At 43.7% G+C, this 144179-nt stretch overlaps 4 protein-coding genes and 3 long non-coding RNA genes across 17 annotated transcripts in view; 3 read left to right on the top strand and 4 right to left on the bottom strand.

Annotated features, from left to right (window-relative positions):
- The window catches only part of LOC128352849 (uncharacterized), a 21344-nt gene extending 12465 nt beyond the window's left edge, over positions 1 to 8879 (top strand). Inside the window, exon 4 of the long non-coding RNA XR_008320656.1 lies at positions 8645 to 8879. This is a non-coding gene — a long non-coding RNA (uncharacterized LOC128352849). The remainder of the gene's footprint in view (positions 1 to 8644) is intronic.
- LOC128352848 (enoyl-CoA hydratase EchA19-like) overlaps positions 1 to 39854 on the bottom strand; it is a 62720-nt gene extending 22866 nt beyond the window's left edge. The window contains exons 1-6 of one of the 6 annotated variants that reach the window (XM_053313338.1): positions 39724 to 39816; positions 29330 to 33231; positions 28709 to 28797; positions 14804 to 14971; positions 8728 to 8825; positions 857 to 1001 (exon numbers count right to left, since the gene is read on the bottom strand). In XM_053313338.1, the coding sequence (XP_053169313.1) occupies positions 857 to 1001; positions 8728 to 8825; positions 14804 to 14971; positions 28709 to 28742 (445 nt within the window). In that variant the 5' untranslated portion in view covers positions 28743 to 28797; positions 29330 to 33231; positions 39724 to 39816. Of the gene's footprint in view, positions 1 to 856; positions 1002 to 8727; positions 8826 to 14803; positions 14972 to 24276; positions 24510 to 28708; positions 28798 to 29329; positions 34293 to 39723 lie in introns of those variants that run through there. The other 5 variants (XM_053313339.1, XM_053313337.1, XM_053313342.1 and 2 more) reach the window with 5 other exon arrangements.
- Positions 39855 to 41635: 1781 nt separating this feature from the next.
- Positions 41636 to 45772, bottom strand: LOC128324413 (magnetosome-associated protein MamJ-like). The gene is made up of 5 exons (XM_053248951.1): positions 45752 to 45772; positions 44998 to 45026; positions 43225 to 43788; positions 42910 to 43140; positions 41636 to 41942 (listed from the first exon to the last, which is right to left on the bottom strand). Exons 3-5 carry the CDS (start codon positions 43739 to 43741, stop codon positions 41755 to 41757), a joined length of 936 nt encoding a protein of 311 aa, XP_053104926.1. The 5' UTR covers positions 43742 to 43788; positions 44998 to 45026; positions 45752 to 45772; the 3' UTR covers positions 41636 to 41754.
- Positions 45773 to 63175: 17403 nt separating this feature from the next.
- On the top strand, positions 63176 to 89934 carry LOC128324215 (collagen alpha-1(IX) chain-like). 2 transcript variants are annotated; one of them, XM_053248488.1, is made up of 4 exons: positions 63176 to 63327; positions 64178 to 64268; positions 64378 to 64455; positions 89799 to 89934. In XM_053248488.1, exons 1-4 carry the CDS (start codon positions 63178 to 63180, stop codon positions 89834 to 89836), a joined length of 357 nt encoding a protein of 118 aa, XP_053104463.1. In that variant the 5' UTR covers positions 63176 to 63177; the 3' UTR covers positions 89837 to 89934. The 2 variants fall into 2 exon arrangements, with proteins under 2 accessions (XP_053104463.1, XP_053104462.1); XM_053248487.1 differs by lacking the exon at positions 89799 to 89934 and adding an exon at positions 65961 to 66504.
- On the bottom strand, positions 67256 to 119920 carry DSP (desmoplakin). 4 transcript variants are annotated; one of them, XM_053248485.1, is made up of 24 exons: positions 118981 to 119920; positions 105726 to 105828; positions 104014 to 104162; positions 103056 to 103227; positions 99101 to 99229; positions 97894 to 97944; positions 96453 to 96614; positions 95424 to 95528; positions 93648 to 93743; positions 92964 to 93089; positions 92060 to 92212; positions 90276 to 90430; positions 89294 to 89420; positions 87647 to 87860; positions 86893 to 87110; positions 86134 to 86300; positions 84476 to 84614; positions 83399 to 83592; positions 82299 to 82461; positions 80901 to 80984; positions 79950 to 80057; positions 78737 to 78835; positions 76064 to 77029; positions 67256 to 71143 (listed from the first exon to the last, which is right to left on the bottom strand). In XM_053248485.1, the coding sequence occupies exons 1-24, from the start codon at positions 119196 to 119198 to the stop codon at positions 67940 to 67942; spliced, it is 7302 nt and encodes a 2433-aa protein (XP_053104460.1). In that variant the 5' UTR covers positions 119199 to 119920; the 3' UTR covers positions 67256 to 67939. The 4 variants fall into 4 exon arrangements, with proteins under 4 accessions (XP_053104460.1, XP_053104461.1, XP_053104458.1 ...); XM_053248486.1 differs by having other exon boundaries at positions 76532 to 77029; positions 118981 to 119919; XM_053248483.1 differs by having other exon boundaries at positions 74735 to 77029; positions 118981 to 119917.
- Positions 119921 to 123752: 3832 nt separating this feature from the next.
- LOC128322676 (uncharacterized) lies at positions 123753 to 131379 on the bottom strand. 2 transcript variants are annotated; one of them, XR_008305876.1, is made up of 3 exons: positions 131222 to 131379; positions 128600 to 128700; positions 123753 to 124397 (listed from the first exon to the last, which is right to left on the bottom strand). It is a non-coding gene; the product is annotated as an uncharacterized LOC128322676 (long non-coding RNA). The 2 variants fall into 2 exon arrangements; XR_008305875.1 differs by having other exon boundaries at positions 123753 to 124210.
- A 53-nt stretch (positions 131380 to 131432) lies between these two features.
- On the top strand, positions 131433 to 136319 carry LOC128322677 (uncharacterized). The gene is made up of 4 exons (XR_008305877.1): positions 131433 to 131622; positions 134813 to 134932; positions 135038 to 135091; positions 136069 to 136319. It is a non-coding gene; the product is annotated as an uncharacterized LOC128322677 (long non-coding RNA).
- Positions 136320 to 144179: the final 7860 nt, after the last annotated feature.

Genomic DNA, 144179 nt, shown 5'->3' with positions numbered 1-144179 from the left:
GTTTAGTGCCTCTAGAAATTATAATCAATCAATTCATAATTATTAATTCTTATCCGAGCTTTTGTTAAACTATAAATCCAATCAATCATTAGAAAACCGAGGACCAAATTTAAATTTCTGCAAAACTTGTTTTAAAAAAGATCCCTCCAAACAATCAAAAGCTTTAAATATATCTAATGAACATATTGATAGTGAAAGTGTGTTAGTTTTACAAAATATATAATATCTAACAACTTCCTAATTGAATGATTAAGTGCCTTTAAGTCGGTGTCGACTCTTAGCGACCACATAGATAGATTCTCTCCAGGATGATCTGTCTTTAACTTGGCATTTAAGTTCTCTCAGTGATGCATTCATTGCTGTCATAATCGAGTCCATCCACCTTGCTGCTGGTCGTCCTCTTCTTTCCTTCAATTTTCCCCAGCATTATGGGCTTCTCAAGGCAATTGGCAAGACCTGCCACAATTTCCCAGTTGCAGTTACTGGGATTGATTGGGAATGATTGGGAAATTCACGTTTGACAAGGAATAACTGTACAAGTATTCTTTTGTTCTTTTAAAAGGCTGAAGCAGCCCTTGTACCAATTGCAGGTATTAACCACCCTGGAGCAACAGGAGTCATTGTGGTATGATGCCAAGTGTTATCTTTGTTTCTCTGTTGATTAGAGACATCTCAAAACTGAGCTACATGTGTAAATGATTCCCTAAGTGTGGTGGGGTTCCTGTGTATTATGCTTATAAAGATGCAGCATACCTGCATTTCCACTTGGCAGAAATGAAACCGATGCAAGATCAACTAACATACTTCCATTATTCAAAAACAAAATTGATACAAACACATAGATAATGGAACATACCAAAGCGTCTGCAGAACACTCCGAAAACAGCACTTTCTTCCACAACGCGAAGATCAGCCAAGAGGGACAGCTCAAGTCCTCCTGCCACTGCGTATCCACTCACTGCAGCAATCACTGGCTTGGAAAATTTCATCCGTGAAGGACCCTATATCAATTAGAATATATGTGAACCTATATCTGCATACAGAACACACATGGGGAACTCATTTTACCAGCTGAGATTGGTGCACCAGCTGCAACTTCTCCTGGACAGCATCAGTCTGGCTACAGTTCTCCATGTTCTAGCTAACTACTAGAATACATTGTAGGTGAGGCTGCCTTTGGAGACTGTCTGAAAACTACAGTTAGTAATAGCAGCTGTAGATTGAATTACTTGGACCAAGTAATAAATCTCACCAGTCTCAATCCACCAGTGTCAACCCCTGCTAACTGGGCAAAGAGGCACGTTTTAACGTGGTGATTCTCTTTATATAGCAGGGGGAGAGTAACTGGCCCTATCCACCCCCAGCACAGTACTTCCAGTGACTCTTGCTGGTGTCTATCTTACGTTTCTCTTTAGAATGTGAGCCCTTTGGGGACAGAGTTCCATCTTATTTGTTTGTTATTTCTCTGTGTAAACCGCCCTAAGCCATTTTTGGAAGGGTGGTATAAAAATCGAAATAACAAACAACAACAACAACAATAACAATAACTAATAATTACAGCCAATCAGCCAATTACAAAAAGCCATCAGCCAATTACAAAAAGCAGCTTTACTAGGAACAGCCTATATTCTGCGACGATATCTATAACAATTGACAATAAAATTCAGCCATCCCAGGTCCTTGGAAGGACTCGATGTCTGGATAAAACAAACCAGTCAATAACACCTGTCTGACTGGGTAAACAAGAAATAATAAGAAGGGACTTCCGACTACAAACAGACAAACATCTGCCACACAAAACACCAGATATAACTGTAGTCGAGAAGAAAGAAAAACAAGCTAAAATAATCGACATAGCAATACCAGGGGATAGCAGAATAGAAGAAAAAGAAATAGAAAAAATCACAAAATACAAAGATCTACAAATTGAAATTGAAAGGCTGTGGCAGAAGAAGACCAAAATAATCCCAGTGGTAATTGGCGCCCTGGGTGCATTTCCAAAAGACCTTGAAGAGCACCTCAACAACACAGGGGCCACAGAAATCACCATCAGCCAGTTACAAAAAGCAACTTTACTGGGAACAGCCTATATTCTGCGACGATATCTATAACAACAGCAACAACATTGACAATAAGATTCAGCCATCCCAGGTCCTTGGGAAGGACTTGATGTCTGGATAAAACAAACCAGTCAATAACACCTGTCTGACTGTGTAAACAAGATAATAATGAATAATATATAGAAAATTCTCTAAGGCTAATCCCATGTGTGGCAGCTCTCATGAGCGTTCACGCTCAGAAGCACTGTGGTGATTGGGCAGTGGATATGCAGATAGGGAGGAGGAGCTTGTGATGGTTAAGGTCAGTTGGAATGCAACTGTTACTGATCGGAAGATGTTCTTGATTGTAGAGGAGAGAAATCTAGATAGACAGACAGACAAGATCTGTTAACTCAGGAAGGGGGAGGGGGGAGGGGAAGAAAGACAGAGGGGAAGAGCGAGTGGAGGAGAGAGAAGGAGAGAAAAAGAAGGGGGGGAGAGAGAGATGGGTGGGTGAGGGGTGGGCCCAAGCCTGTCAGCAGCCTGAGGGGAACGAGCAGCAATGGTGGCACCTATTGGCAGCAAGGAAGGGCCCAGTCAACCACTGCTGCTGTTTGGGGCTACCATGGCCATTGGCAGAGGGAGGCAGGCAGGCAAGGGATGGGTCCGGGAGAGATGAGGGGGGCTGAGGTGAGGGGGGCTGTGGCAGGGGGTGAAGGGAGCAATCAACTACTAGCATGCAGATGCTCTGTGTGGGTTAAGCTAGTTTCTGAAGATAATTCAAAGTGCTGGTGCTAACCTTTAAAATGCTATATGACTCAGGATGTGAGCACCTGATGCTCTCACATCAAACTGACTTAAGGGCTGATTTGGACAATCATCCACAGGAGCACATGATGAGGAAAAGGACGTGCCTAGAACATGCCCATCCTGACATCTTATTATTTTATCTTCTTATATTGTTGTTGTTCTTTGTAAACCACTTTGAGAACTTTCCTAGACCTCTCAGCCGCTTTCAGTACTATCGACCATGGTATCCTTCTGGGACGTCTCTCTGACTTGGAGGCCCGGTTATACAGTGGCTCTGCTTCTACCTTGAGAGTTGTACTCAGAAGTGGGGGGTGCCTGTTCCACCACTTGGCCTTTAACCTATTGGGTGCCACAGAGATCTATTCTGTACCCCATGCTGTTTAACATCTACATGGAACCTCTGGGAGAAGTCATCCGTAGGTGTGGGAGGCGGTGACGTAAGTATGCTGATGACACCCAGCTCTCAGTATGCTGATGACACCCAGCAGACACCAGAGAGGCAGTGGATGCTCTGAGCCATGGCTTGGAGGATGTTCTGGACTGGATGGGGGCAAACAAACTGAAAATCCAGATAAGACGGAAGTGCTCTGGGTTGGTAAAACTGATTATCCGAGTAGTGAAGTAAATCTGGTCTTGGACAGGGTCACACTCCCTCTGAAAGACTAAGTCTGCAGCTTGGGGGTGCTTCTCAACCAAATGCTGTCCTTGGAGGCACAGGTAGAGGCAGTGTGCAGAAGCACTTTTTACCCGCTATGGCTGGTACACCAGCTGTGACCCTACTTGAAGAAGTCGGACCTGTCCTCAGTCACTCATGCTTTGGTAACATCCAGATTTGACTACTGCAATGCGCTCTACATGGGGCTGCTCTTGAAGATGGTTCGGAAGCTTCAGCTGGTTCAGAATGCTGCTATGCTCGTGGGTGCAAGTCGCTTCACGAGGATCAGACTCATCCTGTGGCAACTTCACTGGTTACCAGTCCACTTCCAGGCTTGATTCAAGGTGCTGGGCTTCACCTTTAAAGCCCTACACGGCTTGGGGCTGGGGTACCTGTCGGACCACATACGCACATATCAACCTGCCAGGGCCTTCCGCTCATCATCTCAGGTCCTGCTCATGACCCCGCCTCTACATTGGTTACCAGTCCACTTCCGGGCTCGATTCAAGGTGCTGGTCTTCACTTTTAAAGCCCTACACAGCTTGGGGCTGGGGTACCTGTCGGACCACATTCGCACATATGAACCTGCCAGGGCCCTCCGCTCGTCATCTCAGGTCCTGCTCATGACCCCGCCTCTAACAGAGATCCGGTTGGCAGGGATTAGAGAGAGGGGGCCTTTTCGGTTGTGGCCCTTTGGCTTTAGAATGCCCTCCCTGAAGAGTTTCGCCATGCTCCCTCCCTCAGTGTTTTTCTGCTTATTATTTTAAACTTTGATTCTCAAAAAATGTTGTCAGCACGAATATTTTATTAGTCTGATTTTATATTGTAAGTATTTTATAAATGTTGTTAGCCGCCCTGAGCAGTAATGTCCTGGAAGGGTGGAGTATAAATATTTTTTTAAAAATAAAAATGAATAAACTTTAATTGAAAAGTGGTATATAAATAGTAGTAGTAGACGACATTACTGCAGGACATCCCGCCACACTGTCAAGGTGTCCTTTAATCGAGGTGTTGATCAACATCCTGAGTTTGGGAGTTCGTATAGAAAGGGACAATTCAGATGAACACCCCTCTCACGCAATTAAAGCATGCCATGACAGTGCATCAGGACAGCCTGCAGCACTATCAGGATGGGCACACTTTCAGCACAACTCCATCCTGCTCACATGTGCTGGCCAGCATTCATCTGAATTGGCCCCTAAGACAGTCTTTGAAGGTGAACTCAGGTGAAGTGAATGGCAATTGCAGAGAGAGTGATGGTGGCTTCTTGCTTACAAAAGCTACTTAGAATACTTATATATCCACTTTTCAACAAAACGGTCTCCTGGAGAAGGCACTTTGTTATATTCTGCTGCCAGGCAAAGCATTTTATTTTCCTATATCTTTCAAAATTTTAAACATTTTAGCTGCTGGTTTTACCGCTTTAATTCTTCTACTTGTGGTTTGTTATGTTTTTATTATGCTTTTGTAAAGTGTGCCCCCACCCACACCCACACCACACACACACACCACAAATATACTATTCTGGTTATTATTTTAAACTTTGATTCTCAAAAAATGTTGTCAGCACAATTTCTTTTTCTTTTTCATGAAGTCTGAAGGAATAAACACTTTTTGGAGGTGTTTTTAACCTCTTTTTCCCTGTTCTTTTGATAAAAGAGATTTCGTTATAGATACAAGTAGCCTTCTAATGAGGGTCAAACTAGACCAGATGTTAAAACACATCAACTCCTATGTGCATATTTCCCCCTTTAAAATAGCAGCAGTGGGGAGGGGGCAGTTAGAATCCAGACCATGGGTGAAAAAGCAGCTTTAACCCTTTGCACCCTCACTATTTTCTGACCCCAAATCATCACCTTGCTCCAAAGCAGTCACTTGCATCTGAAGCTGCTATTTGCTGCAAGCAGAATAAATTATACTAGATAAGCACTATATGCAAGTCAATTTAATTGGCATAATGTATATCATGCTGCAGAAGTCAGCTTTTCTGAGCACATAATTTGGGCTGATCTAGTGTAGAATTTTGATTTATTTAGCATAAAACTCACAAAACCCTGCCTTAAAGTGTGCCAACAGCACCTGGGCATTTTTCACACAGGACTTTTCCTTCCCATCTCCTCCGAAATGGAGGATGTGCTTTCACATATTGACCAAATTTACTACAAATCCCTGCGAACTATCAGGGAGCATTTCATACACAATTTGGGTTTTTCATTGTGTTAGATTGTAGCCTGATTTATATTGAGGGTAAAAAAATCCACTTTTCACGTCAGTTTTTGGGGGCAACTTTGAATTTGCAGCAAAGCCTCACAGTAAATTCACGGCAAAGCCTGCTGCATGAAAAACGCCCAGCCAGCTTGCTGAATGCTCAGGGCCCTGGTCAAATTTTTTTGTAGTGGGGGAAAGTGAATCATATTGAAGTAATTATGACTGGGCCACCAATGAATGACAGGCTACAAAATACACATTTTAAAAAGGAACAGAAATCTATGTTTCATGGCATCTCTTCTAGCTTCTTTTTCAACTTCTCTGATATAAGAAAATAAGGAGCCATGGCTGAATCAGTCCAAAGGTTTGTCAAGTCTAGAATGGGGATGTCTCCTAAATCTCATATAGCATTTTTAGTAGTATTAATCCATTAAGCAGCTCACCATTAGGTAGTGTTGTGATTTTTTTCATCCTACATGAAGTAGTTTGTTTGAAAACCCTGTGTAAAGATTCACATTTCCCTGGCAGAGCAAAAATGCTCTCCTGTTGGCTGAGGTGATGATGACATCAATGCTGTCCAACCTGCAGCCTTCTGATATATGTGGGAGGACTGACTCGGGTGTATTTGTCTTACACTGATTATTGAAAATGACTGGGAAACAATTTGTAAAATGAAATTCAAGAAACCTGCCATTTGTAGATTCCTGCAATATTGCAAATGTCTTCGCTGCCAATGAAGATTACAGTTGGAGTGGAGATGAGGGGAGTGAAGACCACAAGGTCTTCTGTTTCTGCCAGGTGAAATCTGCCCCAAGGAATGAGAAATCTCTAAAAAAAACCAAGGGCAACCATTATTGCACTTGAATGATTTAACTCATATCTCTGAGGTAAATAGGGAAATAGGCTCAATCACATAGGACTTGGCTCCCAAATTGTGACAGTGGCCTCTTCCTTTATTTTACCTCAGAACTGGTGGACCTCAGTGCTCCTATTTGGCTTTTACAACCCTCCAGCCTTGTACTTCATAAGCAGAAGGGGCTGCTAAGTTCCTTGTAAGGGAAGCCAAGGACTTTTAAGCATGGCAGGCAGACATCCAATGGGTGCAAGTTTACCTACCACAGAAGGATGGTAACATGAAATAAATTCAAGGAAGAGGCTACTGTCATATAGAAGCAGCAACCCTAATACTGCTAAACATTTGAGGCCTATGTGATAGAACAGGCCCAATCTATCTCAGAGACATGAGCTAAATGATTCCAATGTAATAATGGCTGCCCTTTATTTTCAAAATATTTTTCTTTCCGGGGTGTGGGGTGTGTGGAGTGGCAAACTACATCATCCCAGACAGAGATTCTTCTCAGCTGTTACTAGGGGAAAAGGCAAGAAACAGAAAGAGCAAGAAACAGGCACTGTTCACCCTCCAGAAAGTTATCCCCCACTCTGTTTTTTAAAAAGGCAGAGAAATAATAATAATTTCCCCTTATACTGGCATGCCATATAATAGGACAGTTGCAGCGGGGGGGAGGAGATTATTTGATTTATAAAACTAGCTCTAATACTAACCTTGTGGTCTTCGCTCCCCTCATCTCCACTCCTAATAAACTGTTCATCCTCCCACCCTTCTCTTCACAGTTGCTCCCTTTTTTAAAAAAGCAGGCAGGAAAAAAACCTAATTAAAATATAAACAAAAATACAATATTGGAGGATAACAAACATTTTATAATTTTTGTTGTTGTTGTTATTTTTTAATTCATTATTATTATTTATTTGATTTCTAAACCGCCCTTCCAAAAATGGCTCAGGGCGGTTTACACAGAGAAACAACAAATAAATAAGATGGAGCCCTGTCCCCAAAGGGCTCACAATCTAAAAACAAAAACAAAACAGAAGATAGACACCAGCAACAGTCACTGGAGGTACTGTGCTAGGGGTAGATAGGGCCAGTTACTCTCCCCCTGCTAAATAAAGAGAATCGCCACATTAAAAGATGCCTCTTTGCCAAGTTAGCAGGGGATTTATTTGTACTAACATTGAAATGGACCTGACACACAAAGGCAGATTTCTCACTGGACACTTTTTCTCTTCTCACTGCATCTACCCAAGCTTTCCATCACTTCTTTTCTGTAGGTACATGCATAATTCCACCCCCACCCCCACCGGTGTGCTTTTTGTTGTGTGATACACCACTTGTACCTTTGAGATTTTTCAAAATCACAGTTGTTTCGGCTCAGATTACTGCCGGCTGCTGCCTGTGGGGGGGAGGGGGGGCATGGCCAAATAGGAATTTCAAGCCTGCTCATATGTAGCCACCTACATATGAGCAGATTTCAGCAACAAGATGACTTGTAATCACTTTTTGGTGAGAACTGGATAATAATAATATTAAAGTTAGGAGACATCCAGATGCTCACAAGCAAGGCATGAAGGCATCATAATCTCTTTAATTGAGACCTTGGGTTAGGGCGGTATAAAAATATGCTAAATAAATAAATAAACAGTCCCCAGCATCTGGCATGCAGAGGTATATTGCCTCTGAATATGGAAGTTCAATTTAGCTATCATCTCTACTAGTCACTGATAGATCGATCCTCCATGAATTTGTTTCATCCTTAAAAAAGGATTGGTGGTGGGAGACACAAGAACAACCATAAAGGATCTTCTCTGCCCTTCCACTCTCTGTGTGTAATGGAACTGTTAATTCATCTGCACTACAAGTGACCCTGCAAACACAACCATGTAGTTCATATTCCTATAAACATAGTGTGCATTATTTCCAAATTTACTGGGAGTGGACATATAACTTTTCCTTTGGGAAAACAATCCCATTTGGTTTTAGTTACATTCAGAGAAGGGACGATTCCTCCCCTCTCCCTCCCCCCACTTTTTTTTTTACATTACTAACTTAACTGAAATGTGTTTCTGGTTTCCTTAGCAACATGCAACACAGCCATGGAAATGGACTTCAGTTTCACAGAATTGTCAGGATTTCCTTCCAGACAGTTTCCAAGAACATACCAAGAAACCAGGACCTTTGGTGACATCTTGTTCCAATTTTATTGAGGCTGAATTGTTGGCCAGCTCCTTCAAATCATAACCAGCACAGAAGTTGCCTCCTACAAAACACCACAAAAAAAGAAAAAGCTAGATTATGGAACAATAAAGAAGTGTTTGTGTCAGCTTTGCCTCTTTCTTTGGTTAAGATCTGAGCCATTATACTTAAAGTTGAGGCTGTGTTCTTTCAGTCAGAAGCTCTGCTCCGCACATCTAAATCCAAAAGATCATTTATGAAAGATATGACCAATGGCCACTGACAGAGCTAACAGCTAAATGGAATATATCAACGTACCAAGGCAGTAAACCTTCAATTATCAGGAGCTGGGGGTGAAGAATGGGGAGGCGGGGGATAACTATTGCCACCATGCCCTGTTTTGAGCTCCCAGAGACATCTGGCTGGAAACAGGATGCCAGACTAGGTGGATCATGGTCTAATCCAATAAGGCAATGTACTTATGCATACTACTACTTAGTTATTGTTTTCAGCTCAGTGGGTCCTCAAAGTGATATACAAAACTAGAGCAAAAGGACATACACCACATGGTTTCCTGGCCAACTATTTCCAGTCATCCAAATATCTTTTGCTGGTCCAGTTCTTTCATTCATTCATTCATTGCATTTCTATACTACCTAGTATAGAAATCTCTAGGCAGTGTACAAATTAAAACGTAATATAAAAACATTTAAAATTCATAAAAACAGATAAAAATCACAGTAGATAAAAACACGTTAAAATATAAATTTTAAATTTCATTTAAAAGCCTGAGAAAACAGATACAACTTCAGGGTCCTCCTAAAAGCAAACAGAGAAGGAGATGCTCTTATTTCAGCTGGGAGGGTGTTCCAAAGCCCTGGGGCAGCCACAGAGAAGGCCCAGTCCCGAGTTGCCACCAAACGAGTTGGCGGCAACCATAACTGGACCTCTCCGTATGATCTTAATAGGCAACAGGGTTCACGACGCTTTCTTAAGTACCCTGGATCTAAGCCATTGAGGGCCTTATAGGTAATAACCAGCATTTTGTATTTCATTTGGAAACATATCGGCAACCAGTGCAGTTCTTTTAGAATCGGTGTTATATGGTCCATTCAGGTAAACCCAGAGACCAATCTGGCTGCCGCATTTTGTACCAATTGTAGTTTCCGAACTACGTATAAAGGCAGCCCCACATAGAGTGCATTACAGTTGTCACGCCTAGAGGTTACCAGCAGAAGTACCACCATTTTAAGGTCATTTATCTCCAGAAATGGACGAATCTGGTGTATCAGCCGAAGCTGATAAAAAGCACTCCTGATCACAGCCTCAACCTGAGAAACCAGAGAGAGTTTGGGATCCAGGAGCACTCCCAGACTACAAACCTGATCTTTTAGGGGGAGTGCAACCCCATCCAAAACAGGCAGATCTAAACCATCTCTTGGATCCCAACCCCCTACAGACAGTACCTCCGCCTTGCTAGGATTCAACTTCAGCTTGTTATCTCTCATCCAGCCCAATATCACCTCCAGGCAGGCACTTAGGGGGTCATGCCATTTATTGGTATGGAGAAATAGATCTGAGTGTCATCAGCATATTGATAGCATCCCAGACCAAACTTCCTGACAATCACTCCCAGACATTTCATGTTAAAAATGTTAACAGATGTTAAAATGTTAAAAGATGTTAAAAAGCACTGGAAATAGTATGGAGCCTTGTGGAACCCCACACTTTAGCTCCTGTTTTTCAGAACAACAGTCTCCAAGTGACACCATCTAGAATCTGCCAGAGAGGTAGGAACTGAACCACTGTAAGACAGTGCCACCCAATCCCACCTCCTTCAAGTGACCCAGCAGGATACCATGGTCAATGGTATCGAAAGCCTCTGAGAGATCCAAAAGAATCAGCAGAGTCACACTCCCTCTGTCAATTGTCAACTGGAGATCATCCATCAGGCCGACCAAGGCAGTCTCAACCCCAAAGCCCACCTGAAAGCCAGTCTGGAAAGGATCTAAATAATCTGTGTCATCTAAAACTTCCTGGAGCTGAGAATAAACCCCTCGCTCAATCACCTTGCCCAACCAAGGGAGATTAGAAACAGGTCTGTAATTACCTAACTCTGAGGGACCCAATGCAGGTTTCTTCAAATAAGGTCTAATAACAGTCTCCTTAAGACAAGGAAACATCCTGCCCTCCCTCAGAGAAACATGTATGATATTTACCAGACCCTCTCTGATAATATGATTGCCAGATGAAATAAGCCAGGGTGGGCAAGGGTCAAGAGATCGGGGGGGGGGGGGGTGGCACACAGTCCAAAGCAGTTTGTCCACATCTTCAGAAGTAACAGACTGAAAGTGATCCAATAATCATGCCAATAAGAGACAACCTATCTGGTCTCAAGGCCCTAAATGACATTTTGCCTTAGTCTAATTTTCTTCTTGGCTGCACTTTTCTTCAACTCCATGCCACCACAAGTCATTACCTCCCCAGGGTACTTGGGAGGATTACACCCTACAACAGTGTCACAACATGTCTGTTAAGTGTGCTTTCGTACTGCCTGTGTTTTGACCTTGCAGTCCCTGCACTATCAGCATGGTGCCATTCACATTTGTGATGCCTTCTTTCGGGTTTTATTTTTTGCATTACAATGCTACAATGTTGTAAAAACAACAACACAACCCTGCATTTTCCGGTTGTAGGAGGTTCGTGGAAGCTAGAAAAGACTGCTCCCCCTGCTGATGGCTTTGCACAACAACTTTTGTTTACGGTTTCAAGGTGATCCTGCCAAGCCGAAGTAAACTACCACTGAACAGCGGGTAATCTGGAAAGTGCCGAGGTGCCCGCCTTTAATCCAATTTAAATTGTCCAGGGCTGCCATACCTTCAAGGAGGGATCTTCAATCTTCCTAACAAAACTGTTCCTGTCCTTACAAAGTGTGTGACAAGTTTTTTTTCCCTGTGCAACAACTTTCTTTTCTCTCACAGAAGCTGAACATTCTGGTAGTTTTGTTCCCCACAAAGTTGGAATGCTTGTGAACATTCTGTGTCATCACAACTGCTCAGACATAGCCAAAAGCTTCAGTGCCTGAATATAAATGTCCTTAGTATGCACACAGGCAATAGTGCATAGGGGAGGAATTTTGCTATTTGTGGATACTGCTGTTAGTGTAGCATTGTGCTTGACAATTCTAAGGGAGCAACAAAGACCAAAAAATTGTGGGGCTGAGTTGGCCGAATTTCACATTAGGTCAAATTAACCAACCAGTTCCAACCCTATAGGCTTCTAGTCTTATCTAATACCAACTTTACCAGGGGGTGGGGTGGGAATGCAGCAAGAATACTCTGCCTTTTGGAATGGCATTTCAATAATTTCAAATACAAAAGCTATGTTTCTATAAGGGTGCATCTTCTTTTGTTTTTAGGTGTAATTACAACCAAGAATTTTATTCAAAAGATTCTGAATGATTGAAAGCCAACTACCAGCGTAACCCTCCAATTCATCCCTTATCACCAAAACTGTGTCTCTTTCCTCCACCACCGCAGAAGCAGCTAATTCAAGCCTTTTCTTGTGTGGCAGAGGAATAGTTACTTTTGTGTGCATTGGAAGCAGAAGAAAGAACTGTTGCTGACTGTACCATGAACATGATGAAAACCAAAGCACTGGTGCCCACAGTATTTACTTTAATAGCCAGCTCTGCAACAGTAGAGAAATCACTCACTGGCTCCAGCACATAAAGGCCACAAAGCAGGCAGCAGCACCCAGATATGTGTTTAACAGATGGGACCACTGTTTTAGGCTCAAGACCCAACACTATAATTTTCTCAATCAAATCAGTATTCTATAAATAACCTTATGTATAAACATCCTTGGGGGACAAAGCTTAAAAAGATATAAATATACATGAATCTTCTTAAGAAAAAAAAAAATCTTTCCAACTGTAATCTCCATCCTTTCAATAATGCAGCTGCTTCCAATTCCAACTGAATATTACTTTTCGATCTGAACAAAGTAAATACAGTAATTAGAAAGCAGAATGTTGGGTAGACCATATTCTTAGGAATGGGGTGGAAAGAGAAAGAAAACCAGGTCTGTTTTGCTGTTTTCTGAAAACTTGTTATGTTGTCATGTTAATAGCTGCAATGATCTTACTTAAGTGTGCAATGATCATTACTTAAGTGTGTGAAACTTAGGACAATAATCAGTCTCTCTTATCATCATAGCCAATCCCTTCAGGCTGTGGCAAAGAAATTGCAGGTTTCAAGTTTCCACTTCAAAGTATTGCTTTCAGGGGGCCTGGAAGTATTTCACCAAATGATGTGTTTAAAGTCACGTCCAGTTTGGCCCTGACTAACAGGGTGATCCCAACCACAGTTTTCTTAGAAGTTAGTCGCAGTGATTTTGCAGTGCAAGTATGTGTACTTAGGATTGAAGCCAGGTGGACCAGTCCAATGGTATAACTCCACCAGCGGTCCCTACTTCACAGAACCAGCGCTTGTGCGAGCTTGTGCCAGCATAATGTAGCCACAACCCTAGGCTCTCCGAGCAGTGAAGTCAAAAATCATAAGAGTACCATTATGAACAAAATCTAACATAGCAGTTCTGACAGACACTCCCAGAGAGTACTCCACCAACCACCAACCACAATGTTGCTTGACAAAACTGAATGTTAGCTATAAATGGAAGACAGCAATCAGTATGCAGTGATTCAGCATAATCTAGTCCAAACTCACTCTCACATACTACTGGGCATGGTACAAAAGCCCTCCAAGTCTGTAGTTGGCAATACTACCAATTTGGCTTCTATTACATAGGAAACTGCCATATACTGAGTCAGACCATTGGTCTATCTAGCTCAGTATTGTCTTCTCAGACTGGCAGCGGCTTCTCCAAGGTTGCAGGCAGGAATCTCTCTCAGCCCTATCTTGGAGAAGTCAGGAAGGGAACTTGAAACCTTCTGCTCTTCCCAGAGCAGCTTCATCCCCTGAGGGGAATATCTTGCAGTGCTCACACATCAAGTCTCCCATTCATATGCAACCAGGTCAGACCCTGCTTAGCTATGGGGACAAGTCATGCTTGCTACCACAAGACCAGCTCTCCTCTCTCTATTGATTCTCAGCCTTGTATACCACTAACCATCTTGAGCTTGTTGAAAGGTATAAATATTTCAAACAAACATCACCAAAAATCATCTTTGCAAATATAAAGACCACCATGTTTATCTTCTATATCTGCTCCTTGCCTTCATCTTAGATGAAGGCATCTTAGACTGGCCTTCATCTTAAAACTGTAGGCATTCAGGGCTATGATGTTATGCTCAGCTACCATCACCCCTTTTTTGCTTTGTTTGTAATCCAGCTTGATAAAGAGCTCTGGAGAATATGAAAGCTTGCTTAAGATTGTGTCACATTCATTGGTCCCAAAACAAGAGAACCTGAGCATTCACAGATCCAACCTCCCCGATGGGTATTTGACACCCAACCTCAGCATATGCCGGTGTGGGGGGGGGGTGAGCAAAGGGTTAATTCCGTGTATTGGCAACAGCAGGTTCAGTGCCCGGAAATGATCTCAGAGGTCATTTCTAGTCATCGTTTTAAGTACAGGAGCCATTCTGTGGCTCGTTTTTAAAGAAAAAACATATTTTCCCATGATTTTTCACAGACAAATGGAGCAATTTGGACTTTGTGGGGGGGGGGGTCATTCCTGGAAAGCTGGAGACCCGCAGAGCACAGTAGGGCACTTTATTTCACTGTTTTTCATGTTTTGGGCCCTTTTAAAAACCATTTTCCAACCTCCAGGAACCTAACACCCCCCACATCCTATTGACTTTAATGCCCCGTTATCTGCAGTTGTAGGGAAGAACGGAACCCTCGCAAATAATGGGATTCACCTGTAAATGAATTAACAACATTGTAGAGTTTCAATCTTTTCTAATGAACCAAAACAGCTCTCTATTTATGCAAAACAGTTTACAATAATAATAATAATAATAATAATAATAATAAATTGTAAGATGTAAAATTGCCCTGTTGGCATGAATATCAGCAAACTGAAACACATAAGCCTCACCCAGTCCATGAAGTATTGCCACAGTCAGTGAATTATCCTCTTCAAACGACTCGAAAGCCTGCAGCAGCAATCTTGCAGTCTCCTGGTTCACAGCATTCCTGGCTTCTGGCCTGTTAATGCCTATTGTCATTATGGTTCCACAAATTTCAGTAATTACATTCTTTCTCCCTAAGATAACAGGAAACACAGAACCCTGATCTGTAATTCCATCTTTTAAAAGGTCATCAGTTACTATAGTAAGCAGATATAATGTTAGTAAACTATAGACTTTGGGGTTTTTTCCATCATGCCCAATTTGTCTTCAGAAGAGGAAACTTCTCAAAAATGAGGGGACTGATAAAAAGGAAGCTGAAAGGGAAAGTCAAGTAGTGATGTGCCCGGACCGGTCCGGAGGCCATTCTACAGGCCTCCGGACCGGTCTGGACATGGGCGGTTGGGGGTGGGGGGTCCCCTTAAGGGCGCGGGAGGGTTTACTTACCCCTCCCACCACTTTCCCCCCTCCGGTGCCCATATTTCATGGAGTAATTTCTCTTACTATTTCTTTGAGCGCCCCTTCTCCGGCGCTCTCTGCTGCAGCAATTCTTTTAGTAATGGGGCGGCAGGATACCTCCCTGCTGCCCCTTCCCCTGCTTGGCATGCAGTGCAAGAGGCTCTAAGAAGCCTTGTGTGTGTGCACGCGCGCACGCATGTACTTTCTTGAGTAAACGGAGCAGCAGGATATCTCCCTGCCGCCCCTTCTTCCGCTTTGCAGCAAAGCAGTAAGAGAAATTCCATCATGCCCAATTTGTAAGAGAAATTACTCCATGAAATACGGGCACCAGAGGGAGGAAAGCGGCGGGAGGGGTAAGTAAACCCTCCCAGGCCTTAAAGGAACCCCTCACCCCAGTGCCGGACCGCAGCACCGTGGTTCCGTGCACACCCTTAAAGTCAAACAGGTCATATCACTCCAGAAAGCATGGAACGTATTCAAAACCACAATAACAGAAGCTCAGTTGGAATGGGAGTGGCCAGGAGCACTTTTTATCAGCTTTGGCTGATAGGAATGTGCAAACTGATTTGGGTACAAATCTATTGGTACCCAAATCTAGTTGATTCGGGTGATTTGGAGACAAAACAAACCACTACTGTGGTCCATTGGCTAGATTCAGGTCCAAATCGAATCACACCTGATTAGATTCGAATTGATTGGAGATTTAGATCCCTTCTTTTAACTCCACCAGATTCCCAGCTTTCATTAAAAAAAAATTTTTTTTTAAGCTAAATTCTAGCCCTTGTAGAAGTGGAGTTATGGAGCAAAATGTGCAGTCATTATTTTTCAAGAGTTTGGATTCTTTGGTGTATAATAACTTCCCCTCAGTGAATCCCTATGATGATTCATTACATACCTTCATTTCTTCTATTCATTTTGACTGTCGATTTGTGCACATCCCTATTGGCTGATATGTCAGCTACGTCCATTTCTGGAGGTAAATGACCTTAAAACAGTGGTGCAGATGCTGGTAACCTCCAAGCTTGATTACTGTAATGCACTCTACATGGGGCTGCCTTTGTACATTGTCCGGAAACTAGGGATGTGCATGGAACCGCGATGGGGCAGTTCAAAGGCGGTGGGCGTGCCGCTCTAAGAGCAGGGGAGGGTGCACTTACTCCTCCCGCCACTTTTCCATGCCGGCATCCTTTGTTAAGGAAGCTGATTGGGACGGAAGCGTACCTCCCTGCCGCCCGTTGGCCAGATATGGCTGGACATCCCCGATGCGCCTGTGCACGCCAGCAGGCACACGTGCACGTCACCCACGCACAGTGCTGGTGCGCACAGGCGTGTTGGGGACTTCCAGCCATATCTGGCCAACGGGGCAATAGGGCGGCAGGGAGGTACACTGCTGCCCCAATCAGCTGTCTTAAACGACACCAGCAGCAGAAAAGCAGCAGGAGGGGTAAGTGCACCCCCCCCTTAAAGCAGCATCCCCACCGCCTTCAAACTGGTTTGGAGGCCCATAAAGGGCCTCTGAACAGTTCTGTGCACATCCCTACCGAAAACTACAATTGCTACAGAGTGTGGCAGCCAGCCTAGTCTCTGGGCAACCCAAAGGGACCATATGACACCGATTTTAAAAGAACTGCACTAGCTGCCAATAGGTTTCCAAGTAAAATACAAAATACTAGTTATTACCTGTAAAGCCCTCAATGGCTTGGGCCCTGGGTATTTAAGAAAGCACCTTCTTTGTCATGAAACCTGTCGCCTAGTAATATCTTCTGGAGAGGTCCAGTTACGGTTGCTGCCAGCTTGTTTGGTGGCGACTCAGGCCTGGGCTGCCCAGGGCTTTGGAATATGCTCCCTGAGCATCTCCTTCTCGGTTTGCTTTTAGAAACACCCTCAAGACGCACTTGTTTTCTCAGGCTTTTAACTGAAATTAATTTTAAACTGTTTAATTTGTTTTTATCCTATGAGATTGTTTTTACTTTATTTTGTGTTTTTACTCTTATATTGTGTTTTAATTTTTTCACACTGCCTAGAAATGCACATATCAGGTGGTATAAAAATATGATTGATAGATAGATAGATAGATAGAGTGTACCAAGAAGGAGGAAATGTACCACCAAGTTGAGGAGGATGCTAGCATGGCTAACAAGAAGAGTCAGAGAAGCTATAAAAGGGAAGAAGACTTCCTTCAGAAAATGGAAGGCCTGCCCAAATGAAGAGAATCGAAACGAACATAAACACTGGCAAAAGAAATGCAAGGGTACAATAAGGGATGCAAAATGAGAGTTTGAGGAGCATATAGCTAGAAGTGTCAAAGGGGATAACAAAAACTTATTTAAAGAAGCAGAAAACCTGCCAGGGAGGCAGTTGGACAGGCAGTTGGCAGTTGCCTGTTCTGGTAACACACCTTACCTGATGAGGGTGTGTTACCAGAACAGGCAAGAAAGGGATTATTATTGAGGTTAAGGAGATTTCAGAGAAGCTGAATGAGTTCTTTGCATCTGTCTTCACAGCAGACGATACAGACCATATACCCGCTCCAGAACTGAACTTCTCAGACATGGAGGATGAAGAACTGGGCCAATTTGAGGTGACATGAGAAGATGTTTAAACTGTCTTGAAAAACTAAAAATTAACCAATAGCCAGGGCCAGGTGGCATCCACCCAAGAGTTCTGAAGGAACTCAAATCTGAAATTGCTGATTTCCTAGCAAAAATATGTAACTTGTCCCTATAGTCAGGATCTATACCAGAGAACTGGAACGTAGCTAATGTAGCTCCCAGTTTCAAAAAGGGATACAAGGGGGATCTGGGAAACTACAGGCCGACTAGCTAACTTCTGTGCCAGGTAAACTGATTGGAAGCATACTTAAGAACAAAATTGTTAAACATATAGAAGAACAGGGCTTGCTGAAGGAGAACCAGCATGGCTTTTGCAAGGGAAAGTCTTGCCTCACTAACCTTTTGGAGTTCTTTGAGTGTCAACAGGCATGTGGATAAAGGTGATCCAATTGACATAGCATACTTGGACTTCCAAAAAGATTTTGACAAAGTTCCTCAACAAAGGCTTTTGAGTAAACTTAGCAGTCATGGGATAAGGGGACAGGTTCAAGTGCAGATTGGTAACTGGCTGAAGGACAATGTAGTAATAAATAAACATTTTTCACAGTGGAGGGAAGTAAGAAGTGTGCCCCCACCCAAGGATTTGTACTGGGACCAGTGCTCTTAACTTGTTCATAAATGATCTAGAAGTTGGGGCAAGCAGCCAAGTGGCCAAATTTGCAGATGACACTAAACTATTTAGGGTAGTGAAATCCACATCTGATTGTGAGGAGCTCCAAAAGGATCTCTCTAAACTGGGTGAGGGGGTGATAAAATGGCAAATGCCGTTCAATGGACGCAAGTGTAAGGCGATGCATGCTGGGGGGAAAAAACCCAACTTCACATACACTGATGGGGTCTGAGCTGTCAGTGACTGATCAGGAAAAAGATCTTGGGATCATGGCGGACAACTCGTTGAAAGTGTCAACTCAGTACATGGCAGCTGTGAAAAAGCCAAAGTTCCATGCTAGGGATCTTTAGGAAGGGGGTTGAAAATAAAACTGCTAATATTACAATGCCCTTATACGAATCTATGCTGCGGCCACAACTGGAGCAGGGTGGATTTGATTTAAATCAAACTGATTTAAATCACGATTTAAATCACTAGCAGGGTGGATAAAAATCAAAAAAAATCCGATTTAAATTAAAAAAATCCAATTTAAATTTAAAAAAAACTGATTTTTTTGATTTAAATCGGATTTTTTTGATTTTTATCCACCCTGCTAGTGATTTAAATCGTGATTTAAATCGTGATTTAAATCAGTTTGATTTAAATCAAATCCACCCTGAATTGGAGTACTGCGTTCTGGTCACCATATCTTAAGAAGGACATTGTGGAACTGGAAAAGGTGCAGAAGAGGGCAACCAAGATGACCAGGGGCCTAGAATACCTTCCTTATGAGGCAAGGCTACAGCATCTGGGGCTTTTTAGTTTGGAAAAGAGACTACTACAGGGAGACATGACAGAAGTGCATTAAATTATGTATGGTGTAGAGAGAGAGACATTTTTCTTCCTCTGCAATAGCACTAGAACCACGGGTCATCCCATGAAACTGATGGTCTGGAAATTTAGGACCAGTGTTCCCTCCAAGGTGTGCACACTCACACATTTTTTGATGTCCGCTCAGATAATTTTAGATCCTGCTCAGGTTAAATCAGGAAGGCCGCATTCTGAATACATGGGTGCACACACTGCCAAGAACAAAATTAATCCCGCACATGAAAAAACATTAAAGAGAACGCTGTTTAGGACCGACAAAAGGAAGTATTTTTCACACAACGCAGAATTAATCTATGGAATTCTCTGCCATAGTATGTGGTGATGGCTACTAGCTTGGATGGTTTTAAAAGGAGCTTGGACAAATTCGTAGAGAACAGATCTATCAATGGCTACTAGTTTGGTGGATATAGATCACCTCCAGCCTAAGAGGCAAGATGCCTCTAAATACCAGTTACAGGGGAGCAACAGCAAGGGCTTGCCTGTGGGCTTCTCAGCTTGCCTGTGAGCTTCTCAGAGGCATCTGGTGGGCACTATGGGAAACAGGATGCTTGACTAGACAGGCCTTAGGCCTGATCCATCAGGACTGTTCTTATGTCTCTTCCCTGCCCTCCATGAGTTTACTTAATATCCAGCCCAATAAAGAGTTCTCGAGAACTCAAAAGCTTACTCATTGATCTATGATATTTTAGTTAGTCCTAATAAATGCATTATCATACTCTGAAAAGTTGTGGAGTCTCCAGGATCGGCCTGGAGTCTCCAGGATCTGACACCAGTGACTATAAAAGCAATCCTGGAGATTTTATTTTTCATTTTATTATGAAAAAAATATTGAGAAAACATCTCCAGATAGCTTCAGTCAGAGTTGGCAACCCTACTACTTTGACTTGGGAGGTGGGGGTGGTCATGTAATGAACCAACACAGCTACCCACATTTTTTGTAAATTTAACCAAAGTAGCTGAAAGGAATGACCGAGTGCCATTATGTTATTGATACATTTAAAATATGAACTGAGATAAAACCAATAGGTCATTTTTAACCATTTCTTCATGAACACAGTGAGGTCATTCATACAATCAAAAACTGTTTCTACCCGGGTTTGGGAGCTGTATGTGCTCTCAATTTTCGGTTGTGTGGAAGCAAGTTTAGAGGAAAACCTGAGTAGAAATGACTGTGTGGAAGCAAGGTAGGAGGATAACCTGGGTAGCTTTTCCTCCTACCTCGTTTCCACACAATCACTTCTAAGGGGTTTTCCTCTTACCTTGCTTCCACACAGCCGAAAATTGGGAACACACACAGCTCCCAAATCCGGGTAGAAACAGTTTTTGATTGTGTGAATGACCTCAATGAACTGTACTGACTGGCTTCAATTTGGGTTTGGTTAGTTGTTTATTTAGACAATAAACCCCAACACCTGGGGCTTTTTAGTTTAGAAAAAAGACGACTGTGGGGAGACATGACAGAGGTCTATAAAATCATGCATGGATGAAGAAAGTGGATAGAGAGAAATTCTTCTCCCTCTCACATAACACTAGAACCAGAGGTCATCCCATGAAATTGACTGCCGGGAAATCTAGGACCAGCAAACAGAAGTACTTTTTCACACAACACATAATCAACTTGTGGAATTCTCTGCCATGAGATGTGGTGACAGCCAACAACCTTGATGGCTTTAAGAAGGGTTTGGATAACTTCATGGAGGAGAGGTCTGTCAACGGCTACTAGTCGGAGGGCTGTGGGCCACCTCCAGCCTCCAAGGCAGGATGCCTCTGAGTACCAGTTGCAGGGGAGTAAGAGCAGGAGACAGGGCATGCCTTCAACTCCTGCCTGTGGCTTCCAGCGGCATCTGGTGGGCCACTGTGCGAAACAGGGTGCTAGACTAGATGGGCCTTGGGCCAGATCCAGCAGGGCTGTTCTTATGTTCAAAGATATAGAGAGTATATTCTAGATAAGAATAAAATGTACAAGGGCATTTCCTGGGAATTAATAATAATGAACAGCTGTGAAAAAGTGATGGGCTGGGGCACAGCAGAAATTCATTAATTTGTAAGAACATATATTCAGCTGAAATTAGTTATTTAAAGTGTTTATAAAGAAAGAGGCAGTTACCACTATAATTGCACCCAGCTTTGCTTACAACCCACTGACAGAACCAGAGTAGAGAGACTGCCAGGGGCAAACTCTCAGAAACCTAGCCTCAGCCTTCTATCCTTGCTGTGGTTCTCCTTTTAGCCAAAAACTCACAAACCCCACACTCTTGACAGTTAACCAATGTCGCCTTTCTTCCACTGGAAGGCAAAAGCAATCAATGCCACATCCTCAGCAGAGAAATAGGAATCTCTTTGTAACACCCAAATGGGAACTTGGGCATTTATCTCCTGTGGAGAGATGTGCATGCTAAATGCGACCAAGGTGGGAACAGCTAGCTTCTAAATCTAAATACAAGGAAAGAAACACAAACTCAACTTTATATTTATGAAGACAATATAAAACACAACTAACCCACATACTTCTTGTTTCCAACATATATAAAGGGCACTGGTAGTTTTAACCTAGCTCATGAGATACAAGCTACATTACTGAAACACCCTCAGTCCAAATTATCCAGTGAATTATTCTGAGTTGCTACCTGAGAATAGATGTTCAATATTTCATTGCTTATATCATCACTCCACATCTTGATATTGCTCACCCCAAAGCAGCTACAATTATAATTTGTCTGCTCTTCCATCAGTGACTTTAGCCAGTTATGAGACAATTCTTTCCCCTCCACAAAACAATAGGAATTATTCATTTGATGATTAAAAACAGTTGTTATTCTCACAGCTAATAAAACTATTTGTAGGGGACTAAAGGCACTTAGCTATTTTATTTTACTGTAGTTCTTTTAAAAAGAAAAGCCTTGATAAATATAATAAGCTCTTTAATGATATACTTCTTTGCTGATGTTCAACCACGTAAAGAGAAATAACACAAAGCTTATTATGAACATGTTTACAATCTATGAACAACAGATCTTGGCATTAGTAAGGAAGATCCCCTATACAAAAAATTAAGCACCAAGAGCTAGAATATGAAGAGGGTTCAGCAGGATCATAACACTGCATTAATCAATGCTTAATGACCCCTGAAGCAACTTTATTTAGGCACTGGGCAGCTTCAGCAGTCAAAATCTATTCTTTGCATCAAAGTTGTTAACTCAATCCAGGAAGGACCTCAGTCTTTGCAAATGATCCTTCGCGTTTTGCACAAATGTACCCAGCGGGCAGTTAGGGTTACTTCACACAGTATGAAATCTTCTATATCAGCAGTGTAATCTGCAGCTCACAAGTGTTACACAACACAGAAGAGTTTTTAAAAATGCCCACGGCATCACAGCCCCAATCTGATTCAGGTCCCCCCTCCACAAGTAACTACAAGTGGCCATTTAAAAACAGACAGAAAATCTAACCAAAGATCTGCTGCCATCTTATCTAGTTTGGCCCTCCCCTTATTTCAGTGTTGCAGTAGGGACATATGTTTAAGCCACCTGGAGATGTAACAAAATAGAAATTTGTTAAATAAGCAAACTATTGGTGGAGAGAAGGGAAGAGAAGCAGCAACTCTTGATGAAAACATGGCAAGCATAACATTTATGTTTCTAAGGAGAGTTTGTTCTAGCTATCAAGGCTGAAAACAAAATCTTAGGCCAGCCAGCATGGATTATCCATGCCCAATCCTCACATTCTTTCATGGACTTTCATGCCTGGAAGACTTGGTTGAGAATCCCCAATGAGCCATAAACCCACTGGGTGATCCTTAGGCAAGTCCCTTTTTCAACTTTGTTTCCACATCTGAAATGTGTATTAAACTTATATACCACATGATGCTTATGAGAAAGGGTAACTGTTGTAACACACTTTATGCATTAAAAGAGTATTCATCAGAGTGGCAATCCTGCCAACAAGTCATTAGACAAGCTTAATTCCCATTTATTTCCATGGAAATTAATCACATAACTGTGCACAGGATCTGAACATGACATTTTAAATAGTAAAATGACTGTAGCATGTGTCGTAAAGGCTTGTAAATCAGAAGAGGAGTGAAATAAAATCTTGTAGCGTTTAAATAATCTTGATCTTAAGGGTCCAACTTTCATTATTTAACTGGTAATATACAACCACCAGATATGCCATCTGGCCGAGATTTAGTAGTTAGCTAGAACCCATTACACACATACACTCACACATGGCCTTTCCCTAGTACGTGGCATATTATTATATCAACTAGAGTTTCCACCTCCCCACCTGCCACTCAGGGGCTGTGTCACATGAGAGGCACAGATTCAGCAGGTGAGGCTCTTTCCATCACTGTATCTGCAGGCTGGAGAAATCTGCATCAGTCAAAAATTCAACCGGTCATCCCTACCCCACCATTCTTTGCAAAACACTTTCCAATGCTAAATAAAACGGGATCATAAAGGTTATCTCAAATAGGTTATCGCTCTTTAATAAACACAGATGACACACTCTGTTGTTCCTGGCAGAGGCTAAGTTTGCCAGCTTTTTTTCTGGCAGTGTTTCTGTACTGCATGCAAGCAAAACATCTGCAGGTGCAGCTTCTCCCAACATGCAATGACAGCTAATAGAAAATCTGCACTTGCGGGATTTCTGTTCTCTCACTTCCTTGCGGCACAGAAACGTGGCCAGCAGGTGTCGCTTGGAGGTTGCAGAACAGAGTGACATCCAAACAACTCCAGTAAAAGAGCAGGCGGTGACGCGTTGTCCCTTCCCTGTCGGCGTGGGACAAAAGTTATGGAAATCTGTTCAGCCTCCTCATGCCTTCAGGTAGTTTTCCCTGCCCAGACAAGCGGTGCCTTGGGCTTAACACAGGAAGGAAACCAGAAGTACACACCTTCTCTGGGTGGCTCTCCTGCACTTGAAGTAGCTGAGCTCGGGTGCATTACAGAAGGCCCTGTGTAACTCGCTGTTAGCGCTGACCTGGAGCTATTCAGGACTCCTCTGCAGAGAAGAGGCGAGAACGGGCGCCGGAACTGCCCGAACATTTCAAACGCCTAGAGTTAAGACAATCGGGAGAGCTCCAAACAACATTGAACTTGGCCACGCCTTCTACTACAACTGCGCCGGCGTCTAGTGGAGTAAACGTTTTCCCTGTCTCTGAAAGCAGAGTGACCTTCTAGCGCCCCCTTCCAAGCATCCCTTGCAAACTGCAATCTTATTGTAGCTGCATACTGTATTTTATGTATTGGCTGGGAACATGATGGGGTGGGGGGGATACATTGTTTTCTTTATCAAAACTGCCTGCCTCGGACATTCCTCTCCATTTTTCGCCTACTCTCTGAATGGAATAATGTTTATGAGATCACCATGTATCTGTGAAAACTGAAGACTAAGCTAATGACAACGGGTAGAGCAACCAGCCTCAGAACTGACAATGAAGACATTGATGTGGTGGAAGCTTCGGCCTTTTAGGATCAGTAAAGGATCCAGCAGTCAAGAAATATGCTGCAGACTAGCACTTGGGTTGTGATGAAGGCCTTGGAAAGGATATTTAAATGCCGTGACATGTCTACACCTACAAAGATTAGAATCACCTGGACAATGGTTTTTCCTGTGACACTCCATGGATGCAAAAGCTGGACTTTGAAGAAGCAAGACAGAAAAAGTATTGATGTTTTTGAACTTTGGTGCTGGAGAAGATTTTTGAGGATACTGTAGACAGCCAAGAAAGCAAACAAATGGATCACAGAACAAATCAATCCAGAATTTTCACTCAAGGCACAAATGACCAGGCTCAAACTATCATACTTCGGACACATTATGCGAAGATCCAGCTCCCCTGAGAAGTCGCTAATGCTGGGGAAAGTTGAAGGAAAAAGAAGAAAAGAACGACCAGCAGCAAGGTGCATGGACTCGATTACAACAGCAATGAATACACCACTGAGAGACCTTAAAGGCCAAGTTGAAGACAGATCATCCTGGAGAGAATCTATCCATGTGGTCGCTAAGAATTGAAACCGACTTGACGGCACTTAATCAATGTCTCTGTATTTGTGCATGAGCATGTCTATATAAATAACATTTGTGTTTGAAGTCAGAGACAATTCAATTCTGAATTCACAGCATACAGGATGGAGTCCTAGGAAACCCCAATGGGTGGCTGTTGTTGTTCTGCCAAATCTACCATATTGGTTCAAGATGGTGGACCCACTCAAAATATAAGCAAGGCAACACCCCTCATAACTCCTGCATTGACAGTCAGATACAAGCCTAGTTTACAGCACACGATAGAAGGTCCTACAGGACACTGAAAGGGTGTTGTTTTAAATCTACCATGTTAGTTCAAGATGATGGTGGCCACTCCAACTAGTATAGGTAACACCCCTTTGTAACCTTTCGTTCTACTTGTTTCTCTCTGGACCAGTTCAAACAAGCCCCAGCACATGTGAAGAACGAGGGTGCATGGCAAGAGCATGCCCATCAGGATGTCCTCTGCAGACATCCTGATGCCCTCCTGGTGTGTGTCCTTTGATCACTTGTGGTGGCTGTTCATCCAAATGGTCCCTAAACATACGCTCCAAGTATTTGCTATTGGTACACACACCCGCTCTTGTTTGAACTAGCCCTTTGCCATCTCAGCCTTTTAAAATTTTATTATAATAGTCCCTACTCCCCCAAATTAACAAATTCACACCTAGGGTTAATTATGTCCCCCATCTGCCCTTCTGTAATTTTAGGAGATGGGTGACCAGCAGAAATCCCACAATAATTTTTGGAATGTTAGTCCTGAAGATCAGACCTTTAAAGGAATATCAATATTATATTTATTGTTATTTATGGTTATACTTATGATTGTATTTCACAATTATTGTTATAATGGGATATATAAGAAAATGTTATTGGGTAATGCAAAACTGTTTTGTTTTTGTTTTGATAAATTATTATTATTTTTTTAATAGGTGCAGATTTCAACTTTACTGCATCTCTGTGCCAGGAGAATCTAACGTTGAATTTCCGCTGGTTTTGTAGCAGTTCTATCAGAAGAAAAAACACAGCACCTCTATCAGAAGAAAAAAGGTTGCCAACTCTGCTTCCAAGCATATTTAATTGAAATGTGATTTTACACAGAAGTAGTCACTAAAAGATGTGCAAAGGTTCGAACCTGTAACTCCTCTGATCTGTTAGTCCCCAGAACCACTCTTGTCTATTAGGTCACATGTTTCAGGGATGAGCCTTGGGCAGAGTTGGTTGGCCTGGAATAACCTTTCTGAATGATCTGATCTTTGCTTACTGCTAATTTGATATTTTGTTTAGTTATTTCTTTACATATACTTTTTATGTGAGAACATATGCTTTTCATTATATTACATCTGGCATATTATGTACTTCTCAGTCCCGTTATAGAGGGTTGTTCTTTAAAAATGTTGGGTATGACAGTAATTCAAGAATCCTGTTTCCCAGTTTGTATTACAATAAACTGGATTTTGAATTTAGAAAACCTTCACCCCTCCTGCAGTTTTACTAGATATATCTGGTTTTCCAACATGAACTGTGTCTGTAAATGGAATAAGAAGAAAGTACATGGATCCAAGCAACAGTAATTGCATTCAGATTAAAGACTGCTGGTGTGATCAAAACTAATATTCCAAAGGGCAAATTAGGAGATATGAAGAAGATCTGCACACTTGTGGAATTATCCAGTAGTTAACAATATACTGGAAGGTAGATAGATGGTGAGGAATTGCAGTGAGGTGCTGTGCTGAAGATGTTTGTACTGGGAATCAAATATTTCTCACCACTGTGGCATTGCTGGAAAATTGCATTGCCTCTGGATTCCTGAAAGCAGAATGTAACACTTGACAAAAAGAAACATTGATGGCAGTGACATTCTGGTTCACTAAACCAGAAGATGGACCAAATGAAGGGCGGAAAAAGGAGAATACACTGAATCATAGTTATGAAAGGAAAGAAGTAAAACTAGAAAAGATTTAATTACTGAAAACTTCTGGTACATAAATGAAGAATACTGACTGGAGGCAGCATCTGTGAAGATATGGCAGATCTGGGTTTAGAGGTATAGTGATGTTTTTCTTTTGATTTATCATTTCATGTTCTCAATTTAAGTCACACCTGTGGTAACTCAAGGACTAATCCATTGGGTTATTTTTCTTCACAACCCTGAGTGAAGTGCATGGAATATGCATAAGAGCAAGACCATGCTGCTGCCATTCACTTTAATGAGGCTTTGCAAAAGAGAACATCACAGTGGATTATATCTTCTACTTTAGAAATACAGTATCAGGAATACAATTTTATTCTATTTTGGATTCTGCCAGTGGTAGTTTCTGAAGATGGGGCACAAAAAGAAGGAATTTGGAAGGTGAAAGCTGAGTTAGTGCTATTGGGCTAAGGGATAAGAGTCTTCAGATAGATAAATGCCTGGTAGAAGCAGCTGAAACCTGGAGTAATACGATTTTAAAGTTGGAAAGAACCTGTTGGAGGTCTTCTAGTATAACTATTTGCTTGGTGCACAACCTGTTCATGGACTCAGTGTAAGAAAAGAGGGACTGGATAAAGGATTTAGGTTAGCCATCAAGAGGATCTGATTAACAGTAAACTCGCTCAAACAAATTATTATTATATACTAGCTGGGCCGGGTGCAGAGCATCTGCACCTCTAGTTCTCCCCCCTCCCGCCACCGTTGTCTTCCTCCGCCACTGCCATCCCCCCCCCGCTCGCCTGCTGCCACTGCCATTTTCTCTCCCCCCACCCCATCTTTCCCACCTCGCCCACAAGCCTGTTTGTCAGCGCCGGCTCTTTCCTCTCCCCCTGCCGGCAGCTCACTCACAAACTCTCGTGAGAGCTGCCACACATGGGATTAGCGACAGGTACACCTTAGAGAAATATATATAGAGATTATTGATTTCTTCTTTGCCATGAGCCCCACCGCTTGTTAAGATCATCTGGAGAGGTTCGTCTGTGGTTGCCGCCAACTCGTCTGGCAGCTCCTCGGGAACGGACCATCTCCATTGCTGCCCTGGACTTTAGAATGCGCTCCCTACTGAAATAAGAGCCTCCACATCTCTAGCAACTTTTTAAAAGGCATGAAAGACACATTTATTCACCCAGGCTTTTAATTAGATTTATAATTTTAATATTGTAATGTTGGGTTTTAAATGTTTTAAATGTTTTAAATTATTTTAATTGTTAATTGATTTGATGTTTCAAATAATTTTAATTGTAAACTGCTCAGAGACGCAAGTTTGGGGCAGTATAGAAATATTTTTAAAAACAAACAAACAAATAAATAAAAAATGTCCCCATACCTCTTGTAAATATTACATTAGGAATAGTAAACATGGATCCTTCTGCCAGTCATATACTGATACTCAAAACTTGGATCTTCCTCCTCCTCCTAAAAACAAATACACACACACCTGATGCTGAATATGTCTTTAAAGAACATGTAGGGAACAGGGCACTCAATTTGAAACACACTCTTTAAACACATAGGACTTTATTTTACTTCTTTCCCTGCTCCTGCAGCTTGATCCTATGCCAAGTTAGGAGCCCCAATGCCACTGAAAAATATAGACTTAGGCATTCCTAACTCTGCACAAGATCAGGTCATAAACGTCCTGCTTATAGGCAAATAAAAGCCAAGGTGGTGTGATGACTGACGTGTTAGAATAGGGAGAACTGGGTTCAAGTCCTTGCTCAAGCATGCTCCCATACCATAAAAGTCAAGTCTCTCAACTAATCTGCTTCACAGGCTAGTTGTGGGAGACAATTCAGGATAACCTGTGTATGTTGTTCTATATAGGAAAGGTAGAGTACAAGTATAATAAATAATGGAACAGATTACTTACCCACAGCTATAGTCCTTGCCATGTACTTTGCAAAAACGTTTGTGTTTTTTCTAACAAGCTGTATGTTTGTTTTCTCACCTGTGAGATTGGTACTTTTCTTCTTCAGTTTTGTTCTGGAGCATGTTCATATTGCTAGACAAGAGCTCTATGTGTATTACTCAGGTACATCCTGCAAACTCCAGGCATTGGTCCCCAAAGCAGCAAATAGGCAATTCAAAAGAAAATGTCTTTGATGTTGTAAAGGCTACTAATACATTCCATATTACTGTTCATTATGGCACCGGAAATCTAACGAGGATAATATATTCTCAAATTTGGACACAATCCACTAGGAAATTTCTTCCACAAGTTCCATTGAGCAAAGTAATGTTTTTTTATTATTCCCTTCCACTTGCTTTCATTTCAATGGGCTTTCAAAAGGAGAATTTTCATTTGAGGCACAAATGACCAGGCTCAAACAATCATACTTCGGGCACATTTATTTATTGTGTCATGTCCCTTGCTAACTTGGCAGAGAGGCAGCTTTTAACGTGGTGATTCTCTTTATTTAGCAGGGGGAGAGTAACTGGCCCTATCGACCCCCAGCACAGTACCTCCAGTGACTGTTGATGGTGTCTATCTGATGTTTCTTTTTAGAATGTGAGCCTTTTGGGGACAGGGATCCATCTTATTTATTTATTATTTCTCTGTGTAAACTGCTCTGAGCCATTTTTGGAAGGGCGGTATAGAAATTGAATGAATAAATAAATAAATAATAAATCCACATTTCACTGAACTAATATTTTAAGTAAGAAATGCAATCAAGCAATTCTAGATGGAAAATATGTAAATCAAATATAAATATTAACATGTACTATATATATTTAGAAGCTACCAAGTGAATTATCAATTGATGGGGGAAGTGACATACATAAATCTGTGAACTGTGCAGACAGACCCCTTTGGATGATCTCAATGGGCAGTGGAGCCCATAACGAAGAAGATGTTCTCTTAGATGTGGTACAACCTTACCCAGATAATCAAACAGCTACAATTGTAGCTTGGAGACATGAAGAATGCAAGCGTCAGAAATCACTATTGTAGTGTTGCTTGTCTTCAAGTACATTGGCCAGATATTCCCTGACTCTTCTTCTGACAGTAACATCTGGCTGAAATAATATCATGACTAATGAACCTGAGCCATTAAGGTCAAACCCTGTCTGTCAAGCCTGTTTTTGTTATAATTTGGTGAGTCCATTCATATGAACAAATTTTACTTAAAAATCGACCATAAGTAAACAACAATTCTCTTGAGGAAGATGTCAGTATTTTAAAACTTATTTGTAGTTTTAATGGAATGATGCTTTCACTATATGCTACTGCTAAATGTATGCTCGACACACAGAAAATGAATCATGACCCTGTCAACAGCATCACAAAGAAAATAATTTGAACTGAAGGAAAGGATAATTTTGTCTTTCTTTCCCTATCACAGGGTGAACAGGGCCTTCTCGGACCTCAGGGTGAACCTGGAGTAAAAGGAGAAATTGTTAAGTGATTGAGTTCTCTCTTTTTATCGAAGCAGTTTAGAGAATCAGTGATCCAGCAAAATCTGGTTGTGCCCTCTGAAACCAATGGAACAAGTTAGTCACAATTACGCTTTCAGTGGGACTTAGTCCCAACTGATTTGGGGGTGTAATTCACAGAGGTAAGGAAGCTTAAATATCATTTATTTCAACGGAGTGCAAGAATGCTTACTTTTCTCAGCATTATAATACTTACAGACATTCTGTAAAATCCTCAGCCAGAATTAATGACCATTTTGCATTCCAAGAAGATGCTGGTGAGCCTGGCTCAGATGCTGGCTCCGGAGCTCCTGGTGAGTTTAGCTTATGGAAGTTGCTATCTGTGTGGCTTTGTCTGATTCTACTGTTTCTTTAAAAACTAGGGGAAAGGAGACCTGAGCAACATTATGGTTATAAATTAAGCACTCGCTAGTGAAATTATGCTCATAATGATATTAAATTTATCAACCTGAGAGTAACTTAAATCCTGTTTTAGCAACGTGTATTTTCCCCTTTTATTACAGTCATTTTTCTTCATTAAGGAGGATTATTTAATGTATGCAATTCTGAAAGCTACTTTACAAGACAGACTGCACAGGTATGCAGACAGAATATCTTGTAAAGCAGTAGAGCACCGGCTTTGCATGTAGAAAGTTTCTGTTTCAATCCCTGGCATCTCTAGGGCTGGAAAAAAGGCAGGGAAAGTCCCTCATCTGAAATTCTGCACAGTTATTTTTTTATGTATTTGTTTATTAATTTTTAAAATAAAGTTACTCTCAGTCTGTGGCTGATTTCATACTAACATTGTGTGTGCTGAATAATGAATAGGCAATTTTCATGGATTCCCCCCTTCCTTCTGTCCCTCCCCAAAATATGTTGCTGCAAGCTGCAGGACCCTCAGGTATACATTTGCTTTCTGTGCAGGATGCACAGAAGGCTGCAGAAGGAAGTGAGGATAGCATAGTTTGCAACTATGTTTGAAATCATATGATTATTATTTTATTTAGTCAAACATAGAAAAACCTTTTCTTTTAGTTGATTTCCTTGAAAATCATTTGGAGTTTAGGCATAAAGAAACAGAACGGACATTTTGATGCCTAGAAAGGAACCAGCTAAAGACAATAAACTCTATATTAGACTTTTTAAAAGGGAGGTACTAATGGCACAGTGGGGAAATGACTTGATTATCAAGCCAGAGGTGGCCGGTTCGAATCCCCGCTGACATGTTCCCCATAGTCTGGGGAAAAACCTATATCGGACAGCAGCAATATAGGAAGATGCTGAAAGGCATCTTCTCATACTGCGTGGGAGGAGGCAATGGTAAACCCCTCCTGTATTCTACCAAAGACATCCACAGGGCTCTGTGGTTGCCTGGAGTCGAAACCGACCCGACGGCACACTTTACTTTTACTCATACTGCACAGGAGATGGCAATGGTGAACCAAGAGCTTAATCAGACTATAACTGCAGCATAGCAGCAACTGGTGACATGAATGCTTCCGCCCGTCACCTTTACTAGAGCTATCCTTTAATTTAAAGGAGAACTTAATTTTCCAGGTTCACAGAAGACTATTTCCACAAATATTAAATTTACTCATTTGTTCTGAACTATCTATAAAGGAGGATATTACTGAAGGGCTGTGAGTTATTTACTTACTTACTTACTTATTTGATTTATATACCACCCTTCCAAAAATGGCTCAGGGCAGTTAGGAAACTTGAGGAAATTAGAGGAAACTTGAATGATATTTTCTTTTATCATTCAGAATAGTTGATAAACTGCAGAGAGGAAGAGTAATTGGCTGTGCAGGCTTCCTTCTTATTTGAAGGACAGCCCACACACAGCCAATCCAAGAGAGGGAGGAGCTTCCTCCCTCAACTCCACTTGGAGTGACTGCAGCCTCCAGTGCTGTATTCACACGTAATGCTCTTGGCCAGGAACCCCGGTTATGAGCAGTGAAACTCACTACAAACCAAGGGTTCAAACTGGAGTCTGCGGAGCGAAACCTTGGGTCACTGAATGAACAGAACCGGAATTGCACACATTCGGACATAATAGTGAGGAAACCTCTGCGCCCTTCATTCTGGTTCCACACTACGTGTGGATGTGGCCTTAATGTGCAGCCATCTAGAACATACCATACTGCACTCAGATTTTTTTTTAAATGGCATCAGGTCTGTATTCATGTCCCCATATCTGACCTGTAATGGAATAACACAGGATGGATGGAAAGGCTAATTTAGATTTTGATTAAAGTCCATACTTTGAGCTAGCCTGATTTGCTTTCTTCTTAGCTAGGTTTAATACAAAATTATTCCACTGCAATGAAATTAAACTGAGAAGAAAAGAAAAAGTGGGATTGCCTGACATTTCTCCTTTTATTCAGGGACTCCAAGGTTTCATGAGGGAGTCTGGCATGCCAGGAAATCAAGGCCCTAAGGGAAGAAAAGGTCAAAAGGTAAAATCACATACTAATGATCAGTTGTGACACAAGTAAAACAGTGACCTACCAGAGTGCTTGTAAATATACCACAATGTAAGTGATGTTAAGTGCCATAACTTATGGCACCATAACCCCAACTCATAGTAGAGCAGGGAGGCTTTCAGTTGCGAGTCAACATAAGTGTTTAAGCTTTTAAGTAACCAATGGAATTTTTTTTAATGCAAGGAAATTCAGTTAGTTTCTGTGTATATCAGTGATTGGCAGCAACCCTTTTTTCTGCATCCTGCCTCAAAGGCAGGATGCCTCTGAGTACCAGTTGCAGGGGAGTAACAACAGGAGAGAGGACATGCCCTCAACTCCTGCCTGTGGCTTCCGGTGGCATCTAGTGGGCCACTGTGCGAAACAGGATGCTGGACTAGATTGGCCTTGGGCCTGATCCAGAAGGGCTGTTCTTATGTTCTTGTGTGATTATTCCTGCCACTGAACCATGTGCACATGCTTGCACACAAAAAAGTGAATGTACAGCTGTTGCAATCCCTTTTATTCCTCACATGACTCTTTTATTCTTCATATTCTGGATCAGTAGTTGCAACCACAACATGATCTGCTCATGAGGCCTACCATGGGAGGGAGAAGGTTGCGAAAGTGGGAGAATCACTTGGGTAGTTGCTTAGCAACCACAAACACTTACACTTTAGCTTTACAGAAGACACGGTCAGATAGGGGCACATGCATTGCAGCTACCAACCATCAACTCCACAGTTACCTTCGTTTTTTCCAACCTTCTCATTTTACCTCCATGGAATGGCTCTGAGACTTTGGCAACAGTGCCAATCTGAAGGCAAGCCAGGGGCTTGAGGTCTAGAAGAGTCTGCCTTCTCAATAGGCCAGCTGGAGGGCTTCCGAAATCTAAACTAGGCCCAAGAGCCGTATTACTATGTCTTACTCTTGTATATTCTCTTTTGGGTTCGTGACTACTATAACATGATAGCTGTCTACAATGTGTATAGTATTTTATTTAATTTATATCGCGCCCTATACTACATAGTCTCAGGGCGGTTTACAACAATTAAAACACATTAAGAACATTTAAAGATACTAAAACATTAACCTATGAAAACCAACTAACTCAAGGGCTAGGGTGATAAAAGAACAGTGTAGAGCACTACACTATTGTATCGTGATGACATGTCCTTGGGCACTGAACAGAGGGTGCTCTACCTCTGATCTGTTCTGTATGAGCAAAAAGATTGAGCCTCCTAGTTAGACAGGGAGGCTGTTCATTCAAGCAGCCCCACCTGGTATTGCACAGCCCTACCCAGGTAGGGCTGCTCATTTGGAGCTCTGGTAGCCCAAGGTTTTTCCCTAGGCTATTACTGTGGTAGAAGGGTGCAAATGTATCTCGGTACCCAGTCATGTGTCTGGGTCGTGGTACCCAGTCGTGTGCAGCCCAGGCAGACACAGAACAGGATGCCTAGAACATCCAGCAGCAGAGAAATCTCCCAATGCACTGCACTCCTCACGCGGTACATTGAGGGATTCCTGGAGACCCCTGGCTTCCAGATGGCCATGTGGCTCTGGGCAGCACGGCTTGTGTGGGCACACAAGCCATGTGGCCCAAAGAACGGAAGAGATCATCTGGGCGGAAGGTAAGAACACCCTTCCATCCACCCCAGCCCTCCCTGCCCTGCCATCCTGGATCATGTGGATGACCTTACTGCTTACTCCTAAACCGAGTGTTCCTGCTAACAGACCAAAGCGGCACCTTTTAAAGTGGCAGATTTCTTATATGAGAGCAATTGTCCCTTTCCAGTTTCATCACAGCATCCTTCCAGTCGCTGATATCTACCGTATGTTTATTTTTAGATTGTGAGCTCTTTGGGGACAGAGTAGCATCTTTTCTTATTATTTTTCCCTATGTAAACCACTTTGAGGACATTTGTTGAAAAGCACTATAGAAGTAGGAGGAAGAGTTGTACTCCATATCACAGACAAACCTGTTCTTGGCACAACATACTTAGTGGTGCTGACATGCTTCCGCATTGGATGGCAGTCAGTAACCATAAAGATTAGAGTTCTTGAAGCTCTTCTTTTGTCTGTCAATCAATCAATCATCTTTATTACGGTCAAAGACTAGCACAGGATAAAGTACAGATACAATATAATAAAACTCATGCTAAATAAAATAAAACTCTAGAAGCTAAATATGATTAAAATAGTAAAGTAGAACTCTAAAAACTGTACAATAATTAGTAAAGTAAAACACTACTGGCTTCTTGTTTGTCATCTAGGGGACACAAGGTTAGCCTGGTGATAGATAGATAGATAGATAGATAGATAGATAGATCTATCTATCTATCTATCTATCTATCTATCTATCTATCTAATTTATACCCCGCCCAACTTACATCTCTGGGTGGCCAAAAACAATTAAAACACATATTAAAGTTAAAACAGTTCAACATATAACACACATAAAGTTAAAACAATAACAATAATTTAAAAACCATAAAATTAAACTAACAGTATTTTTTATTAAGAAAAAAAGAAAGCTTGGGTTAAAAAAGGGGTTTTCAAATGTTTTTCTAAAATAGCCAGAGATGGGGAGGATCGTAACTCAGCAGGGAGCGCATTCCACAATCTCGGGGCAGCAACGAAGAAGACCCATCTCTGTGTGACCACCAAACGGGTTGGCAGTAGCTGGAGATGGATGACCTCAGACGACCTCAATGGGCGGTGGGGTTCGTAGCAAAGAAGATGCTCTCTTAAATACCCAGGACCTAAGCCGTTTAGGGCTTTATAAGTTATAACTAGCACTTTGTATTTTGCCCAGAAACCTATCGGCAGTCAGTGTAATTCCATCAGCAAAGGAGTAATGGGGTCTATCCGAGATGACCCAGAGACCAACCTGGCTGCCGCATTCTGAACCAACTGAAGTTTCCGGACTACATACAAAGGCAGCCCCACATAGAGCACATTACAGAAGTCAAGTCTGGAGGTTACCAATATATGGAATCTTCCTAGGTTCCTTGTCTCCTTTCCCAGCTTCTCTTTTCTCTGCTCTTGTTACCTGCAGGGAAGATGGGGAAGGGAGCAACAGGAATTTGCTGTTCACTTCCTGTTGCTCCCTTCCCCATTGCTGTGAGCTCCTCTTCAGCTCTGGCACTGTTAAAGAGGCAATCTGGGGAAGTGTGACCCCATCCAGAACAGGTAGATCAAAATCGTCTCTGGAGTTCTGACCACGCACAATAAGTACTTCTGTCTTATCTGGATTCAGCTTCAGTTTATTCTCCCTCATCCAACCCATTACTGCTTCCAGGCAGGCATTTAGGGAGGATATTCCATCTCCTGAAGAAGTTGACACGAAGAAGTAGAACTAGGTGTCATCAATGTACTGATAACACCCAGCTCCAAATCCCCTGATGATCTCTCCCAGGGGTTTCATGTAGATGTTAAAAAGCATTGGATAAAATACGGATCCTTGAGGGACACCATACTTAAGCTCAGATCTCGAAGAGCAACAGTCTCCAATCAACAACATCTGGAATCTGTCTGAGAGGTAGGAGCAGAACCACTGAAAAACAGTGCCTCCCACCCCCAGCACCCTCAGACGTTCCAGAAGGATACTATGGTCAATAGTATCGAAAGCCGCCGAGAGGTCCAAAAGGACCAACAGAGTCACACTCCCTCTGACAATTCCCAATTGGAGATCATCCATCAGGCCGACCAAGGCAGTCTCCACCCCATGGCCCGCCCAAAAACCAGTTTGAAATGGGTCTAGATAATCAGTTTCCTCCAAGACCTGGAGCTGAGAGGCTACCACCCTCTCTATTACTTTGTCCAGCCGCAGGCAGTTGGAGACAGGCCTATAATTGCTCAACTCTGAGGGATCTAATGCAGGCTTCTTTAGAAGAGGTCTGATAATTGCCTCCTTTAGACAAGGAGGCATCCTGCCCTCCCTCAAAGAAGCGTTTATGATTTCTACTAGGCTGCCTACAACAGCCTCCCTGCTAGATAGAATAAGCCATGTTGAACAAGCGTCAAGAGAGCAAGTGGTAGGCCTCACCGATCCAAGCAGCTTGTGCACATCCTCAGGAGTCACAAACTGAAATTGATCTAGTTGAATTGCATAAGAGGAGTTGTTGGACACCTCCAGTTCAGACATCAAATTAATTGCAGAGTCTCCATCTAGGTCGGCCAGAATCCGAGAGATTTTGTTTGAGAAAAATTCATTAAACACATCACAGTGGGTGATAGTCCAATATTTTTTTGCTTTTCAAATGAGAATTATATATACACTCTTCCAAAGGTGCATTATACTATACTGACTTTGCAATGGAACTACAGTGGATTCGTTGTAGTAAAAGTCCAATATTCACTCAGTTACATGCTCATTTGTTTCATCACATATTTACTCATTCATTTACACAAAGATTTGCTTTTCAAAAGGCAATCACAAATATAGTAGCCATAACTATAGTAGTTATGACTAAGCATCACTGAAATAAATGAGACAAGTTATTCCATTTATTGGACTCCACTGAACTCCAATTAGTTTTAATCAGACTTAGTCATGGCTAATTAGTCTGGATGTTGCTCACTGTTCCTGAAGTGCATTATAGTGAAGATTTGGAAATATAGTGAGCCTGATTTAGTGACAGTAGCATTTTCAGTCACTCACTTGTTCAGACATTTACTTATTAACTTGTTTGCTTATGCTCTTTTTTGCTTGCTCATTTACCTCCTTACTTGTGCTAAGGTACAGACTGGTGACCTCTCTTTACTCATTTACAGGGTGAAATGGGAAGAAAAGGCATGGCTGGCAATGCTGGCCCAAGGGATGACACTTTTGAGGGACTGCCATGCTTGCCAATCACTGTAATTAACCGTTCTTTTCTATTCCTTTCTTGACAGGGTGATGTGGGGACAGAGGCGTATCTAGGGAAAATATCGCCTAGGGCAAGCAGTGAAATTGCGCCCCTGTCCAAACAGGAATGATGGGACTTGTAGTCAACAATATCTGGAAATCCCTGTTAAAAGGAACACTGTACCATCTAGGCATGGTTGTTGATCAAAACCTGAAAACATGAGCCATCTCTGTAAAAGGCTTAGAACAGCAGTCAGGAGTCATGTGAGGATTCCAAGTGTCATTTTCTCTGTCTCATCTCATGCTTTTTTAAAAACATGACTTTGTCCTAGAGGATCACCTGCCCAAATAGCCACTAGCAAAATAGGGGAAGAAGAAGGTGGCGGGGGGAGTCTATAAACCAGTGAATGATTCCTGCCAGCCTTTGTCTTGTAATGATTGTTGGCTCATGATGGGGTATATGTGCATTCACCATTCTAGTGCTTACTTTGACACCAGGAGGGAGGAGGATGCATTAGTTTGCCACACTAGACAGAGGCATTTGCAACAGGAGCAGACAGCCAAGTTCTGCCAGGGCCAAAACCAGCCCCTGCCAGATTAAGAAATCATTGTAATTTGCCCCTTCCTGTCACAAGCAGCATGCTGTTCTTTTATTATTGACTGTAACTCTCAGATATCCCAGTCATGGATGGAAAATTCAGGGTCAATTTAAAAGAGACACATTTTCTACATGGGAGTTTCTTCTGTGCAGGTGTTGTGCAGAAACCCATGTATAGTACCGCCAGGGGCATAGCAAGGTTGGAATGGGCCAAGATGAGATTTTAAAATGGGCCCCCAGCTCCTCAAAGTCCAGGGCGTCCACACACCCCAGGCCCCCAAGGATTTAAGTCTGATATTTCAAAAAAAGTATGCTGCCTGGAAATACATTTCACTGAATACACACACACACACTTCACAATATATAGTGATATACATTGAGTACTATATGTTTGTGCTACTTTTAATGCCTAGAACACACTAGAAACACTAATTATTAAAATAGCCCCCTTGCTGCAGATTAGCAAAGGAGACTTTCAACCATGCTTGGTGAGCCTATGTTTGTTTTCTCAGAATTCTGAACAAATTCAGTAAAGTTTGATTCCAGGAGGTTTTTCACACGGGGCTTTTAAAGCCCTTTAACACACATCTCCTCTGGAATGGAGGTGCTGCATTCACATGTTGGCCAGATTTACCCTGAAGTTCCTGCAAGTTATTGGGGAACAGTTCACACATAAGAAAAATAAAATAAAACAAAAGCACACACATGCTTCACAGTTCTCACTCAGACCTTCTGGGTTGCAAAACAACTTGAACATAAGTGCATTTATGAGTGAATGAATGAATTAATAAATATAATATTGTTCCAGAAGTTTTTGTAATTTTCTTCCATGAAACAAGCCACTTATAGGGCTTTTTAGATAGCTTTTGTTTTTAAAGCCAGCAAAGTTTCCACTCTGTTTTAAATTAAATATTCAGACTTCTCAGTCTCCCCCCACCACCACCCATATCAAAGCCCTATGGCAAGCAGATCCCTATATATGGGGCGGGGAGTAAACCACAGAAAGGAATTCACAGTACCTAGCAAAAGCTGTGCTGGATGTTCTGGGCAGAGGGGCTGCTGCTGCAGAGAACTCTGCCTGCCTTCTTCTTCCTGGCTTCCTTGGGGCCTGCCGAATTCAGGCTTCAGGGAGGCCTACTCGGAGGCCTCTCTGGAAGCCCCGCCCACCCACCGATCAGCTGAGAGGAGAGCTGCTCTGCAGTTTGTAGGCCCAGCCCGTGGAGGATCCTAGGCCTCGCAGAAGGCAAGCAGGATGGCAAGTGGCTGAGGGGCCCTGGGGCTGGGCAGGTGGGCAATGGGGTGGGGGTGGCAGGAACTGGCATGGCGCCCTCCCCTCAGTGGCACCTAGGGCACCTGCCCTGGCTGCCCCACCCCAGTTCCGCCCATGATTACTGCATTCATGGACACAGCACTCTTATGCTCACGTGTTTTTCTAGGTACTAAGCCCAATGTATCCCATTCACAAGGCACCTTCTGTTGATTCTAATGACTCTTCCCAGTGCATGCATGATGAGCATCAAGAGCAAACATGTCTTTGTCCTTGACCATCTTTAAGAGCTCTTAAAGATGGTCAAGGACAGGCATTTGGTCACTGAGCTGTGTAGCTAAGATAGGCTCAAATGTAGCATTTCCTGCATTGCTGTCTTATTTCATAGTCATATCAAATCAATCATCAGCAGTGACAAGTGTTCCAATTCAGGCTTTCCTTCTCTCTCCTCTTGCAGAAAAATGGCCTGGAGGCTAAAAGTATATTCTCATTGCTGATCCTGCATTTGGGAGGGGGCCTGCTATGTAGAGTGCCTCTTCATTGTCTTTCCCTGAAGTATCAGCAGGGATGGATTGCCCTGGGTGGAGGTCTGGTGCAGAGCTTCCATGATATAGAGGTCCTCTCCTGTCTCTTTGAGTTCTTTCCCCCAAGTGTGGATTGCCCATACTTGGGAGATTGCTCATAGCAGGGATGGGATGTCCTGGATAGGGACCCAATGCAGAGTTTGCCTCTTTAGGTCCTTTTCTCTGAGTCTCAGCAGAGGTGGAAGGCCCTGGGAGAGGACCTAATACAGAGGTTGCTTCTTTTGGGTTCTTTCCTTGGAAGATCAGCAGGGATGGAACATCCTCGAAGGGAATCTGATATGGAGGTTGCTTCTTTTGGTTCTTTCCTTGGAAGATCAGCAGGGCCAGAAGGCCCTGGGAGGAGGCCGATATCAATGTTGCCTTTTTTGTTCTCTACTGGGAGTGTCATGCTCTACAGAGAGCCACCCCCATGGCTTTTCTTCCTGCAAAGGAAACGGGGGGGCACCTCCTAGCTGCTCCCCCAGGGCCAAATCAGTCACTCAGCTTGACTCTTTGCCTGGATCCAAGCCTCCAGCTGCTGCTTTGGCTCTTGGTGGAAAATAAGGGGGCTGGAGAATAACATTTGGCCTCCTTCCCATTTGGAACACTTGGCCTTGTTTCCATTATTCCTGCCACCCAGCAGCCCTGAGTGGTTCACCTAACCCAGGGCTGCACCACTTGGGCCTTCCAGCTGTTGTTGGGTTACAGCTCCCATAGTCCCCAGTTGCACTAGCCAATAGTCAGGGTTGATGGGAACTGTAGTCAAACAGCAGCTGGAGGGCTGGTGTTGTGCAGCCCTGCCCTAAATCAAGCTTCCCCTTCTGCATCACCACTCCATCCTCTTCCACAAGAGGCAGATCCCTCTTCAGGGCCAAAATCAGACCTCCTAGCCATACATATTGGGGTAGACAAGCTCTGTATAAGCCCCCTGGCAAGGAGCAGTCTATCTTGAGCTACCTCTTGAACCTCTCAGAACATCTCTTGGCCCCAGGTGGATTGGTCATAGAGCCTTTTCTGTGGCTGGGTTTGACCCAAAGACACTTTTACCCAACTCTGCCCAAAGAATATTCAAAGTAAGACAACTTTATTTTCTTTTAAATCAACTTTTTATTTTTAAGCAGTAAATATGCATGTTCTATTGCTGTTTTATCTCTACATCCTATCCTATTAAAACAAATGTTTAATATTTTTAAAATAAATAGGCAACATTTTATTGCTACCTATGGATGAAGCACTGTCTGGTTTTTGTCTTCCTCTTTTTCCTCCTCAACATCCAGCTCCCTTGGAGGAACCAGGATCCCAATAGTGGCTTCCACACTTTCCAGTCTGCTCTGCAGTCTTCGGAGATCTCCCCTCAGTGCCTTGAGGTTTTGCAAACATCCCTGGCAGATGCGGAGGTGTCTTTGGCCTTGAAGGAAAGAAAACGAACAGGGTCAAGGGGCCTGTCCTCCACAATACCAGTCCCTGCACTGACTTCTAGTCCCTTTCCATGCCCAGCACAGACTTCCCATCTCTACCTTGAAAACCCTCCATGGCTATGCCCCACCCTGTCCCTCTGCACTGATCCTCCCCCCTCCCCCAACTTGCACCCCGTCAGGTTGGTTTTTGCTCCTTCAGCTTCTGTCTTCAGCCACCTGGAGGTCTCCTGCTCTCTAAAACTACTCTTTTTCTTCTCCCTCGCTGACCCTTGGGTCTGGAACCGCCACTCATGTGGGCCCACATCTCTCTCCTATCCTTCCAATGCAACCCCTCTCCTCTGTGCAGCTTTTGGCTTAATGCCTCAGCAGAGGCAGCTCCATCAGCTTGAACTGAATGCCCCTTATGCTTTCCTCCTCTTCCTCACTTCTATCTCCAAAGCCAAACTTTAGACTGTATGCTCCTGGTGGCCGGGAACTTTTGCCCATGTACATTGACGATGCTATAAGGAGGCTTATGATAAGCACAATTGTATGTCATCCTCCTTGGTTTCTTGTTTCAGCCCAGCTTGAACTCAAAAGGGCTGATATTAGCATTCATATTATTAGCATTCATGAATTTAATATTCACATTCTGCTCTTCCTCAAGCAGCTCAGGGAGGTATACATGGTTATTTTTTCCCTCCTAACAACCCTAAAAGTTAAGTTAGACTGCGGGACAAGTGACTGGCCCAAAGTCACCCAGCGAGGTTCATAGCTGGATGAGAATTCAAACCCGGGTCTCCCTGGTCCTAAGGAGGTACAGTTTAAATACATACATATCGTTCCCTGCTTGTCCCACCTCAACTTCCCTCTCCTTCCTCTGTTGCTTGCCCATCTCTCTGTTTTTAGACTATAAGTGTTTTAGATTGGAAAACAACAATGAGGATGGAAAAGGGGTGCTGCCTCTGTGAGACTTACGGTCATTCAGCTGATGGAACTGCAAATCCATCAAACTCTCCAGGATTTCTTTTACATTTCTGAGTTCCAGCTCTAGAGGAGTTGGGGAAGGAGGAGGAGGGGAAGAGGGATGCAGGAGGAAAGAAGAGGTGGAGGTGGAGGGTGGGATGGAGCCAACTTCCAGCGAGGCAGAAGATAATAATGAACCGGACCCAGGGGAGTGCAGACCTGCAGCAGGGCCCTCAGGAACATCTGCAAGAGAGAAGAAACAACAGGTGGTCAGACGCAAAGGCTGGCATACTACCTCACCCACCATCACTTGCCCTCACTGCTCACCATGAGAAGCTGGAAGGGATCCTGGCACTGAAGTTGCCTCATTGAGTTCTCCCTCCAGAATATCAGTGTGGATGCGAGGTCCTGGAAAAGATCCTGGCATTGAGGTTTCCTCATTTAGCATTTCCTCCAGAATATCAGTGGAAATGCGAGGTCCTGGAAGGAGTCCTGGCACCAAGGTTGCTTCATTAGGCTCTTCCCCGAGAATGTCATTGGTGATGCAAGGTTCTGGAAGGGATCTTGGCACCGACATTTCCTCATTGATCTCTTGCTCCAGAATATCAGTGAGGACGTGAGGTTCTGGAAGGGATCCTGGCACCAACGTTTCCTCATTTAGCTCTTCCTCCAGAATATCTGTGGGGACGCGAGGTTCGGGAAGGGATCCTAGCATTGAGGTTTCCTCATTGAGCTCTTTCCCCAGAATGTCAGTGGGGACATGAAGTCCTGGAAGGGGTCCTGGCACCAAGGTTGCCTCATTGGGCTCTTCCCCCAGAGGGTCCCCCAGAACATGGTGCAACATGGGTCCCCCAGGACATGGAGCAACATGGGTCGGATTTCTGGGATGACCTGAAAGAGAGGAAATAAAGCAGGAATCTGGAAATGAGGATGGCCCATAGCCCTGATAGAAATTGCCTCCCCTTTCTGCCTAGGTTAACCAGTGCAGCCTGGGATTGTGGGTGAGGTGGTCCACCCAAGCAAACAAGCAAGGGATGAAGAAGAATACATTGCATAGCACTGGCAAGACAGCCCTCACCAACTACGCTTCAGAAGGGAGTGCAATGGCCAGGCTCTATCTGCTGAACATACCAATGCAGCTGCCTTCTACCAAGTCATACCCCTGGCTCACTTTGCCCTATTCTGGCTGACAGCCGCTCTTGGGCAGAAGCCTTTTCCTAGCTAGCTAAAATCCTTTAACAGAAGATGAAGAAGACTCAGCCCAAGACCTTGTGCATGCAAAGCACTTGTTCCACTACTGGACTATGGGCCCTCCCATACCTGTGAGGAAAGAGGCTTCTCCTTTGAGCAGAGTGGGAGCTGATGGTTCACATGGACTAAACAATGCATTTGCTCTCTGGCTGAAGCAACAACCCCCAGTTACAGCCTTTTGACCTATGTGCGGGGGTAGGGGTGGGGCTTGAAAATATGCCTGGATGCCATAAGCAGGAAGCATAGCTATGATCTGAGGAATGCAGGCCCAGCTCCAAGGGGCAGAAAACTGGGGTCAGAGAAAGAAAGAGTCTCTTTGGACTGATCTCAGAGCTCATTGGCCAGGAAATGTTGCCCTTGTTTGCAGGTGATCCTCCATTTCCATCTTGACCCATGTAATTGTCAAAAAAAGAGATGCTTTGGAAACAAGACACCAGCATTCTTTAGCTTCCTCTTCTCCAAGGCAGGGGAACAAGGCCCAGAGGATGTCTTGGGGCTGGGTGTGGGCAAAAGGTTCTTGCAGGGCTTTTCAAGAAGTGCACCACCTCCAAGGGAGAATTACCAAACCTGCCTGCCTGCTGCCACAGCCCTTTCCTCATCTCCTCCTAGAAGGGAGGGTATCCAGATGTGACTTGCCCAGGCCCCCTGGTCTCCTCCAACACTTCTGGCTGCAACAAGTGCCAGCAGCAAAGGATAGAGGTGGATGAACCTGCCCTCCTGCCATTCATCCATCAGATGGACGTCTGCCTATCTCTCTCCATTGTCAAAGTGAAACAGGTCTCCAAGGAGACACTCCCTGGGGGGTTGAGGAGCCCTGAGAAGAAGCATGCACTCTCGTCATCCACTTACCAGTCTGTGCCCCCTCTTCATCTTCATCCCTGCAGAGATAAGGAGAAACATACTTAGTAGCGATTCACAGGAAATTGAGGGGTCCGCCCAGTAATCCGAGGGGGTGCTGTGCCATCCCAAGCATGCCCTCACCCATAATCCTTCTAGAAGGCCCTGCTAATTTTGGATGATTCAATACCTGGGAGCAGTGAAAGTAATTGCTATTGAAAGTCACTCACTACATTTTGCTCAGATTGTTTTCACTTGGGGATTGACTGGTTGACAGGGCGGGGGTCAGATCCACTCTCGTAGTTTATAGATATGAGGCCAGCTTTTCCACCCCTCTCCAGAGAAGATTTTCAACTTTTTAGAAAGACCCCCCCCAAAAAAGGGGGACACTTCAGCTAAAAGAACATACATACTGTTTTGGTTTTAAAATTTTGAATAAGAGGGTTTAAATTTGTGACAACTCGAATCCCCGCCTGTATGTTCCCCAGACTATGGGAAACACCTATATCGGGCAGCAGCAATATAGGAAGATGCTGAAAGGCATAATCTCATACTGCGTGGGAGACGGCAATGGTAAACTCCTCCTGTATTCTACCAAAGGCAACCACAGGACTCTGTGGTCACCAGGAGTTGACACCGACTCAATGGCACACTTTTACCTGGGTTTGGGCTATGTCTGAACAACCCCCTCCACCCCCATCCCTTCAGATGGCCACACCAGAGCCAAAAGCATTAAGAGGAGTCAAGAGGGGGGAAAGCAACTCACTTTGGTTCTGCCTCTGGGTGAGACCTATGGGAACATGAAAGAAGAAAAGGTTAGGCATGTTCTTGGAAATAACATGGGGGTTGGGGGGAGCAGCTTTTGAAGTCAGCTTCGACTGGTGGGCAGGATTCCCCCCCCCAAAAAAACCCCAAGTGGGCCCACAGGGGCCAGCCAGTAGCTCCTGGGTGCTACAGTTTCACAGGTCTAGGACCTGTAAGCTTAAGAAATACAGTGTAAATCACCCCAGCAAGTCACCTTCGAGGGCCACCTGCATTTCAAGGAGAAGCTGTGTGGTGTGAATACTGGTGGTGAACTTGTGACCACTGAAGTTCACATTGGGAGCACAATCGCATGTAAAACAATGGAAGGACATCTTTAAAAACCAAGTCCAGGCAGCCATTAGATTTTGCTTCCCCATCATGCCGGAGACTTACCTACAGTTCACCCATGACCAGCAGCCACCCATCCTGACAGCTGAGATGATAAGCTGATGATAAACGGACAGCCAAAGACAGCCAACTTATCAAAGATGCTGCAGCTTATCTAGAATGCTGCCAAGTGAGCCTCCTGCAGAATCCTCGCAGGTCTCCAAGGGGAACCATGACGGCAGAATTCTGTGGCTGATTGTGAGATCGCAAGATCAGTTACTGGCCACGCTGGTTCTGCTTTGAATCCAAACACTGTCTTGGTTGTGCAGCTCAAAGTGTCAAAGCACCAGGGGAGAGTCACCCCTGTCCTGCCCTCCCTGCACCCCACATGTTTTCCACCTAATCACTTGCTGAAGTCCCTTAGCTAGGAAATCCCTCTACATCACATTTAGCACTAAGGCCTGTCTCTGTTCAGAATACACAAAAAAGAAAGCCAATTAACTTGTGGAACTAGGTGTGGTGATGATCCCTGGCTTAGATGGGTTTGAAAGGAGGTTAGAAACATTCATGGAGGAGGAGAGGCCCCTCTGTGGCGATTAGTCAGGATGGCTATAGAGAACCTCCAGGGGCACAGGCTGAATCCCAGATGCTGGGGACATGCAATGGGTGTGGCTGTTGCCTTTGCACTCTTTCATGAGTTACAGAGGACTCAGATGTTACAGAGGACTCATGCAGGTTTATTATAGCTCTGCACTAGCAGTGGCTGCAGCCCACCCCTATCCACAAGCATCCCTGTCCTTCAGCATTTGCTAACAGAAGGGAAAAGGCAAATGAATAGAAAGTGACAGAGAGGGAAGGAGGGGGAAATGAGAAGGACAAAGAAAGAGGGGAAGCAAGAAAAATGATGGTGCCTCACAAAGAATGAGTGGGAGAAACAGAAGGCTGTAATGTACTTCTTGTATAAGGTTATGAAATGGAAAACAAACAATATTCAATATCTTGCCCCACCCCACCCCGTTACATCTTCGGAAACAACCTACAGTATGTCCTTATTAAACTCCATAGGCCCAACTGCACAACATCTTAGTATCCACTGCATTTTTTTTTAAAAATGCACTGCATAGAATGCACCCAGCTGCACATCAAAATGAACCTTGGACTAAGGGACCTCCTATTTGGCCTCCCCGAAGACCCACCACGGCAGCTCATGGCCCCACAGTGGATGGATGAATCCTCCCAAGGATGCTACTCTTACATTTTTAGGGGACAGGCCAGGAGCATTCTAGCTATTGCTCCCTTATAGCTATTATTTTTGCCACTGTTTTAAAACCACATGTTGTTGTTGTTGGAAGTGCTTTTGCTTAATGTCTTGCTGACATTCTGTCAGCTGGTATGTATCCTTCACTTCCTGCCCCTCTGGCTGCTGCTGCTGCCACCAACAGCACTGCAATTACTCTCCAGTATATTCTTTTATCAGTCACCTTAAGTGGCGCAGTGGGGAATGCTTGACTAACAAGCAGAAGGTTGTCGGTTCGAATCTCCACTGGTACTATATCGGGCAGCAATGATATAGGAAGGTGCTGAAAGGCATTGTCTCATACTGCACAGGAGGAGGCAATGGTAAGCCCCTCCTGTATTCTTCCAAAAGAAAACTACAGGGCTCTGTGGGCGCCAGGAGTCGAAATGCCCAATATAGATGTTTACTATGGTCTGGGAAACAGACCAGTGGGGATTTGAACTGGCAATTTTCTGCTTGTTAGTCAAGCATTTTCCCTCTGCACCACTTAAGGTGGTGTAGTCACTATAACTGGGCTCCATTTGGCACTATGGTCGGTCAGAAAGCTTTCCCACTGGGGAAAAACAAGAGAGAGAAAACAGGAGAGAGAGAAACAGGAGAAAGCGGGAGCTTTCATAACACATTGTTTACATGGGTTGAGAGATTTTGTCCAATAAAGACTGTTGTTTTGGGTAGGTTGCGGTGGGCAGTCATGTTAAAGAACTCAAGTTGGTTTGAAAAGTTGTATAATTGGTTATGTTTGTGTAATATTAGGGTTGTTTTGACTGCTAGTTTTAAGGCAAGTATTAGGCCCAAGACTGTAACAATTATTGTGGAGAACTTTGTTATGGGGGCTATAATTATTGTTGTGGTTTGGTTGGTTGAATTGTTAGTGAAATCAAAAGGCCTGCTGCAGTGCTTCTTACCTTAGCAACAAAAGAATGCATGATATACATAGGATACAATATGTTCAATTATACATACATATTCACCCAGTATGTAGGGTGGAGGGGAGTGGGGGAGGAATATAGGTAGTGGGGGGGGGCAAGTAAAAAGTCAGCGGGGGGGGGACAGGAGAAAGCCCACCAGCTGCAGCTTTCTCCGCAGTGCTTATATTGCTTTTGTTTTTTCAGGGAGGAAAGGTTTTAGCAATGCCCCACTTGCAGCTCCACCCACCATCATTGGCACCACCCACTTTGGCTCCACCCATCACTTGACCTGCATGTCACTCACCCAATCTCAGGAGTCCCCAATGTCTACAATGGCTGGCAGTGGCACTAATCTAACTGGCTGACATACTGCGCAATGCCTTGTAATGGAACCTGTGCATAGTTGCGTGAGAGTGCAGTTGTGCAAAACACAAGAATTGCACAAATGCAGTTGCATGGCAGAAGGCCATTAATTCCAATGGCCATTCATCGCACAACTGCATTCGCACAATTGTTGCATTTTGTGCTTATGCAACTGCACACACATTCCATTACAAGGCAGGTGGAATATTGCACAGTATTTCAGCCACTGTAATTATAGACAACTCATCACACATGGTAACTTTTGGCTCTAGGTGTGAATGCTTTAAAGATACATCTAGACAGCAAAACAGTGCTCAGATGGGTATCACGGTGTGGCTAAAGATACACATCGGCATAACTGATGACCATGGAAGGCTTTGTACACACCTCTCTTTTTTTCTGGATCAGGGCCATTGATTTTTAAGGGTTGTGCCATTCCTCACCCTCATTCATAGTGAAATGTAAATGTCCATGAGTTACTGCGAGCAATGACATGACTTTTAAAATTTGGCAGCACAATCCTGTGCATGTTTATTTAGAAGTATGTCCAGAGTTGTAAGGAGTCCCCCAGTGGCCCGGGGACAAAGTTCTTTTGAGGGGTCCCCATGCCAGCACCAAAGCCACACACCCTATTTCCCAGCCTTGCCACTGCACTTCCCCCTCTAAATTTATATGTGGCTGTGGTGGCGGGTGGGTGGGCTTCTCAGTGCTCTGGCTTCTCTCCCCACTAGCGCTGTGTGGGTTGAACTGTGATGCAGGGGGAGGGGGCTGCTTTCGTGCCCATTTGTCGGCATCTGCTTGGCCCCCACCGGGGGCTGACCCCTGTGCATTTTGGCCAAAGCAGACCCCTGGGTGGGGGCATGCTCCTCCCATGGATTGGTGGGGAGTGCTTCTCTTCTTCCATCACTATCCCTACAGATGTGCCTTGCTCTGGGCTCTTCCTAGTTCTCAGCGCTGCCGCTCAGTTATGGAAGGAAAAGGGGGGAATGTAACACACACACCCATTTTAGCCGTCCTGTCTAACCACCCCCTACCAAGCAGCTGAGTGTCCGTTCTGTTGTCCTTTTGTATTTCCCTCCCAGCCCCACTTGCTGCAGGGAAGAAATGCCTGGCTTGACTATTCCAGGACAGCTCAACCTGGCTGGGAAAGCAAAGCAAGCATCGCTGTCTCTCTCCCAGGCAGCCAGAGATGCTCCAGAGAGCAGGAGCTGCGTTTACACACACGGCAGGCTGCTGGTGTTACAGACCAGGCCTTATTTATATACTAGATATGCTCATTAGCCAGTATACAAAATAGGTCTGGACCAAGTTTTTTTGTATTAGTGACCACGTGTGATCTGGATGCAAGGAAGAAAGGAGATCAAACCACTCCTCAAGATTCAATGGGCTTTATTGAGTATGAAAGACTAACAACATAATCAAGCAAAGCAGAAAGCAGAATACTCTATTAATATCAGCCACAGTATTTAAACAGAACATCCTAGCCAGTACCAATATTCAACCCGTGTGCCTAACTAACATATGTGTGTGCTTTTAAATCTTCCTAGAGGCTAATACAATTCAGATACAGGCAGAAAAGGGGGGGGGTTGAGAGAGGCTGAGGGCTGGCATGGTTTTGAGGAGATTAGTAGAGGGAAAGAAGGGGGGAAGGAGAAGGGAGCAGGGAAAGGATGGAGGGGATTCCAAGGCTTGTAAAGGAGCAGCATATTTACCCAGGACCAGAGGCTTGAAAGCGGAGAATCACTTCAGTTGAAGGAGTGAGGCGCTTGGCGGAGACAGGAGCTGCGCAGTTGCTCAGATCAGGCAGCTTGGGCAGCAAAACTCAGGCATTGCTGTAGTTTCTGTTCATGGACAGAATTCCTGCTTTGCCCCGTGGCTTAGCAGCAAACCCTGGGATCCTGTGAGCAACTTTTTGCTGTAGGCAAAAGATTGCTGAACTCTCTGTCTAAAAGCCTCATTCTTATCATGTATTTTCTCTTTGATCCTTGAATAGAATCTATTCAAAATCTCCTCTTTTCCTGGGTGTCCAAAAAGGTGGCAACTTGCTGCTACCTTCTGAACAAAGTCTTAATTATTCAGGATATTGGCCAGTCTCAGGAAGGGAGGGGTGGGGAGCATTGCCCAAGGCAAATCTGCACTTGAGAGCCACAATGGCATCTTCCCAAAAGGTGTTAAAAAGTCAGCAGTTAGTAAGGGGATTCAGGATATTCTGTGTGAGACAGCTTGTGTACCTCTACCCAGTGTTTAATTGAAAACAAGAGAATATTTAAAGTATACATGAAAAGGTGTGTGTGAGATTTGTAGCATTGGTGAGGTGAGGATTAAAATCTACAGGCATTTACTGTGTATGCATTTGGCTATGTTGAATTTCTATAGAGAGCAATTGACAACGATTAACACTGGCTTCTTGCAACAGGAAGGGGGAAGATCAGCCTCTGGCAGACTCTTCCATAGACATAGTGAGTCAGATGCATTTTAGCATATGAGTAGCCCGGGCCAAAGCCTTTGTGTTCACCCATTTTACAAAACAATGCTGGATTCCTCCTGCTCCACCGAGCAGTTGACCTGGGGGCTAGTTCACCTTGAGTTCAGGAGTTACCTTATTTCTTAATAAACTGAAATCAGACACAGGCCTATATTCTATCTACGTATTAATATTTGGGGGTGCTCATAACACTGGTGTCCTGGGGAAGGAGAACCAGCCGGGGGAGGCGAGGTGAGTGGCAGGGTGCATGGTAAGGGACACTTACCGAGGCAGTGTCCAGATGGCACAGAATGCAACACTCTCCCTACTCAATGGGGAGGCCCGTGTGCCGGCCATGGAGGGGGAAGGGGAGCCTGCTGCCACCACTACCAACAACATCAAGGGGAAATAGGAAATGGCAGTGTAGGGATGCACGGGAGCAGGGTGGTGGGGCCCTTGTGGGGCCCTTGACCCAGGGACATTTGCACCCCCTCATCCAATGGACGCTATGCCCATAAGTATGTCCCACTGTGCTCAGTGGGGTTTATTCCCAGAAAAGTGAACTTGGATTCCAGATTCAGGCATTTAATTGTAATGTAATACGTTAATTGTAATTTGTCATCTCTTTGTACAGTTTGTTGTATACATTTCTCTGGAATTGTAATATAAGAGTTGCAAAAAATTCTGGATATGGGGAAAGGGAGGTGGAAGCTATTTAAAATCCCTATACCAACTTTCGACTAGAAACAGTTACTCACTCACATGCTGCGTTCCAACCAATTTCACCTCAGAATATGGTGGGACCTGGAAGAGGGCCTCCTCACAAGACAGCTATGGTAGAGCGGACTGGTGCCGAGTAAGGAGGTCCTTTGCCTTCAAGAGGCAAAGTAGGTCACAGGAGGCTCAGGATGAGACTGGATTGCAGGTTAGGGCTGGAGCCAGAGTTGGAGGCAGGAGAGGCCAGAGGAAGCTGCAGGCTGGAAATCAGAGCGCAAAGCAGGAGATGGGGCTCGGAGGCTGAAGCAAGGGTCAAGACAGAAAGCAGAAGCAGAAGCAGAGGGCTGGAGCAAAAACCTGGAGCTGGGTCTGCAATAAACTCCCAGTTCCGAGCTGTTGCATAGGTGAAAACGAGGCTGAGGCTAAAGCATGAATATAGTGGCGGCAACCCAACCCTTCCTAATTTTAGCTCAGACCCAATCTAGGGCATGCACCAGAGCTTGTTTCCTCCTTCCAAGTAGGCCCACTGGAAAGGAACCCCTGGGCAACCAGGCAAACCCTTCACTGCTATTTCTGGAGTGCTATTCTAATTTGTTGTCATAACTGTTCCTGGAGCCCTAGGCATGATGGAGGAGAGTCCAGAGCTGGAGCAGGGGTCTAGATTTGACTGCTGGGTCACCCAAGACCCCACACTCCTCAGAAAGAATGTCTGCAAAAGGGCCAAGCTCCAGCTTGGTAGTAACCATAGGCTCCTCAGTGCTGAAAAGGAGAAGACCACGTCATGGTCCAAGAGCAAGTATGGCTGGATCCTGACAGTAAGTACTCTGGGCCCAAATGAGAACTGATAACTTTGGAAGGGAATCATATTGTGTGAGCAGCACAGAAGGCAGCAAGTTATTTCAAAACCAATAAGGGATAAGAGTCAGTACTCCATGAGGGTGTGTGAGCTATGTATTAAAGATATGCATCCAGCATGCTTTCCCTCCTACCACTGCTTGTTTCTTAATCTCCCTTTCTCACATATCTATTAGGCATGTGCAAACAGGTTCGATGTCGAATAGGTTCAACATCGAACCTGTTCAGTTCAAGAATCAGATATCAAACCGGACCCTCCCCCCACCCGATTCAGTTTGCTACCGAACCCCCTGGCCATTTTTGGGGGGTGGGGGATGGGGTTCGTGAGTTTACAAAAATAACCATGACGCAGCCACGTAGAGGCCCATTTGGCATGGGCAACAGAGGACAGGCCCGAAACAGGCTGAAGACCGCCCGAACCAGGTGATTTGTACATAAATGGAGGCTGGCGTGGGGTAGGGGGAACTTCTGGAGACACCCCCACCCCATGGCTGAATCTAAGCCCCTGGACTGGGTGGCAGTAAGTAAAATTTAATTTTTAAAAGTTTTTTTTTAATTTAATCTCACGAACCCCCACAAACTGCACCAAACCAGGGAGGGTGTTCGGGGATGGTGGTGGCAGAGGCGTATCTAGGGAAAATAGCGCCTAGAGCAAGCACTGAAATTGCGCCCCCTGTCCAAACATCGGATTCCCATCTTTCAGATAACTTTACCATAATATCAGCTGAAAAGTACAAGTCAGGCTCATTAATCTTTTCATATTTCAAAAACTATTTAGCAGTGGACGTAGCCAGACCAAAAAATGCTGGAAAACTACAAATTTCAGTATGCTGGGGCTCATGAAACACCCAAATACTATGTGGAGGTGTACTTGGAAAACTAAACAGAAGTGCCTGTCTAATTCTCTACTAGGCATTATAGCATCACTATTACATAAGTTTTAAAAATAAACAGAGAATTTGACTTTTCCCAGATACTCTGAAAATAATTAAAGGATATGCAGAGTAAACTGTGTCACTGCTTGGAATATATTCTAGTATTTCAGAAAGACAGTTAAAATGAGAGAAAGAGAGCAAAATACTCCCAGTGAGCCTTAATACTAAGGATTTGACACCGATTAAAAGACAAACTCACCATTAATAGCCATATGATTAAGACATCACATTTAACTCACTTATCACAAGAAGCAAAATAAGAGCAAATGAATACAATCCTAGCTCATAAGCTTCAGCTCAGTATTCACAAGCCCTGATTCTCTGTACATAGTGCCAAACTGAATATGTGTACAGTGACTTATATTATATTATATATTTTTTATTTTTTTCAACCTGTAGCACCTTTCGGGGGCTTCCTAAAGGCTGGGGGGGGGTCTGCAAAGGTTCCCCCCCACTGTACTCTGCTGCCTCACAGGGACCATTTGAGCATGTGTGGTGGCCATTTTTAAAATATATATATATTTTTAAAAATGGCTGCTGAAAACAAAATGGCCACCACGCATGCTCAAATGGCCTCTGCGAGGCCTGGCATGGCCTAGGGCCTCACAGAGGCCATTTGAGCATGCACGGTGGCCATTTTGTTTTCGGTGGCCATTTTTAATTTTAAAAAAAAAGAAAGAAAGAAATGGCGCCTCCCCTTCAAGTGGCGCCCGGGGCACATGCCCTGCCTGCCCCACCCTAGATACGCCCCTGTATGGGGAAACAAGGAGACAAAGGCCAGGTACGTTCCTGTTTTTATCTTAACATTCCCTTCATCCAAACAGAAGTACAGAAAATGTTAATTATGACTTGTCAGAGCCTAATGGGACAAAGTAATATTCTCTACCGATTGACCAGAGGGGTGGGTCTGGGTCAAAAACAGGGCATACACAACAGGCAAGGTTTGAAGAGTAAACTAATAAAAATGGCTGTAATAGGCATGTTGCATTAATGTCATTAAGAGTCAGGCTTAACACAGTAAGACTGGAAGTGTCCTTTTTTAGTAAAACAAAAACAACTGCAAGGAGACCCAATCAGGCTTGGGACCTCAGAACATGCAGCGGGGGCAGGTAGGCAATAACAGTTTCTCCCCCACAATGTTGCTTATATGGCAGAAATTCCTCCTCAAAGCGACTATTTGGAAAAGCTACTTCAGGGGCAAATAGCTGCTTCGGGCAGGGGGTGGTTTTCAGAAGAAAAAATGGCACAAGGATGCAATTTTTTCTGCGGACTCCCCACTGTTGGGATTTTTCCATAGACATTGTCTCAGGTATTTGTATGGGACATGCTTCTCTATTTGAATGTGACTGTGTACTGGTCTGAGGGGTAGAGTTACAATGTTGGTTTGTCTACTCTTCACTTGTTGCCTTTAATTCAAAATGAGAGATTCTCCCTCTCTCTGCATAAGATACTGTTAATCTGTTTTCTTAGCCTATATTTAGTTAGTAAGAACTATCAAACTCTTGTTTTTCAGTTAAAGTTGTCTTCTTGTTCAATTACTTATAGAGGATAAGTAATTACTCTGCAACACACACGCACCAGCAGCTATTTGCCCCTCTGATAATGGGGTGGCTATGTTAACCCCCACCCCACTGCCACCGTCTCAAGCTGGATGAGGACTTCCGTGGCTGTATGCTGTTTACCTTTCCAGTCCAACTCCTATGTTTATCCCATCTCTCAGTGATGACCTTGACAGTGTTTAGTTTGGCTTATAGATACCACCGTATCAGTTTTGTATCTCATTTTTATTTGGCCAACATCACTAGTCTCAGGGAAAGGTCACATGAAGCAGCAACCTTGTTGAAAAAACCAGGTCTCGCTCTGGTTACTGTTTAGAAGGGAGACCACCTGAGAGCACAGTGTATGCCACCTTGAGTTCCACAAAAGAAAGACTAGATATAAATGTAATAAACAGAGTGGAATGTGAATGCTGCTTTAAGACTGTGCTAGGGGAATGCTGTGAATTGTGCTTGGCTTGAGCATATGCTTGCATGGAGTCATGGCTCATCCCCCTTATTTTAGGCAGTATGGATGTTTCACAAGGATTACAACAGGCCTGAGATTTCAATAGCTATCATAGGCTATCCTTGGGAATCTGAAGTACGTCCCAGCTCCTTCTTTTAAAAAACAAATTCAGCTTCTTCGAGCAGAAATTAATTTTTGATGAAACAATTCAAGAAAATTCTCCTAGCTTGACTCTGATTGCAAGAATTCACATATGTGTTCTGATTTGCTTTCTCCTCTAGCTTTCCCAGTTATGGATAGACTTTGATACTTATCATTGCTTTAAAATTCATCAACCTAAGAATTATGCTTTTTTAAAAGTATTCTTCCAAGACAAATGTCAGAAGCAAAATTTTAAGATGTTTGCCATTTCAAGAAAAAATCCTGCCAAATTTCAAATTTGGACAAAATTTAGTTTCAGCTGTGCTATCTATTGTATTTGTTGTTTGGAGATGACACGAAACGCCAGTTTTAAGGTTTGCATCTTGTACAGGCTGAAATGAAAAGCAAGAGGCATGTTATGCTTTTCAGATTGGTTTGGATCTTCAGTATATACTGAAGAGATCTACCAGTTTGCATACAACTGTTCTCTTATTTTCTGGTACCAACATGGCAAATATTTTGTACATCAACAGAACAATCAAGTAAATGCTGCACAATTAAGGAATATTATTTTACACAGGTAAAGTCAACACAATGCCTGGTAGTTGTGCTTAGCTGAAGGTTCACTCTTTGATGAGTGTCGTTTGCTCACTACAGGCTGCTTTTAGGTTTAAAAAGAACAAGTATTAGATAAATGTCTGTTCCTGCTCTGGAAACATCCGGAGTCATTCTGGAACAAGCAGCATGTTGTGTCTCCTTTCACTTCTTATATATCTTACAATGCCAAAGCTATCAGGTGTTGGGCTGTAAAAGCAATATCAGGCTATCACTTTCATTAGCATTAGAGGCAGAATTGGCACCGATAAAAAAAAATTGGGAGGAAATGCACAGAAGGGGCAAAGGGTATGTCTGGACAGAGGTGACCATTGTTAGATTTCTGAAATTGGTATTTCACATTAATACTCACATCTTCAATATGAATGGATGTGAACCTATGGTAAGTATGTGCCTGAACCAGTTAGGTGCCTCCTTAGGGAAGTGCCGAACCGGCTCGGGGCCCACAGCTGAACTGGTTCAGCAGGGTGGGGATCGGATCCTTTAAAAATGAGGTAAGCTGGTCCTTACCTGCTCTGCCACTGCCCCATCGCTTTTCTGGGCGTGGCACTCACGTTTCAAAACACCGCATGCAGAGCTGCTCCCAGCAGCCTGCACGTGGTGGCCATGTGTGTGCCGATGCCGCACGCAGGCTGCTGAGAGCAGTGCTGCAGCTGCTTGTGAGTGCTGCACTGGAAAAGCAGCGGGGTGGCAGAGGAGCAGGTAAGAACCTGCTTACCTCATTTTAAAAGGACCCAATCTCCACCCAGGGCAGCCTGAGCCGATTCGGGCACATCCCTAGCCCATGCAGACCTTCTTTCTTAGATAGATAGATTAGACTAGATTGTGTGTGTAGGTCGATGATATTTAAGAAAAATACCTTTCCTCCATATTACTGTTGGAAGTGAAGGACTTTGCGCTGTCTCATGTCTCAATGACAGAGGGGACAGACTAAGTGAGTCAGAGGGCTAGAGGAGTCAAGACATTGGTCATCCCTTCTCTACTGCTCTGACACTATCCCTTTAGAATGTAGATTGCTATTCTTAAGACTTCCTTCCTTCCTGCCACTTCCTCTTCCCTTCCTCTTCCCTTTCTTCTGCCTTGCAACATGCAAGCTCCTCTCCCCTGCACCATGTGTGCAGAGATGCAGAATCCATCTGCATCCAGCTAGATAGATAGATTAGAGATCCTATCTCCTCACTTTCCTATCTAGAATGGAGTTTTCTAATAAATACTCCTTATATTGATTTGAAACTATGAACTGGCTTCAAGTTATTTTACTCTCAGCATACATGCATGCCTAACCAAATTCCACTGTGTTGTGCCTCTGTGCACGCTGCTATAATGAAAAAGGGTTTCTCTTACCGGAAAGAATTCCCAACAATTACCACAGGGGTCCAGGACTGAGCAGGGGCATAACTATAATAGGGCAAGGGGAGACAGTTGTCTGGGGGCCCACTGCCTTGGGGGGCCCCCAGAGGCAAGTCACATGACTGAATCCCCCCAGCCACGCACCTGCCTGGGCTTCCTTCAGTTGTATTCATCCTCTGAAATTGATGTGAGTGTTAAGATCTGGAGCTACCAGAACAGCATGTCTTTCTCTAGTATGATGTTCTATTGTGGCACATAGGTTATATATATATAAGGTTATATATATATAGGTTATATATCAGGTGTTGGGCTGTAAAAGCAATATCAGGCTATCACTTTCATTAGCATTAGAGGCAGAGTTGGCACAGATAAAAAAAATTGGGAGGAAATGCACAGAAGGGGCAAAGGGTATGTGTGTGTGTGTATATATATATGCTTTTTGTAACCACTATTCAGCCTCATTTAAGATTTTTTTACTTCATGAGCTGAGCTTCGGGGGGGGGGGGGGCATTTTCAAATCATGTCTCTGGGCCCACTCCAACCTTGCTACGCCCCTGGGACTGAGGGAAAGCAAACTTCTAATCTAGTGGGCACATTTGCCCACCTCACACCCAGTCTGGCAAGGCCTGTGATTATTGGCCATAGAAGAGAAGGAAATAGAACATAGGCATCTGATTTGCACTATTGTTTTTCTGCTTATCCCTTCCTCTTGCTGACGAAGAAAGGTGAACATGGCTTTACTGGGACATCTGGCCACAAGGGAAGAAGAGGTATCCCTGGATTTGTTGGAGATGAACTTCCAGTGCATCGACCTTTTGCACCATCTGTCCTAATGACCACTAGGGGCATTGGGAGTAGAGACAGTGAGTCAGGGTCTCCCTATCTGTCCCTACTCTATGACCCCTGAACTGACTCTGCAGCACTTCCTGTGCTGAGTCACAATCCTTCCTTTCCTCTTAGAGAGCAGATGGAAACATCTCTCTCGCTCTCCTTACCTATCCACTATGTAGTCCTTTAGATTAGAGATAGGTCTTTCCTATCTAAGTGTATTTAACCAATAAATGTTTAGTGTTTAGTCATACAAGGATCTCCATGTGTTTTCTCTAAATAGCTGCATTATCCAAACCATTCTCTACTACCTACTCTGTAACTGGCGTGTGTGCTCGCTCCTTAGTGCTCTGCTGTTTTACCTATTGTGGGTAAAAATCAACAACCTCTAACAGGATTACCTGGCCCAAGAGGCTTACCTGGTCCTACTGGAGACTGGAGCAACATGGCCCACTGGCTCTTGGGGTATTTGGGGACCTGAAGTATGCCCCCTCTTCTTTTATACTGTTTCCTTTTGTCAGGTTTTGGCACTTCACTGTTTCTCACATGGACATCTTCTTCATTTCAATTTTTAGAATTTGAGGTTTTGTTCTAGAACTGTACTCTTCTTTGACTCTAAGGGCCACTCCTCACATTATATGTGTAATCAATTCATGTTGTGTAGATGGTGAAAAGCTAACCAATGAGGCAAACAAATCTGGCTTTTTCACTGAAGTTGAAAAAGCTCTGCCATGTATATCTACAAAGCAAAGGAGTTTCTTTCCTGTAGCACATGAACAAAGAAATCACCTGTTTTATTTAAGCCCTTTAGAAGTTTGTGAGAGAGTCAAGTTCAAATTCCTGTGTAGACTTGAGCTCACTGGATAGCAAGTCCCTCAGGTTTATCCTACCTCACAGGGTTGCTGTGAATCTATATCCTTGGAAGTATGGTGAGAGAAAAATCTAAGACCACCTTGAATGTAGCGTGAAACCTCGGCTAGATGAACTTGTAGCTAATCTGTGAGCCTGGGAATCATTCAACAGGTAATCATTGAGCCGTGGTCTCACAGTCTCTAGGTTGTGGGCAGAGAGGCCCCTCCCTCTTCCTGGTCCACTGTGGACGCATCCCAGCAAGCTCCATAGTACTCTCATAGCCAGACTGTAGGCAAGGCATCAGGATGTCATTAGAACGGCAATCATTAGCCATGGTCTTCAAGGGGGCTCCAGGGATCTCTGGTTAATAGAACTCATACTCTGTACCCTCCCATCTCCACTCAACCCTTCCAGACTCCCAAGGAGTCCGGCAGGGGACGAGGCCGGGTAGACTGGGCCTCCGATCGTCCCCTGCCGGCGGGTAGACCAGGCCTCCGGCGGAACTCCCAGGCGTCCTTTGTGCGCAAAGCCTCAGTAGCGGCCGAGACTTTGCAGAGAGAGGAGCTCTGTTTGCGAGCTCCTCTCCTTTTTGAATTGTGGGGCCCTGATCGGCCCGACTGATGCGGGCCTTGTTTAGGTGAGGACTCGGGCGGGCGGGCGGGCAGGCGGGCGGTGGCCGCAGCTGCGGCAGCAGTAGTTTGGGCTGGTTTGGCCCGTCATCGGCCATTTGGGGTTGGCTTCCTTGGCCCGAAATCGGGCCTTGTGTTGGGTGGGTGGTTGGCGGCCGCAGCAGTAGTTTGGGCCGATTTGGCCCCTAATCCGGGCGCGGAGGGGGGGGGGCGGCGGCTGGTTTCCTGCCGCCCCAATTTCTACACAAAATACGGGCACCAAACTGGAAAGCAGCGGGAGGGGTAAGTAAACCCTCCCGCCACTCTTAAAGAAACCCACCCACCCAGTGCCGGACCGCAGTTGGCGGTTCCGTGCACACCCCTAATCTTAGTCTACATTCAAACAGCCCAGGCTGGGAGTGGTGTTCTGGAGTATGTAAATCGACTGCTGTGGGGCACCCCAGGGCAGTGCATCCACAAATTAGACCAATCCCTGGCAAGCCAGGTGGCCATGTGGGGCAAAAAAACTCTAAACCATGGGTATGTGTTGTTGGGGTATCAGACTGCCAGAGGGAGCTCTTGTTGCAGCAGTCACTGGGACCAGGAAAGCTTCGGGGTACCCTTGTTTTGCCAGTGTACCCTTTCCCCGGGGCTTCAAGGGATCTAGCAACCAGGCTGGGCAGCAACAACCCTCTGACCCGCATGTTTGTCTCTATGGTCTGTCACTGTCATGAGAGAGCAATCCTTGGGAGAAGGGGATGTGCACCTATTGCACATGTTATCGTCACACAGGGCTTTCAAGTACCTCCCTATCCAAACATCATCCAGGTTTAAACCAGGATGGTTCTTCTCATGAGGTGTGGCCAAGACTGCGTGGATTGCACCCCAGGCCCAGGGAAACATTACATTAGTGGGGGCCCCTTCCCCCACAAACCTGTACAAAAAAAGAGAACAGAACCACTTAAGAATTCTAGGGGTTATCTTTTAACCCAAAATTTGGGTTATCCCTTTGATGGTAGACCTTTCTTTGCCAGCACACATGGTACCGCATCAGTCTGGGGCACCTCCAAGCCAGAGGGCCAAGGCTGAATATTTGGATACACATACATATATCTGTAGTGTTTAGTGGACCACTCTTTACACTTAGCGGGAGCAGCACTGTCTACAGGAACCTTAATAATACAGACACTGTTCAAGCATCCAGGGAAATCAATGCCCTGCTGACCGACCACATTCCACACACAACACCTTAGAAATAATGCCTTGCCGGGCAGCCACACTTGATCGGGTGTGTTATTAATGAAAGGGTTCCTTGCACATGTGCCCTCTTCCCTTTCCCAGATGGAAACTGTCAAAATGTCTTGTAGGGAAGCTGTAATTAAAGGTCCTGCATGCCTGGCAACGTGCCAAGGTGTGTGTTGCTGGTTGCTCAAGTAACACAAGTAAATGGACAGAATGCTCAAGTAAATGGACAGAAACAGACAGATTTGTGGGGATACATGTTGTCTCTTTCTTTATGACTGGTCAACAGAAAGGTTTCCACAGATGGGATTTCTGCACTGGGTTGGCACATTGGTATTTCTGTCAAGTGACGTAGTATCACTCCCCTGGCATGTGTGACCTTTTCTGGGAAGCAACCAAGTCACCCAGTTCCTGGTGTCACTGGGGCTCCATGTGTGTGTGCACATATGTCTGCAGTCCTTGATTGCTGGAGACCTCTCCCGCTATGCCTTTCTTGTCATCCCATCCTTTTTGTGCCGATTGACAAAGGGGAGACCATAAGAAGCAGTGTAAAGCGGGCTTTCCCCAATGTGGTTCTCCCCCTTTAAATGTATTGAAGCTTGGGATGCGGCAATGTGGCGTCCCTGTTGCCAGGCAATGGCAGGAAGAGTGTGGAAACTACAGAGGGTGGGGCAACTGATCGGAGAGGCAGCCAGCAAGAAGCGCAGCAGGAATAGAGCTGATGCACTTGTGGGCTGGGCTGGGCCACCCACTCTATGGTTTCAGGAGCAGCCATAGCACAAAACCCAGGTTACGACGGCAGCAGAATTTGGATGACACAATTCAAACCTGATGTTCCAGAAGCGAAACTCACTACAAACTGAAGGTTCAGGTTACAATTTGGGGTTGGAAATCTTGGGTCGGTTGGGTGGCAAAACCACAGTTTCATGCATTCGGATAACCACAACACCAAACCTCTGGCACAGATGCCTCCAGTTTGGCGACAATTCTAAATGTGGCCTAAGTAACAAACCAGCCTAAGTTGAAAATTCATCATTGGATCTGTAAAGCGTCAGTGATTGGTTATGGGCCAAAACTCTTAACACCAATAGGTATTCAAATGCTTCCCTGCCGGATTTTCCCCCCCAACAGGTAGGTTAAAAATAGATTATTTAGATGAGCAGGCATATGTGGAAATGAGTCAAGTCAAAATCCTGCCAGCTATACAGTAGAGGTGATCTTCAGAATGATTATATAGAAAGGAACTACTACTGCTACTACTACTATTTTATCAAATCAGTTTACACAGACAAATAGATAGATAGATAAATAAATAAATAAATAAATAAATAAAGGTTTCCTACCCTCCAAATGGTTCCCAATCTAAAAATAAACAAAAGGTAGACACCAGCAACAACCAGTGGAGAGACTCTGTGCTGGGGATGGATAGTGACAGTTGCTCTCCCCCTGCTAACTATAAGAGTCACCAGTTAAAAAGGTGCCACATTGCTCAGCAGGGATTCATGCTATGTATCATACCCAGCTGTGTACCTAAAGGCTCAGCTACAGATGGCTGGATTTAAGGCAACCATCCAGTTTGACACTAGTTGATGTTCAAACTCAAAACTAACTCTGGATATATAACATTACAAATAGATAATGGTTTCCTCCAAATTCTTAGTATAGGGAGAAAACAAGATGTATACTAGATAAACCAATGTAAGTCTGTAGTGATGCCCATACCGTAGTTGTCTTAATCCCTTTATCAACTACACCTGTGTTTTAAACAGCTAAACTGAGCAAGTTAGTAATAATGACTAATCATTTGGGGAATCCTTTTGGAAGGTTATGCTTTGGACATATCCTAACACAACTGTATAATCTGTACTTCTAGGGTCCAGGAATGGCTGATGAACACATATATGGATTGTGTCGTGCTGTGATCCTAGCGCACGCAGCCCAGTATGCAGCTGACTTCAGATATAAATGTTCCAGTGCTTGTCCTGCTGCCAACATGACATTGATTGGTCCCCCAGGACCAGCAGGAGAAAAGGTGAGTTTGAAACAACGTAGATTCAAGCCAAATGAGGATATATGGAAGAAAAACTATAACTAGAAAAATGATTGGCAGGGCAATGTTGGGTTAAAGGATATGGAGACTGTGCATTGGCCATGTTATCTACACTGGAAAGAGCAAAACGCAGAATTTTTTTTAAACTTGACTCTTAAAGGTCATAGCTTTGCTTGCATAAAGTCCCAGGTCCAATCCATGGCACCTCTTAGCCACTATGTTATGACAGCTCTGATGTAGTTTCAACAGAGTTCCATTAATGATTTCTCATTCATATGAATACATTTTAATCTTTATCTTTTAGAATACCCCTTTTCAACATAGCTGAAGATCTTCAACTCTAAGGTCTTCAGCAACACTGAATAGGGATATTCTAAGGCTTAGAGTGTGGCAGGTAATGGACAATGGACCAGCAGTCTGACTCAAGTGCAATTCACACATACATGTCCATTTCTTTACACTGGTAGATGAATATATGAATTGACTTCACTGCACAACATTGTGTGTTGAGGCGATGTGAGGAGATATTAAACCTCTCTGCATTGTTTTATCTGTAACAGCACATTCACTCATGCAAGTCATCACATGATCTTTCAGTCTTCAGATGACGGACATGCATGCATGTGCTAAATTGAAGATAGAGCCTATAACTCATTTTTTAAAATTTAAAAACTCAGTTTTGGGTCTTCCATATTCCATTGGTAATAGGAAGAGTAAATCCTCTTAGCAGTGGGGAGGCTACTCATGTTCAACATATGGTCCAGTGCCACAGTGACAAACTGCATTGGGTTTGGCATATGGAAATTTAAAAAGAGTGTTATTCTTGAAACAGGATCATCTAGGTCTTGATGGCCTAAAAGGTGGACCTGGACCAATGGGGCCTACTGGATATCCTGGATCTAAAGGAACGAATGGAGAATTGAGTAAGCACGCCACACATTTATTTTGAGAGAATTAATAATTCTTGAGTTATCCCTTTCAGTTAATGACACTTACCTTGTTGTTTGCTTTGTATGTTTTTGTGCTACTCAGGAGAAAAGGGTCAGAAGGGTGAGAGAGGAAAGCTAAGCAAGGGCCTCCCTGGACCCGATGGGCACCAAGGTTTAATAGGTAAAAACTGCCAAATTGTAACCCTAGTGTTGCCTTAGTCTCAGTTACTTCCTAAGAAACTGTCCTCCCTCCCCCCCCCCGCCCCCGGAATAAAGTGACCACATCCAACCAGTTTTATAAATGTATAAACCTGAGCTAACTATTTTTGCCATTGCTTTCTGAAGGTTTTTTTTTTTTAGAATTTGTGCTACTACTACTACTACTACTACTGAACAGGAGGCCTGCCATGAACTATCTAGGCTAGATAAGGTGCACAGTTGCTATGGCCTACGGTGTCAAAAGGAGTGTTATGATCATTAATATATAGCCTGGTTCTTAATTGAAGTGGTCAATCCATAGATAGGCTGTGCCATTTTAGACTGAAGGTGGGAGTTCACATGACTGAATGCTCTTCCACACAAAAAACATTGCCTGCACAGAGAAACCAAATGTCAGAAAAAAGTCTTGGCAAAACTCTTTCCTCAGCCGTTAGTTTTGAAGGGAACTTTTTTGGATAGACAAGCATTCCATCATGAGACCTTGCTATCTCCGTGAGATGTTACTTAAGAACAGCCCTGCTGGATCAGGCTGAAGGCATCCAGCATCCTGTTAGACACAGTGGCCCACCAGATACCTCTGAGAAGCCCACAGGCAAGAGCTGGCATGCCCTCTCTCCTGCTGTTGCTCCCTTGCAACTGGTATTCAGAGGCATCTTGCCACTGAGGCTGGAGATGGCCTATAGCCCTCAGACTAGTAGCCATTGACAGACCTGTCCTCCATGAATCTGTCTAAGACCCTTTTAAAGCCATCCAAAGAGAATTCCATAGGTTAATCATGTGTTGTGTGAAAAAGTACTTCCTTTTGTCGGTCCTAAAAGTCTTAGCAATCAGTTTCCTGTTAACCTACTTCTTTGCTTCTTCACCTCCAAAGAATCAAAACTAATTTATAGCTAGAGGTGTCCATTTTGATGCTTTGCACTTTTGGGAATGGAGACAAGTGCCAGGGGTACAGAAATAAATGCAACACATTTCAGCTTATCACTTGTGATTTAATATGTCTGGAATAATCTGAACAAGAGTTTAGTTTATTTCAGTAATCTTTACAATCATCCTGTAAGGAAAGTGAGCACTATTACCCCCATATCGCAGATTGGGAGAGAGGGTTGAAGCTCAGATGGCGATTTGTCTAAGGCCATCTAGTGCATTCAGCTTGCATGATACGCTGAGAAACATGGTTCATATGTATTTTAATTTGTATGCAAACTTCCCTGCTACGTTAGGCATGTCTCCAGTAATACTTGTAATGGCAAATAAATGTTGTTGAACCAGAAGCTTCCACAGAAAAAGGTTATCCAGTTTTAAGCTTTATTTTTTAAAAATTAAGAGTTCAATTGTCAGCTGTCAATATTTTCTTTAGTTGCCAAAATGTTTATTAAAATGAAACCCAAACATTTATTTCATGTACATGTTCTGTGAAGAAACCCATAAGCTTGGTGGTTTTTGTTTTGCCTCTTCATTCTTTTCCAGGCTTTCCTGGCTATTCTACAATTTCTAGAAATGACCAGCCAGACTCACTAAGCTCCCCAGGAGACAGCAGACTTCCAGACCAGCTAGCACCTGCTGGTCCTCCAGGTGTCCCTGGACTATGTGAACCAAAAGGCTGTAGCACTTACAGTCTGAATCTGTCGACTCAACAGGAACCAGTAAATGGGCCCCCTGTTTAAAGACTGGCAGTTCAATGGAGACAATGGAATATTCATAGCTGAGATTAAGATGCTATGGGTTAAACCCGAGTGTCCTTCTTTCTGTCTTCCAGTAACTTCAACTGTAGGTATCCTTGTCCAATTTATGTATTGTAACCCTAAATCACAGGTTTATAAGGTGTGGCTAAGTAACCACTATAAAACAGCCAAGCTCTTTCCAGCAGTGTTCTGAGTAGGTGTTCTTACAACTTATGGGTATAAAGGATGCTTATATTTTAACTGTAGGTACTTTTATAAACCAACCAGACTTTGCTTTTTCAGATGAACAGAAATACATTTCTTCTGTCAGGTATACCAATCTAACCTCAAGAATGACCTTACTGATGTTTAGTTAATGCAAGAAATTTAAAATGAGGGGGATTTTGAGTGGATATACAGAAGGGTTTCCTATATCTGCACTTTGCCATTTTAAGGGTATAGGTGTAAATATCTGCACATTTGCTCCTTCTGATGTGTGTAGGAAATAAAGAGCTTGATGGACTTTGGAAGATGTTCAGCACTGGCATCTCACTCCATGGTCTCTAATTGTTGTGTCTGTCTCTAGTTCTCCATTAAAAATTAAGCACATGCATGCAAATATATTTGGTATCGATTTGGTATCTAATTTTGATTCTGATTGCAGATATCAGGGATTTTTAAAATGGAGAATGCCATGGGGTCCACAAAGCACTCTCCAGGGTCCATGTAACAAAAGACAGTGAGAACTACTTCCCTAACCCAATGCATTAGATCAGGGATTCTCAACATGTGGGTCCCCAGATGTAATTGGACTTCAACTCCCATAATTCCCAACCAAAGACCACTGGGACTGGGGGTTATGGGAGTTGAAGTCCAATAACATCTGAGGACCCACACGCTGAGAAACCCTGCATTAGATCCTTATTTATAGCTATGTGCTTGGAAGCAGCACTTAATGTGAGACTGAGGAAATTGCCAATCACAACAGCATGTATGCAGTCAAGCATCCTACCCAATTGATCCCTGGCAAGAATGCACCCACATCAAATGCACCCACATCAACCATTAAATATATATATATCAACACACATCACACATAAATCAAAGGTAGTTAAATGTTTATTGCCAGAACAGTAAATGTTGCACAGTAAGGCCAGTATGTTATTACGCAGAAAGCAAAAATGAATAGAAATAACTGACTATGGCTATAGAAAAGTACATTCTAAAAAATTTGCCCTCAAACTGTCAAGTGACAGCTAAGTAAAGAGCCTACTACAACTGAGTATGATCTCAGCTGGAAACAATATAGATCTTTATTGTGTACTGCAATATCCACACTGACAAAGTAGTGTGGCTTTTTAAAAATATCCACTGATGACAAAAGCAACCTGTGTTGTTTGTAGTAGCACATGACTAATGGAAAATAACAAAAGCAAGTGTGAATGCATAATATACGATGCAAACTTTTTTTTAAAGTACTATTTCCTTTCTTAAACTTTGCATTATGTCACCTTGACTTTACAAGTCTACGCCCAAAATATTTGAGAACCATTAAAAATATATATATATATATATTGAAGAACCATAGCGCCCCTTTAGAAAGGATTTTCTGCACCTTACATTTGGGTTTAGCTTCTCTTCTGCAGCTTAGCTATTTCACCCAAGCAAGCAATAAGATTACCGCCAACCAGTTCATTATTTTTCTCTATTTTCTTGTTTAAACAAAAAGGAATACAGATTCCTGTAAAGCGAAATGAAAATGCGGAGAAGCTTGCTGGTTCATTACTAGCGCCCAATAGAGCTGTTGCTGCTGAGAGTTGTTGTGTAGGAATAAGAATATGAAGAAGCATTTGTGGTTGCATCAAAACTTCCTCTCCTTGATCCACTGCGTGAGCCTGAGCGAGAGCCTGAACGCGAACCTGAACGGGAGCCTGGTGCTGAAGAAACATTATATGGGCTGGATATCCCCTTGGATGAAACGGAAGACGCTTCTAACAACCTGAGCCCAGTTTGGTCTTCCACCATAGAGCGATTCATTGCATCTTTGTAGGATATCTTCAGCTTTGTTTTTGGACAGGTCAGAATCTTTGCATAGTTGCTGGTATCTTGTAATCTCTGAGTGGTTCGGCCATCAATCATTCCTTTTCTAATGGCTTCTTCAGTACTTATTCTGCCCCGTACATCAGGGTCAATGAGGCCCCCTGTGATGAACTGAAATTCAAGGAAGCGCTGGCCAGCCTCATAAGGCAGCCACTTTTCCTTCACTGCCTCTGCCGCAGACATTTTGTTTCGACCCTTGATGCCTTCAAAGCCAATGAAGGCTTTCTGAGCTGGCTTCAGCCGTGTAGCCATTTCATAGTCAATGGTGCCTTGGGCAACTGCATCCTGAAGAGAAAGCCGTTGTCCCGTGGTAGGACATATTATGCCTCCTGTGCAGGCCTGAGCTTCAAGTAAGCGTTGAGCGGTGATGCTGTCAACAATGCCCCGTTGCACAGCTTCTGAAATGGAGATCTTCTCCAAATTTTCTGTATCAAATATAGCTGCTATGGGAGTGGTTTCCTCTAGGGGTTCAGAGAAGGAGCCAGAGCTGCTCTTTAACACCAAGGAGGAACTCTTGACACTCACTACAGAGGGAGACTTAATGATGGACTCGTGCCTGAAGACCTCATCACCACCATTTCGGTAAGCAATCATGTCTGCAAACTGAGTGAGGCTTAATGACCCAGAACGGTATTGCTCGAAAAATTTCTTGTCAACAAGACCTTTTTCAATGGCATCCTGGATGTCATACTGGTGGCCTGTTTTTCTGTCAACAAGGACTACTCTTGTGCTCCCGTCCGAGCCTGTAATAGTTATTTCTTCCCATTCACATTCCTGGTCAGAAAGTTCCATGTAAGTGTCATAATCTATGAGGCCTTTATTGTATGCTTCCTGAACCGACATTTCCTTGTTTGTGTCTGGATCTACAATGACAACCCTGCGTTTCCGAAGTGTATTTTTCTGTGAAGTCTGTACCAGCTTCTTCTTCTCTCTGAGGGGTAGGAGGCAGAGTCCAGTTCCTTCATCTGTCATGCATCTTTCTTTCAACTGCAGGTAGGTCAAATTTTCTTCTGTGTTGGGATCAAAAAACCCTTTGGTATCATCACTGGGGTCAGACAGAATGTCATTCAGCTCTTCATTGAAATAGCCACGCTGGTATGCTGTGCCGACTGGCAAACGATGACTTTCCTTTGGGTCAATGATCCCACCAGTGGCTATCTGGGCCTCCAGCAAACGAACACCATGGCCTTTCTCAATGAGTTCTTTATTCATGGCCTGGAACAAGGAAATGATGTTTCCTGTTTCTGGATCTCTGTATCCAGTGACTGCTCTTTCAGCAGACAGAAGCTTCTCTTTAAATTCTATTCCAACTAGGCCTCTTTTGTAAGCTTCTTCCACTGTAAGCCTCAAATTGGCTACAGGGTCCACAATGAATCCAGTGGCTGCCTGGGCTTCTAGAAGCTCAAGAGCTGTCCCAGGTCTAACTAAGCCTATTTTCATGGCCTGGTAAATGCCAAGCTTCTCTCGAGTGGCCTCGTTATAAATACCAGCTATGCAGCTGGAGCCCTGGAGAAAATCTTTGATTCGGTCAGTGACTTCTTCAACAGTGATTGCCCCCGTTTCAAGATCATTTGCTGTGGATTCTCGAATGATGCCAGAATCAACCAATTCACTAACGGTGACCTGATGCCTGATTCCTTGGAACGACATGCTTCTCTTTTGTACAGGGAGGAAAAGTAAACCAGTGTGTGGTTCAATTCTGCATTTTTCTCTCAGCTTCGTGTAACTTATGGCTTTCTTAGTGATAGGATCAATTAGATGTTTTGAACCCTGAGGATTATTCAAAGCTCTGTACAAGTCTCGATCAATCAGCCCACGGGACAAAGCAGTGTCTTTTGGCAAGAAGACACTGTTGACAGGGTCAACTATTCCTCCTGAAGCTAGCTGGGCTTCAAGCAGACGCATCCCTGTCTCCCGGTCAACCAGATTTTTCTTCATGGCTTCTGCCACAGATACTATTTTCCCTGAAAATGGATCTTTAAATCCAGTGATCGCCTTTTCAGCTGTATAGATTTGCTCCCTGTCATCAAAATCAATCAGGTCTCTAGCAATGGCACTGTCCACACTCAACAGTTCATTCCGGTGGGGGTCAATCACGCCTCCAGTGGCTGCCTGGGCTTCCAACAAAAGGACTGTGTTCTCAGGTGTAAGAAGTTGCTTCCGTTTTGCCTCCACCAGAGAGTACTTCTCCTTAGGGTTAAGAGAGGCTCCTGCTATAGCTCCAGCTCCTCTAAGGTAGGGTTCGAGATCAGCAGCAACTTCCTCGACGGACTTCTGCCCTCTCAGCAGTTTATCTAGAGTGCTTTTATCTATCAGCTGACATTCATACAGTTGAACAGCAGTTATTTTTTTCCTTAGGCCATTGAAAAGTAATTTGGAAGGGTCAATAGCAAAGTCTTCTTCTGTCTGGGTGGCTCTGTGGGCTCCATAGGGACGTTGTTTAAGCTTGTCAATCTCCCTTTGTAGTCTTAAGCGCTCAGCCTCCATCTCTGATTGGCTCTTCCTGCTCGTCTCGTCTAACCGGCACCGATACCTTTCTTCGATCCTCTTAATCTCTGCCTGCAGTCTCTCAATTTCTATCAACAAGGCACTCTTCTCCCTCTCACTCTTGTCTCGCTCAGATTCAATCTTCCGAATGGTCTCTTCCTTCCGAGAATATTGACTCTTCCACTGATTTAGGTCATTCAGGATCTGCTGTTTCTCAGTCTCCAGCCGTAATTTCAAGCGAGATTCTGACTCCAGCTGTGCTTTAGCACGATTCAGCTCTTCTTCCAACCTCAGCAGCCTAGCCTTCTCTTGCTCCAGTGCATTTATTTTTATCAGCATTGTTTCTCGTTCTTGCATAATATGGTTACACTGGTTTTTGGATTCTTGGATTCTATGGGATGTCTATATTTTAAAAAAAGAATAACAGGGAGAAAAGTTAGTGCTTATTCCAATGTCCAAAAGCAGCCTTTATCTTTTTCCTACAATATGACCTATCCCATAAGGCTTCTAGATAACGGACAGTCTGAATAAGAAATGCTATATTGTTATGCAGTTATGGATCTGTTTTAATATAGGTTGACATAGAAGTGCGCTGTTTTAATTTAGACATATCTGGGCACTATCCAAGCAGAGTCACTTTTAAAGTCCCACTGGTTTAAATCAGGGTTGCACAACTCCAGCCTTCCTGCAAATGCTGGACTAAAACTCCCATCACACCTGGGGATTATGGGAGTTGCAGTCCAACAACACTGGGAGGGCTGAAGTTGTGCATCCTGGTTTTAAACTGAATGAGAGCAGGGACGTAGGGCTTGGCAGTGGCCCAGAGACAGGGTGATGTCAGTGCCCCCACAACTGCTGTCCACATGTGCTGGCCATGCTCTTCACATCAATGTCAGATGCATGTCAATGCAAGGGCTGTGGCCAACACCCAGAAGGGAGGACGCACAGGCCCTCTCCTGCTCCTTCCTAGTTGACACTTCATTTGCCAGCTGGATGCTTCCCCTCCCTCACTGGGAGTGAAGAAGAGAAATAAAGCAGCTAGCTGGTAAATGAAGGACTGGCTGGGAGCGGGCCAGGGGCCACAACTCGGGTGAGAAGGAATCGTGGTGGCCCTCTTAATCTTGGCGGCCCAGGGACACTTGTCTCTCCTTGTCTCCTGGTAGCTACACCATTGAATGAGAGATAAGCATGTACTTCCCAAAATAAATCAGTGGAAATTAAAAGTACTTAATTTGCGTTGTTCCCTGAGGGTTTCAGGCTTCATACTTTCTTTTCCCCTTCTGCAATGTAAAAACACATTACATGCTATCTTGGCTGTCCGCGTTCTAATGGAAATTTAGCAGACTTTGAGACTACTCTCACGAGCATGCAAAACCATGCTAAGGAAGTCCAGCCCAGTTTTGCACGCTTGTGTGAACCACCGGGATCAGGATCGACCCCGGTGGCTAAAGTGACAAACCTGCCTGTGAAACCTCCTAAAATAAGGGAGTGAGCGCTCCCTTAACTTAAAAATAAAAAATTAACACGATTTTTAAAATCGTGTGTCAGCCACAGCTGCTTGCAGCCATGGTGGGCACACTCGGGGGGGAGTGGGGATCCCAGTAATGCACCACATGCACGGTGCATTACTGCAGCTCTGGGGGGTGGGGCAATGCACAGCGGTGCATCCTGGCACCCAGGGAACTGCCAGGCAAGCCTCTGGTCATCTGGGCAGGCAATCCCCCCACCCAGGGATTCATCAGAATCCTCTGCGGGGAAGGTACATAAAACCCACCTTCCCTGCAGACCGACCCGGAGCCCTTCTCACAGACTGTGAGAAAAGCTCCACTGAGTTTTTGGAATATTTTAGTACCACTTTTCTTGTTGATAACATCCTGGGCCCAATGGGGGTTAGAAAAATTCTTGACTGAATATATGCAGTGACTGACTACTGTAAGTGTAAATGAGACAAGCACAATAAAAAGTCAATAGAGCTTTTCTAGTTTATGTCATCACCATGATCTAGAGAGCTCTTGTGGGTACAGAACATCCTGATGCAAATGATCTTGAGACATGGTGCTTCTCTCAAAACATTTCCCCATTTATTTCAATGAAGGAGAATTATCTACACATATATTCTAATTCCAATTTCACACCGCAGGCACATGCCATGGTGATGTTCAGCAGCTTTAATTAAACATGTCCTGGATTTTCTCAGAGCATTAATCTGCTACCAGGCTGCCATCTTGCTCTATATTTACAAACCATATGTCGCATGAAATAAAATAATTTACATCAGCCAGAATCAGTCACTGCATTTATTCATTCAGAAACGTTCTCACTCCTTTCCAGACTGGCCTAGCCTAAACTGATTTTGGTCATGTGCAAACAACCTATTTGATAGCACAGTTTAATGCTATTCTCAAGAAGTGTCAGTTTTGTGAATATGATTACACTCACGGATGACTCAGTGTTTGGGCATACTTTTATTAGGGGCTAGGATCTTCATCATTGAGAAGATCATTTTATCTGATGAATCATAATGAATGGATGTAAATGTATTAGGAAACAGTAAGGAGAGCAAATAGGCACATTTTGAAGAAAATAGCATTTTGGGACCAGGCCTGTGACTGGATTGCAAAACAATGCAATTCACCAAATATTTATACCAAATACTGGTGATGCACACCTTATAAACATTTCAAGAGGGCTTGAAAGGAATTAAACTTGTACTGTGCTATAAATCATGACACGACATTGCTGTCATGGAGACACAAACTGGTACAAAGGTTAGCTCTGGACTGCTGCAGTTTTATAAACCAGAGTCTAGAAACAGAGAGGGAGAACTGAAGATAACCTAGAGGTATATAGGACGGTTATAGCAATAACTATAACCTTTCTTTGAAAACTACCGGCAAATGCTGCAAGGGGCAATGGCCGCAATCCAGTAAGGAGTTAAGTTGCCCCAAGCCATACTGTCCTGGAGGAACAGGATACAAATATCTTTTTAAGTAATAAAGTACACTTATGCCCATTGATTTGTTTGAGCACATTTCACTCTGTGCTGGATGACGGCCCATACAGTTGGCATTAAAAAAGAACTGCAGTGATGTTTACAGAAAATATATATTACACACATGTAACTATGTATATATGTGCATGTATACATGAACAGCACTAAAATGTATAGCAAATACAGCTATGCATATATGCTTGTTGTGTGTGTGTGTGTGTGTGTGTGTGTGTGTGTGTGTGTGTGTGTGTATATAAAATATATATATATTCCTTACAGGCAGACACACATCATATCCTAGAAAAGAATAACTGTTCAGGAAAAGCAAAGGACAGGAATTTGCTTTAGTATGTAATTTCATATTGCATATCCCACCATACGAAGTACATTCAAAGGTGCTGTGAGCTCAGTTATGTCTGAAAGTAGTGTAAATCTCTCTTTGGGGATGATGAGATAAGGCAGAGCAACTGTATTACAGAGTTATCTGTAACAAGTTATAGTCTGATCCTCAAATCGAGCTAAAGCTGTTCCTCAACCATGTTAAGGATAAGCTACAGATAATATTATTTTGCATGTTAAATGGTTCCTTTCTAAGGAAGTCAGATTTGGCTAATGTTCTATAGGGAAACTTTTAGATTAATCTAAGTTTTGTTGGTTTAGTACCCAAAGAGCTTTTACACTAAGCAGAGCCAAAGAATGGTCGATGTTCCCTCCTTACTTCAGGAACCTAAAATGGAGAAGAAGGAGGAAGTGTATGAGGCGGAGGTTGCCTCAAATGGTGGAATCTGCAGCTGTCCTGTTAGAAGAGGTTTTCTAACTCCTTTGCACTAGTTTAGTCTCTAGAAGGGACCAAATCTGGTCTTCTAGTTAAGAATCAAATTGAAAGAAAGAAGTGAATCAATCAAAATTGAGATACAATAGTTTAGTGCTCATTGATTGGTTGGAAAGTGCATTTGGTGTTAAATCATGGTATTTGAGGGAGATCAAATATTTTTGAATACCTCCATAGCCTGCTTTTGGATTTTTTCAATTTCCTGTCTCAAATTTTCCCTTTCTTTCTGTAAACCATTTATCAGACCCTGAAGTTCCAGAGTATGCTTGTTGCTTGTTTGTAGTTGACTCTTTAGTTCAATAATTGTGGCATTTTTTGACTCATCCATTTCACTTCTGCCCCTTCTTAGATCATCATACTCCAATCTTAAATTTCGCAGCTCCTCCTCTAACATCAAGTGTTCTTTTGTAAGGTTCTCAGTAAGAGACTGAAGTCTTTCAATTTCTATTTTGCACTCATTGAGGCTTTTGCTCTTATCCTCAACTGCCTTCTGCAAGTGCTCATTGCGCATGTGAGCCTGTTTCAGATTCTCCTGCTCTTGGAGCATCTGGCGACGCAAGGTTTCGACTTCTGATGTGTACTTCCTTATCTCCTCCATGTATCTCTGTTTATCTCTCATCTGACTATCAAGCACTTCTTTTTGGTGCCTCAGGTCATCTTCACTCCTTTTCTTTACAATGGAGACCTCCTCTATCTGCTGAGTGAGGTTTGTGATCTTAACAGCTTGCTCTCTGAAAGATCTCCTCATTGTTTCTAACTCCTCTTCTACTTTTTTTCTTTTGGAAGTTTCTTCTGCTATGGTTCTAGACTGCCTATTGAGCTCCTCCTCCAGCTTGTGTTTCTGATGCTGCAGTTCTTTCATTGAGACCTGAAGCCTGGAACTTTCTTGATCTTTCCCTTTTTTCTCTTGTGCAATTCTCTCATATTCGCTTTTCAGTCGTCCCAACTCTTGCTCTTGACCTTTCAGCCTGCTGATGGTCTCTGTTGCATTGATGTTGACTTTTTCCAGATCATACTGGACTCTTTGCAATCGAATATTTTCGTCCTCCATGGCTTTCCTCTGATTTGTTTCTGCCTCTAACAACTTTCTCATCTTTTCAATCTCCTTGTTTTTCTCCTTAACTGTTCTTCCGGCATCATCAAGTGACTGCTTGTAACACAAAATCTCCTCCGAGTATTTCTGAACCGTTTGCTTTAACTCAATTTCAAGCTGCTGTTTCTTTTGCGAGATATCTGAGCCAATGGCTTTTTGTTGATTAGCACTTTCTTCTACTTGTCTAAGGTTCTCTGTTGTCTGACTTAAAGTGTTCTTCAGTCTCCTAATTTCCTCACACAAGCTTCTATTTTCTCTTATGACATTGTCAAGTTGTGCTCGGTAATTACTGGATTCTTCTTCCTTTTGCACTGTCACCTGATTTATTGTGGTTTTGGTGATATTAATCTCAGTCTCATACTTGTTCTTTAAACTAATAATTTCCTCATCATAACTGTTCCTTACCTTAGCCAGTTCATTCTCAAGCTCCCATCGGCCTTTAGCCTCTTCTTGCAGCTGAATCTTTAATCTTTCAAGCTCCTTAGTTTTGTCCTGAATGGTCAAAGCAGCATCTTCAAGTGCCTGCTTGTATCTTGCGTTGTCTTCATTGCGCAGTTGAATGATCTGCTTCAGCTCCAACTCCAGCTGTTGCTTCTGCTGCATCACCTCTGAGCCACAAGCCTTTTGTTGAAGAATATTTTCTTCTGCCCGCCTCCGCTGTTCTGTAGTATCCAAAATGGCATCATTGAGTCTGACTATCTCATCCTTCAGATCTCGGTTCTCTCTCTGCAGCCTATCAATCTGGCTTCGGAGGCTCTTGGCATCATCTTCTTTCTGGGCTGCTATCTGGTGGATTGTGGTCTTCTTAATGTTAATCTCGGTTTCATACTTGTTCTTTATATTACTCATCTCCTCATTAAACTGGTTTCTTACCTTAGCCAGCTCATTCTCATATTCCCTCTTCCGTGTCCCCTCGTCCTGAAGAAGAACCCTTAACCTTTCTATCTCGTACTCTTTCTCTTTGATGACTTTCTCAGATTCTATCTTTTGCCAACCAAGGCTCTCTTTCTCATTATGTCTTGTCTTCTGCAGTTGGTCAAAGTCAGTCTTCTGCTGCTCATATCTGTCTTCCAGCAGCTTCCTTTTCCTCTTCTCATCTTCAATCTCGTAAGTCAATCTTGTTATCCTATCATTGAGATCTTTTATTTGAGCATAGCATTTGTCCAAGTTTTGTTTGCAAGAACTGCCATCCATCTCGGCTTGTCTCTTCATCTCTTCCAGACCCATGAGTTTGGCTTTCAGCTGAGAAATTTCCACCTGGTACTTCTGCAGGTTTTGCTCCAGGAATTTGTGCTTATTGCTGTTATCGGAATTGGCATCTCTGGTCAGCCTGAGCTCTTCTTCCAATAGTTCTATTTTGGTGCTTTTCATCTGCAAATCAGGGAAAAATGACAACACTGTTTATCATTGTATTTAATGTAATGCACTATTGAAGAAAACAGAAAATAGCTAATTAAGAAAATGACTTTTCATGTTCAGTTACAAAACTTTAGGCTCTTTTATGTCATCATAATGGACCAGATTATTAGTATTAGTATTAATATATGGCACTTTCCAACAAAAAGTTCTCAAAGTGGTTTACACAGATGGTTCACTGCCCTAAAAGGGTTCCCCTAAGAATATTCCACTCCATGTGTTCTGGGCCTGAGCTCCGGTTCTGAACACAAGTTTAGGACCAAGCCCAGCGGTAATCTGAGCTCTGGTTTACACCTTTTGACCTGATACTCAGTTATATAGCTATATATCACATATTATGCCTGAACTTATAATGGATGGAAAGGAAAGTTATATCAGTGAAGATACTAAGGATCACAGCTGCCAAGAAGTCCTATTGTCCACACTGGATACCCCTGATAACAGAGCAAAGATATGCCTTTTAAAGTGGGGATTCTCTTATATTTAGCAGGGGGAGGGCAACTGGCCCTTTCCAACCCCAGCACAGCATCCCTCCAGTGGCTGTTGCTGGTATCTGCCTTGTGTTTCTTTTTCATTTGTGAGCCCTTTGGGGAGAGGGGATCTTATTTATGTATTGTTTATTTTTCCATGTAAACAGCTTTGTGAACTTTGGTTAAAGAGTGGTATATAAATATCCATAGTAGTAGCAGTAGTACCTGCACCCTAATCTCAGATGTGTGGAAGAAAGCTGTAGTTCCTCAGCAGTGAGTAAAATGCTACTGGTGCATAATCCTTACTTCTTGTCTGGCTGAGCTCTGGATCCAAAACCATTCCCAGAGCTGAGCTCCAATTCAGATTATGCTCTGTGTAGAGCTAGCATAAGCCCAGATTTAAGGGCCTTAGAACTGTGGGTGGGGCTGTCAGAAACTCCCTGCACTGCCTTTAACTGATTACTGAAGCTGAAGTGAAAAATCCCATCTACACTAATGCGAATAACTAGGAACCAATCTACACATGCAGCAGAATCATGCAATACAACAAGCAGTACCACTTGAAACAATTAGTGGAGGAACTATATGATAGAAAGCTAGAATATCAGGGAAAGCTAGCCTAGAATTTATCTCCTTGACCTGCTTATTTTCTATGCACATAAAGGGCAGCTTTTCTTCATGGAACAGCACTCTAACATGAATTCCCCTACCTGCAGTCTGATTTGGCGCAGTCCATAAAAAGCTCTGTCACATGATTCTGCTGCATCAACAGATCATGTTTAAGTCTAAATGAGGCAGGAAAGCTTGAAATTAAACTTCAGGGAGAAAAGTAACCAAATTATTCTGAAATCTGAGGTGCAAACGCTGCCCTTGCAAGGCAATGATACACATTTGGAAGCTCTCCTGTAGAAAAGGGACAGCCAAATTTATTTGTTCAACTTTATAGAGGGGTGTGCATATATTTTAGTTGCAATAATACATTTGCTAGGCAATACAATAATGAACATTATTGTTCATTAAGATATTGTTAATGAGTTAAAGTTAATGAAGCAGATAAAACCTCTAGGCACTGTACAATGAGTAATTCATAACTGTACAATGAATAAGAAAAGCAAGTCCTGACAGGTAACAAATTTTCAATGAACACTGCAGGAAACTGGACACAAAAGAGACAGTAAACGACATGGATTACCTTTAAATCCTCCATGCTCTTCAACATTTCACTCAAGAACTTGTAATAATCTCCTGATCTTGTAAGAAGTTCAATGTACCGAGACTGAATCTCTGCAGCCTGAAGGGGGAAAGACACAGAAATCTAACGTCAGCCTACTCCAAAGACCATTTTTAGCCTGCATCAAGAGGGGTAGCAGCCAAAGCACCACTGGTGCAACAACTCTGCTTCCAGCAGTCTCCACCCAGTTTCTGAGGATTCTCTTCTCCTCCCAGCCCTACTGTTTCTCAAGCCATTGCCAAGGGTCTCTCAACTCTCAGGAATGGCTTTTGGGGAGTTCAGTGAGGAGGAAGGAACAGAGAAAATGGCTTGTACTAGTAGTCTCGCAGCAGGGCTACTCTGGATGCTGCCGGGGTGAGGAGCATTTTCAAACACAATGGCCTAGACTGTTGATTCAGAAGTGGCACTGAAAGCTGATCTATACATTTAAAACGATCACATGGTAGAGTCCTTCCTAGGCTGTACCACTTCAGATTGCAGCCATGGAATGTATCTGACTGCTTCAGTGTTGGAGATGGAGTTCCAGTGCATCAACCTTTTGCACCAACTATCCTAATGACCACTAGGGGCATTGGGAGAAGAGGTAGTTAGTGAGGATCTCCTTATCTGTCCCTGCTTGCCTCTACTCTATGACCCCTGCCTTGACTTCCCAGGTACTTCCTGTAGTGAGCCAGTCCTCTTCCTTTCCTCCTAGAGAGAAAATTGAAACATCCCTCTCTCTCTCCCTACCTATTCATTATGTAGCTGATAGATAGGTCTTTCCTATCCCAAATGTACTTAATCAATAAATCAATTTAGTTTAGACTCTGCAGTGACCTCCATGCATGTTACTTAACAGCTGCAACAACTAAACTCTGCACTCATTTAAAAATTCTGCATACAGCAAAACAGCACATTGAGGGGGAGGTTAGGCTACAACATTCTAGCTTTCAATGGGCAGATAATTTTTGACATGTAATAGTCTAAAGACAGGTGTACCACATGCATTTTCTGCAAACCACTTTATCCCTTTGTTCAGCAAATTTATTCCCACATGGTGGCAAAATGTTGCTTTCTTTTCTCTGTCACCCTTGTGCTTTATAGTTGAGCGGTCAGTTAAAATAGAGCAGTCCCTCTATCAAGGAGGTTTCACAAGGAAGTCATCACGGTTATCAAGAAAGTGAAGGCAACGTACCTCTTGCAGAATTAGCCCGGAAGGAGACTGCACCATGCTCCTCTTGATAGGCATGTTCAGTAGCGTTTCCAGTCCTGCACAATAGGCTGCAGCCTGGAGTTCGTAATCCTACAGATCAAGGGGGGTTACAATGCATTTTGTAAAGACTGCTAGTGTGTATCTCTTGGCCTACATTTTCAGAATTGTAAAAATGCAGTGAAGCTTGCTTTCAGAGTCAGTGGAACAGAGGGGGACATGGGGTACCACTAAAAGTGTTAAGAAATGCCTTTAAAACTGAACAAGAATGATTGTTCTGAGGTAGAAATACCTGAAGAGATCTACTTTATGTAGTATTTTCTTCCACACCTTAGCTATACAAGGTCACACTATCATAAAAAAAAATATAGACAAGGTTTCTCTTGACGTCAGATGAAAGGAAACGAAAGAACATGCCTTAAAGCATCCCTTAAATCAGCCCCTGGAAAGGGGTAAAATTGGCAGGTATGACTTAAAACATACTAAAAATATATTTCCTCATAAGTCGCACATTATTTCAAAGGGGGCTTAAATCTTACTATGTCTGCTCAGGACCACAGCTGGAATAGGGGAGTAACTAGAAGCATGGTCATTTTTAAATTTTATTTTATTTTACAAATTCACATGTTGGGTGCATTGTCTTGCCCTCAGTATAGCCTCTCCTATAGAGCATTTCTCTGTTGATCTGTAATCAGCATTTATGGTTTTCAAACAATGTACTGAAGATTTTTGGCCAGGCAGACTCTCATGGGCAGTCTTTCAGAAATACAGTAAACATTAATGGGAACTGCATGTTATGAACTTTGCCAGGAACTGGGCTACTGTGTTGAGAAATGGTGGGAGGGTGAAAAGGGTTTAATCTAACATTTAAAAAACCTTGCAGGATCAAGTTTTCATAATAAAAATAAATTACTGGGGAAATAATTCAAATAATACCTTGATTGCAGCTGAGCACACCTCTGAATTCTTGACTACCTCTTCCACTTTGTCTCTCTTGCCTGTTATTTCCCCATGTAAGTTCTGAAAGAAAGATTTCCAGTATTCTAATCATCCAGGAGACAGACAAGCAGCTGATGGCTACAGCCTATCATTATTTATTTAATTGTATTTATTTTTTCATTTTTATTTTTACACTTCTAAACTGCCCTATCCAAAGGCTCTGGGTGGTGCACAAGTAAAATACAACAAAAACACCAATTAAAAGCAGACAAGTTAAAAATAATATAAAAACAAATCTAACACAATGAGCCATTTAAAACCAATTAAAATACTTAAAAACAATTTTAAAACCTTGGAAGGCCAGGCCAAACAAGTAAGTCTTTAGGGCTCTCCTGAAGGCCAACAACAAGCCCAAACTACAGATATCTGCTGAGAGTGCATTCCATAGACCAGGAGCAGCTACAGAAAAGGCCCAGCTCTGAGTCACCACCAGATTTACCGGTGGTAACTGGAGACAGACCTCTCCAGATGACCTCAATGTGCGATGGGGCTCATACAGAAGAAGGTGCTCTCTCAGGTAACCTGGACCTAAGTTGTTTAGGGCTTCAAAGGTGATAACCAGCACTTTGCATTTTGCCTGGAAACATATTGGCATCCTGTGTAGCTGTTTGAAAACAGGCATAATATGATCTCTCCAAGTTGTCCCAGAGACCAGTCTGGCTGCTGCATTTTGAACTAACTGAAGTTTCCAAACTACGTACAAAGGCAGCCCCACGTAGAGCACATTGTAATAGTCAAGCCTGGAGGTTACCAGCGGATGCACCACTGTTTTGAGATCATTCTCTTCAAGGAATGGAGGTAGCTATCGAATCAGTCAAAGTTGATGGAAAGTGCTCCTGGCCACAGCCTCCACCTGGGATACCAGGGTGAGGCCCTGATCTAAGAGCACTCCCAAGCTGTATAACTGTTCCTTCTGGGAGAGTGTAACCCCATCCAGGACAGGAAGATCTAACTCATCCCTCAAATTCTGATCCCCCACAATGAGCACCTCCGTCTTGCTTGGATTCAGCTTCAATTTGTTATCCCTCATCCAGCCCATTACTGTCCGTAGGCAGGCATTTAAGGAATGAATGTCATTTACTAAATGGATTCCATAATGGATTACAAAAGACACAACAAAGATGTTCGGAACCTGAATAAAGAACAACCTTAGCTCAGTTTGAGATCTGAATTTAGGATATTAAGCTAGCAGCTAGTGCCCTAAACCACTAACACACCAACAGGGATTTTGAAATGATCTTGACTGGCTTCTAATTCTTCACTTATTATTAAATTATTTCAAATCTTCTGGTTCACTCTGGAAAACACTTTAAAGTATTCGGTACAAAACAATACCTTTTGCTCTTGCAAATATCTCATGACAGTGCTAACATCTCCCAGTTTCATGGTTTCAATACTGTCCTGGCGGCGCCTGGCATCACATATCCATTTATTCAGAGCCTGGTAAAGGTCTCGATAGGTTCTCAGCTGTTTCACCTGTTTTTCCAAGTCCCAAGACCTGCAAGGCACACAACAAAAAACAGGAACACATGAAGCTGCCTTATACCAAGTCAAACCATTGATCAACTGGGCTAACAGTACTGTCTAAGGTGACTAACAGCTTTCCACAATGTGAGGTGGAGATCTTCTCCAGCCCTATTACCTGAGATCTCTGTGTTAAATGGAAATGGCAGGAATTGAACTTGGAACCTATAACATGTGTTTATCACTGAGCTAGACTTATCTCTAAAACACAGAGTGCTGGTTCAGATGATGCACCAACACATGATCAGGACCAGGTCATGCTGAGAGTATGCCAACTCACACTGGAACATGCACTTGTATTTGACGCTCGCACTGTCAAAGTGTCCTTAATCACATGAGGGGCAAGTTAATCTGATGCATTCTCAGACCAACCCTGTTCTGATCACCTGTTGTGTCTGGTGTCACATCCAAACTGGCTCAGAGATCCACAATCTTCCAGCAAAAGAAGCCTTGAATTTGCAGCATTCTAACCAGCATTTATGGAAGTTAATTTAAACGCCAATTAGTAGTCTACAAATTCAAGGCTTCTTTTGCAAGGATTGCTCTAAAATACCAAAGTATTTTCAAAAGCATGTTATCTTTACTAGAACTTTATTTTAAAAAGTCTTCAGAATTCTGCAGAGTAGCCCGTTCAAAATGAAATACATCACCTGGGCTCTCCATAGATACTGCAGCTTCCCAGCCAAGATTTCAACAGTCACAGAAATACATTTTTCATCTGCCACAATTATAGGTCATGAACTAAAAATTCTGACCTACCTATTTTCAGGGGTCTGACCCAATCTATTATCAATATACAGTTCTGTAGAATAGGTCAAAAATTGTAATTTGTAGAATGCTGGTTTCATATGAGTAGTCACTGCCCAACATGGATTGGGAAAGATTGGGATCAGTCTTTAGAAGAAACAAACCTGTCATCTATCTGCTTCTCCACCCGTTGCCAACGGTCTGTTAGCTGGCTGACTTTGTCAGTGTACTTTCCAAGATCTAAATCGTAGAGTGTATATGCCTGGCAAGACTGAGAGTGAATCTGCAGTACTCTCTGCAGCTCTGCTTCCAAGGTGCCAAGAAGTGACTTTTTCATATTCAGGTCTGCTTTCATTTTCTGGAAAAATAAGCATGCAACAAAAATCAAAATTCTACATCCTGAAACCCAACAGAAAAGTTTAAAAAAACCAAAAACCCAGCATTCTGATGAATGGTTTAAGAGAGGGTGAAATGTGTAAGATTTGCACATGAACAAACTTACACATTTCATAAAACTTATAGAGAAGATAGGCAAAGCAAACATAAACTGAATTTTTTTAATGCAAAATGGAATTCATTTGTATGTTTGAGATATTAACAGCAACTAGGCATGTGCCCAAAATGTTTCGGAGGCTATTGTAAAGGCCTCCAAAACGTTTCGGCGCTGGGACGGTATTCGGCATTTTGGCACCGGCAGGAGTAGTACTTTAAGGGTGGGAGAGGGTGTACTCACACACACCCCCGCCGCATTTCCCCCGCTGGCGCTCTGTAAACTTTAAGCCCCTCAGGGTGGCAGCGTTCCTCCCTGCCGCCCCATTCCCCCGGTCGGCCGGAAGTAGAGAGTGCACATGCGCCCATCATGCGTGCGTGCGCACGATGAGTGCACATGCGCTCGCTACTTCTGGCCGACTGGGGGAATGGGGCAGCAGGGAGGAACACTGCCACCCCGAGGGGCTTAAAGTTTACAGAGCGCCGGCGGGGGAAATGCGGCGGGGGTGTGTGTGAGTACACCCTCTCCCACCCTTAAAGTACTACCACCGCCGGTGCCGAAGACTCTTCGTGCACATCCCTAACAGCAATATTCTAATTTTTTATCTCCTGTATCTATGTACTGTAGCTATGGTCTTCATTTACAACCTTATTGCTATTTCCCCTTATCTGTATTTAAGGACAAAATAAATTTTAAATCACTATGGGTTAATGACTCAAACACCCCACCCCGCAATAGTTTTCTCCGTCACCTTCAGGGAGGTTCGGTAAGCTTCCAGTTTATCTGGATCCAAAGAAAGCGTGTCCTCTTCCGTTAGTCTGACTTCATGAACTCGAATCACATCTTCAGTTTGAAGGATTGCCTGGAGCAGTGATCTCAGTGCATTCAAGCTGTAGCAAAACAGTGTAGGGGGCGGAAACACACCCAAAACCCATTATGGGAAAATATTTGTTTTAATTTCTTCTGCCAATAGTCATGTTTTATTGTGTAGACAAAGCTGTCACAATATCACCTATATTTATAAAATCACTTATTTTATCAGAAAAATTAAAATTAATGCAATTAAGAACATGGATCTGGAAATTTGTAATGCAAAGGATATGGTCCACATCAGTCATACCAATCATCATCACTCTTACAATTTAACAAATAATGACCTGCAGTTCTGCTATGTGATTTTGTGCATAGGAGGAATGTGGCTGGTGTTTCTGGAAGACCACCTGCAACCACATGAACCTGCCTGCGCCTTAAGATCTGCTCTGCAAACCCTGTTCTGTAGTCCACATGACAACAACCAGAGACAGGGATTTTTCCCCACTGTAGCACCACCCTCATTCAGGAGATCAGATAGGCTGGCTATATTCAGAAAGCAAGTAAAGATTGTGGTTGACATTCCACAGCCCTCAGGGGAATATTTTTGGGAGCCTCAGAGGACTGCAAAGGGATGTGGAGGGAAGGGGATCAATAAAAACTGCCCCTTGCCGTTGGGTGTAGAAAACGTTACTCACCATGCAGAATATCAGTCTGAATCTTAGTCCCTCTTTTATAAAAGCTTTTGGCTCTAATCGACTTATTTTAAATTTTCTGTCTGGCCTTTGCTATGTTTTAACTCCTATTGTTTCCAGAAGTCTGGTTGCTGTGTTTTTAAAAACATTGTTATATTAATGTGTAACATACTTTCAATGGGACTGCATTCAAAAGGTGAGGCAAAAAAGTATTAAATAAATAAATAAATAAAGTGTGTGTGTGTGTGAGAGAGAGAGAGAACCAACTCTAAGTAAACCAGAGGTTAAGAAAGCTATTGTAGCATAGCAATTAAGAGTATTAGCTAATAGCTGGAAGTCCCCTGGTTAAAATTTCAGCTCTGCTATGAACTTATTTGCCAGCCTGGCCTTAGACATGAAACATTACTCTCTGGAACTGTAGGCATATGAAGGGGCTAGGAATCTCTAACCAAAGATTCTCAGCACCTTCACAAAGCTAGAATTCTCATGGTTCCTTGGTTGAAATTACAACAGTTAATACTAGCTCGAAGTCAATTTTTGTCTCAAGGGTAGTTTTAGAGAAAGCAGGATGGGGAAGGAAAAGCACACACAAAAAATCTACCGGCTATGGGAGATTGTGTAGAAGGGAATCTATCCATTGTTCCACATGCAAATTAAGCAATGTTTATGGAAAACTAAGACATCTGCATAAGCAATACTTTGCATGGCTTATTTTGCTGAAGAATTCCAATTTCCCTGGTATGGAATATGAGTTAACTTAGTATAGAATATGAATTGTTCTGGATATAGATAACACTTAAACCCTTAAAAACATACAATTAATGAAATAAAAGCACTAAATACTGATAAACAAAGCAAAATGGTAATGGATAAAGATATCATAGGACTGTTAACTGCTTCTTACCTGTCCAAATAACCAGCAGAAACTCCATTAATATTTTCCAGTTTCTGAAACAAAGCACTGATTTCTGACTGCAAATAAAGATACTTTTCAGAGCCTCTGAAATTGGGAAGGTAATCTTTTTGCCTGTTGAGGCCATCAGCCAACATCTGGGAATCATTTTGTACACCCTGAGGGGGAAAAACAATCTTATTTACGTTGATCCTAAATCAACATCCTATAAATGTCCTATTTATATTGATCCTAAATGAGTACTATGATGTATTAGTAATACTGATGTGAAAATCATCCAAACGGTATCCTGAAGTCTTTATATTCAGAAGTTAATTATTGAGCAATAATACATTATACAGATGTGTCTCAAGAGATGTGGTGATGGCCTCTAGTGCAGATGGCTTTTTCAAAAAGATATTTTATAAATTCATGGATGACTTTTTCTACTATGGAACAGAAGTTAACCATATTAAGAAAATGGCCATTTATGGACATGCCCTGCTGTTAGCGCACAGGATGGGTTGAGAATGCTTGTACAAACTACTGAGTAAGTCTGCACATGAAAATTGTGTTTTATGCCAGCCCTCTTTCCTATTGTGCATGCTTATGGACCCCAAAATATTACAACTACCTTGGGTGTTGCTGACTTGGGTAGCACTTGATTGGGTACTTGGACTCTTCAATAACCCATAAAAATGGTTTAGGGAAACACAACAGGATTTCTTCCCATTTGGCATACTGTGCCTGATCACTACAAGTTGTACATACCTCTAATTCGCTAATCCTGACTGACAAATTGTGAGAAGCCCCTTGATCCAGCTGAAGGGGGCTTCTCTGCACCATCCGGAGCTCACAATTTTCTATCTGGCGTCGGAGTTTCTGGAGTTCCATGAGCAACCAGGCCTCCTGTTTCTCCTGTTCTCGGTTCTGATCACGAATTTGAACTTGGTTGGCAGAGCCCAAATGAGTGACTTCAGTCTTCACAACTGAAAAACATGTTGGAAGATAGCCAATGGGTCAGTTTTAGAAAGCTACTCCTTGTGAATAGGGGAAGCATGACATCATGACCAACAATGTTTGCTTGGGCATGAAATTAGGAATAACTTGTACTCACATAAGTCTGCCTTTACCTCTTCTTCCCTACTACCTGGCAAAGAAACAACTGGGCATATGCTAGACATGGCTCCAGATAATTAAAAAGGTGTTTGCCTATAGCTGTAAACATCCAATGACTTGTCGAATTGTACAAACACCAAGCATCAAGTGCTTCTTTGTTAATTCTTTCCATTCTAGATGGGGCCTTGATGTGAATAAAGCCTACATAAGCTATGACACAAGCTGAATGAAGCCAATTAGCCATCTGTTGTGGCCTGGCAGGTGTTTGACAGACAGAAAAAATACTGCGCCCCTGGTGGGCTGCATTTGGCTTCATGGGTTACACATTGTGCAGGCCTGCAATGTGAAGCATGGTCACACATGAGAGCAAAGGATACACTGAATAGCAGTCGTACAGAAAACTAACCTTGCTGAGGTTGTTGCTGTGGACGTGGTTGACCTGGCAGCTGGATGACCAATGTCTGGTAGTGCTTCTGGGCATCGCTGAATTGGGTCTGGATAGTCCTCTTGTCATCATCGCCAAACATCTCTGAGCCTTGGCTGTGCCTGAGGAATTCTTGATAATGGATCTCCAGGTCAGCGATTACCCTTTGATAATCTTCTTTGCGCATTGTCTTCAGCTGAAATGAATAGGCAGAAACAATGTAAGGAAAGCTAGCCAAACAGCTGCCAAATTCATCACCAGGGAATGCAATCCTTCAAAGGATGCATACATAATAAATCTGGAGGACATACTTTTTTTGTAGGACTAAAAGTGACCAATGAGTTAACCATGTAGGTTTATATTAGAGTGAAATATCTGTTACAGACTATGGAATGTGCAGATAAGGGCAATAGGGAGTGTCTGTGTCAGCAAGAGCAGAGCTGTTTGTGAAATCACCAGCCATGTTATCAGTACAGACAGGGCTTGAGAAAATGCAGACAGCCTCTGTAAAGTCTCTGGAATGTATATACCTAAGTCATCTTATATATGTGTTTGCTGTCAGTGATGCAATTAGCAAGAGCATACACTTGCAAGGACCATAGTAATACAATTCACAATACACACTTACTGTGTCCTCTGCATTACTTATTCTCACGGAGGAGCAAACTGTACGTTACACTTTAATGCATGTAACTAGATCCCAAGGCCATTTTTCTTTCACAGCTTCAAAAAGAGGTTATTTTGAGCAGAGAAGTGCCCCACTACCACCAGCAGGTGTGCTAAGCCATTTCCCTACCAGCCATGAGAGACACTGTGGAAGCCACAGCTAAGCCATCAACCAACTAAGTGACTCATGAACATGTTTAGTGTATGGCTGCTAGATCATCTTCTAAATGAGTCTCCCATTTCCTTCAGAACTCAGAGACAGTTACACAGCTCTGGCTTGTACCCACGAGTAGGGATGTGCAGAACCGGTTTGCTTGCAAACTGGACCGCCATGAACCAGGCCAATTCAAGCGGTTCAATCATGAACTGCTTCAAACCGCTTCAAGCTGATTCATCGAACCAGCCAACCCAGCTGATTGGTTCACCCAAACCGATTTGCTTTGGTGTGGTTTAGTCCGAATTTGGACTAAACCATGCCAAACGGTCCGTGCATACCCCTACCCACAAGAGTACTGTGGTGATGGAAGCAGTAATTAAAGAAATGGGTTCAAAAATAAAGTTGACCAGTGGCATTACCAGCAATACCACCAGCAGCTGGAAGCCGCAGCATCCCACGTGGTGGCTGCCGTGTCTACGGCACTCACCTGGCTTCTGCGCATGAGCAGAGGCAATTTGCGTGGTCAGCAACACCATACTGGCCATGCAAATTGCCGCTGTGCATGCACTGAGGCCACGTGAGTGCTATAGGTGAGGCAGCCGCTGTAAGGGATGCCAAGTGGGGCACCACTGCTCCCCACAGCTTCCAGCGGCTGACAGTATTGCTGATAATGACTTTTAGGAGGTACCTCTCACTGCCTTCACCGACTTCCACTGAAGCTGACATCTGTAGGTTAAACAAACATGCTATTGGAGGGGAAAACCTGACAAATCCTGGTCTCACTTAAAGGTGAATTCAATAACTACCTTAGCAATAGTCATAGCCTTGATTTTCTCAATGTCAATCAAGCAGTAATGCCAAGAAACCAGACTTTTCATGTTGATGTAGAGCTGATTCCAGAGAGCCATAATAGCATCATAGTACTGCTCAATCCTAGAGGGCAATGAAAGGTTATTCACATCATGTTCGAAAAGCAACATCTGTCTCCTACTCAATAAACAGACAAGTAATCCCTGATAAATCCCAAACATTCCCAACATAATTAACTATGGGCTACAGTCATTTCTAAAAGCTGTGGTGACTCCAAACCACATGCTGGGGTGCACTAGCATGCTACAAGAAGGGTTAAATGTGTCTTGAAGCTACCGAGTTGGATGCACTCACTGCTCTATGCCACTCAGAACATGAAACCCCCATACAGCATTCTTCATAACAACAACAACAACAACATTGTGTTCCCCTGTGCCAATATATGGAAAACATATAGAATCCATTTATGTTAATATTTTATTTTTTAAAACTGTGTTCCAGGTACTAACAGTTTGGGAACCACCCTCTTAATGACATGAAAATGCCAAGAAATACCCAACTGCCTCATGACCACAAGCAACTCAAAGGTTTTCCTGGTTAACAGACATTGTTGAGAAGTCTAAAAAACACAACTTTCATTTAGAGAAGTATTATGTTTCAAGCCCTTTGAATCACAGGAAGAAACCCCCGGAAGCAGCACATGCTGAGAGCAACATTTCCTAACCAATCACAAAATAATAAACTTTGCTCATTGCCCCTGAGTTCTATAAAGAATATTGGCAGGAGGTGGGAGGGATGTGCATGCAAAGCCTATCCAGCCACTCTACTGTACTCACTGGAGAGCGCAAATAGGCTTTTTTTGGACCCAATCAACAAACATATGCAGTGAGCAGGAATCAGGGAAGAACTCACACTTCTGTAGAAAGGCCAGCCTTACAGTTCAAGAAGCATGACTGAAATGTCTTTCGAACAACTCACTTGGTTGCCAGATCCACAGCCAATGGATTAGGGGGAGGGATAATGAGACCAACAGATGGCACCAGCATATCCACTCCTCCAGGTCCAGTCACATGCCACTTGCTGCGTTCACTATTGTCTTTTAAAATGCATTCATCTCCTTTGCGCATGGTTTTCTGCAAGATAAACAGGAAAAAACATTGTCGACAGACTATACTGTGAGATGAAGTCACTGACTTTAATCTGTTTTCAATTTCCGGCATTAGTTTAGGGGCAGAGCCACCACTGTGCAGATGGGCCCAAAGAACCCGGCCTCTACCACCTGTGGAGCCACCCCATCCAACCCAGACACACTCCGTGGGTTTCCAGCACTGGCTTAAGTGCCTTGCGAATGGGGCTGTGTGCCCCCATTTCAGTATATGGCCATGCCTCCTGCATCTGATGTCAGATGCAGGGTGTGTGGCTAGAGTGCCTAGGGGTTGTCGCCAGTGGGTTGCACCCACGCCGCCACCGACTTCCTATGTGCCTGCATTAGTTCATTTCCTCACCTGTTCTGGACAACCCTCTTTATACACATTTCCTCATACAAATCCAAAATATTCAGATAATCAGAAGCCTAAATGAATGCAGTTGCTACATGCATACATTCCTACTGATATAAAAGCACATGGTGTTTCCAAAAAGATCTCCATGTAAAAATGATCAAACTAGACTACAGTAATATGCTCTCCATGGGGTTGCCCTTGGAACTTTTTACAAATATACAACTGATGCAGAACATGGTGGTTTCCCAGTTGACAGGTTTGTCATTGTGTTATATTAAGAACTGCACTGCTCTAGTCTTCCAGTCCACAATGTTATTTTTGACCTTTCAAACCTTGCATGGCTTGGGCCTAACGATTAAGAGTGACCTAATAGCAACACCATACATGTGCAAAGTCCAGAGAGCAAGGTGGATGGACATCAAGGCTGCCCCACAAATGTAGACCTCTTTACCCATGGACACTCCTCAGTAATCCATGAACTACACACAGAAGCGCTGTTACCCTTGGACTTCTGGGCTGAAGTCCAGGACCTCCACAGCCCCTGGGGCCCCCCAAATCCTCTTTAGTCTGTCCCAGGTGGTGTGGTCATCTGGCCGAACATGATGATGCTTAATTTGCAGGGGAGGCGGACCTCCAAAGGCCTTTAGGTCCAGGCTCCAAAATTACCTAGGTGCACCTCTGACTACACATTCAACTATGACATGGTACAGACCTTCCTGGTCTGTACCACCTGGACACCACCACCACAGAATGCAGGATCACTATTACAGGTTTTATTATTGTCTGTTTTTTTAAAATAAATAAAAACCCTTACTGCAAATAGCAAAATAGCATGAGAGAGAAGAGGACAGGATAGAATCCTTTATTCAAATATGTGATTGCCCCACTGGCATTCAAAAGTGGTATGGCCTTAGGAGGGCTATATCAAGTGATAGCTTGAACATAACTCATCTCTAAGCATCTCTAGAATCACTTCAAGTCCTTTTACATAGGCAGGCTCTTAGCAGTTGCAGTTAAGCCTTGTGGGTGATAGATGCTTATGTGTCCAACATAAGCATCTTACAAGCTGATTTTAGCTGAATCTCTTACTTGTGTTTTAATACACTGTGACCTGGGTCTTTACAACTTGACTGTAGAAATCTGAATACAGATTATTAGTGCTTAGCTGTCGCTTTATGGCCATGGCATATGGATGCCATGAACATAAAGTATCATTGACTATTTCCATGTGCACTGACCATTCATTGTGGGGACTCTTACCAGATCTTGTTTGTAGTCACACAGGGCTTTGAGAATGATAGGTTTATTACTCCGGTAGTCAGGGTTGCGTGGCTTCAGCTGCACTATCTTCTTGGACTTGTTCACCAAATTCTGCACCTGCCTCTTGTATTCCAGAATTTTTTCTCGTTCATTCTAGGAAGGTAAAGTTCATTATGGAAAATTGTAATTAAATAAGGAATTGATTCACCAATAAGAGCTGCATTTGCTCTTGGTCACCTGAAGGCAAATATCTTTTGAAACCGAAGGAAAGTATCTCAGTAGACTTCAGTGGTAAGTGACAGCCAGTGTTGGAACAGAACGTTACAGATTCTGGCTTAAATCTTGGGTTTAGCTTCTCCCACAATATTGAAAAATCAGTGTTCCTTCAAGGCAATGAGCAGGCATTCCTTGCAACAAATAAGGAAATATGAGTTTTTAAAATGAATCTGGAGTTCCTTCAAAAACATTTCAAAAACATGGAAAATGCTACATAGTACCAATATGTGTCGTATTGTGAAGTAAGCACAACACACTTTCTGAAAGAAACAGACTAAGCTGGTGGCTGCTTATCTGCATCACATCAGTGTGCTACAAGAGACTCAGAAACCTGGATTTCCCTCAAATATCTCTGTTCATCCCACCATCCTGTGAAGAAAGCCCCGTTCTGCATGCCTTTTCATCATTCCATGACTGCATTATCAAGCAATAGCCAGCACGTGTCAAATAGCTACAGTGAGTTTTCCTATCACCTGATATCCCTTCAACACAGTATCTCAGTGAAAGAAGTTCACATACAAGGCACTAAGTGATGGGATACAGAGTGCAAGGGTGAATCAATCCTTACGGGCTCAAAACCATTAATGCTGAAAAAAGGCTTGCTGTATCAAAATACAAGCAACCCTACCTCTAATTCTTTGATCTGCTCCAAGAGAACTTGCAGTGACATGTTTTTATCACAAATGAATTTCTTTCTTATTTGATCCTGTAGATTCTTCAAGTAGTTCTCAGTAGACTGGGCCTCCTCAAAAAACTACATATAAAGAAAAACATATGGCCTCAGTCATCTTTATAAACATGACGGCCTCCATCATAGCTTTATAAGATAGGTGTGGCCAAATCAGTTGCAACACGTACCTTTTGTAACAAAATTAACAAACAAACAAACAAATAAATAAATAAAATTACTTCTTCAGCAAGAAATTTCAGGATATATTATAGATTCTTTAAAAGGGCTCAAGTCATATATGTTAAGAGATAAAATAAGCCAAACTAAATTAAATTTATATTAATACATTTTCAAGACGAAAAATACAAATTTTATGAAAAATAAATGAAGACTAAACTCAAGGCAATCTATAATCTGCAAGAGCCAAATCCAGTTCCATATGCCTTATTTAGCAAGTCTTTCATACAGCAAGCAAAACTCACAATCTGACAATCCTCAATTCTAAATATTAGGCATATGAGATATTGTATGTGTGTTAACTATATATTTTTTCAATTATATAGAGCAAATACAGGGTCGAAATGCTGAATTAAATTGGAATGCAACTTCCAATACTGGTCATTACAGTACAGAATAACATACCTGAAAGTATGCGGCATTCTCCTTGAGATGAACATCAATGCATTTGGTGATCTGGAGAATCCAACTCCACTGAGTTTGCAGTGTATCCATGTAGGCCTACACATAATAAACATCATAATATACCCTCAAGTGTGACCTCATGGCTTGATACTCTTAGCCAATTCTTTTACTCAGTTCAGTAACTCAGAGGTCAGTCAGTAGTGACTCACAGAATGTTATTCAAGCTAGCAATTCCTTCCTTATCTTCCAAACTTCCTAAAATAACATGGAGGGAGGCAGAGGCAAAAACCAGAGCAGGTGAATGATAGGAAGTCTCTTCCTTCCCCTGGCATAGTTTGTCCCCACTCCCTCTATAGAAAGAGAAGCAGAACAGCAAGGGAGATCAGTCAGGGCACATGAGAATAAATCCTCATCTCACCAGCTCACTCTGAACTCTCTCTCATGATTACCATCCTTCGGTCAGTGCCAAGGAGGGGGAAACTACCATTAGGCCCCTGTGTGGAGGACTTAATGCTCCATCCCAAATTCAAGGGGATTTCTAAACTACATCAAAACTAACACATCCACGTCTAGAACTTTTTGCACAGGTTCAAATACGAACTGGTTCATGGTTCTGCAAACAGGTTTGGCCAAACCATGAATTAATTAATTTGGAGGTCCGAGGGCGGTGCCGGCGGGGGTGGGGGTAGGCATCAAGCAGCACATTTACAAGTGAGTAGAGCAGAGCCTTACCTGCAAGCCACCGCTCCATGCAGCTTCATGCTGCTGTGGTGCTCCAACAGCCAGTGCACAGCGTTGGCATGCACATGGCCTCTGTGCATGCATGGAAGCCATTTGCATGGTGCTGCATGTCTGTCGCTGTCACACGCAGGCTTTTGGGAGGGAGCGCTGCAGCAGCAGGAAGCTGCATGGAGCAGCAGCACACAGGTAAGGATCTTCTCTCTACTCTCTACTCATTTTTAAAGGTGCTGCTCGCGCACACACACACACACCACCCTTGAACCACCAGACCCGTTTATGGTTCGGCAAAACCGATTCGCAGAACCACGAACCAGTTCATAATCGAACCTGTGGCTGCACTGAGGCTCGTACATATCCGAACCTCAAAAAAACATCCTATTGTTTTTATCATTTTTGTACCACCAAACACAAATGTCTCGTGGCAGTTTACAAAAACAAATCAATTAAACCACAGTTAAAAATCAAGTGACTAACACAATTAAAAATAGTTTAGAACAGGTCTGCTCAACTTAGGTCCCCCAGCTGTTTTTGAACTACAACTCCCATAATCCCCAGCCACAGTGGCCAATAGCCTGGGATTATGGGAACTGTAGGCCAACATCTGCAGGAGGGCCGAAGTTGAGCAGCCCTGGTTTAGAACAACAATAAAACCAACCTACAGCTGGTCAAAGGCTGGATTAAATAAATGAGTCCTGAGCTCTTTTAAAGGCTACCAGAAATGGGGACACTTACAAGAGCTGTTTGCCATAATGTGACCATACCACTAAAGCAACCAGTCGTCTTTTGAGGCACTCGGCCACAGCAGCCAATGCTTAGCCTTGAAGAAGGCTCCCATGACTTAGTAGCAGCAGGATCTTTACATGTGTCACCTTACATTTTAGAAGCCTATTTTCTGATCAGTACCAGGTAGCACATTTGCCTGGCAGTAGAGTTCAAGGTTCAGTTTTTAGTTTCAGTCATCCTCCTTTCATTTGTGGAACCTTTGTCACCTTGAAAAATAGCATCAGATAGGGATTATGGAAGTTTAAGACACACCTCTATTTTGTCTGAAGCAGGGTGTTGGTTAAGTACCAGTTGGTCACATTCTTGCTTAAGCTTATTGAGCTCTTTTTCCTTAACTTCCAGCTGGCTCATGCGTTTCTGTAAACAAACAAGGACCCAGCATTAAACACAACCTTAAAAGGCAAAAGATAAGATCAATGCAGAAAGGGTCCTATCACCACTATAATATGGGCAGGTGGTGCCGCTGCACACAGGCTGCCAATACCTGGGGAAGCGCCTGTGAACCCTCCTGCCCATTCACCCTGCTCTGGGCATTCACTGGGATGGGCACAAGGCCACCCACCACTGCCTGTCTTCATAGCCCCCACTCACCCCTGTCTAACGACAGCTCCTGGCCACCGCCTGCCTTAGGGGTCCCGGCCTCCCACCTGTCACCCCAGCCGCCAGCCGGCCTCTCTTTGCTGAGCAGTGATGGTGCACTCTAATGATGCCATCACATCAGCATCTGTTCTCAGAGTGCTCACACAGACACAGTGACATCATTAGAGCGTGTGGGCACAGCCCAGCAAAGGTGGCGGCAGGGACGCCTCAGATTTCATCCCAGCACCACTGCCAATGTCGCAGTGCCCTTGCCTGAGGGACATACTTTTGGAGGTCACCGTGACTACAGAGGGAAGAGAAGATCAGCAAAAGTCAGCCTATCCCCTGAAATATTTTCAGCACATGCAACATTAGTCTGGATGTCAGCCAGTGAAATCAATCTAAAATGCTATGTCATAGGATATTTAGTTCTACAAGGCCTCTGAACTTACACTGTGCTTTTATGACTGTAAGAATGGCCTTGATGGATCAAGCACCCAAAAGACGATTTATTCCATTCTCCAGCTACAAAGTCCATTCTCCCCCAACACAAACCATGCAGTCCATACTACAATGTGCCACAGTCAGAGAGCAGATACATTTTATTGGGGTTCCAGGGTACCTCTTATAGTCATACAACTCCATCATTAGCATTTTTTTAAAAGCAGTTTGGAAACATAATTTTTGGTTAGGCTAACTTACAGAGAAGGCCTCCTGTTTTCTGGCAATATCGGTGTTTCGGTCACTCCAGTCATAGAGAAGCTCTTCCTCCTCACAGTCATTGATCCACATGATTTCCCTGCTAGTTGCTTGGATGATGTTCTGCAGCTGGCGCTGCTGGTCCATTCTTTCAAAGGAGAATCTCTACAAAGTGAGATAACATAATGTAGCTGGTAATTTAAAGATTAAAACATGGTGTAAACTGTAAACCCAAAGAGTGGTACCAAGGGAAGAAACAGTCAAAGTCACACATGGCACAAAGTCAAGTAACAGCACAAAGACTTGGAAGAAATGGCACAAAGTCAATAAACCGTTCTGGACATCAACTAGCTTCAACAGTTCATGCATTGTGGCCACAGTAAGGCTGCAGATATACTATTTTTAAAGAAGTGTTCATGAACTTTTAAACCAAATTCCACACTATGACTTTCAAAAAGAACCAAAACTATTGGTTTTGCGTAATTTATTCCAGTTTTTCAAGTCTCATCGAAGGACAGGTTGCTATGCAGGGCACTGAAAGCAACATTCCCTTTTCAGCTTCTGAGATTTCACCCAGTACTGCCCACACATTTTTCAGACACATCTTGACAGTTGTTAAGGACTAGAACCTTGTTTTTCAAAAGAGGGAGACCATGTGGGTTACAGTGAACAGTCACATAACTGCCCTCGGAGGTTTTGACCTAACCCAAAGTGCTTTAAAGTGCTTTAAAGTAAAAATGGCTAGGTCCCTGTCCAAACAGCTCACAACCTAAATAATGACAGTTGAGAATGTAGTGAAAGAGAGGAGGAATGGAAGAGAAAATGGTAACAAATGAGAAACAGAAGCAAATATGGTTACAAGTACTGTGGTTGTTGCAGCTGAGAAAGAAGACCAGGGAGTAGGTTTAGCACAGGAAGAGGTTTAGCACAGATGGGATCATTTCAGCAAATGAAGATGCTCCCATTGTTTGGCTGGGGTGGGAGTCATTGTGGGGCACATGGACACCTGCAGAGCATTGCACAATACTCACTATTCGTAATTTTTTTTAAAAAACTTTTTAAATCATTCCCCCCTCCATGCAGGAACCTAACCCCCCCTGGCATCCCTATAGGCACAATGACTTGTTACTCACAGTTTTGTTACTCATGATTGTAGGCGAGAAACAGAACTACCATGAGTAACGGGGTATACCTGTACTGTACTCAGTCTGGCAGCTTTAGCCAAGTGTCAAACCCTACTTTGAACTTGGCTTCAAGGATTATGAAGAGTGATAACTCTTCACATACTATGAGGAGTAAACATAGATGTGGAAAATAGGCACTCATCATCATCTGCTGGATCTACATGTGTCCTTGACTCTGACTCAGTGCTGGGTGTTCCACAGCCAAGCAGGCAAATCACACATCACAAAGTCTTTGAAAATTGCATTGCTCTGTGGCTTACCAACAGGTATTCATACTCCTCCTCTAGCTGATGAACAGCAGCCTTCTCACGCTGAGGACAAAAAAGAACAAAGATTTCATGTGACTAGCATAGAAAAAGAAGATGAAGACAGAGACTATGATGAATTGTTTTACACATGGCATGTCTACAGAAACAAACAAAATTAGGACAGCAGGATTTGGGGCATTGGAAAAACCTTTTTGGAGCACAACAGCTATTACAGTCATCATTCAAGGACATAAGCAGTGTCATAACCCAAGGATCGCAGGGGCAGGAGAGTCCTGGCAACTAAGAGACTAGAAGGAGGCCTTGTGAACAGATGAACATACTAACTTGCCTACTCGCAAGTCAGCCTGCACTGACAGCAGTGGCTTCTGCAGGGTTCCTGACATGGGTTTTCCCAGCCTTACCTTGAGACTGAACCTGGGACCTCCTGCATGCAACGCAGGTTCTCTACCACTGAGCTACAGCCTCAACGATGACGACAACAAATATTTATATAATCGCTTTTCAACAAAAGTTCCCGAAAGCAGTTTACATTTAAATAAATAAATAAATAAATAAATAAATAAATAAATAAATAAAATGGCTCCCTGTCCCCAAAGGGCTCACAATCTACCCAAAGATGATCTGCGCAGGCACAGAACCCATACTGTATGACTGTCGTGGAATTCACTATCCAGATACATACACCAGCAACAGCCACTGGAGGGGTGCTGTGCTGGGGATGGAGAGGGCCAGTTGCTCTCCACCTGCTCAATAAAGAGAACCACCATGTTAAAAAGGTGCCTCTTTGCTCAGTTGCTCTTTTAACACAGAAGGCATTAAGTGGACCTGATAGGCAGAGGAAGTGACAGAGTCCAATGTACACTGAAGGAGAAGTGGGACAGAAAATGTATAGCAGTGAATGGGTATAAATGTTTAAAAGATTTTGACAGGGTACCAGAATGTCTAATGCTGGCCACCGATCTCCTTGCCATTTGTCTCCAACTGGACACTGCTTGCAATCACATAAAGTAGTAGGAAGAAGGTATATGACTTTTTGCATTGGTATTTTGTTATAAGCAAGGCTATGGGGTGCCACAGCAGAGCCCCTCCCCCCACCAGAAATTCCAAATGCTTAACCAGCAGTAAGCCCACCGGGTAGCAGGTAACAGTTTAAATAGGCAGTGGTGTCAAAATCAGGGAGGGAGGATTAACATCTTACCAGGTCAGTTTTGACTTTGTCCAAGTGCCAGCGATAGTCTCCAATGGAGTTGTGAAATCTCCTGTGGTCAGCAATTTGTTGTTCTATTGCAGCCGCATCAAACCCCCATTTTACTAACTCCATTTCAGCCTGAAATGAAGAGAAATGAGAGAGAGGAAGAATGAGTCCTATCGTGTGTGGATTATGATGCCCATATGTCAAGCAACATGAAAATAAGATGCAGAAAAGGGAAGCACATCTGAGAGCTGCTTCACCAGTCGGGCTTGGCCTGCTGGCTGCCCGTTGGCAATCCCTAAGTAGGAGCATCCAAACATTTCAGCTTCACAGTAAAGCAGCAGAGACCAGAGGAGTGGTCTGAAGCCACAGCCTTCCCCAGGGACCCTTTTGCTACACAAGGCGGGGGGGGGGGACGGGGGACGACACTTCATGGGACAAGGCTGCCTTGGGTGAATCAGTGCAGCAGACAAGCACAGGAACCTCCCAAGCGACTTCAAAGGGCCTCACCCAAGTTGCTTCAGACAAATGAGAACCCTTAATGCTGATTAAATTTGTGAAATAAAACAATTAGTGGGAGAGCCTGAGAGACAGACTATTGTGTCATCTTTGCAGGGCTGGTCAATTTCCACCGAACCGCCTTTTGCCACAGGTTAATCCATTCCTTAATCCAGGCCAGCTTTTGAATGGCGCTTTAGTTACTTTTATTCCAGTCCTGCAGGAGAGGCGGGGCTAACAAACAGCCAGCAGCAAGAGCACTGAAAAGCGGTCTGCACTTGCCTCTTTATACATATCTCTTTCACTTAACTATTAATATTCCTGATTTCACTCCACTGCCTTGTCCTTGCGTACCACAACTCTTTCCCTTGGATTCTATAATTACTTCATTATTGAAAATAATAATAACATGAACATTCCATAACATTTTAAATGTACAAGACACATTATTATCATCTTTATTTCACTCTCTCGTGCCAGCCCTTTTCATATCCTCATTTTACAGATGGAGAACTGAGACTCCATGAGCAAGCTCATTTCTTACTCAAGGCCCCCCAATAAGTTCCAGAGCTGAGTTGGGATTTTTGAGCTCAGGTGTCTTCCAGGTCTGAGAATCACACTTTGCCCAGCAGGCTAATGCAAGATCTCCCTTTTCAGAATCGGGCAGCAGGCTTTACAAGACAATGCCTTACTGACTCAGCACGGCAATAACGCTGTATCAAACACCACCCTGAGCCACACCTGTGCTTAAGCAAAGCTGGAACAGCTCCAGCTAGTGAAGCCATTTTAGGCTGTCGGCCATCTAAAAGCTACACAGGACTTTCACCTTCCTCCTTTCCACTTGTAGTGCGGCAAGGCAGCAAAAAAAGGGGTGGGTGGGAGGGACACTGATAAATTGATAAATGTATGAGGACAAAGAGTGGCCCAATTCCAGCTCCCAGCTCCCACCAGAGAAATCAAATCCAGGTGTGTAGCCTACGCTTCTCCTATCTGTATACTGACAAGGAAGGAAAACATAACACTGGCAAGAAAACAGAAGCTAGTGGGAGGGATTTCCCATGTCTCGCCTTACAAGAGAAAGCAATGCTTTGTCATGCTGTAACTTAGCTTTGTAGCTATAGTAAGAGGTGCAGACAGAATACAAAGCTAGAGAAGGACAAACTAACCGCAGGAATGTTGAAGGCAACTGGGTGAACAAATCAAATAGGGAGGCCCATTTATGGCTGATGTGCCACCCACCAAGTCAATGGCCTTAAAAGGGCTCTCCCATTCCCCCTGTTGCTCCTGCACAGGGTGCAGCTACAGTGTGGCTTGCCTGTTGTCTCCATCCCACCTAGATTCATATATATGCGGCTTTGTATTCCAGTGACAGTATGTATTATTTGTGCTAGCAGGAATCTGACCATAGCTGGAATGTGGCACAGTTTTAAAACTACAGGATTTCCCAAACTGCTTCTCCTGCAGCTGGAATACGTGCCATCTTGCGGAATAGATGGTAGAATGATCTTGCCACTAGAATTACAATTCTAATATGGAAAAAATCACCAAAAAAAAGTATAGAAAATACACAATCACAAAATCAGGCAGATCACGGAGTCAGAACCTCTGCTCGGAGACTTGAAATCCCACATCTAAAAGATTACCACAACTTTTCTTTCAAATCTCTAAGGAAGCCAGGAGGAGACTGTGTAATCTCTTTACGTGGCATATTCCACTGCAGACCTGCTCTTGCAGTTAGTGGGTTTTCAGCCTGACCCTGTATATGCTTAACCAAAGTCATTTCTGCTGAATTCAGTGGCACTTACTGCCGAATATAAGTGCAGAGGGCTGCAGCCTGTGCTTCTTAGCTTAATGTCACTGTCCTCAACATAGGCACAGTCACTCATAAGGAGGTAAGGAAGATTGTTAAGGCGTCTTTAAGCTCCTCTATGACTACATCCCTAGCCTTATTTGCATGTGTGTGCATGCCAGGCTATGAGGCAAATGCAACACACACTGTACTTTCCTATATTTGTCTTATGATGGGTTTGCACAACCACATGTGGGGTGCATTTTGAAGAACAAGTAACAATGGAAGAATTAAAAGCAACAGACCCCTCTAAAAATGGATTAAGTGAATCCGCATTTGAATGCTCTTTTGAACTGGAAATACATATTCTATTTCATGCCACCAGAAATAAAAGAAAGGACAAAAAGATCATCATAGGGAGATTCGCTGCACATCAACCGTCATATGCTTGACATGCAAAACACTGATGTAGGCAACCCTATGAATGTTGTCAGGCTAACATAAACAATTAAAAATTCAACACCATGTAAAATATGCATGATACCAGCAAAGGCAAAAAGAGATTAAAATTCAGGGTGTCCATGATCCGGGGTTTGGCACCATGGTGAGGGGAGTGGGAGCTTTAAGAAAGAAGAGAGCAGGTCTTTACCTGCTCTCCGCTGCCCCATGCAGCTTCCTGCTGTGGTGGCATTCGCAACAAGTACCACCCCCCCCCCCGCAGGACACACATGATCCAAACTGGTTCAGCACCAAACCAGTGCCCAATCTGTGGTTCGTGCACACCCTTAATTAAAATATAGCCATATCTAATTAGATACAACTATTTGGGGGGGGGGGTCTGGATCACCTTCTCTTCCCCTACAGTGTCCCTATCAGACATTGAGGCTCTACACACAATCTGTGTGTACAGCCTAACCAGGCTCTGTGGGGAGAGTAGGCTTAGCCCATTCTCCCCACAGACGAGCAGGGAGCTCGCCCTGGGTGGCCGGATCGGCCGCCCACACGACTGCCGGCTCCGATATGGAGCCGGTAGGGGTGGTGGGGATTGGGGGCTGCCCAGCCCCCGGGAGTCCCAGGATGCCCCGCGCAAGTGCGGGGGACATTCTGGAGAGAGCGCTGAGGCCGAGAGGCTTGTAGGAGCCTCCCGGTCGGGGGTCTCCTCCGCAACACGGAGCCGCGCTGTGGCGACTCGCAATCATGAACTGGGTTTAGCGGAACGCTCGCTCTGCTAACCTCGTTTAAGGGTGGGGGCAGTTAAGGAGGTTTGCTGCTGGGAGCCACACAGCTCCCGTTACAGCACACGACCTCCAAACACTGGGCTGGGCTCCCCAGCCCGGTTTTCGGAGGTCATGAGAATAGCCTCATAGAATGGCAAGAGCAGTTAACCTTTGCTATGCTTAAATGGAAACTCAAAGCTTGCAATAGGTGCATCCACAACAGTTTCAGACCAGAGAATGACCCAAAGATGCCTGCTAGGAGGCTTCCTTGTCTTCTCCTGCCACCTTATGCTATTTTGAAGCTGAAGAGTAATCTCCACAAAGCAAGCAGCAGGCAGAAGAACTCGCCAAATTGCGGGAGGATTGTAATTTTCTCCCCAAAAAACCTACTGAACAAGATGAGAGATAATACAACCCTGGGACTGAACAACCTATTTTGATATTCACAAAGGCTTACCTTCTGTTGCCTCATCCAGTTCAAACATTCAGTGGTGACTCGTCTGGTGTATTCATCCCACCCTGATCCACTCTGGGACGAATATCCACCACCCTTAGAACTGGCCCTACGGACACGGGGCACACTGATAGCTTTGTAGAGTGCACGCATCTGCTCCTGAAGCTGAAGCAGCCTGAAAGGCAACCGATTATGAATGGTTAGAGTAAATAAAGGGGATATGATTTGGGCCTCCAAGCCATCCTAGGCTGTAGCTGGCTTGTGGTGAAAAATAGGGAATAAGGGACTTTATTATTGTCCCACACTGTGAATTTGTTCTTTAGCATCCAGTAATGGTGATCATCAAATAAGGGGATAATGTACTAGATCAAGGGGAGGCAATGTGCGGCTCTCCAGAAGTTGCTGAACTACAACTCCCATCAGCCCCGGATGTAATACAATTGTAGCTGAGGGTAATGGGAGTTGTAGTTCAGCAACATCTAGAGAGCGGCACATTGCCTATTCCTAATAAAGTAAAGCAAGTTCTTCTTTCCTGATCCAGTAAAGAACTCCACTGACATTTTCAAGGAAATTTCCAAAGTAATAAGTACATTTTAGTCACATTCCTGGCTTCACCAATAGGACTGGATGGAGCAATACAAGTTGTCGGATTTCAGAATCTAAGGCATATAGACATAAAACATGTCTTCCTCACTTACTGAAGCACTGATGCTGGCATGATTGAGATTTGAATGATCTGCCATTTGTTAGCTTGGCAGGCCTAATGAAGAGCATTTGCCTCTGTGACAGCCTAGCTTACACAGAACTCCTCATATCACTCATGGAGATCTACTTTGGGATGCAGTGCCAGGCCTATCAGTACCTGGGTGGCAGTTTACCTAGGTACCCCCCCCCACACACACACACACTCCAGTTCGAGTTCTCTGGAAGGAGCCTGGGATACAAGTACAAGTAGCCATACCTTTTCTGGTACAGATCACATGGCTGCCCCATTTGCCTCATCTCTCGGATCAGTCCATCGAGGATGTCTATTTGTTCGTTTGCCTGTGCAAAGCAATCCTCCAGTTCCCTGTTCCTGCTAATCTGGATGCCATCCCCATACTTCAGTTCCTAAATAAGAAGAAATAATCACAAGTACTCATATTTAGTCCATGACAGCTGGGGAAAAAGTGTGGGTTATTTAGCAAAAAAGCATGACGTTAGAACAAAAGCAGCGTGCGCACATAAACACACACACATACATACACACACAGGGAAAGAATTGATTTTTTTATTCCCCCCCCCCCTCCGCCGCCTACTATGGTGGCACTCGACATTCTGCCAGTCTCTCTGGGCTGCCGGGGGTGGCTGCTGGGGGGAGCTGCCGCCACCTCCCATCCTCCTCCTTTCTCTGGCCTTGTCTGCAGATCTCGACAAAAGTCTCATGAGATCTGCAACTGGAACTGGAGGAGACCTGGCCGGCAGTGTGGGGGGGGGGAGGGAGCAGGGGAGATGGCAACCTGGCCAGGGAGAGGGGGAAACGGGGTGCCAGGCAGTTGGGCGGCAGTGGCGGGTGCAGCAGAGATTGCGTGCCCACCAGAAACTGCTGCACGGGGGCCTGGAGGTATGTGCGCGCATGTGTGCGCCTTAGAGAGAAGAGTACTATCAACCAACAAACATGGCACAGTACACCTATAGATGCAAGTACAATGTTCTGTACTTCGCTTTTTAAAAGTTGTTGTCAGTAATGCACTGAGGCCCCCCCCCTCTCTCTGCATTAACATTTATTGTGGCTGTGAGAGATGTGTTCTAATGAAGGAGCTTTGGGGTACAATTCCCTGGGAAGTTCTCCTATGCAAACTTTATTGAAATGTGAAACTCCCGTTCATCTAAAATTGGCAAAGGTGCAGAAGCGGGCATCCAAGATGATCAGGGGCCTGGAGCACCTTCCTTATGTAGCAAGGCCACAGCCTATGGGGCTTTTTCATTTGGAAAAGAAGCAACTATGGGGAGACATGATAGAGATGTATACAGTTATGCATGGAGTAAAGAGAGTGGATAGAGAGGATTTTTTCTCCCTCTCTCAAAACACTAGAACCAGGGGTCATCCTATGAAACTGAAGGCCGCAAAATTTAGGACCAACAAAAGGAAGTACTTTTTCACACAGCGCATAATTAGTCTATCAAATTAATCATCCATGCCATGGGATGTGGTGGAGCTAGTATCCATTAGCTTGGATGGCTTTAAAAAGGGGCTTGGACAAATTCACAGAAGACATGTCTACCAATAGCTACTAGTCTGGTGACTATAGGCCACCTCCAGCCTCAGAGGCAAGATGCAGAGGAGCAACAGCAAGAGAGAGGACATGCCCTCACCTCTTGCCTGTGGGCTTCTCAGAGGCATCTGGTGGGCCACTGTGTGAAACAGGATGCTGGATTAGATAGGCCTTGGGCCTGATCCAGCAGGGCTGTTCTTATGTTCATTTCCATGAGGCTTCCACAGGATAACTTCTTGGGAACGTTTGCCTGTTATCTCATTCTAAATTCCTACTTTTCCTCTTGTTCACCACTTCAATTCAACCAAATCAATGACAGTACTAGTCCTAAAATCCAGAATGCTAGTGAATCTCAAGAAAATAAATTGAACTGACAAGGGACATTTTTCTGCAGCAAAGGAAGTTTCATTAGACTTACAGGTTGCACGATGAGTTCCGCACGCATGAGGCAATCTGAACAATTTTGCAGAAGTTCCTGAATTGTATTCTGACGCCTGGACATTGTACCGGTTCCATTTTGACTGAAGGGAAGAGAGAGAAACAGAGATCATCTATCACACAGCTGTAATTAATCATGGTTTTCAAATGCATTTTCTAAAGGAAAGCAGCACACCTTATTAAAACCAAAATGTTGTAATCAATGTGGTTTCACAGGCATCTACAATATACCTGCCCCTCCTTTTTTGTCATACAGTGGGGTTATAATGCTGAGTCTGCAGCCTCATAAAAACCACTGTGGGAACATGCTGTAAGCAAAACATACTGGCTTGTGATGACTCCACCAGTGGATCAAACACAAAGATGAATGGTATACGAAAGAAAAGGTTCTTTGTCTAAAACAAACATTAGCTGGGAAACACACTGGAGGTACGAGTACAGGCAACTACTCAAGTATAAAAGGCTCTGCCCATTATCCCTTGTTGCCTCATGGTTCTGGAATTCCCTCCCCAAAAACCTACATGGTACTACCTGTCTCTCCTCCTTCAGCCCCTTCCTCAAAATCCACCTCTTCTTGGATCAACCCTTTCCTCACCCACCTTTATTAATCCCCATCCCCATCTCATGCATGGCTAGGTTTAAACCATGCCCACCTTGGGCCAGGAACTTCTGTCTTTTACATACATTACCCTGTAAAGCAGGGCTGCTCAACTTTGGCCCTCCTCCAGATGTTGGCCTACAACTCCCATAATCCCTGGATATTAGCCACTATGTCTGGAAATTATGGGAATTGTAGTCCAAAAACAGCTGGAGGGCCAAAGTTGAGCAGCCCTGCTGTAAAGCATAATTGTCACTGATTTAACAATAATTATTCAAGGTTCTGTCCAAGGTCTCACAAATCTGATGCCTGTATCTCATATTAAGTATAAGCCTGATCCTGGAGGTTTGACGAGATAAGGAATTCCAGGTGGAAAAGAGAGCTGGATGAAGGGCTGCATCATTATGGTTTCTCCCCTTTTGCAGTAATAACTCTAGGGTAGGAAAATGCCAGGATCAAACTCAGAAAAAGAATATGTGATATGGAGCGTCAAATTGATCAGGGCTCAATTCTTGTTGGTGTCCATTTGGGCAACTAAGTTCTGAGTTTCAACCCTGCCAGATACCTAAACCAGATAATTGTGCCAAAATACCACAGAGCTTTGACACAGGCATGATGCAATGCCTTGCAGTCAGCAGTCCTGGAAGAGAGATATCAAAAAATCCCCTACAAAGAACGTACCTTTCTCTGCAAATTGGGAGATATCAAAACAATGGCTCACTTGCTCCTTTATTGTCAATTTTACCAAGGTATACATCGTAAACATATAACCCCTTTTATTAGTTGCCTTCCAGGTTGTACAGATTCTTTTTATCTTGATTATTTTTTAAATGACCAGAATGACCTGAGATCTTATAATGTGGCCAAGTTATGTTTGATAGTCAGTAAAATCCACCAGGAGTTCATTAAGAATCATTGTTAACTGATCTGTATGCTTAAGTATGTACTTAACCAGTGTATCATAAATCTGTGGGCTATGTAGGTTTTTCGTTGGACTTCTGTTTGTAAACTGTGCTGGTCTGTGATCATAAAAAAGGAATTGAATTGAACAAGATAAGTAATTCTGGATCAAGTTTTCTATACCATTCTACAAAATGAGATATCATCACAGATTCAAAGATATTATATCTTGGTGAGGTACTGCCAACCAAATCTTAATGTAATAATGGCCCAACGGCCTAAATCAGAGGTGGGCAACCTTGGCTCTTCAGGTAATGTTGAAGTATGTATTGTGGCAGGGAGTGATGGTAGTCAACAACAGTTGGAGAGTCAAGGTTGCCTATTCTGGCCTAGATATTGCAAGGTTTTGTAATAAGGATAAAGGAGGGGCAATACAGATCTTACATTATTGCAGGTACTAACTAGAGTTATACCTGTGTTGACATTCCTACATAAACTTACTAGGTGAATTGGTACCACAGGATCCATCTCATACAGGATAGTTAAAACCAGTTTGAGGATTTGGGTTTTGCAGGCCCATCGAGGGAAGTAGTTAAGAACAGGCTCAGATTACCTGTCAAGAACCCGTTTCCATGGTGATAGTCCCATTAGATGGAACTTTTGTTCCACCAATAATTGTTCCCAGTAAGAGATCTAAGGACTATCTTTTCAGACAGTGAGTCATCATGCGATAGATGACCTTCAAAGTGCTAAGCTATCACATAGTCATCTGAATCCACCTTAAGGCTAATTTATGTATTCAAATAAATCATGTAGTACAAGGTTTCTGGAAATGTTCCATTTGAGACTACAGGAGGCTACATTTCCCAGCATCAAAGTTTCCCAGCCCTAGAAAACCAGAATGTCACAGCAAGTGTTCTAATCCAAACTTCTTCCCCAACATGCTAGTTCTGTATATGAAGAGGTTTTTCTCAGAGGCACAGACTGAGATGGTACAATTGGAGGAATCCTGCACCTGAGATTTATCTACCTGTATGGTTCTGCTGTTAGTGTCAAATGTTCCTATTTTATACATGTTTGCTCATGCATGCAAAAACTAGAGTCCTGTTTTTGCAAAAACATTCATTACTCAGCCCTTAACGAGCAAACAAGCAGCAGCAGTGAAATGACAATGACTTGTCCAAGGGAACAAACTTTTGCAATTCAGTATTGTTCCAACAAGACTACTTTCAGCTATGAAGCCAGATATCACATTTCTGATGGGAATGACTTAATCAAAAGAGAACAATATTAGTTACCTTTGGGTAACTTTTAAAAGTGTGTGTGTGTGTGTGTGTGTGTGTGTGACATGCTATGAACAAAGAATACTTGTGTTTCAGGTTGCTTTGCCAGTAGTTGGTCGTGCTGGGATTCAGCTACCGATGCAAGCCAGCACTAGTTGAAGATGGGTGAGGTACTACAAACCACACCTTTGCTGATGGGATCCAAACTCCCAGACAAGCTCAGGCACTTCCCAAATGGAGGCACCTAGCATTAAAACAGAAACATTCCACCACAAGATTATCTTTAAAAAGCAATTGATTTCCAAAAATAAAGCCCAAAAATACTTCTGTACACCATATTCACTTGTATTGATTTCCCCCCTCAGGATAGATACAAAGGCCCTGTTCTATCTTCTGCACCTAGATGGCATAGAACACACACAGAAAAATAATTTAATGAGTAAATATTTGCCTTTTGCAATCAAGAACATTTTCCTCCAGCAGTTTCAGTAAGTTTGCATTCACAAATGCACATCCATCACGTTGTGCAAGCAACATCCAGTGTTAAGTGGCATATATATATGAAACAACCAGCCATCACATATCAAGCACCACATCACCTTGCATGAACTCAAGACACAATATTTTGTTATGAACTATTTAATTTTTATGTCATATTTTACTACAGGTAAGCTGACTTTCCTCCAGCAGGAGAGGAGAGATGGTCTTGTGGTAGCAAGCATGACTTGTCCCCTTAGCTAAGCAGGGTCTGCCCTGGTTGCATATGAATGGGTGACTTGATGTATGAGCACTGTAAGATATTCCCCTTAGGGGATGGAACCACTCTGGGAAGAACATCTAGGTTCCATGTTCCCTCCCTGGCATCTCCAAGAGGGCTGAGAGAGATTCCTGCCTGCAACCTTGGAGAAGCCACTGCCAGTCTGTGTAGACAATACTGAGGTCGATGGACCTATGGTCTGACTCAGTATATGGCAGCTGTCTATGTTCCTGTGACTTCTCAGGTCTCAGCTGCCCCTCTAAGTCTAAATAAGACAAGACTAAACAAAAGAGGGGATGAAGAGAAGAGATAAAGATCAAACAATAACAAATGAAGGAGGAAGAGGATGGTCTGTGGAGTATCAGGTTCACCCCAGTTACTGATTTAGCTTTCATGAATGGCCATTTGGTTGTCATGAGTCACTTCCAAAGCACAGTATACAAGTTTTCGGCTCTATTTGTCTAGTGTTCCCCTTCCACAAAGCATTACATATCGATAAAACAATATTTTTCAATGCAGCAGTGATACATTCAACTGAAAATAATTGAATGATGCCACCAAATGATATAAATGCACATGTAAGTCAACCCTGAATGTGCAAATTTTCACATTATTTTTCGCCACGATTACTTTTTTCCAGAAACATGTCTTGAACCTTGTGGTTTGGGGTGTGATGAATATTTCAGTTGAATTACCATGTCAGGGTGGATTCTACTTTTCAGTGGGTTTCCCTCATGTAGTAAGTGCTGGCTCCCATCACACAAAGATCAGCACCTCACAAAACAAACATGGTAAAGCAGTCACATCAACAAATCATGTGAGAATCCAGCCTAAGATAATTGAAGATGATACATCAGAACTTAGATTCTGAAGTTTTATGTGCTTCTAGATTTCAGAACTGGCCATCATAGAGAGATTCTAAATCTCCTATCTGTGGTAGGAAAAGAGTGTATATAGTTAAAGTTTTGGTATGCAGCACCGATTAAGTCACAGCTAAGGTTCCCCCCTGCATTACTAAAATGGATAGCTTTTACTTTAAAATTTTAGAGCTAAAGAAAACATGGCATGTGATGTCACATCTGAAGAGTTTCTTCTGATACCTTTGACAGTCTAGATGCTTTTTATGTCCTCCTTCCTGCTTTAGATGAAGGTCCTGCAGTGGGCAGGCGGAAGAACAGGCAGGTGGGGAAAGATATGTGAAGACCTGAAAGAAAACCTGTAAAAAAAAAGCTTGGGGAAAAGGTGTTTTTCTGGTGCCCCCCACCATCCCCAAGTCCAAAGACAGAAAAAAATGAAAATTTCTCTGGGTTTAGGGGAACCACTACCGCCACTCCCAATTTTTTTTCTTTTTTTTCTCCTGGCCTTCACATCTCCATATGGGCACTGAAGAAGTCAGAAAGATTTGAGTACTACCTATTGCGAATGGCAACCCTACCAATATCCATATGGATCTTGTAACTGTTAAGAGCCAAGTAAATTATATAGATATGAATCCTAAATGGTAGGTTGTAGTTATAAAATCCTTTGTCTTCTAAATCATCATAGAAGGCTGGGTAGATTGGTGCCAATGGATGCAGAGGAAAATGGGTCAGAGCAAGGACATTCTAGGTAAGACCACAGATTTTGGTCAATACATATTTGCCCAGCTTCCCAATAAAAGATTAGAATACAGCAAGGACAGCTTGCAACTAACTTGGTACACATCTCCATGCGGCACTTAACAGTAAATAGCAGTACCACCCAGAGACTTCCATTCTGGGGGGGTTATATAAATATGTTAACTAAATAAATAAATAAATCACCAAAGCAGGGATTCTCCTGCTCTTTCAAAAAGCATAAAAGAAGCATACGCAATACATAAATCAGTATGTCCATCACTTATTTCCATGCGCCTTGCAGTGGATGCCTTAGAATCAATCACTAGATGTTTGTTCCTGTTTGCCAATCAATAATATTTTTTATATTTTCATTGCCAGTCACTTGTATGTTTCATTATAACATTTTGTACTTCATTCGTCATCCTAAATGTCTCAGAGGAAGAGTATCCTAACAGGAAGAACACTGTTTTGCTATTCCCACATGAACCCTGAACATGCACAGACTCTATCTGCTTCACCCCAAGCCTGGCAGTGATTTCAGCAATTTGGCCACAATGCCTGTTGCACCACAGATGCACATAGCCCCCACACAGGACCCAACACATTGGAACCTATGTGCAGAAATCACCAAACACATTATGATCAACTCACAGAGGCAAGCCACAAGTAGAGCATGTGTGTGAGTATGCATAGTCATGTATGCCCACTTGCAATTTTGCTGCTATACCATAAATCCCTTGATCCCTATACTCTTGATCCCTCCAACCTGGTCAACTATAGACCCGTTTTTAACCTTCCCTTTTTGGGCAAGGTAATAGAGCGTGTGGTGGCATCCCAGCTGCAGAGGTTCTTGGATTTTAACGGATTATCCGGACCCTTTTCAATCTGGCTTCTGCCCCGGATATGGGACTGAAACTGCTTTGGTCGCTCTAGTGGACAACCTACACCAGGAACTAGACAGTGTGTCCTTGTTGGTTCTGCTGGACCTCTCAGCAGCATTCGATACCATTGACCGTGGTATCCTTCTGGACCACCTCTTGAGTATGGGAATCGGAGGTACTGCTTTGGAGTGATTCTGGTCGTTTCTTTGGGGGAGGGTCCAGAAGGTGGTGCTCTGTGGCCATTGGTCTATGGGGTCCCACAGGGTTCGGTTTTGTCCCCCATGCTGTTTAACATCTATATGAAACTGCGGGGAAAGGTCATCCAGGGACCTGGACTGAGTTGTCAGCAATATGCCAATGAAACTCAGTTCTATCTCTCCTTGTCACTTGATCCTAGGGAGGCAGTGGACGTCCTGAATCGGGGGCTGGAAGTCATGATGGGTTGGATGTGGGTTCAAATTCAAGCCTGGGAGTGAAAACGGAGCCCCGGATGAGTGATGAAACCACAGATTCACACTTTCAGACTTATCACAAACTCATACCTCTGGCATGTTTACCTCTGGTTTGGTGTTATGTCCGAAAGGAGCCCTTATCTTAACTAGAATTTGAAACCAGGGTTCGCAAACCTTGGTCAAGGGGGAATCTTATTAGAATTAATTAGGTTAGTATTGGTGCAGATGTAATGCTGAACATAGGGGCACACTAGTGGAACAGAAAGACCTTTGGTTGTGTAAAAGGAAAGAATTAATGGACAGAAAAGGGGAATTCATGCTGAAGGGAGGAGGAGGAGGAGGAAGGAAGGAAGCATGCAGCCCCACTTCTTAACCATGGTTAAGAGATCATTCTGCACTGGGTCTGGATAGAAATTTGAACACAAGTGGATTCTTTGTCCAATAATCTATTTACTTTACCACACTGTCTTCCTTCTCTCATATTGTGTCACCTGTACTGACCTTGCCATTTGGTCTAGGGAGGATCAGCACAATACTGGCACAGCATGAGGGCATCAGGCATGCTGAATCAGCATACTAGACACTGGGAAACCCTTAATCTGGAAGCTCCCTTAGAACCTGTGGCAAGGAGGGCCCCACCCTTTTTCTTAATGAAAGGCTGAAACTTCTTGTAGTTTCTCTCTTCTCATTATTCACCCTGTTGCAGCTCCCATTGCTTCTAGCTGAGAGGACATTTTTTTCCCATCGCTTGTGCTCCTCACCTGCAGTAATTAGCATTGTACATTAGAAGAGCACTTGGCAAGCAGGTCGCCCTCCTTGCTTTTTATCGTGTGATCTTTTCATTAGTCATGGCATATACCAGGCACTCCTCACTCACCACTCAGATATGTCAGCCCTCCTTTATCAGCAAAGAAGAGTCTTGTTCACACACGGTAGGGCTCTGTAAACCAAGACGAAGGCTTTAAGGGTAAAAGAAGGGGAAATCCTAATGTTTAAGAAGGGAGCTGATAAATATATCCAGAGAGATTTTTTTCAACTTTGTATTAGATTCAAAAGTTGTAATGATAAAGTTAAGGTGTGGTCATTGTATGTATGTATGTATGTATGTATGTATGTATTAAACGTACATGCCACTCCAAATTTCCATCTCTGGGTGCCTCACAACAACATAAAAACAAACCAAAACACAAAATAAAAACCTTAAAAGAATTTAAAACCACAAATTAAAAAGCTTGGTGAAAACCTAAGTCTTTAATGACTTTGTAAAAGTTGTCAGAGATGGGGAAGCTCTCATCTCATAAGGGAGTGCATTTCCGAGTGCCCGCTGAAGGCGGAGTGCAGGCATTACTGACTGACAAAATATATGTATCCTTTACTAGTTGCAATTAAAAAAAAAAAAAAAAAACCAGCTGCAATGCCGGCCTTCACATGATCATACAGTTTATTATTCGTGCTTGTCAGTGCAAGCTACTCGGTAAGGGTGTTTGCTGCATCAGGTTTTAAGCCCTTGCATGTTAATTAATACTAGCTGAACCCGCACAGAGCATCTGTGCACTAGGACTTTGTTGCTTTCCTTGCCCCCCCCCGCTCCGGCCACAGCCCCTGCTTTATTTCTCATTGTCAGACACCCACTGTCAGCCGCCGCTGCCCCCTTCCTGCCGCTCGCCTGCCCCCTCCCTTCTGCTCACTCACTCGCCCCCTCCCCAGCTCTCACTCACTTGCCTGCCCCGTCCCCACCATTCACTCACCTGCCCCTCCCCGCTGCTCACTCGCCCGCCCCCTCCCCGCTCCTCTTCCCTATCTGCATATGGAATCCCCACTGCCCAATCACCACGGTGCTTCTGTTTTGTTACTTCCAACTGGTAAACTGTGGAGTGGGCAGGGCTTGCCACGTACGACCTTAGTGTATTAAACATATACATATAGATGGAGACATGGATAGCAAACTTGAACATTAAATGCAGATCACACCTGAAAGGAAACCTTAACAGGAAACTGTAGGTGCTTTTCTAGTATTGCACAAGCATAGTGTAGCAACACACATTCAATCCTATGCATGTTCACTTGGAGGTAAATCACATTTATTTCAATTAGGCTTACTCCTAAAGCAATAGTACATAGGCTTGCAGCCTAAGAGCGTAAATTGTAAGGCAAAAAGTCATCAATTAATTTCCTCATTAAAATCTGCCCTGAATTCACTAGGTGGCCTTATGTAAGCCACCATCCTTCAGCCTCTCATCAGCAATAACAATATTGACCTGTCTTATAAATTGGTGTAGATTTGTGAAATAAGATATACAAAGCGTTCTGAATATTCTACACCCCATATGCCTTCAAGCTGCTTGATGGGGAAATCCACCCCGCCCTGCAGGCTAAAGTTGGCCATCCCTGCTAGGATGCAACATAAGCCTTATTCTCATGACACATCCAGAATGAGTGAATGTGGGGGTGGTGGGGAGCAGGATCATGGCAGCAGGACTTGCCCTTCCAGTCTATGCATGTTCATTTGAATATATGCATCGCATGGTATCTCTGCATGTACAACTGGACGTGTAGGGCTCTCTGATGGGAATGCTGGAAAAACAGGGTTTCCAGTTGCAAGGAGAGAGCTCTATGCATGCACAGCTGTCTATGTATATACTCCATGCAAACTTTCAAATTAAATCACACAGATCTCCCCTCTACACACATCCACTCACCGTGGATATGCCATGAGAACAGGGCAAGCCAGCATGGCTAGCAAGCCACAGGAGACCCGGTGGTGTCACATCTCAACTTATCCATAAAACTCACTGAGTGATCTTGGACCAATTACTGTCCCTCAGCCTAATCTGTCTCACAGGGTTGTTGGACAGATAAAGAGGGTAAAGAGAAGAACCAGAGACACCACCCTAAGCTCCCAGGAGAAAGGACAGGATAAAAGTATAACATACATGCGAAGTTATTTTCAGCATACGGTATTTTTTAAAAAATCAAATAATATCCACTTCTGTAACACAGTAAAAGTAAAGTGTGCCGTCAAGTCGATGTCGACTCCTGGCACCCACAGAGCCCTGTGGTTTTCTTTGGTAGAATACAGGCTGGGTTTACCATTGCCATCTCCCGCACAGTATGAGATTATGCCTTTCAGCATCTTCCTATATTGCTGCTGCCCGATATAGGTACCAGCGAGGATTCAAACCAGCAAACTCTGGCTTGCTAGTCAAATCATGTAGTCCTATTCAAACATTATTCTATGCCTATACAGATGTTTGTACACATGTGTAATTGTGTTGTGTGAATGACTATTTAAAATGGCATGCATTCATTTTAGAACTGAACCTTAGAATCGGCGGTTCCCTCAAATGCAGATAACAGATAGGAAGTGTATCACACACTGTACATGCAAGGAACATATCACACGAACAGGGCTCATGTTTCATAACTCCTATCTCCTTCAGCAGTGCCGTTGTGGATTCTCTAAGAGGCTGACTACAACTCTGCAAACTCCACACCAAATACCATGTCCAAATCCTACAGCATAGGTATAGCACTGGTAGTGGTTCCCCCGCCCCCTTGTTGGTCATGTAAATACTTGCAAAGTCTTTGTATCTACAGGTGGCAACAACAACACTGTTGTTACAGAAGCTAAGTATAACACTAGTGGAACAGAAAGACCGTTGGCAGTGTCTCTACCCTGGTGGCAATAGACAAAATGATTGTGTTTAAAAGCGTGTGACCAATTTCAGAAACAAATTAACAGCGCTACTGGTTTGTAATACTGTTAGAGCTGTCATCAAATAAATGGCTGAAATAGACTAGAAATTGAGAGCAGAAGAATAATTCCTTGTCTACTGAGGCTGCACAGAAACCAGCCTCTTCCTCAGTTCCCAGGTTACAGGAGCTGGGAACATTACAGATGCAGCTTGCTCAACCCTTAGGGCAGGGAGAGGCTGGCATTCCTGTCTGAGGAAAGTACTGCTTAATAACATGAGCAATGGGTGACGAATAAGCCTCAATGGGACTATGACCCACCCCCAAAGGTAACTGTGCCAAAGCTCAGATTAAAGGGCAGCAACTTCAGAATTAATACACACACACAAAAATTCTGTTCACCTGTAAATATAGTTGTTCATACATGCACATTCATCACTTGATTTATCATCACCTGCTTAATGCTCACAATTTAATGTGTGAACTGATGCCACTGAAAAGTTATGTGTGATATGAATGCTGTGTTGGTTGTGTTTAATCTGTGATGGTTCATTCACACAAGCGGGTCACCAGCTGATGCTGTAGTATTCATATGATTAGCATGACTAATCAGCTTAGAAGACGTGGATGCCCACCACAATTCAGTCTCACTCAGTGGGTAATTTGGGACAATTTCCTTTCAACCTCAATTTCACATCTGTAAAATGTTAACTAACAGCAACCTAGGATGAGTTAAGATATGTGTATGTGTCCCATCTTGAGTGAAAGGTTTGGCTTTTAAGTTTAAATAAACAGATCAGCAGGAAGGTATCCCATTGAGACAAGAATTCTGCTAGAGTGTTTACATGACCTCAGAGCACTGCTCCTATTTGCTTTGGTGTTCAATGTTTCTACCAGGTCTCAATAAACTCATAAAATTAACATACACAATGGGGAAAGTGGCAGGCGCTAATCAATACAAGTATTGTATTGATACACTGCACTTTAATAATAAACCAAGAGCCTATGCAAACGTTCTCCTCTTAACTGCCCACACCCAACCCCTCTGAAAAAAGCACTACATGAATTGAGCCCAAGAGTCATAAACTGTGCAGAATTCTGTTAAGGCAAGGCAGGGAGGGACTAAAATGGAATGCCATTCCAAACACAAAACACAGAAGGGGGCTAAAAAACAATCATGCTGTTTGACCGGCTGCTGGTGGATGCACACGCCCACACACAAAGTGGAGCCTCAGTTTTGAAAAGCAAACAGCAGCTTTGCAAGCTGGGCCGTGAACCTGGGCTTTGTGGTTCACACACAGACAGCCCAATGTGTAGCTGATTTCCCTTCACAGCTTATCTGCTTCCCCAGGAACACACTATCAGCAATAATGAGGCACCGTTACTGGAATAACTGCAGGAGTTCTCTTCTGGTGGAAGAAGGGGGGAATATCTTGTTTTCAAGCTATCAAAACTCTCACATCTCTGCCATAAAAATCTAAAGACTCTCAGGAGCCAAGGTAGCTGGCTTTTGCAAAAAAAAAAAAAGAAAGAAAGAAAGGGGGGGGAGGGGGAGATGCATTTCTGCAAATTTAGATTGTAAAAACTGCTCAAAAAGCAGGTGTTGATGTCTAAATGAGAATTTGCATCCTCTAAGCTAGAAGCCCTGAGCCCTAATCTTAATGTCTGGGAACAGACTCTCAGTGCAAAGAACAACACACTTGGCTGATGCTCAGAAGCACACTCTCTTCACTTCTTCCACAACAGAACCAGAACACCAAGAACAGATTCGGGGGTGAAGTCAAATTAAAACCAGTCAGACATCAATAATCAATAAAGCAAGACAAAAGGGTGTCAATGTTTTTCTTACACAGGAAGCACTCCCATGTTGAAACTGTCGTGCTAGTTGCATGCAGATCGTCACATGCAACCATTCCCCAATGTCTGCACAGGCACTGATGAGCCACAACCGCTTTTGGCTTCCCATCGCAAATATGTACAAGGGGTTAGGTCACACATTACGAGCGTTGGCAAACCCCAGTTTATACCATCTCTCTGACAGGTAGACAAGTATGACATGTGTTTGCAAACACCTTGGTTGCATTCATACTTAATACTTTTAGGTGTACACACAGAAGATTCCGGTGTTCACCTTAGTGGCAATGGTTGCACACTGTCTTTCAAACAGCAGTATTTTCTGAATAGGGGGAAAAACCATATTCAAGAGCCCCAACATTCTTCCTTCTCAGGGCACAAGTCTCTTCTTTTGCATGGTTAAGCAAGCTCAAACTATCCCTTAGTTGTTGTTTCTTTTCAAGGTCACCTATTAACTGGGTAAGACTGAGACCTTCATTCCTTGGCTCTCCCACGGATATGAAGGATGTCTCCTTTACAGGGTGTGGAAGAGTTACAAAGGTTCTTATCAAGGGAAATTCTGCTGCAACTCCAGCCCAAGAAGGGAACAGCCAAAGGCATGCCAGAGATAAGGATACTCGTCGCCATAAAACCTCACGTTTTATATGGAGTGAAGAATCACTGCTTTAAAACGGAGCACAAATACACCGGTGGGCATCATAAATCTCCCCTATTCTTCCCACGCACATTTTTCTGCAGGGGGTTCTATTCCCTCCCTCTAAACGTCAATAACAAACTTCAACTGAGCCAGAAACAGCCGCCTGCAGAAAGCCACCGTGCAATCAGAAATGCGAGCCACACCGTTCTAAACTTTGTCGTGCGCAGTGCGCTTTCTTTTAAAGCAGTTCCAGGGACTATCCTCTTTCCAATACTCCAAAAGCAAGCACTACAACCCCCCGTGTCAAATACATAGACAGGAGGAAGAGTAGATTATTTGCAGACTCACCTACGATTCCGCCCCGCCCCGCGCCACACACACAAACCGAACTTGATCATTATTTATATTCCAGACAGGTCGGGATTTATAAGCGCGCAGCCACAAGTTTCGCTAAACTACAGATCGCCACCTAATGGGATTTCTGTTCCTCCTTAAAAGTTCAGTGTTGATTTTGTAATACTTCTGTTGTGCACACAGACAAACGCACACGAAGGTGCATCATAAGAGACTTGATTTACTTACGTGTATCCCTCCGAGTTCATGTCCCCTCCATAACTTTTCTGGATGTAATACATTTTATGGGTATGGCTGGTTACCCCTCCTCCTCCGCCGCCGCCGCCGCCCGCCATCATCATATGCGGGTTCATTTCGTAGCGCATATCCGTACCGGAGTCGGTTCTGATCATCCTGCCCATGCCCAAGGTGTTGAGCCGCGGGTGGGATCCGCCGTTCATGCTCATCGTGGCGGCTGAGTTAGCGCAAATGAAGTGCCTCAACGGAAGACCAGATCAGGACAAAGGCATGGACTCTACAGGAGTGAGCGAATGGGGGGGGGGGTGGTCCTACTGGGGAAAGGCTGCTCCTCCCTCTGCCTCTCTCTTTCTCCCGTCAAGCCTTTGCAAGACGCAAGTCCTCACCGAGATACTGGCGAGGAAGCAAAAGAGCGAGCAAAACAGGACTGTCCAAGAAGCCCGTGAAAGAAGTGTGAGCTAAGAAAAACACAGAGGGAACGGCAGGCAGGTCTGCAGAGTGCTGCCCGGGGGCGGGTAAAGGACGGGGGTGGTTGCAGAAGTGGGGGGGAGGGTCCAGGTGGTTCGGAAGGAGAAAGGAGGAGGAAACTGTTTTTAAAAAGAAAAGGGACGGGAGGAAGAGAGACAGGTCCTGGTGGTGGTGCTGAGCAGCTGTGGCTGTGTCCAGGTGAAGAGACAGCAGTGGCTGAGGCTGCTGGCGGCGGCGGAGGAGGAGGAGCAGATCAGCAGGCAGTTCCCTCCCTGCTGGCACAGGAAAGGCGAAGCCGCACCTTTTGGGTTCCTTTTTCAACTAACAAGCCTGGGCGGGGAGCCGCCGCCGCCGCCCTCTAGTCCATTCCAGTCTCCTCGCCTCTCCCTGTCGGGCTCATAAAACAGTTGTGTGTCCGGGAGGCGCCAGGCCGCCCCTCCTTCCTCTCCCTACCTGAGCCCAACCCAGGAAGGAGCGAGGGAAGGCACGCCTGGCTCGCTGGCTGCGGCGTCCTTGTTTTTTACAGGAAGGAAGAGAGAGAAAGGGCAGAATCCTGGGTCCCACCCTTGACAACCAGACTCCTTGGAAGCCACTCGGGAAAGGCTGGGCCGTGCTTTGCTTCCATGGGAGGAAACCTCCCTCTGTGGAAACGACGCTGGTTCCAGTGGCGCCCGAATGACAAAGCGTTGACGCCTTTTCTCCCACACCTTGTAGTGTGGGCGAAAAAGGTGAGCAGCATTCAAGATGGTTTAGCACGGCCTGGATACCCCACAGCACCTGGCCTCCTACCCACAAGCCGGGTGACAGACACGAGACACCCGACCCCCACCCCCCATTTCAAGACATGGGTGCTAGGGTTCTAATCTGTGCAAGAGTTGACCAACACTTGGGGGGGAGGGGGGGCTCGCAGGGCAGACTTCCGGGAAAAGACTCTAGCCCTATTCACAGGATCTACTACCTGTGGATATTGAACAAATCGAGGTGGCAGGCCCTGCCTTTTTATATATGCACATGCAACCAAATGTCTCACCCTCTTCTGAAGCCATTTTTACAGTGGGTGCATACACACTCTTAGGGAGCAGAATCATAGCACACCCCCAGTCTTTGCACACTCAGTTGAACGTCTGCATGATGTGTATGCACATACAATTGTACATTTGCAATGCACTCTAGAAATCCTGGAAAGGGAAGGTCTCCAGTTGCTAGAGCTGCCTTTCACACACAGTGCCCCCCCCTTTATTGGAGGAAGCACAAAACCAGCCTTTAACATATGAGCCCAGTTCAGACAGTGTGCTGTACGAGGATGTCCGTACACTCGTACACCTCTTCGTGTGAATGACTACCTATATTCATTTTAAAGGTGAACCTGCATACAGCCCCAAATGCATGGTAAAGATGGGAAGTGTATTGCTGTACCTGCGTTCAGCATGAGATGTGAATGACTGTACCTGTGTACAGATCTGTACCTGTGTACACTCATTGTACGAGTGTTGAACATTACATGTGAATGGTCCTATGCAATGCTTTATACTGAACCATTCCATTAGTCTATCTAGGTCCAGGACAACAGGATGCATGGGGAAAGCTATTTTCCTTTATTCTGTTGCTTGAATCTGAATTGCCTGGTTAATGAAAACCTCCTCTCTCTGTCTCTCACAATCTGCTTAATGAAAAAGACAATGTAATTGTTTTTATTGCCTACCTTTTTCTTCTAATGTGATAATAAAACCTTGCTGGTGAAGTGTGCTATTCTTCATTTTGGGTCTGCCTTAGTCACATGCCTTTGGAGGCCTAGGGATGCTCAGCCCCTTCTAAGGAGGGTCTTGTTGCCACTTTAAAACGACCACCAGATATCTTATATAGAGAGTGGTTTTCCCCACATCAAAATAAAATGGATGGTGGCAGTCTACAATAAATCCCTTACAGACAAGGATTCACCACAGTAAACCTGGAGAAGTGCAGGGAGGGGGAGGGGATAAGGAAGGCCTGAAATAAGTCCTCCCCCACTAGCTCTGGCAGGAGCTTTGACAGTGCATGTTTAGGTACAGCCTCAAATGTGCCCAGCTGATGTTGTGTAGAAAAAGAAGGCTGTTTGCACATATTATCCTGAGCAAAATTCTGATTTGGTACAAAGAATTTTGGCAGTCCAAGTGCTTGAGCAGAAGAAAAACTAACACTTAGGGATGTGCCCTAAACATGGTTTGAAGCGCGGTTTGAGCACTTTTCGGAAAATTGTACTGGGAACTTTAAGAGAAAGGAGAGCAGGCCCTTCCCTGCTCTCCACCACCCCATGCAGCTTCCTGCTGGGGTGGTGCACATCCAAATAACTCCCCACGTGACACCAGTATGCACATGGTCTCTGTACATGTGCAGGCACCAATTGCATGGTCAGCATGGTGTTACTGATCATGCAAATGGCATCCACGGATGCCGTGTGTGCTGGCACCACGCCATCCATTATTTGGATGTGCGCTGCCCCAGCAGGAAGCTGCATGGGATGCTGGAGAGCAGGAAAGGACCTACTCCCCCTTTTCTTACAGTTCCCAATACAATTTCCCAAAAAGTGCTCAAACCTCCCTTCAAACTACGGTTTGGGCACATCCCTACTAAATCTATGGTCACAAGCTATAATTTTGTCTCATGGAGCTACACATGCAGCATCCTTGACTGAGCTATGCTGTACTTCTTCTGAGCACTGTGCACAGAATATCTTCAGTTAAGAGGAAGGTACAATTATTCATCCAAAATAAAAAGCATTTTGGAAGTAAACAACTATTCATACAAAATGTCTTCCTGGGACAGCAGGCTTGCTTCCACCAAGCGCCCAAATGCTAATTGCAAAGGGTGCGATGAATATCAGTCTTGTCAGACCTGACTAACAATTCTGGTGAAAAGCTTGAAATACCTAGCAGTTTTGCTTCAGGTGGAGTCAGGCAACACAGTTGGCACTCTCTCTCCAGCACAGACAATAGACAAAGTGTATTACATTACCTGCCTCAGACACAGGTTTTTCAGCAAAGCAAGCTTCATGACTTGCTGTCCTTGAGATTTTCTTGGCCCACTGTCTAAGTTTTTAATATTGATGATGTATCTGTTCCAGTCAGTAAAATATATTTAGAAACAACTATAATTAAAATGTATTTAGAAATCATATGATTGCTGCTACTATTGTCCTAAGTACTATTGTACTAAGAGCCAGCATGGTGTAGTGGTTAGAGTGCTGGACTAGGACAGGGGAGACCCAAGTTCAAATCTCCATTCAGCCATGAAACTAGCTGGGTGACTCTGGGCCAGCCACTTCTCTCTCAGCCTAACCTACTTCACAGGGTTGTTGTGAAAGAGAAACTCAAGTATGTAGTACACCGCTCTGGGCTTCTTGGAGGAGGAGCGGGATATAAATGTAATAATAATCTCTATATATAATTATCCTGGGTGTTCCTTTAGAACGTGCGTCCCGGCAGCCCAGCTGACTGGCTGGGCTGCGGGGGCGCCTGATTGGTCCTGGCGCACCCAGGAGAATTGGCTGGCTGGGCAGCTGTGGAGGCAAGGTGGTGGGCCCGGCCGCGGCAGTGGAGGCAAGGCGGCGGGCCCGGCCGTGGCGGCGGAGGCAGTGGCGGGCCCAGCGGAGGCGGCGGAGGCACTCTCGGGCCCGGCCGCGGCGGCACTCTCGGGCCCGGCCGCGGCGGCACTCTCAGGCCTGGCGGTGGCACTCTCTGGCCCAGCGGCGGCGGCGGCACTCTCGGGCCCGGCCGCGGCGGCACTCTCGGGCCCAGCCGCGGCGGCGGCACAACTAGAGACGCAGATGTTCTGTGCCCGTGCCCACTAGTAATAATAATAATATTGTTAATATCACTCTGGGGCAGCAGATTATTAGGCCAGTGTCCAGTTCACAAAAACTGTGAGAAAGGAAGGTGGGACCCAAGGCAATCTAGCCGTCTCTTGATCATGGGAGGCAGGGCTGAATCTTGGCTTTGCCATTGTGCCTGGGTTGAGATATTTGTTGGGAAAGGAGGACAAACTGGAAGCTAGAAGAAGAAAAGCAGCATATTTGACAGTACTTGAAGCCAGGTTGACTAAATTGATCAATTCGCCTACATCCCAGACTTTTGAAACTAAGGTCATTAAGGTCATTTTCTCAGATGGGCCATGTTAATGGTACTACTGCCAGGGAATTGGCAAACACCCCTTGCTACATTTTAGGCTTGTTGTGGGGAACTAGCAAGCTCAAATGGAGCAGTCCGCCTCAGAATAAATTTGTTCAAAGTTTAGGTCATGGGAAGAACTGAACAGAGAGGTTAAGGTTCAAAAGTAGGTTTATTTTGAGGGTTTTAAGGGTACAGGAAGAGAAATAATGGTTAATTGGTGACAATATTTAACTAACAACACTAGCAAGACTAACAAGTTACGACTAAGTTACCGCTCACAAAGAGGCAATTTGGCTTGAGTTTCTGAATTAAATTCATTCAAGTCTGGCTAGAGAGTAACGGTCTTGGAGAGAATAGGCTTTGGATTTTAGAAGCAGTAAGACAGGAAGGGAGTAAGAAGTTTGAGAGCAGAAGGTATATACTACTTAAATCCGTCCGGTGGGATGTTCGAACTCTTGTGGCTTGGTCGATAACGAGGGACCTCTCTCCTCCAGGGCAGGCAGGAAGGCAAAAGGCAGGAGCGGGAGCCCAAGGACCAGGAAAAATCCAAAGGGGTTCGGATCTTGGGAGACTAGGCTCTCACAACTAGGAGTGCTGCACAACCCGGCCTAGGAAAAAGGGTTGGTTTGGAGAAGAAAAGCAGGACAGGAGTGAGGATCAAGGCAAAGCAAGATGGAGGTGCCAATGCCAAGACGTGATGACAGGCAGCAGGTGAATCCAAGGAAGAGACATCTGGTAAATCTGAGGGAGAGAGACATGGATCTTGCCCAGGGGCATCATACTGATCACACCTTTCTGAAAAGGAGGACAAAAGGGACAAAGCACAGGACACATCATTGTCCTATTCAAATTTGCTGAGTGTACTTCTTTTCAGTACAAAGGGTGAATAGGTCTAAGAGATGCATATAGGGCAAAATGCAAAGGGTGCATTAGGATTTATCTCGTGTCTTTTTAGAATATCTGGGAGTGACTAAAAATTAACAAGCTAGCTTCCTGTGCCCTGAGCCAGCCATTAACATGCTTGTTTGCAGGGGAGATGACCTGTTACTTCTTATCACTCCTTCCTGAGGAGATGATATCTTGACCTGATCCACTGTGCCAACATAGAGAGAATACTTGCCTGATCCTTGAAAAGAATAGCACTTGATTAAATAATGTCTGTTCTGGCTTCCCCACCTGGATGCAATCAAGGGGGCGAACGCAGGAAGGTTCTCCTGCAGTCCCAAATTAAACTTAATCTGAGAACTACCATTTCCCAGGCTACATGCCAAGTGACATGCCGTATGAGTTAGCTCATGCGAACCTAATAGAGATCTCACAGTCCTGTGGGATCTGAACAGAAAAATGTGGGAACTACAAGTCTGTAGCCCCAAACCAGATACAGGGGGTGCAATGGAGAGCCCCCAAACAGGCTCTCCTAGTAACAGCCATGACTTACTCAAATGATATTTTCTCCTCAGCAAAAAAAGTCATCCTTGGAAATTGGACTTTAAGTTATTCTATAAAGCACTCCATGTACACTGATGGTGCCTTAATAATGATAACAAATACTAATACACTTTACAGATGCTAGAACTTCTTGATTTTTAAAAAATAAGGTATGCATTGTAGGTTCACCCAGTAGACAACTGGGAAGCCTGTGGTATTGTCCCCATGTAGCAGCATAGGAAGCTGCCTTATACCAAATCAGACCATGGGTACATTTAGCTCAATATTGACTGACATCAGTTTTCCACAGTTTCACATAGGGGTCTTTTCCCAGCTCTACCTGAAGATTCTAGGAATTGAACCTGAGGCCTTCTGCGTGAAAAGCAGATGCTCTACCACTAAGCAAAGGCTTCATCCCCTAAAGCAGGGGTTCTCAACCAGTGTTACTGAACTACAACTCCCATCATCCCCAACTACAATGTATTGTCCTCAGGGATGATGGGAGTTGTAGTTCAGTAACTTCTGGAGTAACACTGGTTGGGAACCCTTGCACTAAGGGGAATATCTTGCAACGCTCACATGCAGTCATCCATCCAAATGCAAACCAAACGCTTAAGAAAGGGGACAATCATAGGCGCTCTTACCCCTGGACTTCCAGGCCAAAGTCCAGGGCCTCCCCATCCACTGGGGGCCCCAAAATCTCTTTAGTCTGTCCCGAGTGATGTGGTCACCACACTGCACCGTCAGCCCACACTATGATAGGTGGCTGAGCATCCCTGTGCCCTGCGCCAGGCAGTCCAAGCATGGCCTCTGCTTTAGAGACGGCGGGGGGCGGGGGGGGAGTGGGAAAAGAAATATGTGGGGTGGGAATATGTTAAGTTGTGTGTTGAAATGTTTCTGTTACTGCATGTTTGCATACGTATACCTGTTATAATATTCTTACATCCTTGTGAGTTCTATTGCTGTTTGTGCCCTCAAGAACTCACGTGTTAAAAATGCTGTGTGTGTCACTGTGTGGGTGTGTAGTGGGATGATGCTTAACTTGCAGTGGGAGAGGGGGGCTCCAAAGGCCTTTAGGTCCAGGCTCCAGCATTTCCTAGGTGCACCTCTGGGGGCAATTCACGCTTGCTACCACAAAACCAGTTCTTCTCTCCATATTTTAGCAAGGCTGTGGCTAATGTATGATGGGCAAACACAGAGCAAGCACAGCATTCTGTTTTTACTTCAAGTGAATTATTCTACATATTCTACATACTTCATCCTCCTACAGTAGATGTTAATGCCTTCTGGCTATGGTTATCATTTGACCTCTCCACCTACACAACTGATGAACACCACAAAGACCTATGATGAGTACCTGGTAAACAATTTAATACTTAAAGACTGATCAGCTTAACACCAATTTTGAAAACATAGTGATTGTGGAGGATTAATGTTTATAATGATTAGACTAGTGAGTGTATGCTTTCTAAACTGGAAGCCCTCATAGATACAGGGGTTGGTTGTAGTTACATAGTGATTGAGGGAAGACACTCAGCACATGATCAAAGGACAGTGGTTAACTTATCAAATGAAGTGTTTGGTGTGGTACTCACTCCCACCAGCAAGTCATGCCCCCTACCCTTTAAATTTCTCACTTCAAATTTGTCCCAGCTGCTTAGAATTTCTCAGTGATTGAAGAGGAAAGATCTTCTGTACATGTTTGGAGGTACTGTTTATATTTATCATTACTCCACATTTCTAAAGGATTGCCACGGGAATTTAAAAGAAATTTAGAGGCGAAGTCCTAGCTTAAATTAAACCCAGCCACAGGCAGGCTATCCCTAATTTATTATTTTATTACTTAATACATTCCTTCCAGGGCTTATTCCTTTCATTGAAAACAGATTTGAGCAAGGTTCTAGCTGAAATTAAGCCCTGAATTAAGAGTTGACCAGAGCCACATGTTCATAACATATCATCTTCCTTCTGGAACTGCACTGCTCCTTCAGACTAGTATGAGCGGGATATGCATGTTTAAATCCTACACTCCCTTTTTAAAAAAAAGCTTCCTTCACTCACATAATGAGCATATTAGGAAAATGTTCACAAAGAGGGTTAGTCTGGAAATGTTGTCCAGGTTATGCCACAGTACAGTAGCATTGCTTTTTATGTGGGAAAGCATTTAAACATTCATCCTCCTCAGTCTGAACAGGAAGAGCTGCAAAAGGCCTGTGCTGAGTGTGTTGATTAACTCTTACACACACAAAAAGAACTTCTAAATTTACTTCAGGTTGACCTTTGGGATGTTATGTTGAAAATATATGTAATCATTAAAGAACTCACAAGAATAAATATAGTAGCACTGTACTAGTAGTTAGGGGTGTGCATGGAACTGGCTGGTCCAGTTTGGACCGCGCAAGTTTGGTCCAGCACCCCCTCGAAACACCACCACCACCAGTTCAGTCTGGTTGGGGGTGGGGGGAGTCATGATTTTTTTAATTTAAAAAAAATTTTTTTTAAAAAAATTGTAACTTATCCCCTCCGGGGGAGTTGTTGGAGGCGGCAGGCAGGGGGTCCACAAAGGTTCTCCCTCCTCCCACCAGCCTCCTTTGATGCCCATACCAGCCAGCCCTTCAGCCCATTTGGGCCTTTCCCCCTCCGGCACTGTGGTCATTTTAGAGGTCGACACGCCTGTGCAATTAGCCTCTGTGTGACCCAAGCCACACAGAGGGCAATTGCACAGGCACAGCGGCCTCCAAAATGGCCACCGCGCTGGAAGATGAAGGCCTGAATGGGCTGAAGAGCTGGCTGGCTAGCCAGTATGGGCATCAAGGGAGGCTGGCGTGGGGAGGGGGAACCTCCACAGATCCCCCCCGCCACCGCCTCCAACAACTCCCCCAGAGGGGATAAGTAAAAAAATTTTTTTAAAAAAATCATGAACCCCCTAAATGGTTGGGGTGTGTGTGTTTGGTCCGGGGTTGGACTGAACAGGGGATGGTTCGGTTTGACCCCGAACAGTTGAACCAAATATGTTAGACATCTAACGCATTCGGCATCAAACCTGTTTGCACATCCCTACTAGTAGTAGCTAGGGGTATGTCAAGGCAGGGCTTGAAAAAGCCCACAATATATTTTCTGGCAATTGCTCTTTTGTCTCCAAGGCATTCCCATATGAAGCCCCTGAACACTCATTTCATCCTATGTGTATTTAATGCACCCACAAAGGCAGTCAGTAAGAAAGCAGAGGTCGCAGAGTTATCATGATTATTATCCAGAGCTTCTATCAGAATGTTGGTACAGAATGAAGTATGGATGAAGAACAATCCAGGTACAAGAGAAGCAATATGGATTGGTTGGGGGATACAACCATGAAGTTATGCTGAGTATTGTTTTGTCTGCTAAAGCAGAATATCTCTCCTTAGGGTTCAGACTAGAGTTATTATAATAATATGTGTGTTGTCCCCAGTAAGGCAAATGACCACTACAAGGGAAAATTCAATCAGGGAAATTACCTAAGTGAAAAGCTCTGTTCAGTTCAGGGTGTTGGTGGCAGCTGCTTTTATATGGCTTGAAAAAATATACTATACCTTATTTGGCACTTGCTTTTTTGCCTTCAAAACATCACTGTGGAAAGCTCCTTGAAGGTTCTGTTTCATCGTATGTGTGATTCACATGACTCTAAAGAGGGCTGCAAGAAAGCAGAATTTCTAAATTAAGATCTTTTGCAAGCTTTTATCCGGATGTGTGTAAATAATGAAGAACGGGTGAGGTGATACAATCAGGGCTGGATGAAAATAACCATCATGTGGTGTGCTCAGTATTTTGCTCTAAGGCAGGGTTCAAAAAAGGCATGGGGAGTTGCTTGGGAAAGTGTTGTTGGAGATGTTTCCCTGCTGTAGCCTGGCTGAAGGAAGAATGAATGAAGACGTTAGGAGAATCACTGTGGTGTAGCGGCTATGGTGTTGGGTGTGAGAAACTCAACTACAAGTTTCTGTTCAGGTATGAAGTGCACCACTTTGACTTAGGTGAGTCACTCAGTCTCAGTCTAACCTATCTCACAAGAGCGTTGAAGTTAAAGCTCTGTGGAAATAATAGAAAAATAACAATTAGCATTTATTGGTTGAGAATAACCATCATGAGGTATGCTAAACATTTTGCAGTAAGGCAGGGTTTTAAAAAGGGAGCCTTACAAATATTTTCTGGTTTTCAGAGAGCTTCATTATCCACAATGTTGTAAGAACTTCAACAGCCCTGTAAAACATAAGTATTAAGATCTCCATAATGTAGATGGGGATTTGAGGGTCAAATTTGTTGCAGAGTGATTTCTTGATTTATAAGGAATTAATCAAGAGACTTATCTTTAGTTGCAAGAACATCATCTTAATTATTTATTATTTTTAACACTAGCTAACAAGGTAACAGTCATTTCTGTAAGAGGGGGAGAGCCAAACCAACTAAACTGATAAAACCACCAATCAACAGAACTGAAAACTGACTCCACCCCAAGTACTCAACATAGACACATACATACAGAGATAAGTATGCCATAAGCAAACAGAGAGACAATACTTAGTTACATAGTAAAATTCCAACAAAATTAGCTCCTGCTAACTGAGCAAAGAGACACCTTTTAAAGTGGTGATTCTCTTATATTTAAGCAAGGGAAGAGCAACTGGCCCTTACAAACCCCAACACAGCATTCCTCCAGTGGCTATTTCTGGTACCTATGTTTCTTTTTAGATTGTGATCCCTCTGGGGACAAGGGACTATCTTATTTATGCATTATTTATTTTTCTGTGTAAAGAGAATTTTGGTTGAAGAGCAGTATATAAATATTCATAGTAGTTAGTAGTAATACTTAATTACACAGTAAACTCCCAAATTCCCTTCTCATTGTCTCATTCTTCAGTTCACAAGTCCCTGAAATGGTTCTTTAGTTAAAGATTTTGTGAGTATGTCTGTTACAATCTCCTCTGATGCACACAGTATTTTATATGGATCAAATTTTTCTCTTGCAAGTTCCTTACAAAGTGGTACTTAGTGTCAATATGTTTGGTTCTTGACTTGTCACACTTTGTTAGAGAAGAATGCAGCTCAGGTTATCCTCATACATTGTAATTGGTCTTGGTTCCTCTATCTCAAAGTCCAGAAGGAATTTATGTAACTATACTATTTCTTGGCAAGCCTGTGCTGCAGATAAATATTCTGCCTCAGTTGAAGAGAGGGAAACAATAGATTGTTTTTTACTCGTCCATTAAATCACTCCTCCCCCATAAAAGAATATATTGCCACTGGTTGATTTTCTATCTTCCTTATGGTACGCCCAATTGGCATCCATTTAACCTATCAACCTAGGTTCGGGCTGGTGGCAGTAATTCACAGGTGTGCCTCACAGTTAGCAAGAGACGCTGGACCGAATGGACAGGCCCAGTGTCGCTCTGGCTGCCACTGCTGCTGGGGCAGGGGGTTGGGGAGAAGGACTGCTTGGCTCACCCCACAGCAGCCATCCCTCAGGCATGCAGTGTCTGAAAACCCAAAATGAGGTTAGGCAGGGCAGGTGTGGGGTGGTGGGCGTGGGGTGGCAGCAGGAGGGCCCTGGCCCTTTTAAGCCCCCCCGGACTTTGGAGGCCATGGACCAGGGCCCCAAGGTCCGGGGGTTAGAGCACCTCAAGTGCCAGTATTTTTTCTTCTCTGGCTGCCAAAGATAATCTTTTATGTGGGACCCCTTTATTATATCTGCTTGAACTTCTGGTTACGTCTCAGTCTCCCCTTCTGGATTAGGTCTCTCTACTATATCGTAGCTTATCATTACTTCCTAATTTTGTTGTTGTGGTTGCTGGTTAGCCTCCTCACTTATCGGAAAGACTGAGTGTTAGATATTGCTTTGGCATTTGACCTTGGTCTCTCATCAAAATATGCAACACTATGCAATTTAACAGGTTCTGAGATAGGGTCAAATATTCTGTAGCTTTTGCTACCCAGTTCATAACCTATGAATATTCCTCTTTCACTTCTGCAATCTAATTTCCCTCTTTGTTCTTTAGGAACATATGCATACATCTTATATCCGAACACTCTAATATGTTTTAAGTTCGGTTTTGCCCCATTGCACAGCTCAAAAGGGGGTACTCTTTTAGTTTTAATGAGTAGTCTGTTCTGAAAATGAGTTGCAGTCATTACAGCTTCACCCTAGTATTTATTTTCCACACCTGAATTGAGGAGCATACTTCCGGACATTTCAATCAGGATTCTGTTCAGGCGCCTAACAACGATTGGGCAAGGGGAGACAGTCTGCCTGGAGGGGCCCCCCAGAGGCACCTCACGTGACTCCCCATTGCCCCCTGCCCAGCCCCAAGGCCCCTCAGCCACTTGCCCTGTTCGCCGTCTCTCCAGCTTCTTCTCCTGGCCGGCAATCGAGCAGCAGACAGGCTGCAAAGAGCTCCTTTTCTCCCGCCTCTCAGCTGATCAGCGGGTGGGCGGGGCTTCCACAGAGGCCTCGTGTAGGCCTCTGTGAAGCCTGAACTCCAGTAGGGCCCAAGCCAGCCAGGAAGGAGGAGGCAGCCAGAGTGGCCACCACTGTTCTCTGCAGCAGAAGACCCCCTGCTGCCAGGTAGAGTGTGAACTCCTTTTTGTGGTTACCTTCCCCGCCCCCCCCCGCCCCAGATATATAGGCATCTGCTTGCCATAGGGCTTTGATATGGGGGGGGGGGAAGGGACTGAGAAATATTTATTTTTAAACAGCTTGGAAAATTTGCTGGCTTAAAAAAAACTATCAAAAAAGTCCTATAAGTGGCTTGTTTCATGGCAGAAAATTACAAAAACTTCTGGAAGAAACAGTATTATATTTATTTTATTCATTCATTTATAAATGCACTTATGTTCAAGTTGTTTTGCAACCCGGAAGGTCTGAGCAAGAACTGTGAAGCATGTGTGGTGCTTTTATTTTATTTTATTTTTCTTGTGTGTGAACTGCTCCCCAATAACTTGCAGGTACTTCAGGGTACATCTGGCCAACATGTGAATGCAGCACCTCCATTCCAGAGGAGATGTGTGTTAAAGGGCTTTAAAAGCCTCGTGTGAAAAACCTCCTGGAATCAAACTTGACTGAATTTGTTCAGAATTCTGAGAAAACAAACATAGGTTCACCCTGCATGGTTGAGAGTCTCCTTGGCTAATCTGCAGCAAGGGGGCCATTTTAATCATTCATCTTTCTGGTGTGTTCTAGGCATTAAAAGTAAAACAAATGTATAGTACTCAATGTATATCACTATATATTGTGACGTGTGCGTGTGTGTATTCAGTGAAATGTATTTCCAGGCAGCATACTTATTTTGAAATATCAGACTTAAATCCTTGGGGGCCTGGGGTGTGCGGAGGCCCTGGACTTTGAGTGGGGGGCCCCATTTTAAAATCTCGTCTCTGGCCCACTCCAACCTTGCTATGCCCCTGATTCTGTTCTTTCTCTTCACCACCCCATTTGCTTTGGAGTATGAGATATCATTTTCTCATGTTTAATTCCTTGTTCCTTTAGGTATTGCTCAATATCTTTCACCGTATAGTCCCTATCATTGTCAGTGCACAAAGTCTTAGGTTTTCTTCCAAACTTGTTGCTTATTCTAGTCACATATTTTCTTCCAAATTTGTTGCTTATTCTAGTCACATATTATTTAAGTTTTAGCAATATTTCATTTTTCTCTTTGAGTAGATAAGTGTAAACATGAGAAAAATCTATGGTCAGAATTTTTTTTTTTTTTTTAAATTGATTTCCATACTGCCCTTCCAAAAATGGCTCAGGGCAGTTTACACAGAGTAATAATAAATAAATATGCATTGGTTCATATTTAGTAGAGCAGTGGTTCTGCTCCTACCTCTTGGGCAGGTTCCAGATGGTGTCCCTTGACGTCAAATTTACAGAAAATTTAGAATTACTACCACCAGCCCGAACCTAGGTAAATGCCTGCAACGCAGTGCCTCCCACTCCCAACCCCCTCAGATGCTCCAGAAGGATATTATGGTTGACTAGTGATTTTAAGCCTGTTAAATTAACGGATGCTAGTTGGGTTACGTTTTCCCCCTCTCCTCCACCCGGCTGGGCCCACCGCCTCCTCTGGCCCCACACTCTTGCCTCTCTTCCCCTCCCTCCCACCCCAATCTCTTGCCCGCCCTCCCTCTCCCACCCCTCTCTCTCACCCTCCCCTCCCTCTCACCCTCCTGCCCCACTGCCTCTTGCCCCTCCCCCCTGCCCTTTCTCCCCCCCCATGCATTTTTAATTGTTTTTCTTACTGGCCCACCGCTCCTCCTCCCGGGCAGCAAACAGTTTACTTTGGAAGCAGCGGCGAAGCCGCAGCAGGAGGCGGCGACTGGGTCCGATGCTGGCCGCGGCGGGCCCGCCATGCCACGCGGCCTGCCATGGCCACTGCCGCCGCTTGTTCGTCGTTGCGGGCGGCTACCGGACAGCCACTGCTCCCCCCATTCCCACCTTCAGCCCCTGGTATCGGGGCCCACTGCGGGCTGCCCTTCCGCTGCCGGGCCAGTCCCGCAACCACCAACCGTTGCCCCGCCGCGGCCGCCGCCACCATGGGCCCCATTCGCCGCCGCAGCCATCCAAACTCAGCCATCTTTTGGACTCTGCTCCCTCATGGCCGCCAGGCTCCATACGGCCGCTTCAGCGGCAGGGCCGGCCCCGCCGCTGCTGCCTCCACCCTCCCCGGTCCCCGCTTTTCCTCCTTTCGCTTTGGGAGCCAACATGGCCACCTGGTGCCTGTGGCCGTATCTTTCTCGGATGTTCTGGGCATGCGCTCTGCGCATGCCCAGAATGGCCGAGAAAGACACGGGCAGACACGGGATTACACTTTAGCCTTTTATTATAGAGGATAGTATCAAAAGCCGCCGAGAGGTCCGAAAGGACCAACAGAATCACACTTCCTCTGTCAATTTCCAATTGGAGATCATCCATCAGGCCGACCAAGGCAGTCTCCACCCCATAGCCCGTCTGAAAGCCAGTTTGAAATGAGTCTGGATAATCAGTTTCCTCTAAGACCATCTGGAACTGAGAAGCCACCACCCTCTCAATTACCTTGACCAGCCACGGAAGGTTGGAGACAGGCCTGTAGGTGCTCAGCTCTGAGGGATCCAAGGTAGGCTTCTTCAGAAGTGGTCTAATAATTGCCTCCTTAAGACAAGGAGGCATCCTGCCTTCCCTCAGAGAAGCATTTATAATCTCTACCAGGCCTTCTACAACAACCCCCCTGCCAGATAGTATAAGCCATGTTGGACAAGGGTCAAGAGAACAGGTGGTAGGTTGCACCGTTCCAGTCAGCTTGTCCACATCCTCAGGAGTCTCAAACTGGAACTGATCCAACTTAACAACACAAGAGTCGTCACTGGATACCTCCACATCAGACACTGAAGTAATTGTGGAGATGGAGTCTAAGTCGGCCTGAATGCGAGAGATTTCCCCCACAAAAATTCATTAAACATGTCACAGCGGGTAATCAATGGTTCTAGATTCTGATTCAAGGGAGGACGGACACATACTAGCCCTCTCACAGCTCTGAACTACTCAGTCGGATGCTGCCTTACAGATAAAAAGGAGTCATCTTGTTCAGTCCTCTTGCCTTCAAAACTCCTCGTTGCCTCTGAGAGATTGTTGCTTCACAAACAGAGAGACACACAACTGGGCCCATAATCCAGTGTTGCAGAGTGATTTCTTGATTTATAAGGAATTAATCAAGAGACTTAACTTTAGTTGCAGAAACAACATCTTAATTATTTATTATTTCTTAACACTAACTAACAAGGTAACAGTCACTTCTGTAAGAGGAGGAGAGCAAAACTAACTGAATTTATAAAACAACCAATCAACAGAACTGAAGACTGACTCCACCCCAAGGACCCAACATAGACACATACATACAGAGGTAAGTGTGCCTTAGGCAAGAAGACAGACAATGCCTAGTTACACTGTAAAATTCCAACAAAATTAAATGAGACATGAGAGATCCATGGTTCAATCTCTTTTTCAGAATGTAAAAACAGCTGTGGAAGTAGCCTGAGCTGGAACAGGACTGTGGTGCTGGGTGAGAGTTAGCCTTTTGTCCTTGTCCCATTTTCCCATTAACTAACATACATGATGGGGCAATTCTCACGACCAACAAAAATCTTGGCTCGCAGCCAAGCCCGGTGGTTCTTGAGCGGGTAACCCGCTCAAGAACCCCTGCTAAAAAGCAGGTTTGCGGAGCAAGCGCTCCGGCAAACCTGCTTTTTAGGCTCGTGAGTAGCCGCAGTGAGGCTTCGTGCCACGCCTACTCATGAGTAGACCCCTCAGCCGGGAGGCAAAAAGCCGCCTCCCGGCTCGGGGATCTCCCCAGTATGCCCTGCGCACTCATGCAGAGCATACTGGGGCTTGCGGGGGCTGCGTGGCCCCCACTCCCCCACCCCCGCCGGCTCCATCACGGAGCCGGCCATCGTGTGGGTGGCCGATCCGGCCGCCCAGGGCTCCCTGCCCGCTCATCTGCGGGGAGAGCGGGCTTAGCCCACTCTCCCCACAGTTTTAACAAAAGTGGGTCTCATGGATCGTGAGACCCGCCTCACTCTCTCTCACACACACACACAAGGAGAGAAAAAGACAATAATATGCAGGTACTAATATTCACAGCACAGCTAATAACAAATTTGGGGAGGGATATCTGTTAGGCAAATGGCATTGTCCCAGTGCTGATGTCATGATCCAATTCCCTCTCCTGCCCCAGCTGCATTTAAGCCAAATTTACCCAAGTAAATATACCAAAACATGATGAACTGAGCTGAATCAGAACATACAGCCTCTCTCTCGCCAGCATCATTATCAAACATCTCACTTACTTCTGAATATATAACCTTCAACACTCAATTGTATGGAGCTGTTGAACCTCCTCCACATTCCACTCAATTACTTGGAGCTGTGAAAAAGCCAATTTGGCTTTTGTTGTTATATGTGTGGAGTGATTGTATTATTATATTTATGTAAAGGTTTTTCTTTAATGTATATAATTTATTTTTTGTTGTATCGGCAAAGTTCATGTGAGATAATTCACACCCTCCTGGATGAATCTAAACAATGGGATTGAAGGAAGTAATAAAGAATCCTCACAACAACCAGAGAGAAGACTCGGTCTCTGAGAAACTGTTTATATACTTACAGTTGAAAATACTGTTTTCTGTTGAAGCAATTGTGAAACAAGGATTTATCGTGAAATCTTGTCAAAATATACTCATTATACACATATACTGATTTCATTGTATTGGGAATATATTATTCATATTGTGGAGAGCTGTTGTATTTTTTGTTATATATAGTTTATTTAGTGGTATTTGATTTTGTATTATGTATGGTAGTACCACTCCCCTATATCTACATTCTCTGGACTGAACCAAAGGGGCATCTTCAATATTCAGAATATCTTCATTATTCTGTTTCCAGCGTGACCAGACAGATATCTTTGGGACACTCACAAGCAGGGCATGAAGGCAACAACTTTGTATTTCATTATTTGTTTTGCTACCTGTGTCAAGTCTGTGGCCATGTAATTAGCTTCCTCTTTCATTTTTTTGTTTTCATTCCCTTCCCCTTTTTGGACTTATTTTCTTTTCAGTGATATCCCAGGAAGATTAGAAATGATCTGTATTTAGGGTTGCCATATTCTGGCTCTCCGAATCCAGGTGCCTATTTTGCATATTATGTAAATTGGTTTGCAAATAGTTTGCATATGCTAATTAGCAGCTGCACTTTCCAGTTGACTTGTATTTGCTCTGGATATCTACCAACAATAGTTGGGGAAGATATCTTTGCCTGACCATTTTCCTTGACATATTAACAGCAGTAACAGAACAAAAAATAAAAAATACACAGCTTTTTAATTAAGGCTACAATTCTGTACACACTTATTTGAGAAAAGATCTGATTGAAAGCAATGGTGCTTACTTCTAAGTAGGCATGCACTGAATATAAAGCCAAGAAAGTCCTTAAACATTACAATACACAGCCCGGTAGGCAGGCAGTGATTTACATCAAAAGCAAGCTATCCTCTCAAATGCCCGATAGAGATCCCCTGCTGATAACAAACAAGACAACATTCCTCAGGGGCTTACTGTACTTGTGAAAGTGAAATCTTCCCAGCTAGCCTCTTCCTCTCTTAATTCAAGTCGAGCAGAATAGTGACTGCATGTTTTGCATCATAACTCTACTTCTACAAGGGCTAGAGCATTGTTTTTGTTTTTAAATGAAAGCTGAAATCCGGACAAATCCGGGTGGGTTAAGCAATCCGGATGAGATGCTTAAAATCCGGGTGATACCTGGAATTCCGGGGGCATGGCAACCCTACCTGTATTCATTTTGAATGGAGGAGAGCATATACTGTTGCATACTCCCCACTTTCCTGACCGATGAGAAGTTCTAGGGCAGCCCCTCTGGGTTTAGTTTCCTTTGGATATCGGAATACTGAAGACTCAGTTTGTAATATTTGCTTTATTTACAAATATGAAGCCAGAGGCAAACAGGCACTCCAACAAACAGCAGACTTGTTTTCATTCATCCTCATAGAAAGCTTTGCCAAATCACACCTGCCTCTCAACAGCCACCTCCATACAGCAATAAAGTGTGGGATATTCAAGGCTTTTGTGCAAGCTACAAGCATGATCTTACTTGCCATACACATACTGCTGCAAGCTTTTGTGCTACTTCCTAGCACAGTCTTACTATACACTTGCTGAGCAGGGACTTTGCATAATTTTCGCAGCACTGCTGACCAGCTCCTGTACTCTGGGAAGAACCCATCCTGGGAAGAACTTTTGTGACACCTGTTGGGAAATGTGGCAGGCAGGTGGTACTGTGAAAATCATGCTAGGTCACTGCTCACTGTTTGTACAGAGGGTACAATCATGCTAGGAAGTAGCACAGAAGCCTGCAGCAGCATGTGTGCAGGGAGAAAGATCACACTTGGAACTTGTGTGGAAGCTCTGAATATCCCACACTTTGTTGCCATATAGAAATGCGCTTCTCTCTCTCTCTCTCTCTCTCTCTCTCTCCTCTCACTCTGAGTGCCCTTGCCAAAGGAGGTGAGGAAGGTGGCTACTAGGGTTAGGGCCTTTTCCATGGTGGCACCCCATTCATGGAATATCGTTCCCAGTGAGGCTCGCCTGGCTGGCACCATCACTTTGTTCTTTTAGACACCAGGTGAAGACCTTTCTGTTCACTCAGGGTTTTTTTAATTGGCTTTCTTTTCTTTTAATTTTTAAAAAAATGTTTTGTACTGTATTCTGTATTTTGTTGTTTTGTGTTATTTGTTGTATTTTATGCATTTTTAGTTGATAATTGTAATGTTGTATTGTGAGCCTCCCAAAGAACAATTTGTTATGGGCTGGCACTGGCTAACAGGTAAAGTTGTTTTGTTGTTGTTAGGTGGCTCTTGCCCTGTTCAGTTGCTGTTGTACCCAGGCACAATAGATTGTATCGGCTGGCCAACCAGCATTCCAGATCATGGGGACAAACCCATGCCATGCATAGCACTTGACTTTGCAGAGAAACACTGTATACAGGGAGAATCCATGGCTGTGGAGCACATTCATCACGGTAGTGGGGCATAGGAACATAGGAAGCTGCATTATACCAAGTCAGACCATTGGTTCATCTAGCCCAGTACTGCCTACATTAACTGGCAGCGGCTTCTGTGACTGAACAGAGCCTTTCTCTCTCCCACTCCATCTGTAAAAACTTCACTTTCCCATATACTAATCATCCGGACCCTGGCCTCTGCTTCACCCTCTGGGTTAATTACTATTTCCTTTGTATATTATTATTATTATTATTATTATTATTATTATTATTAATTTGATTTCTATACTGCTCTTCCAAAAATGGCTCAGGGCGGTTTACACAGAGAAATAATAAATAAATAAGATGGCTCCCTGTCCCCAAAGGGCTCACATTCTAAAAAAAACACAAGACAGACACCAGCAACAGTCACTGGAGGTACTGTGCTGGGGGTCGATAGGGCCAGTTACTCTCCCCCTGCTAAATAAAGAGAATCACCACTGTAAAAGGTGCCTCTTTGCCCAGTTAGCAGGGGAGATGCGTTTTATAATGCATTTCTATACTGCCTTTTCAAAAATAGATTTCCCATAGAGCTAGTGTGGTGTAGTGGTGAGAGTGCTGGACTAGGACCGGGGAGACCTGAGTTCAAATCCCCATTCAGCCATGATACTAGCTGGGTGACTCTGGGCCAGTCATTTCTCTCTCAGCCTAACCTACTTCACAAGGTTATTGTGAGGAGAAACTCAAGTATGTAGTACATCGCTCTGGGCTCCTTGGAGGAAGAGCAGGACATAAATGTTAATAATAATAATAATAATTCAAGAAACATCCAGAATCTTTAAGAAAAATGAACATTCCTTTGCCAAAGGCCCAGACTGATTAGGTAGCACTTTAGGCAAAACCAATATATGTGAGCCATTCTCAGTAATCAGACAGCAAACTCCTAACACTGTGTGTGTGGGTATAAACGGGCATGAATCCACAGAGCTGCTTGTTCTAACATGAACTATATATCTCGCACAAGCAGCTCTTCTGTTTGGCACTCAGAACTCTTTCAAGAGGTGTGGCCTCTTCTAGAACAAAAGACATGAATGAGTCACGCCCGTTTTAATACTCAGGCAGTAAGTCCTACCCTAAGGAGTGCCAGCACTGCTGCTCCTGTTTTTCCTCTCCTGCATGTTTCTCACAAGTCTTAATGCTCTTTAGCTAAGCAATTGCCCTCGTGGCCATTAGCATCTAGTCAGTGTCCTGACCAATGCAGTGCTTCAAAGTGGTGGTTGCTGCTGCTGCTGTTCTAGTTTAAAACATGAATATTCTCTGCATCTGTTGTTAGGGCCCAAAGGATTTCATTTTAAGATCAAAGAGATCTGCTCCCAGCACAGCTACAAAGAAGGATTCGATAACACCTCGTCTTGAGTAACACCCGCATGCCAATTGATTTATGGCATCACCCCAGTTTTAATTAGACACTGGGTGTGTCTGTATGTATTGATCAACAGCCTGGAGTTTGAAGCTTAAATTAACCAATCCAAAACCTATTTTGGTTTGGAAATAATCTGGAAATATTATTAAAATTATCATAAAGATTTTATAACTTGGCAAAGAGGCACCTTTTAATGTGGTGATTCTCTTTGTTTAGCAGGGGGAGAGTAACTGGCCCTATACAGCCCCAGCACAGCACCTCCAGTGACTGTTTCCAGTGTCTTTCTCATGTTTCTTTTTAGATTGTGAGCCCTTTGGGGACAGGGATCCATCATCTTATTTATTTATTATTTCTCTGTGTAAACCACCCTGAGCCATTTTTGTAAGGGTGGTATAGAAATCAAATAAATAATAATATTAAATAATTAAATTATCATTCATAGTACACACACACACACTATCTATCTATCTAGTGTGTGTGTTTAGTATGAATGATAATTTAAAATTATTAATGAATTACAGAATTGTAAAGAGGAGAGCTGGTCTTGTAGTAGCAAGCATGACTTGTCCCCTTAGCTAAGCAGGGTCCACCCTGGTTGCATATGAATGGGAGTCTAGAAGTGTAAGCACTGTAAGATATTCCCCTCAGGGGATGGAGCCGCTCTGGGAAGAGCAGAAGGTTTCAAGTTCCCTCCCTGGCTTCTCCAAGATAGGACAAGATTTAAAAAAAAAAAAATTATAGGACAAGATTTTTTTATGAACCAACAAACTACCAAAGCATACAGTACGTTGCCAAAGCACAATTATATACAAAGTGGTTGTTTGTACATCATATATCTACAAAGATTTACACACGAGGATTTGGAAACCCACAAGGTTATGAAGTATATGCAGGTAGTACTGTAACTCTGGGATGGGGGATTACAAGGCACATCAGGTAATCGGGGGTGGGGGGTTACGTCCAACGTCCATTTCCATAATTTGTCCCATTGCTGTTTAGAAGAGATACTCTTGACTTTTTGCACATAACCATACAGACTTTTCCAGAAGAGATTTACTGTCTCATCTGCGTGAACCTCTTGGTCACGTCTTCCCTCCCTATTCCTATGCAGGAGCATTGCATAAACGACATACAGGTTTACTAATCTGATTACAAGAAGGGGAATGTTCCAATTCCCTAGTATGAGGGCACCCGTTCTGTCCCGTTTCTTTGAAGGTTTCTTTCTGGGACCACGAAAGGAGGTTCTATTGCTCAAACCTGATGTTCTTCCCAAGTCTTTTTTTCCAAATCAGGTCACTCTAACAGCTTGCTTACTCCCTGCCACACTCTTTTGGCTACCACAGACTCTTTTAAGAAATGTGAGTGGGTTTCCCTGAATGTTTTACCTAGCTCACTAGCTTTCTGTTTGCAGGTGATTTTAGGACACTCTTGCTGGTCCTCTGGGAGCCATGGCTTAGCCGCATTAAGTGGTAGTACTTGGTGGTATAAGTGCCACCTTGTTTCCCATAAATGGAAAGGGACTTTTTTCTCCTTAAAGAGAGCGATAGGGTGATCGGATTGCAACAAGTACTGTGAAGTGCGGTGTTTGTGGCGTTTAAATCAGGTTTTTAAAAAACCCACTTCTAGAATCTCTCCATAAATTATTTTCCTTAGCTGCTTAACTAAGGAGGATCCTTGAAATAGATCCGGTTCAACCTTCCATTTTTTAAGATAGGGCTAAGAGAGATTCCTGCCTGCAACCTTGGAAAAGCTGCTGACAGTCTGGGAAGAGCAGGAGGTTTCAAGTTCCCTCCCTGGTTTCTCCAAGATAGGGCTGAGAGAAATTCCTTGCAACCTTGGAGAAGCTGCTGCCAGTCTGTGAAGACAATACTGAGCTAGATAGACCAATGGTCTGACTCAATATATGGCAGCTTCCCATGTTCCTGTTTCTTTAACAGCTCTGCAGCTGCAAGACAGATAGATAGACAGACAGGCAGATAGATAGATGCAGCCACAGCTTTTCTTGTTTGTTACCCACCCCATCCCTTTTCGTATCATCTTCTGCTCCTTCTTCATAACATAAACATTCATACCATAACATTCATATATTATGTCCTTCATAACAGAAAGAAGTTATCATCTTCTGTTCCCAATTGTTATGAGGCCAGATGACAGTTCTGCTTCCTTGAGCGGATGGGAAGGAAAGATGGGCAATGGGACTAGTATAGAATGGAGTAGGATGAAATAAGCCCCAGCTGGACCCCTTTAACAGATGTGAAAGTATTAAAAAGGCAGGCAAGATCTCTGGGATGTGTCATGGCAGACCCAGGCATAAAACAAATAGGATGGAGGGGATGCTCAGCCCCATCCCAGGAACTTGTCATTTCTATCTATATCACACACACACACACACACACCATACCTATACCTATAAACTTGTAGGCCAGCATAAAATGTAGTAAGGGGGCTCAGCATTACTTCAGTAAAATGTTAAATATTGTAGGCTTTAAATGGGGTTATAGAATACCTTGACACTTTTGTGGGAGAACATACATATAAACAAACAACACTGCCCTCTCTCAGACTGAAAAATGATAAGTGCTGCCTATCTGCATATGCAGATTTAAACCGGTATGTCGACTAATACTGAAGCTGAGTTTAAGGGTTTTTTTTAAATGAGCAGGTTGCAGAACATTAGTGACACTGATATAAAACTAATTCTAGCAGATCAGACTGGATATAATATGAAGCATATAAATAAAGTTGCTTAATAAATAAAGTTGTTTAAGAGTTATTGCTAACAACTTCCCCACAGGGAACAGAGCAGCTATTGCTGATTTGCAATGAATTTTAATTTGTTTAAATGCATTCAGATTAATGTATAGCTATTACTCATTTATTGCATGGAATCTAGGTGTCAGGATAGTTCTTCCACTGGAAGATATCTTTCCCCCCACAAGCGCACAACACCCAATATTTTGTCACTGGAGTACTTTGAAAAGTAGTCAGCTTTTCATCCTGAATAAATGAATGACTCCTTATCATTCAGTCCTTGGGGATACTTTGTGGTGAGAGCAAAAGCTGGCTAGCCTGAACATCATTCGGAGGGATTCTAGGTGTGTACACACACATGTGCAGTATGTCTCTATGTGTCCCAGATGTTCTTGCAGCATGCAAGCCGACACTCCATAAACACACCCCACCTTCATGGACAGTTTTACCTGCTCATAGGAATGAATTGGGGTTTAGATCTATAGATACACTAATATCTGTCCCTCCATATGTGGGGCACTCAGAGGCATCATGCATGCATCAGACCACACTCACATAGCTTCAACAGTGCTGCAGCATCAGGTCTCCCAGGTCATTTGCTGATCCTTACAATATGTAGGATGGCTTCCTAACCCAAATACTAGTAAGAAGACAGGCAATTACTCAATCATTTACACCTTTTGTTTTACAACAGTTTTTCAACATGAGCTTGAAAAGTTATTTGGAAAAATAAATGCTGGATCAGGAGGTTGTCCAAATCACGATTTACTCCTACTTCACTACACGTAGGGTGCGGGGGAGTTCATACGAGGGAAGGATTTACAGCAACTTCAATATGGTAACAGCAAAGTGTCGTTCATACAGCCAATGGCTTTTTTCATGACGATTTATGATTATTGGTCCTGGATACATAATGTAAACAAAACAGGTTTAAAAGTGGCACTTTGGGAGAGTATTGAAAACAGTAGTGTGGGAATACTCTGGCATTTTTGCTGTGCTGTATGGAGAGATCCCACGATTAAAGCAGATAAAGTAATAGGTGGAGTTGTGCCTACCTGCCTGAGAGTTTCTTTGGGGAGTGTTGGCTCTGCCTGCCACCCCTCTCAATTCCTAACTGGGCAAACTTGTTTTCCTGTGCCCTGCAGGCAACTTCTGATCAATATAATTTTTAAAAAGCTCCCCAGAGCTTTTGTGCACTGCCAGCAGCACACTAAAACAATGGAGAGGCATGCCATACACAGAGAAGCAGCTAAGTAATTTTGGACCCTGTATCTAATGAGCTTATGGGCCCCACTCTGCAAAATAAGCATCCTTTCCGTATATGTGTATACACACACACACACACACACACATATATTTCACCACAAACCCACAGGTCTGGTCCAGAGTGCATTTGCAAACAAACAAACAAACATACTATTCA

The sequence above is a fragment of the Hemicordylus capensis genome, chromosome 4 (assembly GCF_027244095.1).
Source record: "Hemicordylus capensis ecotype Gifberg chromosome 4, rHemCap1.1.pri, whole genome shotgun sequence".
NCBI classification, from domain to species: domain Eukaryota; kingdom Metazoa; phylum Chordata; class Lepidosauria; order Squamata; family Cordylidae; genus Hemicordylus; species Hemicordylus capensis.
Note: the sequence above shows the minus strand (reverse complement) of the source record. Positions and strands in the feature narration are given on the sequence as shown.

Coding starts and splice junctions, on each gene's coding strand:
- LOC128324413 (XM_053248951.1), bottom strand. CDS start 43,741: ATGTTGCACCATGTTCTGGGGGACCCTCTGGGGGAAGAGCCCAATGAG. Junction 43,141..43,224: donor ATCCCTTCCAGCTTCTCATG/GTGAGCAGTGAG, acceptor TCTCTCTTGCAG/ATGTTCCTGAGGGCCCTGCT. Junction 41,943..42,909: donor GTTCCATCAGCTGAATGACC/GTAAGTCTCACA, acceptor CTTTCCTTCAAG/GCCAAAGACACCTCCGCATC.
- LOC128324215 (XM_053248487.1), top strand. CDS start 63,178: ATGGCTGATGAACACATATATGGATTGTGTCGTGCTGTGATCCTAGCG. Junction 64,269..64,377: donor AGGAACGAATGGAGAATTGA/GTAAGCACGCCA, acceptor TGTGCTACTCAG/GAGAAAAGGGTCAGAAGGGT. Junction 64,456..65,960: donor TGGGCACCAAGGTTTAATAG/GTAAAAACTGCC, acceptor ATTCTTTTCCAG/GCTTTCCTGGCTATTCTACA.
- DSP (XM_053248483.1), bottom strand. CDS start 119,198: ATGAGCATGAACGGCGGATCCCACCCGCGGCTCAACACCTTGGGCATG. Junction 87,861..89,293: donor AGGCTATGACTATTGCTAAG/GTAGTTATTGAA, acceptor TATTCATTTCAG/CTGAAGACAATGCGCAAAGA. Junction 87,111..87,646: donor ACAGCAACAACCTCAGCAAG/GTTAGTTTTCTG, acceptor CATGTTTTTCAG/TTGTGAAGACTGAAGTCACT.